Raw genomic sequence first — 144179 nt, forward strand, 5'->3', positions numbered from 1 at the left:
AGGTCACAGCCTTATCTGGGACAAAGATAAATTGGGACAACATTAACAGAGCTTAAAATTTAAAAAAAACAAAAATTGAACTACTCACTTGACTCTAGATCACAGGTCATTAAATCAAATGATTGCAAGGGCTAAGGGCTATGTAAGGTATCTGAATAAGGATGTCCACGTGTGCAACCCAGTAGAGAAGGACAGGGGTTTGAACACGTCCAACTGTAAAAGGGAAAAGATTCCTTGAATTGAGTCAAGAAACACAAACCTAGTGATATCAGAGCTTCTAATTTTTCAAGACAAGGAAGAAATTAAATGTTTATATGAAATTTCCCAATTTTAAAAATGTCTCTGCAAGTCAGATCTAGCCATGGCTGTCAGTGTCCTGAATGATGAATGCCCTGAATCCAGGAATCATCTCCCTTTGACCTTAAAGTATGGAAAAATGGAAGCGTGCTAACAACGTGTACATCATGTGGCCTCCCCAAGTATCCTCACAGAGTAAACCTCTTCTGGAGGCTAAACAGCTGTGTATTTTAATCAGCAAATCAGAAGGTGCACGTGGAGACCACTCAGGGACCACCTTTGGGGGCATACTGGTGAAGACAGGAAGCTACTCACAAGCTAACATACATGCTTGTGTCCCCTGGGCCCAGCGCACTACCAAGGGCGGTGGGGGCTGGAGTTTTAGGGCTGAATGAATTTTTCCATGTCCTAGTGCTGATTCATAACACTCTTATAATTTTTACTAAAGGCTCTATTAACCAATATAATCTAATGCTTTTCAAGTAGCTATCAAGGCCCCTAACACACAAGATACTAAGCAAATGCAGGAAAACAAATTTGGATTGGGGAGGAAAGAAGAGCAAGGAAAATTCTGGGACATGAAACATTTTCTGAGTTGGGCAGTGCTGGCTGAGTGGAGTGGGCTTCAATGTGGGATCCCATAGCATCTAAAAGTCTCAGAAGCGCTGAGAAATATTTAAAAGCACAAAATAAACTGGGTACCATGATAGCAAAGCTTGACACAGTGGAAACTAACTAACAAATAACTAATAAATAACAAAATCCACTGTAGTTACTATTTAGCTTCAGTTATTTTCATTTGTCAGAAGTATAGTGGTTAATAAAGTACATCTATGAATTAAGGACAGATAGCAATAAAAATGCAATAAATATTGATATTTTATTTCAAAGTCCAGATTTTCCAATCTTAATATCCCTTGAAATTCATTTGTGTATTCCCCTAATTATCTTTAGAGTGAATCACAAATTTTCATTTATTAGAAGTATCCACACAGCAATATTTCCTGCTTCTCAGGAGAGGAGTGGTGAATTTTTAATCAATGTTGATTTTGGAACAACATTGTGAAGACTATTTAAAAGGCTTAGATTTTTCCAAATTAATGATTTTGAGGGCCAGCACAGTCAAAACTATAAGTATAAAAAAAGAACAACACACAGTTACATTCAACATTTTTATACTGCTTATAAGTGTCCCTGTTCGTGACCTTTTTTTCTCCAGAAACTAGAAACTCTTTGCTCTCTCCTCTCTGATTGCTGGGACTGAATGAATCTTCTGCAGACTGGGCCTCATCTCAACTCCAATAGCTCTGTCCTCTGTTACCACTTGGAATCTACCCTGTCTCACCATGTGACACTATTTGATTATTCTAATGTATGTATGGACATCACCAGTTGGTCAATACCAAAATCAGATTGATTATATTCTTTACACCCAAAGATGGAGCTCTATATTGTCAGCAAAAACAAGACCGGGAGCTGACTGTTGCTCAGATCATGAACTCATTATTGCCAAATTCAGACCTAAATTGAAGAAAGTAGGAAAACCACTAGGCCATTTATGTTTGACCTAAATCATATCCCTTACGATTACACAATGGAAGTGACAAACAGATTCAAGGGATTAGATCTGAAAGACAAAGTGCCTGAAGAACTAAGGATGGAGGTTTGTGATCTTGTATAGGAGGCAGATCAAGACTATACCCAAGAAAAAGAAATCCAAAAAGGCAAAATGGTTGTCTGAGGAGGGAGGCCTTACAAATAGCTGAGAAAAGAAGATAAGTGAAAGGCAAAGGAGAAAAGGAAAGATATACCCATCTGAATGCAGAGTTCCAAAGAATAGCAAGGAGAGATAAGAAAGCCTTCCTCAGTGATCAATGTGAAGAAATAGAGCAAAACAATAGAATGGAAAAGACTAGAGATCTCTTCAAGAAAATTAGTGACACCAAGGGGAAATTTCAGCAAAGATGAGCACAATAAAGGACAGACATGCTATGGACCTAACAGAAGCAGAAGAGATTAAGAAAAGGTGGCAAGAATACAAAGAAGAACTATACAAAAAAGATCTTTATGACCCAGATAATCACAATGGTGTGATCACTCACCTAGAGCCAGACATCCTAGAATGCAAAGTCAAATGGGCCTTAGAAAGCATCACTACAAACAAATCTAGTGGAGGTGATGGAATTCCAGTTGAGCTATTTTAAAATCCTAAAAGATGATGCTGTGAAAGTGCTGCATTCAATATGCAAGCAAATTTGGAAAACTGAACAGTGGCCACAGGATTGGAAAAGGTCGGTTTTCATTCCAATCCCAAAGAAAGGCAATGCCAACAAATGCTCAAACTACCACACAATTGCATTCATCGCACACGCTAGCAAAGTAATGATCAAAATTCTACAAGCCAGGCTTCAACAGTATGTGAACCATGAACTTCCAGATGTTTAAGCTGGATTTAGAAAAGGCAGAGGAACCAGAGATCAAATTGCCAACATCTGTTGGATCATGGAAAAAGCAAGAGAGTTCCAGAAAAACATCTCTTTCTGCTTTATTGACTATGCCAAATTCTTTGACTGTGTGGATCACAGCAGACTGTGGAAAATTCTTAGAGAGATGGAAATACCAAACCACCTTACCTGCCTTCTGAAAAATATGTATGCAGGTCAAGAAGCAACAGTTAGAACTGGACATGGATAATAGACTGGTTCCAAATCAGGAAAGGACTATCAAGGCTGTATATGTCACCCTGCTTATTGAACTTATATGCAGAGTACATCATGAGAAATGCTGGACTGGATGAAGCACATGCTGGAATCAAGATTGCTGGGAGAAATATCAATAACTTCAGATACTCAAATGACACCACCCTTATGGAAGAAAGCAAAGAAAAACTAAAGAGCCTCTTGATGAAAGTGAAAGTGGAGAGTGAAAAGTTGGCTTAAAACTCAACATTCAAAAAATGAAGATCATGGCATCTGGTCCCATCACTTCATGGCAAATAGATGGGGAAACAATGTAAACAGTGAGAGACTTTATTTTTGGGGGGCTCCAAAATCACTGCAGATGATGCCTGCAGCCATGAAATAAAACGACGTTTGCTTCTTAGAAGAAAAGCTATGACCAACCTAGGCAGCATATTAAAAAGCAGAGATATTTGCTGACAAAGGTCCATCAAAGCCTTGGTTTTTCCAGTAGTTAAGTATGGATGTGAGAGTTGGACTATAAAGAAAGCTGAGCGCTGAAGAATTGATGCTTTTGAACTGTGGTGTTGGAGAAGACTCTTGAGAGTCCCTTGGACTGCAAGGAGTTCAAACCAGTCAATCCTAAAGGAAATCAGTCCTGAATATTCATTGGAAGAACTGATGCTGAAGCTGAAACTCCAGTACTTTGGGCACCTGATGCGAAGAGTTGACTCATTGAAAAAGACCCTAATGCTGGGAAAGATTGAAGGCAGGAGAAGGGGATGACAGAGGATGGGATGGTTGGATGGCATCACTGATGCGATGGACATGAGTTTGAACAAGCTCTGGAAATTGGTGATGGACAGGGAAGCCTGCCATGCTGCAGTCCATGGGGTCTCAAACAGTCAGACACAACTGAGTGACTGAACTGAACTGAACTGAATATATGTGTTGGCAAACTTTTTCTGTAAAGTGCTAGGCAGTAAACATTTTAGGCCTGTGTACCATACATTGTAACAATACCTCAACTCTCTGCTATGCAATGTGAGAACAGCTATAACTGTTGGGCCAGAGTTGTCCTGCAAGTTGTATTTTGCTTACCCCATTCTAATAGAAAATGATGTACTTTTTTGCATTATTTATATTTAAAACTTGTCTTCCCAAACAGATAAGTTCCCTATAGACAGTGCAATCTATATCCTGTTTTGCAACATCTCTAGACTCTGGCCAACAAGGTTTGGATCTTTATATAGGCTTGATGAACATTTGTTCCTGACTATTGGCTAATTGTTTGATTTTGTGTGTTGGGGGTGGGTGGTATAGTCTCAGAAAATGAGAGAATCTTTTAATGGAAGAGACCTTGGCTGCCATCTACCCTCTAACTTAATAGATGAAACCAAGGCCCAGATGGACTTGTGATTTTAGCCATGCAGGGGGTTACAGGTTATGCCTCGAGCATAAATGCACTCTAGTGATCACAACTTTATCCGCCTTCTTTTAACATCCAAATGAAATAAAGTGAGCTCTCATCCCACGCAGCTCAAGCATGCTCTGTTCCTCCACGCCTTTATATTGCTAAGAATTTCCTAGAGGTAATGTCAGTCTCCTGCTATTCCCTTACCAACTGCTCTGAATTCTTACCTTTTGACCCTCTGCCCTCAAATCTTCTAATCATGCCATGGTTTTCTTTTTTCCTGCACAGCGGAAAAATCTATTTTCAGTTTTCCATCATGAAAGACTTCATGTCTCAAACCTAAGATGCCTTTTAATAAATGTGATTTGGATATACATCCTCTCAAAACATCTGGTTATTTCCAGCATCCAGGAAGATGGTTCAATTTTAGTTTGGGGATTTCAAGTCATAAAAACAATTGCTTTTCAAAACATGAAATTGCATTGTTTTGCTAAATATGCCTTTTCTTACTACACACACTGCTCATAACTCAAGAGATTCTAATTCCCATCTCCAAACCCAGGAATCCATGCCTCCGTGGTAAGAATCACTGTGCCTAAAGGAACTGAATATAGCCCCAGCCCTAGCAGAAAATCCACAATATATTTACAGACTGAGAAGGCTCCAATTTGAGATAACGGATTATGGTCACATTTTGCCACTTTTGGAGTCACACACAAAGCAGGCAGCCAATTTTACATAGTTCATTAGAGGGAAGTAAAGCATCTCAGCACCCCTACTGACATAGATTTGATGCTCAAAGTGATCTCAGGGTGTGTGCATAATCAAAGCCTTCAGACTCCCAGCAAATAGCAATAAGAACTCTCATCTAAAGAAACTACACTGCAGTGCAGATCACTGGAAACAATAATGGATTAATGGAACTGAGGGTCAAAACAAAAAGATGGCCTAGAACAGAGGTTATTCTCTCAACTATGCCTGGCTAATGATGGTCATGAAATCTTCAAAAGGAATGAACTGAATACAGTAGCAATACCCTTCAGATAACATTTGTGGTTGTCAAGTATCATGACATCTGAATAGAATTTCTTCTTCTGCAGTACAGGTTCCCTAATTCTCAACTAATTCTTCTGATGATTCATCAAAATATTATAATGTAGCTATCTAAGCTGGGGAATAAAACCTGGGAATAACCTTTGACTTTTTACCTTGGGTTTTACATTACATAAGATTTACATTATGTCTCCAAGTGCTGTTATATGTTATATTGGATATTTAGCCTACATAAATTTCAAAAGACTGTAAATTGGTTCGTATATGACCTTTTATTGCTAGTGGTAAAGAACCTACTTACCAGTGCAGGAGATGTAAGTGATGCATGTTCAATCCCAGGGTCAGAAAGATTCCCTGGAGGAGGGCATGGCAACCCACTCCAGTATTCTTGCCTGGAGAATCCCATGGACAGAGGAGTCTGGCAGGCTACTGTCCATAGGGTCCTAAGGAGTCAGACACGATTGCAGTGACTTTGCATGCATGCACACATGTATCACCTATACAACAGAATGTGGCAGAGGAAATACTATGTGTTCTCTGAGCCCCATTCAATCCCATAGGAAGATGACATTTCTTAACCTGACAGGTAGTTCCACTGGGGTAGAGTGACTGGTTCTGGTAACTTAGCCATAAACAGAGTTGACACATACAACCTCCAAGCCAAAGGGCAGAGAACAGCTGTGATCTCTCTTCTCTTATTCAGAGATCTAGAAGTCAACAGTTCTACCTGGCATAGAGACAAGGTATGTTCTCAAGTCAGCACCTGATGAGATCTTCTGGGAGTAAGAAAAATGTTCATTTTATTACACCACTGAGCTATGGGCAGAAATTTATCACCACAATGTCACATAGCCTATCCTGACAAGGAAATTGGGGGGGAAAAGAAGATATCATGAATTTGATATTTACATAATTGGGAAAAAATAAAAGTAAAATACAATTAAAGGTTTGAATTAGAAAACATTTGAAATTAAATACAGTTTTGAGACATTCTGTAATATTCAGTACCTGGGGATAATAAACTATGTTAATAAGGCTAATGACCCTCTTAGACTGCATGAAAGTCATACAATAAATTTTGAGAAGGTGAGAATAAAATTAATGGATCTTAAGATTTAAAGCCTTTTGATTTAAAAGGATAAAACTAATTTTAAGGCCTTTTGACTTAAAGAGAGAGTTAATCTTATTCAGCATTAGACCCTAAAAATTACAGAAAATACATAAAACTATTTATATTATAAACAGTTAATTTGATTTTATATACATTTATATTATATAAATTAGACTATATAGCCTCCATTCTTAATTTACTTCATGACCTTTCTCCACTTTAAAGAATATTAGTTTAGAAATACAAGGATAAACTCCAGAAGCAACAGAAACAAGATTTAGATAGACAATTGCTGCTGGAATGTAGAATATAGAGATGGGAGAGGGGCTGCTGTTTTTCATTATAAGCTCGTGCCTTCAGAAATATGTACACATATCACTCCGTAAAATCAGATTGTTTTCAAGAGTATTGAGGGATGGAGATTTGATGAAGGCAGTCAAAAGGTACAAAGTTCCAATTATAAGATAAATAAGTACTAGTGATGTAATATACACCATGATTAATATAATTAATACTGCTATATGTTATAGATGAAAGTTGTTAAGAGAGCAAATTCTAAAACTTCTCATCCCAAGGAAAAATATCTTTTTCTATTTCATTAATTCTGTATCTATATGAGATGATGGATGTCCATTAAACTTTTTATGATGAAAAAAAAGGAATACTAGTTTGCAATGCTCTAGGTCAGGGGTTGTCCAATTATGACTTGCAGCCTAAATCTAGCCTGCTGTCCCTTTCTGTAAATAAACTTTTGATGGAACCCAGTCATTAATTTATGTACTGTCTATGGCTGCTTTTGCTCTGCAACGGCTGAATTGAGCAGGTGCAATGGAGACTGTATGGTCTGCAAAGCCTAAAATCTTTACTGGTTTTTCCAGTAGTCATGTATGGATGTGCAAGTTGGACGATAAAGAAAGCTGAACGCTGAAGAATTGATGCTTTTGAACTATCATGTTGGAGAAGACTCTTGAGAGTCCCTTGGACAGCAAGAAAATCCAACCAGTCCATCCTAAAGGAAATCAGTCCTGAATATTCATTGGAAGGACTGATGCTGAAGCTGAAACTCCAATACTTCGGCCAACAGATGTGAAGAACTGACTCATTGGAAAAGACCCTGATGCTGGGAAAGACTGAAGGCGGGAGGAGAAGGGGACGACAGAGGATGAGATGGTTGGATGGCATCACCAACTCAATGGACATGAATTTATGTAAGCTCCAGGAGTTGGTGATGGACAGGGAAGTCTGGCGTGCTGCAGTCCATGGAGTCACAAAGAGTCGGACATGACTGAGTGACTGAACTGATTGACTGCCAGCCCTATATAGAAAAAGTTTACTGAACACTATATTAGGGAAAGGAAAATGACAGCAAAAATGCAAAAACAAACACAAAAGTTTGTCCTTTGAATCCTAGGGAATTTTCCATGGTATTTTTAACTATATGCAATTTTCATCACAGCCCTGACTTGAGAACCTGTAGCTGCAGTGGATTGAATGTTTGTATTCCCTGTAAATTCGTATGCAGAACCCCTTGGCCCAGTATGATGACATTTAAGGGTGGGGTCTTGGGGAGGGGACTAGGTCATAAGGGTGGAACTCATGAAAGATATTAGCGCTCACAAAATCTTTTAAGAAGAGGTTGGAGAGCTAGCGAACTCTCTGCCCTGTGAGAACATAGAGAGAAGAAAGCCATCCATAAGTGAGAAGCAGGGCACTCACCCAGAGCCTGCCCATGCTCGCTCTCTGATCTTGGGCCTCCAGAACTAGGAGAAATATATCCCCGTTCTTTCTAAGTCACTCAGTCTCTGGTTCTTTGTTATAGCAGCCTGAACGAAGACACACGCAGAGGATGGGAGATCACAACAGCTGGGCTGGTTATCTCAAGTTCTGAGTGAGACGAATAAAAAGTAGCTTATATTTTACCATATACGAGGTTCATCTTCAACATATGGCTGTGTTGCTTTTAATTCTTCTGAGCTGTCTTGCATGTTATTGTTAGAATAACCTGTTTATTGGTAAGATTTCCAATAAGTAGCTCTTCTGTGTTTTGTCTTCCCTTTGATAACATTCAGCAGTTTTCTAATGCCCATGGTATCAGACACTTCTGCTCCCTGTAATCTAACTAGCCTTTTCAAGATATTCTTATTTTTCATCAGTCCATAAAGTTCTCTCTTTCTGTGTCACTTAGATGTCAATTTTCACTCCTTTTCTTATATACTCTATGATGGAGAATTGCATTTTCCCATAAGTGACAGGTAGCATGACTACAATGCTTTAAACAAGTGCTAATATTTTCCTCCTGTATAATAAGAAATTGAGAAGTAAGAAACTACTGGTGTAAACAAAGCTTCAACAATTTGGGTCTTATATTTCTTGAATTCTCTGGGCTTTCCCCTCATGGTCACAAAATGGCTGCTACAGCATCAGTCATCATAATCGTATTCACAGAAATAAAAGAGAAAGGGGAAAGTACAGCTGTCCCTTTTAGTAAGGAAGCAAAAATTTGTTAGAAACTCTCAAGGACAATTCTACTCATGTGACATATTATCCAGAACGAAAATTCACAGTCATGTGACCACTTCTGGCTGCGACAAAGAGCCTAGAAAAGCATTTGGGGAGGACACCCAACAGGGTCTGCTATATATAATTAAGTCATTTCTGCTTCTGTGTTCTTGTGCATATTCTTTCCCTACCTACAATGCTCCCTCTGTCTCTCCTTTTTCCAAACTTTTTTTTTCCCCCCTCAATGGCCAGCTTTACATTTCATCTCTTTTATTAGGCACACCCTAAAACTTCCAATCACTATTCTCTTCCCTTTCTCTGAACATGTTTTTCACATACAGACACATAAAACATTTTTGTTTTTAAAAACAAAAGTATTCTCTACTTAAAGTCACATGCATTTGTTATTTTCCTGATGAAATACTTAGTTCTTGATAGCAAGACTGCATCTTCTATTAAGTATCTTCTACAAAAGTCAGTCTTTTTTTAGGTAAAATTAGACAATCTATAAGAGATACATTCTTTTTATTCAACTATGAGATTATGTTTCAAAAAACCTCATTTATCTTATCACTGATTTTTTTTTAATATGACATGAATTGTGGTTTTACAGTAATCAGACTGAGCCTTTAAATCAACACAAGTGTGACTTTAAGGTTATACTGTGTACATATTGATACATTTAAGATTGTTAATACAAGAAAGATACTAACTTTAAAATGCAATGTATTTTTACACCATTAAAATTATTTTTGGACCATTTGGAGGCTGATTACTCTGCTTACTGAACTGTAAGAATTCTAATTCATGTATACCACATGGTAGGCGAGCTTACTGATACTTCCTACAAATGTAGATTAGCCAGGTTTGGGTTCTTAAATAACTCAAGAGTGCGTGTGTGCCTCTCAGTCACGTTAGTTTTGTCTGACTCTTTGCAATCCCATGGACTGTAGCCCTGCCAGGTTCCTCTGCCCATGGAACTTTCCAGGTAAGAATACTGAAGTGGGTTGCCATTCCCTCCTCTAGGGGCTCTTTCCAACCCAGGTCTCCTGCATTGCAGGCAGATTCTTTACTGCTCGGCCACCGGGGAAGCCCAACACGAGAGACTGGAATTAAAAAAAAAAAATCCCTCTCTGGGCCTCCTAATTTTCAAAAGCTTTGTAGCACTTGATTCTTCAAAATGTAAATCTTGCTTTTCCCCCCACTCTTTTAAAGGGCCTTGTGTTTTCCTTTCTGAACTTATAAATGTTCTTATATTTTCTTTGTCATGTGAAATATATACCTTTCCCTCACGTAAGAATAATTCTTTATCCAAACAACTGGGAACTGTTTTAATTTCCTGGGTGGGGATTTGAATTGCTGCATATAGTTTATAATAACGCACGTAATTGCCAATGTTGGGAGACTTTTGAACAAAAGGTGAAATAGAAATTAATGGAGGGAATTCATAGCTGATTTAAAAATAAGTATTGGGTACCAATGTCATTTTAGAACAAAGGCCCCTTCAACACAAACACACTTTTAAGAGGGTACCGAAAGTCTGAAGTAGGAGAAGCTGTAGGGCCCTAGGGTACAGATATGTGATGTTGAAAGCAGCAGGTGGGCAACAGGGAGAGATTGGAGAATGTGCCTGACTCTTGGCCTGCTTCTCAGGGAGCAGGAGGCTTTTGCATTGAGAAATAAACCATGCACCTTTTGAAGTTATGCCACATCAATCACAGGTCTTTATATACTGATTAACTGCCTCTCTCAGCAAGAAGGATGAGCCAACTAGACCTCTCAGTACAAAAGAAACCAGTTTGGCAGCTTGTGAATTAACCCTTCTATTGCCAGGCAAACTATTTTTCAGGATAATGAAAACAAATGCTTCAGAAGATAGGCTGGCAAAAATACATGGTAATTATCTTCTAGCTAAACTTTTATCAAGTTCATCACCTAATACGATCTAAGGTCATTATCTAATAACCTAGAGTGGCTGCTAGAGGTGGTAAAGGATGGGAGAATTAACAAATTGAAACTTTCTTGTGCAGCAGTTGGCAGTAGTCCGAATCCATCTGAGACATGGAACAGACATGGATTTACCCAAGCCTGTTGCATGCTTGATGTTTGGGAGAACTGAGTTGTCTAATATCACATGTGTCATTTTCTAGAGTAATGGTTCTATAATATTAAAGTGCCTACAAATCACCTGAGCATCTTATTAAACCACCTATGTTGATGCACTACCTCTGGTCAGGTCCTGGGTCACTGTATTTCCAGCAAGCACCCAGCTATGAGGCTGCTGCTGGTCTATGGACCACACCATGAAGTAACATGTTACCACAGGACTCTTAGCCTTAACTCATCTGTCTTAACCTATGCTCCAAAGCATGTAACCTTTGTTCTCCTCAATCATATGGGGTTTCTTCATTTCTATAGCCTCTCCTACTGTTAGCTCCAGATGTGGCTATACAAGATTAGTGGTGGCCTTCCCAGATGTGCTCTGTTGGTAGATATAGGGAGGTCCCTGGGGGACTGCAGGTCCAACTGTATTATTTTAAAAAAACAGAGGGATTGATTTGTTAAAGCCTCATATAAATTCAAGAGCTGACTCATCGGAAAAGACCCTGATGCTGGGGAAGATTGAAGAAAGAAGGGGACAGCAGAGGATGAAATGGTTAGATAGCATCACCGACTCAATGGACATGAATTTGAGCAAACTCCAGCAGATAGTGGAGGACAGAGGAGCTGGTGTGCTACAGTCCACGGGATTGCAAAGAGATGGACATGACTTAGGGAATGAACAACAACAAATAAATTCAAACATATCAAAGAGAACAAGTAGAGAGAGTGGGAGAAGACTTTATAACATTAAAAAACTCACCTAAGCATATGAATTTTCTAACTTCTTTGGCATATGCAGAACATATTTTAGGCAAAAAAAATACAAGAATGAATTTGCATGCAACAATATACCCATGGTGTTAAGTAACTTACCCAGTTCTGCCGCTTGGATTGACACCCAAACAGAGAGCAGTAATCATGCCTTACTTTTGTATATTTAGTTACAGGGCACTGCTGCATGCATTATCTCTTTAATCCCTATAATAACCCTCTGATGTAGGTGTTATTCTTATTTTACAGATGAAGAAACAGAAACTGGGAGGTTCCATGCCTAATTTCCCAGCCAATAGATGGCAAACTTTGGATTTAATGCAATGGCTTTCAGCCTTGGGGGCATATTGAAATCACTGGCAGAACTCAAACAATACCTGAGTCCCGCCCTCAGACATTCAGAGATAACTGGTTTAGGGAGTGGCCCAGGCATAAGGATTTTTTAAAGCTTCTTGTTGAGTCTAATACAGGATTTCTCAGTCTCAACACTCTGGGCATTTGAGGATAATTCTTTGGTGAGAAGGGCTGTTCTGTGCATTGTAGGGTATTTAGCAGCGTCTAGATGTTAATGGCATCTCTCCAGTTGGAAGAACTCAGTGTCTCCAGACATGGCCATATGGCCATATATTCCCTGGGAGGTAGGATCACCTAGCTGAGAAGTACAAAGCTATGAGTGGATTATTGACAGATAGCTACATCAGCAGCAGCAACTACCAGTTTGTTAATTTCTTAATTTACTCATGTCCAGGGAAGTGAAACAATTCTTCGTATCAGAGGCCAAGTTCAGTTGCATCTGACTCTTTTCCACCCCATGCACTGCAGCACGCCAGGCCTCCCTGTCCATCATCAACTCCTGGAGTTTACTGAAACTCATGTCTACTGAGTTGGTGATGCCATCCAACCATCTCATCCTCTGTTGTCCCCTTTTCCTCCTGCCTTCAATCTTTCCCAGCATGAGAATCTTTTCCAGTGAGTCAGTTCTTTGCATCAGGTGGCAAAAGTATTGGAGTTTCAGCTTCAGCATCAGTCCTTCCTGGAGAAGGACTTACCTGCCTTAATTTTAGTGACATACTAGCAACCACAACAGGAGAAGGCAATGGCACCCCACTCCAGTACTCTTGCCTGGAAAATCCCATGGACAGCGGAGCCTGGAGGGCTGCAGTCCATGGGGTCGCTAGGAATCAGACACAACTGAGATACTTCACTTTCACTTTTCACTTTCACACATTGGAGAAGGAAATGGCAACCCACTGCAGTGTTCTTGCCTGGAGAATCCCAGGGATGGACGAGTCTGGTGGGCTGCCGTCTATGGGGTCGCACAGAGTCGGACACGACTGAAGCAACTTAGCAGCAGCATCAGTCCCTTTAATTAATATTCAGGACTGATTTCCTTTAGGGTGGACTGGTTGGATCTCCTTGCAGTCCAAGGGAATCTCAAGAGTCTTCTCCAACACCACAGGAGTGTATTTTTGCAGTACTATATTTATTTGATGATTATCTGATATAAAAAGACAAAAGAAAGTTCTGTTCACGTGTAGTTTTTTTAGTTCACTCAATCACATGTTCTTAGTGTTACTACATGCTGGGCCAGTATTTCCCAATCTTGCTTGATGATAAGAATCACCTGGAATGCTTGTTAAAACAACAAGATTCCTAGGCCTTAGCTCAGAACTACTCCATTAGAATTTCCAGGGAGAGGCCAGAAAATCCAGGTAATTTAACAAGTGCCCTAAGGTAAGCCATATTATCTGGGAACTTTGGGAAAAACTGTGTAAGGCAAAGGGAATTCAGAGAGAAACAATCCCCTCCCCCATGGAGATATAACCAAACAGCTGTTAAGTCATGACACTAAGAACAGAATTACAAGTGTGTACGAGCCCAGAGCACAGTGTCTGGGTGGCAGGAACACCTTTTTTCAGTTGGGGAAGCATTGCTCAGAGAAAGGTATATGTAGGAGATGTTGTCTGTCTTAAATCACCAGGACTCAGCTTTAAATGTTCATTTCAGGTAGAGAAAGTCAACAAGAGAAAAACCCTTCTGGTTATGATTTCTAGTTCCTGAGCTTGTAGCCATGCAAATAGAAGTTCAATAAATATCTATCCTTTGATCAACTTTCAGTCTAAGGCTCATTCACCATAAAGTTCTCGTGCCAATCATTCCATAAACGAAGTATTATCCTCAGATGAACATGAGAAGAAAATTTGCCTGGGCCAGAAGTTTGCAGACAGATTAACATTTTGCATCTCATTTAAGCACTCCCTCACTCAGATTTCTTCTCCATATATATATATGTATAAAGGTATATATATACATAAAGATATATATATATATATATATATATATATATATATATATATAAAGGTACTCGAAAGTTTTTATTAGAAGTTGAGTTACAAGCTTCCCTGGTGGCTCAGTGGTGAAGAATCTGCCTGCCAATGCAGGACACATGAGTACGATCCTGTGCTCCACAACAGAAGCCACCACAATGTGAAGCCCTGGCACAGCAACTAGAGAGCAGCTTCCACTGGTCACAGCTAGAGAAAAGCTCACATAGCAGTGAAGACCCCCCAGCACAGCCAAAAATAAATTATTAAAAAAAATTGAGTTACTATAGGATTGCTAGTGCACATAAAAGGATACAACAAGCTTCTCCAGAGAATTCATGGCAACGTGAATAGCCTTCCCAGATTGTGCAGAGGACCTACCACTAGATGATGACGGCACTGGCACTGCAAAGCAAGTGCAAGATCTGGGGACATCTCCGAATGTTCTTCCTGCTCCTAAGGCCACTTCCCAGCAAGTCCGATAAGATGAGGCTGGTTCTAGAAGAAAGAGGCCAACTCAGATATCATCTCAAGATGTCTTTATACAACTACCCACTCACCATTTCCCTCAACCTTATTTCTTATGCTTTTTCACAGGATTTATCGTTCCTTGATGTTTATTATTTATCTGTTTGTTATTTCTCTTTCCCCTACTAGATTGTAAATTCTACTAGGTCAGAGACTTTTCTAGTCTTACTCACTTTTGAAACCCCAACATCTAATAAATATCCTTCATGCATAGTAGCCACTCATCAAACATCTGTCGAATAGTAAAATAAGTTATTTATTCATCTAGGGCTTCCCTGGTTGCCCAGGTGGTAAAGAATCTGCCTGCAATGTGGGAGACCTAGGTTTAATCCCTGGGTTGGGAAGATCCCCTGGAGGAGGGCATGGCAACCCACTCCAGGATTCTTACCTGGAGAATACCCATGGACAGAAAAGCCTGGCGGGCTATAATCCATGAGGTCCCAAAAAGCCAGACATGACCAAGAGACTAACACTTTGACTATTCATCTAGAATCTTGGTTTTCTTCTTTGTAGACTCAACATGCTTGCCATTAGTTGTCAATATCTAACTCTCTCTGGGCTGTAATGTTTATTACATTAAAGATACTGTCTATCTTGTTTTATATTTATCCCCTGGGACCAACATGTAGTAGATGCTTAGTAATTATCTATTGATTTTTTAAAATTTTATTTTATTTTTAAAATTTACATAATTGTATTAGTTTTGCCAAATATCAAAATGAATCCGCCACAGGTATACCTGTGTTCCCCATCCTGAACCCTCCTCCCTCCTCCCTCCCCATACCATCCCTCTGGGTCGTCCCAGTGCACTAGCCCCAAGCATCCAGTATCGTGCATCAAACCTGGACTGGCATCTCGTTTCATACATGATATTTTACATGTTTCAATGCCATTCTCCCAAATCTTCCCACCCTCTCCCTCTCCCACAGAGTCCATAAGACTGTTCTATAGTAGATCAATGAGTGAATACGTGAATCAATACAGGCGGCCAGCACTAAATAGCTTTAATCTCATGAACTCTGCTTCTCCAGCAGTATGGTCACTATCAGCATTGACATTTGGTTCAGCAAATTCCAGAACTGAGCAGCCCTGATTATTAGAGCAGTCAGCTTATCCTGTGACAGTGTAAGACTAGAAATGGCTAATGAACAAATAATCCTGCAACACTTGAAGTAAAAAAAAAAAAAAAAAAAGTCAAGGAAGGAAAATCCTTGTATCAGTGACAGGGAACCTGTTTGAAATAGTTGGTCAGTATAAATGAAACAGGGGCTTCCCAGTTGGCTCAGTGGTAAAGAATCCACCTGCCAATGTAGGAGTCATAAGAGATGTATGTTCAATCCCTGGGTTGGGAAGAGTCCCTGGAGGAGGAAATGGTACCCCATTCCAGTATTCTTGCCTGGAAAATCCCACTGACAAAGGAGACTGGTGGATTACAGTCCATGAGGTCACAAAAGAGTTGGACATGACTGAGCATCTGAGCACATGGATGAAACAGACAGCCTTGCTAGTCAAAAAAAGTGACTGTCTAGTGGGGAGACAGCAAAGGTATGGGAGTTCAGCCTAATGATTTAGACTGAACCCTGAAAACTCATTGGAAGTCACTGATGAGGTCCTCTCACTTAGCAGCAGCAGCAGTAAGCCTTCTACCATAGGAAGTCACTTCCAACCTGAAAAGGGATTCCATAAGAAAAGAGAGTTATCTGTTGACATCACCTTCAAACTAAGACCTGCTTCATGCTCAGGATACAACTGTATTCTGGAATCCTTGGCTCTTGAAAAAACAAGTCCTGATTTTTCCAGAGCAGTCATCATTGATGACTTCAAATATGCCTTACAACATCCTTTTCCATTATTGCCACACATAGAATATGATATTATTTGAATGGCACAGTTGGATAAATAGACCAGGCCACTCTACCTGCCGACTCAAGGGCCCAGGAGAGCAGGACATCAGGCACACTGAGAACTCTTTTTGTAAAGTAGCAATTAGGCTGCAGCTCACTGTTTAGAAGTTTTGTACTTGCAGATACAATCCATCATGGAGGGGTTACTTCATGTCAGGTTTTTCTTTTAGCCAAGAAATATTTACTGAGTACCTACTATGTTCCAGGTTCTTTTCAAATCCAGGGACAAAACAGAGACCTCTCTCTTATGAAGATTACATTCTAGTAAGGTGAGACAAAAACAGACAAATAAACCTATGTTAGGTGTTGATCAAGTGCTAAGAAAGTATATCCACCAGGTTAAGCAGAAGGGAAAGCCATGGTGTGGATGCAGAGATGGGAGCAATTTTATCTAGACAGTGAGAGAGTATCTGTTAGTTTCCTATTGTTGCTGTAGCAAGTAGCCACAAGCTTAATGGTCAAAATCAATACAAATTTATTACCTTACAGTTCTGGAGGTGAGAAGTCTGAAATGGATTGGTAGGGCTGCATTCCTTCTAGATGTTCTGGTGGGTGAGGGGTGGAGGAGGAGGGGGAGGTGGGTGGTGGTTGATCCATTTCCTTGCCTTTTTCAGCTTCTAGAGGCTTCCTCCACTTTGAAAGCGAGCACCGGAACATCTTCAGATCTCCTCCCCTTCTTCCACTCACTCCTTCTTATAAGGACCCCTGTTTCTATTGGACCCACCCACACAGCCTTGGAGAATTGCCTCAACAGCTATAACTGAATCACAGGTGTAGTCTATCTGGCTATATAAGGTAACATAGTCACAGGTTCCAAGAATTAGGAAGTCAACCTCTTTGCTGCAGCAGGAAGGGGGAGGGCGGAATTGGGATTATTCTACCTACCACAGTAGGATTCTCTGGTAAGGTGGCACTTAAGCAACAGCCCTCCATCAAGGTGCAGGAGAGCCATGTAGATATCAGGAACTGAGGGTTCTCTGCCCTGAGAGCAGCAATGCAAAGACCCTGTGGAAGGAGTGGGCCCAGTGTGCTTCAGGATGGAGAAGGAGCCTAGTGTGCCTGAGTGGAGAGAGAAAGGGAATTGTGGTAGGAAAAAGGTCAGAGGGATAGCTGCAGATTGGGTAACATGAGGTTGGGGGAGTCCAGGTGGGTCATATCAGAACCACTTGGGTAACCTACTTCGATCCTCACAGCAACCAGGTAAAGAAGCTGCTGTTATTTGTCTCACTTTTATTAATAAGAGAAGAGGCTTAGTAAAGTGCAACCGGCTCGAGGTTACACAGCTTCCAAGTGCTAAAGCCAAGTTTTTGTCTGCACCAGGGCTTCCCTGGTGGCTTAGATGGTAAAGAATCTGCCTGCCATGCAGGAGACCCAGGTTCTATCCCTGGGTCAAGAAGATCCTCTGGAGAAGGGAATGGCTACCCACTCCAGTATTCTTGCCTGGGAAATCCCATAAACAGAGGAGCCTGGTGGGCTATAATCCATAGAGTCTCAAAGTATTGGACACGACTGAGCAACTAACACACGCACACAATTGATTTCAGAGTGTTCACACACAACCCCTCTACCAGCTGCCTCTTTATGTTCTGAAGTTTGAAGAACCAGCATTGAAGGGGAGCTGACAATCCTGGAACAAGGATTTACAGGAACAAGAAGATCTACTAACGTGGAGAAATATCCATGTCCTTCTGAGTCATTACTTCAGTTGTGACTCAGAAGCTGTATCAGTGGGACAGAAAGCACAGGACAAGGTCCAAATAGCTCCTACCAATTCCCCGTGTGACAACAAAATTAAGAGTTGTGGTTGCTACTGCTAAGTCGCTTCAGTCGTGTCTGACTCTGTGCGACCCCGTAGACGGCAGCCCACCAGACTCCCCCGTCCCTGGGATTCTCCAGGCAAGAACACTGGAGTGGGTTGCCATTTCCTTCTCCAATGCATGAAAGTGAAAAGTGAAAGTGAAGTTGCTCAGTCGTGTCTGACTTCTCGAAACCCCATGGACTGCAGCCCACCAGGCTCCTCCATCCATGGGATTTTCCAGGCAAGAGTACTGGAGTGGGGTGCCATTGCCTTCTTCTGCTGTGGTTGCTAGTATTTCGCTAAAATCAAGGCAGGTAAGCATTTTGTCCTTTCAGGTTCACTATCCATAATATAAACTGTAATACAGAGTTGTAAACATAACTTGCTATTGAAAAATAAAAGAGAGCTTCAGACTGATATGAATTTTTAAAACAAAAAAGTGGGGCATTGTGTCATCAGAAGACACTATATTAAAAGATTATCTGAAGCTTCTGTATAATAGTATGTTGTCCTGGTACATGGGTGTGCGTGCATGCCTGCATGTGAGCACACATACAGGAGTGGGCACACACATTTTCTGATATTTGATTGGCAACTTTCATTAGAAAGGCAGAGGGCCTTTGTTTTTGCATGGCATTTATTAGTTCTTTTCCTGTAGCTCACAGTTTTTGCCACATTCCCTGGTAAAAGATGAGATGTCTTGGGATGATTTTGAAGGTTGTGTCCCAGAGGGGCTCCTGGAAAGAATAAAAGGTTTCTAGAGATTTCTTAGTCACAGTGAAGTCTTTTTTTCCTGATTCCTGTGCCCAGTGAGTGCAATGCATTTAGGGGAGCAAGGCAGACCCAGTGTTGTTGGCATCGTTCCTAGAACAGTCCATCCATGTGAACTGTTAATAAAATTATATGTTTATAGAAAATTGGGCAATTTAAAGGCAGAGCTCTGTGTTCCTTTCCAAACACCTTCTTGGTTGTTTAGAATAGAATTGTTAAGCATGTGAGCTGATTCTTTAGTTTCTACCATTCACAGCTCCCACTCATGTCTTTGAAAATTTCTTTATGGCATCTATTCACAGTAGTCAAATTGCGAAAGTTAAATGATATACATTAAGGGAAAAATAGGCCCCTGTGGCTGCTGGTGCTTTTGTCATCATAACGGGAGTTGGGAATCCTAGAGGGACCCACATTGTTCATGCAGCCATGCAGGAACAGTACACGGTACAGAGTGTCAGAAATCATGAAGTATCGCCCTTAACGTGATCATATCACAGCTCCCGCTCCACCCTGCCGTGCTTCCTCCTCACTCCTGCCATGCCCGCCACCCCTGCTTCTTAACACGTGGAGCTCTGTGGAGAAGGAGGACCACGTCACCTCCTTGTGATGCCTTACCTCTCGCAACTCTCTTACCCCTACCCCAGCCTGCCTCCTGTGAGTGTTTTCTGAGCTGTGGAGCTGCCCGCGAGAAACAACAGATCCGAACAACCAGGACGAGCACACAGGAGGTCTGAGAAGCGTCCCATAGGGAAAATTTCATCTTGCAGCCTCCATTGTGAACTGGCTCAACGGAGCAGGAAAACATCACAGTGAGGGACTCAGAGGAAAATGGCCTTTGATGAAAGTGGAAAGATATCTAGGGGGAGACTTTCCAATTTAAAGATATTCAATGATGCAGTTATTATAAGTTCAATATCTGAATTTTTAGACACCGAGGATCCCCGAAGTAAACAGAACATGCTTTTGTGACTTAAAGCACTCATATGACCCATGTCCAAGCCTCATCTAGGTATTAGGCTTCAGCCATCATTGGAGCCAGCTCTGCTGGAAGGGAGGAGGGACTGAGAATGGAATTGGGAAGCAAAAAATGTGGGCTTAGGTTTTTCCACTTACTAATATCATGAACTTAGGAAGCTTGCTGCCCTTCTGAACCTCAATGCCCTATTAATAAAAATGGGCATAATATTTCTCTTACTGAATTGCTGTAAGGCATAAGTGAGGTCATTCACAGGGAATTACTTTGTAAGTTGTTCTGTTCTGTTCAGCTGCTAAGTCATGTCCAACTCTTTGTGACCCCATGGGTGGCAGTATGCCAGGCTTCCCTGTCCTTCACCATCTCCTGGAGTTGCTCAAATTCATATCCATTGAGTCAGTGGTATTACCTAACCATCTCATCCTTGTCGTCCCCTTCTCGTTTTGCCTTCAATCTTTCCCAACATCAGGGTCTTTTCCAATGAGTCGGCTTTTTGCATCAGGTGGCCAAAGTACTGGAGCTTCAGTATCAGTCCTTCCAATGAATATTCAAGACTGATTTCCTTTAGGATTGATTGGGATGAAATGTCCTATAGATATCAATTAGGTCTAACTGGTCTATTGTATCGTTTAAAGTTTGTGTTTCCTTGTTAATTTTCTGTTTAGTTGATCTATCCATAGGTGTGAGTGGGGTATTAAAGTCTCCCACTATTATTGTGTTATTGTTAATTTCTCCTTTCATACTTGTTAGCATTTGTCTTACATACTGCGGTGCTCCCCTGTTGGGTGCATATATATTTATAATTGTTATATCTTCTTCTTGGATTGATCCTTTGATCATTATATAGTGACCATCTTTGTCTCTTTTCACAGCCTTTGTTTTAAAGTCTATTTTATCTGATATGAGTATTGCTACTCCTGCTTTCTTTTGGTCCCTATTTGCATGGAAAATCTTTTTCCAGCCCTTCACTTTCAGTCTGTATGTGTCCCCTGTTTTGAGGTGGGTCTCTTGTAGACAACATATGTAGGGGTCTTGTTTTTGTATCCATTCAGCCAGTCTTTGTCTTTTGGTTGGGGCATTCAACCCATTTACATTTAAGGTAATTACTGATAAGTATGATCCTGTTGCCATTTACTTTATTGTTTGGGTTCGAGTTTATACACCGTTTTTGTGTTTCCTATCTAGAGAATATCCTTTAGTATTTGTTGGAGAGCTGGTTTGATGGTGCAGAATTCTCTCAGCTTTTGCTTGTCTGAAAAGCTTTTGATTTCTCCTTCATACTTGAATGAATTCATCCCAAAACAATGAATTTCACCTTTTTCTCAAGTGCACATGGAACCTTCTCCAGGATAGATCACATCCTGGGCCATAAATCTAACCTTGGTAAATTCAAAAAAATAGAAATCTTTCCAAGCATCTTTTCTGACCACAATGCAGTAAGATTAGATCTCAATTACAGGAGAAAAACTATTAAAAATTCCAACATATGGAGGCTGAACAACACGCTGCTGAATAACCAACAAATCACAGAAGAAATCAAAAAAGAAATCAAAATTTGCATAGAAATGAATGAAAATGAAAACACAACAACCCAAAACCTATGGGACACTGTAAAAGCAGTCCTAAGGGGAAAGTTCATAGCAATACAGGCATACCTCAAGAAACAAGAAAAAAGTCAAATAAATAACCTAACTCTACACCTAAAGCAACTGGAAAAGGAAGAAATGAAGAACCCCAGGGTTAGTAGAAGGAAAGAAATCTTAAAAATTAGAGCAGAAATAAATGCAAAAGAAACAAAACAGACCATAGCAAAAATCAACAAAGCCAAAAGCTAGTTCTTTGAAAGGATAAATAAAATTGACAAACCATTAGCCAGACTCATCAAGAAACAAAGGGAGAAAAATCAAATCAATAAAATTAGAAATGAAAATGGAGAGATCACGACAGACAACACAGAAATACAAAGGATCATAAGAGACTACTATCAACAATTATATGCCAATAAAATGGACAACGTGGAAGAAATGGACAAATTCTTAGAAAAGTACAACTTTCCAAAACTCGACCAGGAAGAAATAGAAAGTCTTAACAGACCCATCACAAGCACGGAAATTGAAACTGTAATCAAAAATCTTCCAGCAAACAGAAGCCCAGGTCCAGATGGCTTCACAGCTGAATTCTACCAAAAATTTAGAGAAGAGCTAACACCTATCCTGCTCAAACTCTTCCAGAAAATTGCAGAGGAAGGTAAACTTCCAAACTCATTCTATGAGGCCACCATCACCCTAATACCAAAACCTGACAAAGATCCCACAAAAAAAGAAAACTATAGGCCAATATCACTGATGAACATAGATGCAAAAATCCTTAACAAAATTCTAGCAATCAGAATCCAACAACACATTAAAAAGATCATACACCATGACCAAGTGGGCTTTATCCCAGGGATGCAAGGATTCTTCAATATCCGCAAATCAATCAATGTAATACACCACATTAACAAATTGAAAAATAAAAACCATATGATTATCTCAATAGATGCAGAGAAAGCCTTTGACAAAATTCAACATCCATTTATGATAAAAACTCTCCAGAAAGCAGGAATAGAAGGAACATACCTCAACATAATAAAAGCTATATATGACAAACCCACAACAAACATTATCCTCAATGGTGAAAAATTGAAAGCATTTCCTCTAAAGTCAGGAACAAGACAAGGGTGCCCACTTTCACCATTACTATTCAACATAGTTTTGGAAGTTTTGGCCACAGCAATCAGAGCAGAAAAAGAAATAAAAGGAATCCAAATTGGAAAAGAAGAGGTAAAACTCTCACTATTTGCAGATGACATGATCCTCTTCATAGAGAACCCTAAAGACTCCACCAGAAAATTACTATAACTAATCAATGATTATAGTAAAGTTGCAGGATATAAAATCAACACACAGAAATCCCTTGCATTCCTATACACTAATAATGAGAAAACAGAAAGAGAAATTAAGGAAACAGTTCCATTCACCATTGCAACAAAAAGAATAAAATACTTAGGAATATATCTACCTAAAGAAACTAAAGACCTATATATAGAAAACTATAAAACACTGGTGAAAGAAATCAAAGAGGACACTAATAGATGGAGAAATATACCATGTTCATGGATTGGAAGAATCAATGTAGTGAAAATGAGTATACTACCCAAAGCAATTTATAGATTCAATGCAATCCCTATCAAGCTACCAACAGTATTCTTCACAGAGCTAGAACAAATAATTTCACAATTTGTATGGAAATACAAAAAACCTCGAATAGCCAAAGCTATCTTGAGAAAGAAGAATGGAACTGGAGGAATCAACCTACCTGACTTCAGGCTCTACTACAAAGCCACAGTCATCAAGACAGTATGGTACTGGCACAAAGACAGAAATATAGATCAATGGAACAAAATAGAAAGCCCAGAGATAAATCCACACACATATGGACACCTTATCTTTGACAAAGGAGGCAAGAATATACAATGGATTAAAGACAATCTCTTTAACAAGTGGTGCTGGGAAAACTGGTCAACCACGTGTAAAAGAATGAAACTAGAACACTTTCTAACACCATACACAAAAATAAACTCAAAATGGATTAAAGATCTCAACGTAAGACCAGAAACTATAAAACTCCTAGAGGAGAACATAGGCAAAACACTCTCTGACATACATCACAGCAGGATCCTCAATGACCCACCTCCCAGAATATTGGAAATAAAAGCAAAAATAAACAAATGGGACCTAATTAAACTTAAAAGCTTCTGCACATCAAAGGAAACTATTAGCAAGGTGAAAAGGCAGGCCTCAGAATGGGAGAAAATAATAGCAAATCAAGCAACTGACAAACAACTAATCTCAAAAATATACAAGCAACTCCTACAGCTCAACTCCAGAAAAATAAATGACCCAATCAAAAAATGGGCCAAAGAACTAAATAGACATTTCTCCAAAGAAGACATACAGATGGCTAACAAACACATGAAAAGATACTCAACATCACTCATTATTAGAGAAATGCAAATCAAAATCACTATGAGGTACCATTTCACACCAGTCAGAATGGCTGCGATCCAAGAGTCTACAAGCAATAAATGCTGGAGAGGGTGTGGAGAAAAGGGAACCCTCTTACACTGTTGGTGGGAATGCAAACTAGTACAGCCACTATGGAGAACAGTGTGGAGATTCCTTAAAAAACTGGAAATAGAACTGCCTTATGATCCAGCAATCCCACCGCTGGGCATACACACTGAGGAAACCAGAAGGGAAAGAGACATGTGTACTCCAATGTTCATCGCAGCACTGTTTATAATAGCCAGGACATGGAAGCAACCTAGATGTCCATCAGCAGATGAATGGATAAGAAAGCTGTGGTACATATACACAATGGAGTATTACTCAGCCATTAAAAAGAATACATTTGAATCAGTTCTAATGAGGTGGATGAAACTGGAGCCTATTATACAGAGTGAAGTAAGCCAGAAAGAAAAACACCAATACAGTATACTAATGCATATATATGGAATTTAGAAAGATGGTAACAATAACCCTGTGTACGAGACAGCAAAAGAGACACTGATGTATAGAACAGTCTTATGGACTCTTTTGCAGAGGGAGAGGGTGGGAAGATTTGGGAGAATGGCATTGAAACATGTATAATATCATGTATGAAATGAGTTGCCAGTCCAGGTTCGATGCACGATACTGGATGCTTGGGGCTGGTGCACTGGGACGACCCAGAGGGATGGTATGGGGAGGGAGGAGGGTTCAGGATGGGGAACACATGTATACCTGTGGCAGACTCATTTCGATGTTTGGCAAAACGAATACAATTTTGTAAAGTTTAAAAATAAAATAAAAATTTTAAAAAAAGTATTGATTGGTTTGATCTCCATGCACTCCAAGGGACTCTCAAGAATCTTCGCCACCACCATCATTTGAAAGCATCAATTCTTCCACACACAGCCTTCTTTATGGTCCAACTCTCACATCCATACATGACTACTGGAAAAACCATAGCTTTGACTATACAGACTTTTGTTTGCAAAATGATAGGTCTGTTTTTTAATATCCTGTCTAGCTTTGTCAATGCTACAAAAATGTAATCTGTCAATGTCAATGATGGGAAAAAACAAAATCAGTGCATTGGCCTTGCTCTCCTCCAATTTCTTTGTTCTGTTTAAATGTGACCTCTTTGCAAAAGTGGTTTAGGTGTCTTGTCAATTATTGGTGTCCTTAGAAACCAACTTATTATTTTTAACTGGTAATAATGTGATGATGCAGATTTGCATTAGGTACAATAAACAAAAAGAACTTATAAGAACCTACGTGAAATACTTACAAGGTTTAAAAACTGTGGGACTATTTTGGACCACTGACCCAGGATGAGGGTTGGTTGAAGTTGAGCTGACATCTTCCTATCACAATCAGATTTAGGCATTCCTGTCTGTAAAAGGGCTATTTTCCTCATATGGAAGCTATCTTCTCTTAGACTAAGACAACCATGTTATTCTTCACTAGTCATTATTTAAATAGCACCAAATATGGTGAATGACATGAGCAATAATTCATTGAAAATGTTTTGCTTGCATAATGATACCTGCAGGTATGTGCTCATGTGCTCAGTCGTCTCTTGACTCTTTGCAACCTTATGGACCGTAGCCTACCAGACTCCTCTGTCCATGGGATTTCCCAGGCAAGAATGCTGGAGTGGGTTGCCATTTCCTTCTCCAGGGGATCTTCCAGGGATTGAACCCATGTCTCTCGAATCTCCTGCACTGCAGGCAGATTCTTTACCACTGAGCCACAGGGAAAGCCCTACCTGCAGGCTGCAGGTGTGCATCATATAAATTTACTTTTAATATTTTTAGGCACTGCTGTTCTGTGAGCATGACTTTCCTTTTGTCTTCATTTATTTGTTCATTTTTATCTCTTTCTTCTGCTTGCTATTCCCCCCCCTTTCCCTTTCTTTATTCAGCTCTTTGTCCTTCCAAGACAAGAGAAACAGAGTTGGTCACATTCAATCAGATAGACTACTTTAATCAGTGTATCAGCTCAAATTAATATACTTTGGAGGAACCCCTTGTTTTTTATTCCTGTTCTTCAATAAAGGAGATCCTCTACTGTTAGACCTGGAATACCCTGTTAGGCCAAATGCTGTAGAGGGAAAGATGCATACAGGTGTGTTTGGAAAAAAAGCAAACACCCATGTTCAGGAAAAATGAAGCAAGTGCAGTTATCCATTCAACACACCCTGAGTTAAACAGGAAAGGACGGGACAGCTGTTGAACACACTAGAAATATGCCTAGGTAAGTAATCTAGCAAACAAGGCATGCTGACATTATAAATTATAAATCGGTTGAGTGAACTTTGATGAGAATTAAAATGCTGCACTTAGCTCTAATTGAATACTTTTCATTTTGTCTTCTCACTCTGGATAAATCTGTGAGAAGACAAAAGCATATGTAACCTACATCTTTACCCTAAAATGATCGTGACTTTCTGAGTTTTCTCATTAATTACAGTAATTTTTTTCCACATGCTCAAATTGTCAGGGTATGAATAAGAAAAAATGATTTAATGACATGATTTATTGCAGAATCACAGAACATTCAGAAGTAGATAGCAAAGACCTTTTATATTTTTTCCCCCTGTTTTTATGATCAAGCTTTCAGAAAAAATAGATGTGAACAATTCACATTCTAAGATTAGGAAACCTCAGTTGTCACTTTAGCGGTTTCAGCATTTCTAGCCCTGAAGTGATATATGCCATCTGCCCTCTAAAAACACAGAACTGGAGTATAAATTTGATCCTTATACGGCTTAGGACCTAGCCTTAATATCTAAGGATTTTTCATATTCTTGTCATATTTTTGAATTCAGTTTAAAAAAAACTGAATTCAATCAGGCTTGAAAAGAAACAATAGAATTTTCACTTTGGTTGATATTTTACTTTTTTGCTGTGGCATTTAAAAATATTTTTTACCTGTCACGAAATATAATATCAAATGAGTGGCAATTTTGGGAATACTTTTTAATCTTTTTTGAATTTCCTATAAATACAAAGGAATTTCTGTAGAAAATGTTTATTTACTCTGATTTAAAATAAAAGTAGATTTTATTATTTATGGTAAATTGCTACTGAAATTACTAATAGAAGTCATCAGGTAATATAGACAAGGCTTCCCTGGTGGCTCAGTAGTAAAGAATATGCCTGCCAATTCAGGAGACACAGGTCTGATCCCTGGGTTGGGAAGATCCCCTGGAGGAGGAAATGGCAACCTGCTCTAGTATTCTTGCCTGGGAAAGCACATTGACAGAGAAGCCTGGTGAGCTACAGTCCATGGGGTCACAGACAGTCAGACATGACTGAGTGACTAAGCATGCCCACAGAGCACCATGTAGACAAATGCTGGCAGAACTACTAGGCAAATGAAGACTAGTTTAAAATACATATAGTCCTTTATTAGGAAATATCTGTTTTTATTGGGTTGGCCATAAAATTATGTTTCATATATTGATCAATAAATGGATTGATACTTAAAATTTTAGATATATTTTTCTAGGGTAAATTGTTTGTATCTTCTAAGCTAGAAACTGTCTTAAGCATTATTTGGTCCAAGGCAAAATGGCACTGTGTAATTTCTCATCTTCCCCTGTCTTTCAGCTGCAGCCCCTGCCCTTTTCCACATCTCTAGGAATCCTAGGTTTTTCCTCTCTATTATTTCTCTTGTCTTCTTCTAGTACCTATCACAGTCCATTTAGAGCTGGCTCAAACTTGCCTCAAAGACTTGAAACCCCCCAGGGAAGGACCTGACCATGACTCTCTGTCTTGCCTCTGAGCCATCAGCACCTCTGCTCCAGGAATGAGGCCAGTGCTGAGCTGGTTGGAGCAGCAGTAGCAGTGGTGCAGAGAAATCTGGTTCCACAAGCATCTTTTCTCTTAGTTTTGAGATTTGTAGAGCTGCTCATTAAAAACCTTGTCTCTAGTGTTGGCTGAGCGTCCCCCAAACATGCTTAACAACATGCTTCATTGAAGAACAACTCATTACTCAAAAGCAAGTTCTTCATGCACTGACAAGGTTATGATGGATCTTATGTTACATAAACAGTGTTTATGACTTCCAGAGAGAACACATCTGTTTCCATCCCAACTCAGAGAGACTCTACCATTCAGATGCTCCTTGTGTTTGGCAAACCAACACTCATTCTCATCACACCAAAAGTAACTTTAAAAGCCTACTTAAATGAGGAAAAACTTCCAGTTAAAAGTAAGACTATACTCAATATGATTATTTAACATCAAGTATAATCACCCATCATTTTTTCCATGAAACTGTTCATTTAAAAATTGGACTCATTTTTTTTAAGTTAAATAAAATATATACTTCTTTACTTAATAAACATCTATTTTTCTAAGCCTTTGACCTTGCCCTTTTAATTGGCCATTCCTCTCCCATCCCAAACAGCCCTCTGGCTCATTCATTGCCCCTTTAGATGATCTCTCTACAGTCAAGCTTCCTGCTGTCCCCACAGCATCCTGCAAACACTTTCCACATTCTGCAACCAACCTTCTGTGTTCTGGCTTACCTCCCATTAAAATCATTATCTGGAAAGTCAACAATGGTCTCCAAGATGCTCTTTTTTGGGTCATTTTCAGTCTCCTTATTTTTCTCCCTGAAGCACTCTGGGGTTCCATTATAGTTCCTCTTTATTCTGAGACTACATTTTCCTGTGTGTTTTCATCCACACCCACAATGTCTGTTTTAGTCAGGGTTCTTAGAGAAACAAACCAGCAGGATATATACACATAGATAACTTGAGGAGATTTATTATAGAAATTGGCTCATATGATATGGAGATCAAGAAAAGTCTTACAGTATGTCATATGCAAGCTGAAGAACAAGAAAGATGTATGTGTGTAATTCAGTCTGAGTCTGAAGACCTGAGCCATTTAAAATACTAAAAGATGTTGCTGTTAAAGTGCTGCACTCAAGTTTGGAAAACTGCATGTTCATGTCAGCAAATCCGAATAATTCAGCAGGGGCCACAGGACTGGAAAAGGTCAATTTTCATTCCAGTCCCAAAAAAGGGCAATGCTAAAGAATGTTTAAACTACCATACAACTGTGCTCATTTCACATGCTAGCAAGATTATGCTCAAAATCCTTCAAGCTAGACTTCAACAGTACATGAACTGAGAACTTTCAAATGTACAAGTTGGGTTTAGAAAAGGCAGAGGAACCAGAGATCAAATTGCCAACATTTTTTGGCTCATAGAAAGCAAGAGAGTTCCAGAAAAACATCTACTTCTGCTTCCTTGACTACGCTAAAGCCTTTGATTATGTGGATCACAACAAACTGGAAAATTCTTAAACAAATGGGAGTACCAGACCACCTTACCTGCCTCCTTCAAAACCTGTATGAGATTAAGAAGCAACAGTTAGACATAGAGCAATGGACTGGCTCAAAATTGGGAAAGGAGTATGACAAGGCTGTATGTTGTCATCCTGTTTATTTAACTTATACGCAGAGTACATCGTGGGAAATGCCAGGCTGGATGAAGCACAAGCTGGAATCAAGATTGCCAGGAGAAATATCAACAACCTTAGATATGCAGATGATACCAGTCTAAAGGAAGAAAGTGAAGAGGAACTAAAGAGCCTCTTGATGAAAGTGAAAAAGGAGAGTGAAAAAGCTGGCTTAAAACTCAACATTCAAAAAACTGAGATCATGACATCTCGTCCCATCACTATATGGCAAAGGATAAAAAGTGGAAGCAGTGACAGATTTTATTTTCTTGAGCTCCAAAATCACCATGGATGGTGACTGCATCCGTGAAATTAAAAGATGCTTGCTCCTTGGAAGAAAAGCTATGAAAAAACCTAGAAAGCATATTAAAAAAGCAGAGACAAAGGTCCATATAGTCAGAGCTATGGTTTTTCCAGTAGTCATGTACGGATGTGAAAGTTGGACCATAAAGAAGGTTGAGTGCCAAAAAATTGATGCTTTTGAACTGTGGTGTTGGAGAAGACTCTTGAGAGTCCCTTGAATAGCAAGGAGATCAAACCAGTAAATCATAAAGGGAATCAACCCTGAATATTCATTGGAAGAAATGATGCTGAAGCTGAAACTCCAATTCTTTGGCCACCTCATGTGAAGAGCCAACTCATTGGAAAAGACCCTGATGCTGGGAAAAATTGGGGGCAAGAGGAGAAGGAAGAGACAGAGGATCAGATGGTTGGATGGCATCACCAACTCAATGGGCATGAATTTGAACAAACTGGGAGTGAAGGACAGGGAAGCCTGGTATGCTGCAGTCCCTGGGGTCACAAAGAGTAGGACATAACTTAGAGACTGAACATCAACAACAATTGGAAACCTGAGAATTGGGTTTTGGGGGTGGGTTCTGGCAATGAAGTGAGTCTTTGTATTAGCCTAAAACCCCAGAAGCAGGAAGGCCAGTATTTAAGAGGAGGAGGAAATGGATGTCTCTGCTCAATCAGAGGCAAGGAATTCACCCTTTTTCCCCTCCCTCCTCAGGCCCTCATGATGGGATAATGCTTATTTATTTTGGTGAGAGTAATCTTTTAGACCTACTTCACTCAGAGTACAGATTCAAATGCTACTCTCTTCCAGAGACACCCTCATAGACACATCCAGAAGTAATGTTTTATAGGCTAGCTGGGATCCCTTAACTCAGTTAAGTTTATACACATCAAGTATCACCTAAATATTCATGACTCCCATATTTGTAACATTGGTCCAGACTTTTTTTTAATCCCCAAATTTCATTTCTATTTGCCTATCAGGCATCTCTGCTTAAAAATGCTGCAGTGATGGGTTCCCAAACAGAAATGATCATCTTCCACAGTGATCCTAAACCTTGTCCCCATGTTGCCTCTACTGAATTTATCTTATAAATAAAACTTTGTTAGCTGTGCAAGCCAGAGATTAGGGTATCATCCTTTAAAGTCATTCCTCCTTTAAAGTTCACATCTTATCAATCCTTATATTCTGAAGATGTGTGTGTGTGTGTTTGTGTGTGTGTGTGTGCACGCTCCATCATGTCCAACTCTTTGTGACCTCATGGACTGTAGCCCACCAGGCTCCTCTGTCCATGGGATTTTCCAGGCAAGAACACTGGAGTGGGAATGGGTTGCCATTTCCTTATCCAAGGGATTTCCTGACCCAGGGATCAAACTCATATTTTCTGAGTCTCCTACATTGGCAGGTGGATTCTTTACCACCACCTAAGTGGATAGCACCACCTAGGAAGCCCGCCTTCTAAAGATCCTGTCTGCTAAATAACTTTCATTTTAGATTCCCATCTCTATCACCATGGATATCTATATAGTTCATGACCTTGGCATCACTTGCCCCCTTGTCCTTTTAGGTCACTTTCTGATTGCCCCAGGGCTTCCCTAGTGGCTCAACTGGTAAAGAATCTACCCACAATGCAGGAGACCTGGCTTTGTTCCCTGGGTTGGGAAGATCCCCTGGAGAAGGAAATGGCAAACCACTCCAGTATTCTTGCCTGGATAATTCCACAGACAGAGGAGCCTGGTGGGCTACAATCCATAGGGTCATAAACAGTAGGACATGACTAAGAGACTAACACTTTCACTTTCTGATTGCCCCCATTATGGCCTTATTTCACTATCACACAGCTTGGTGTGAAAATCTGATCCCTGTCTGTATAGCTCAGAATTTCCCTATGGCTTCTGGTTTCCTTCAGGAATGATCTGGAGTGTTTTGCTTGACAATGTCTTCCATGATTAGGACCTTGTCCAACCTCCACTCACACCTGTCTCACACCTCCAGCCCCTCTCCCCACTTAACACTTTACCTTCTGAGAGTAATGAGCCACTTTAAGTTTCCACTAACATTTGAGACATGCTGTTTCTTGCCTGGCATGCCCTGCACATTTGTCGGCCCATTTTTCAAGGTTCAGTTAGACACTGCCTTTGTGCAAGGTATCTTTTTTCCCTTTGGATTCATATGTTTCCAATGTACTTAGACATTAGTTTATTACAACTAGAAGGATTCTTTCAGTTTGCCTCTGTATCCCTATTAGAGTGTAACCTCCCTGGAGGCAAGGGTATGTGTTTCCATTTATGTATTTATACACACAAGTGTCTAACACATTGTTAAATCAATGAATAACTGAATGAATAAATGAGTGAAATTACAAAAACAGCCAAGGACTTTAAAGCTATGTGATGCCAAACTTTTCTCATTTCAACTTTCTATCTTGACTATGCAGACACGTCATTAATTAAATTCTGGGTGCAGAGCAAGCCTTATAGAGCACGATTATATTACTATCTAAGATGAAGATAAAAATATTAGCATGTAAATGAGACAATACCCAGCCTCAGTGAAGCACTCTCTCTTAATACTCCAAGAAAATTCTATTACCTGTTGGGAAATAAATGAAAATGAATCCACTGAAGTAATAGGTTTTTAGGCCAGTTTTCCAAGTAAGAGCTCATTTCTTGCTGAAAGCAAATATGCTTCTCAAGCTTATAAAATCAGCTATTGCTTATGTGTACACATGCACTGAGGAGGAATTCACATCTCATTCAAGATCTGTGTGGTTTGAAATGAGCCCCGAGAGTGATCACAACATCTGTAGGTTTCACAAATTCTGTTTGTTCAACTTAACAAGCAAACCCTTAAGTTTCTGGATAATTTGATTTATGAAAACATCTTACATTTGAAGCATTTGCTCTTGTCTCTAAAGAGAGAACTATTTCTTAACTCTAGAATTTGGAGTGTTAAGGCAAAAAATACAGAAAAAAATGCTCTCATTCTTTTGGTGGTGTTAATTTTTTTTTCTTCATTCATTCCTGACTTTGTCTTTTTAATTCCTTTCTTAAGTCACCAATGGCAGTATGTGTGAATTTACTATGCGCCACCACTACATGAAACATAGTCATTTCAATCCAATTTAATCCTCTTAACAGCCCAATGAGATGGATACTACATGTACAGAGGAGGAAACTGACATAGGCAGGGGACAGACACAGCTCATAACTGGTAAAGCCAGGGCTTGAACTCAGGTATGATTCCCAAACCTTGCCTATAACTCATTGTGGCCCACCTTATCCAAAGCATGGTTGAAATTCATGAGATGGAAAATTATTCCAGCTCCTTTTGAACCACCTCACACTCTGCTTAACAAGAATTGCACATATCCTATTATTACTACATGACCCTTTACATATACTTTATAAAGTGGGCAGGTTTACAGCTAACAGTACTGATTCTGGTTTGTTGAGATGTAATAACTAGCTCAGAGTGGTTAAATGCACCAAAGAAAATAAAGGGAATAATGAGGGAACTTTTTTACTTCCTGATCCTATTATTAAGAAAGAGCAAAATCAAACCAAATCCAATAAAATGGAGAACTTTCAGGAAAAGCAAACCGTTTTTTAAAAAATAAAATGGTGAATATTTTGGATGTTGCCTCCACAGTCTCTGTCTTAACTATATTGAGTCCCCCTGTATACAGTTCTGTTCTGAGAGCATGTTCATAAGTCCAATTTGTTCATAAGTCTAATAAAGTTTAATAAACTCTAATAAAGTTAGCCAAGGTACCTGAATAACACAATCTGCTATATACTACTGTACTGTAATGGGTTTATAATACTTTTCACAGAAATAATACATAAAAAACAAACACAAAAAATAAAGAAAATGTCTTTTGTCTTACAGTACAGTACATTTAAAAGTAAAGTAGTTCAGTACAACAGCTGGTGTACATCAAGTGAATAGGCAAGAAGAGTTACTGACTGGGGGAGGGAGAGGAAGTGGGAGGTGGTAGGATTGAAGGATCATCAGCAATAGGAGACGAGGGGCAAGTTGCAATTTTATTGACGCCTTACAATGGCACAGATTCTGGTTCCTTGTTGGATTCAATTCTATCTACCCTCTAGAAAGAATGATCCAGTGATATCTGGGTATCAGCTCTTTTTTTCTCATCATGGGTGACGTGGTAGCACTGGATTGCATTCTGAATGCAATGCATTCTGGCTGCTGCAAACTTCATGTACCATTCTACGTTTGGGTCCTATTCCTCAAAAACAACAGAGCCTCCTCAAATAAAGAAAATCTCTTGTCCCCATGTCCTGAATCGTGAATCTTTTTGATTCTTCAGTTACTTCTTTTTCCTCTTGTCTCTCTTCATCCTTTCTCTGGGCCCCCAATTCCATCTTTTTACCTCACTCCACTCTCAATTATTTTCACTTTTGTTTCCATTGTTACTGCTTGGGCTTCTTAGCAGTACACTACATCACTGCTTAGCAGCTACGTCACTGCCGCTTCTATGCTTGCTTCCAGAATCCTGCACCTGAAATAAAGACATTGTACACTGAGTGCTACATGGTCCACAAATCCCGACTGCTTGTCGAGGATGCTTACACGTGACACTGCAGGCCAGACACACGAACTAACTTCCGTGACTGGACATGTGGCTGCACACTTGCATCTTTGAAAGTTTGTAACTTGAAGGTTCATATGTAGGGGGCTTATTACATTTAACTCTGCTGTTATAATGTGAAAGCAGCCATGGACAAGACATAAATGAGTGGGTGTGACTGTGTTCTAATAACATGATATTTACAAAAGCAAGTGGTGGGCCAGAATTGGCCCATGGGCCATAGTTTGTTGACCCCAGCTTTAAAGTGTCCAGATATATTACTTACCTTATGCTATCAACCCATATATTTGAAAACACCTAGATTATTAGCAGAATGTAGGATAAATGATGGAGGCTGATAGTATTTTAGTCCCATCAAGATTATTTTTGTGCTATATAGCTACAGCCTCACTGAATGTGATAAAAGTTCAAAGGGAGGTGATCTATTTAAACTCTAAAAGCAGGCTGTCTGGCAATTTGTGGCATCAAACTGTGAAGGCTCAGAAAAGCTTCTCACAACTATGGAACTGTGTTTGTACAATTTGGAATTGCAATCTTATCTGGGAGGATTGAGATCTAGACCCAAATATAGATAGTGCAAAAAAAAAAAATTGCTATAAATCTTTCCATTGAAACCAACAAGCAAAGTCGTGCAGAACAGTTTTACTGTCCAAATTGATATATTGTGATTTTTCCCTCCAAAAACATTAGAGATAAGAAAAATCAGAGACCTACACACAAATTTCAATTTCTGGTATCTTTTTAAAAGTTCTGCTTTATTTAAAAAATGGCCAGCTTGTTTTATGACTGTTATGATTACTATTTTCAGATGGATATAGAATGGTAGAGAAATCGAGGAACACAGAGTGTTTGAGTTGGTAACTGCACTCTGGAACTTCCTAGCTCTGTGCCCAGTTCTAAGCCTGCAAATAAAACACATACATAGCACAGGCCTGGCACATGCTAACTTCTCAAGAAATGTTTGCAGAAACAATAATGTGGCCTTCTTCCTGATGTCTTCTGCCTAAAGGTGTGGATCTGTTTTACTGGAAACAAAAAGGAAAACTGAGTCTAGATGTTGAATTCTAACACTTGCCAGAATACTAGGGTGAAAGGCTTGTAGCTATTCCAAATAATTGATCCCATAGTCTACAAATAGTTATATCATCTTTACAATCATTCATTACCAGTTAGAAAAGAAAAAAGAAAATGAAATTCTCTTCTTATGATTTTTTGGTATCATTAAAAAAGACTTTGTATGTAAACCTGTGGTATGCATTTCATTTGTTCTTTGTTTTTCAGTCACTAAATTGTACCTGACTTTTCAAGACATCATGGACAGCAGCATACTAGGATCCCCTGGCCTTCACTATCGCCCAGAATTTGCTCAAATTCATATCCATTGAGTTGATTATGTCATCCAACCATCTCATCCTTGGTCACCCACTTCTCCTGCCCTCAATCTTTCTCAGCATCAGGGTCTTTTCCAATCAGTTGGCTCTTCATATCTGGTGGCCAAAGTATAGGAGCTTCAGCTTCAGCATCCATCCTTCTAATGAGTATTCAGGGTTGATTGCCTTTAGGATTGGCCGGTTTGATCTCCATAGGACTCTCAAGAGTCTTCTCCAGCACAATTTGAAAGCGTCAATTCTTCAGTGCTCAACCTTCTTTATGGTCCAACTCTCACATCTATACAAGACTACTGAAAAAAAGATAGCCTTGACTATATGGACTTTTTTCAGCAAAGTGATGTCTTTCCTCTTTAATATGCTGCCTAGGTTTGTCATAGATTTTCTTCCAAGGAGCAAACGTCTTTTAATGTCATGGCTATAGTTACCGTCACTTTCTTTAAAGGACACATATTGACCTCTGGTGTTTTTGTGACAGAAAGAGAGACAAAGAGAGAGACAGAGAATGAGGACGAAGGAAGGGCTAATGTGTGTCCTCTGGGATATATGCAGTGCAGAAGCAGGGATGGGAGAATCGAGCTAAAATTTCTTCCTGTTTTCTCCTTTACTGATATTTCAGGACAGGGAAAGACTAATATATAGCAGAAACTTGTGCACATCTTGTTCCCTTTATCTCTGTCCTAGAACTGAAGGCAGAAGTTTCCAAGCCCTTACATCCCAACTCTAAATTCCATAGGATTGAAGGAGAAATGAATGATGCATAAAAGACAACCCCAACTAAAGAGGCAATTTATAGGTCATAAAAGAGCCAGGGTGATGTGATCAGGTGCATCCCTGTATTTTTCTGTTTGCCACCCTTATCCCACTCCAATCTCTGCCTTCCTCTCACTCTCTGCTTTCAGATTGGGTTCAGCCAATGGGCGGCACCAGCATAAGAGGGAATGGTGGGAGAAGAGAAGGGGGTATTTTATTCCTTAATCCTTTCTGCTTTGACCCTGAGACTGTGGCAGGAGCTCCTGTAACTGCAGCTTCTGGCAGGCAGCCCCTCACCATGGCCCCAGGTCTCATGGGTCTCAGGCAACACTCTTTCCTCCCTATTTGCTGGGTGCATGGGATGGGGCAGGCAGCTTTGGGTGCTTCACTCAATCACAGACAGTGAAAGTGTTAGTTGCTAAGTCACGTCCAACTCTTGCAACACCATGGATTGTAGCCTCCAGGATCCTCTGTCCATGAAATTTTCCAGGCAAGAATACTGGAGTGAGTTGCCGTTCCCTTCTCCAGGGGATCTTTCCAACCCAAGGATTGAATCCAGGTCTCCTGCATTACAGGCAGATTCTTTACCAACTGAGCCACTGTAAATATAGAACCATATATATTTTCACTCAGTCATATTTGCTCCTGTCATCTTGCTCGCACTTCTCTAAGGAGCACTTTCCCTAAAGTCTCTTCATTTGAACTATCTGGAAGTAAACTATGTTTTCTCCTATATCCTTGACTAAGGAAGAATTTGAAGGAGGTCTGATGTGAGCGAAATATTTGGACTTTTACTCTATAGTCCCACTTTCTATGTTGCTGTATTTAGTTGTTTCAAACCTTTCTCCCCATCAGTTCTACTAATGTCATTTTTATTTCAGAGACTAAATCATGTTCTCAAAGCTCAAGTCTACACAGATCTGCCCTTATCAGAGCACAGTAAGGTCCTACTTGTATGTCATCAGCCAATCTAAATAGTTTCTGTACAAAGAAATTTCTACATGAATGTTCTGAAAGTTAATTCTTCATACAATAATATCAGAAAGAGAAGCTGAAGTGAACAGAAACTGAATTTTTCACTTTTTTCCAATGCAATCATTCTCACTGAGGTGTGGGCCTCAAAATCACTAACTATAAGACTTTCAATTTATGACAGTTTAAATTTCTATATGATTATATTACAGGGCTGGGGAGGAGGTGAGGGGGAGACAGAGACAGTGGCCTCTCTCCTCACTTTATAATTTGCAGCAGTTTTTTGTTCTTCCTCTATAGCCAAAAAGATGAGCTTCTCCCTGAAACTTTTGCTGATTGTTCCAATTTTGTAGTTTTCTAATTCAATCCACCCTTGGATCAAAGACAAAAGCTAAAGGAGGGAGGAAAAAAAACCCAGAAAATGTATATGTGTGTAAAAAAATAAATAAATAAATAAAAACTCAGAAACTCACTACTGCTACACTTGTCATTTTTCAAGTTTTGACTTTTCTCAATATTCCAACTGCTATTTAATATTCTCAGTCCTAAGTAGTTTCTTTTTGCATATTTTTCAGTTTTTACTTGTAATCAGTAGGAGAGATAAGCTGCAGTGCACTTCCTCCATGTTGACTAGAACAGGAAGATTTTTGAATGTTAAACTAACTTCATATTCATAGAATAAATAGCAATTAATCATTATATATTATCCATGATATACATCTCTATCTCTCTTAGTTGCTCAGTCATGTCTGACTCTTTGCCACCATTTGGACTGTAGCTGGCCAGACCCCTCTGTCCATGGGATTTTCAGGCAAGACCGTTGGAGTGGGTTGCAATTTCCTCTTCCAGGGGATATACATACATCAGAATATAAAATATATATGTCATATCTACCTACCTATCTATCTATACATATTGCTAGATTTGATATGATAATCTTCAGAATTTTTGCATTTATGTTCCTGCTTCCCCCTGTCATTACTACTTTCTATTTATTTCTGTCTTCAACATTTTTCTTTTTGTGTCAGTTCAGAGATGCATTACAGGATGTTTCTTATTATGAAGAATTTTAGTTATTTGAGTTGGGACGCCTGTGCAGGATATCTAATCTGTCAAACTGCCAGAAATAGGGCTCATGTTTTTTATTTCATGTGATAGTGCTTCTTATTTTTATGTGCCTTTTGGTTATTCTGTCAAGTAGTTAAATATCTCTAAAAGTTTCTTTATATAATAAATATATTTCATATTTGTAAAATAACCTATAGTTTATAAGTACATTTCATGTTAATCCCAATAACTTTATGAGGAATTCAGGGCAAAAATTATTGTCTCTATATTAGAAAGGGATAAATGGGTTCAGAGAGATTTACTTAAGCTGCCCAAAGTAGGTATGGGGTAGAATCAGAATGATTCATCAGTTTCCCTTCTTCTCTACCATATCGCATCCAGGAAGACCAAACAGAAATTACATTCTGTAAGAGAAACTGGGTCAGTCAAGTTCAGGGGGAGGTGGTGGGGACTGGACAATGCGGAAACAAGTGGAGTGTATGACATTGATTTTACAGCTCCTCATTTGCTTCTTTGTTCTATTGCTAACTTAACATTCATTCAGTAAAGAGTCTTGGAGATGGCTGACCACAAAAGTACATCCTTTTAATTTAGTCTGCTACTCTCAAAAAGAGGATTTTCTTGGTTTAGTAGTCTTGATAATTGTATTCAAGACCTTAAGAACTTGAGAAAAATAGAATTTTTCAGAGACTGCCTTTGATCCTGAAATACCAATCAGGGGTAGGTGCTGGCTTTATTTCAAGAGTAGGAAAGACTCATTTTTGTTGAAACTTAAGTTCAAAATATAATTTGTAAGTCTTTGGGCTAATAATTTTTCATCAGGTGAATGTTTTCTTTTACTCTCTGTGATGATAATTCTGCTAAAACAATTTTTTAAATGAAAACAACATGCATTTTTATTTTTTAAAAAATTCAATATAATATCCAAGCAAAAGACAGTGTTATTATACAAGTAGACGTTGATGCCTCTAATGATCCCTCAATAATTTAATGAAAATGTCATTTTCCTCATTCTTATTCACCAAATATATTGATACCTTGAAGATGCCGATTTCAGAGGAGCGCTGCAGCTCCTTTTGTTTTACTTGGTAAAGCTAGTGGAGGTGATGGAATTCCAGTTGAGCTATTCCAAATCCTGAAAGATGATGCTGTGAAAGTGCTGCACTCAATATGCCAGCAAATTTGGAAAACTCAGCAGTGGCCACAGGACTGGAAAAGGTCAGTTTTCATTCCAATCCCAAAGAAAGGCAATGCCAAAGAATGCTCAAACTACCGCGCAATTGCACTCATCTCACACGCTAAAGTAATGCTCAAAATTCTCCAAGCCAGGCTTCCGCAATACGTGAACCGTGAACTTCCAGATGTTCAAGCTGGTTTTAGAAAAGGCAGAGGAACCAGAGATCAAATTGCCAATATCCGCTGGATGATGGAAAAAGCAAGAGAGTTCCAGAAAAACATCTATTTCTGCTTTATTGACTATGTCAAAGCCTTTGACTGTGTGGATCACAATAAACTGTGGAAAATTCTGAAAGAGATGGGAATATCAGACAACCTGACCTGCCTCTTGAGAAATCTGTATGCAGGTCAGGAAGCAACAGTTAGAACTGGACATGGAACAGACTGGTTCCAAATAGGAAAAGGAGTACATCAAGTCTATATATTGTCACCCTGCTTATTTAACTTCTATGCAGAGTACATCATGAGAAGCACTGGGCTGGAAGAAACACAAGCTGGAATCAAGATTGCCGGGAGAAATATAAATAACCTCAGATATGCAGATGACACCACCCTTATGGCAGAAAGTGAAGAGGAACTAAAAAGCCTCTTGATGAAAATGAAAGAGGAGAGTGAAAAAGTTGGCTTAAAGCTCAACATTCAGAAAACGAAGATCATGGCATCTGATCCCATCACTTCATGGGAAATAGATGGGGAAACAGTGGACACAGTGTCAGACTTTATTTTTGGGGGCTCCAAAATCACTGCAGATGGTGACTGCAGCCATGAAATTAAAAGACGCTTACTCCTTGGAAGGAAAGTTATGACCAACCTAGATAGCGTATTCAAAAACAGAGCCATTGCTTTGCCAACAAAGGTCCGTGTAGTCAAGGCTATGGTTTTTCCAGTGGTCATGTATGGATGTGAGAGTTGGACTACGAAGAAGGCTGAGCACCAAAGAATTGATGCTTTTGAACTGTGGTGTTGGAGAAGACTCTTGAGAGTCCCTTGGACTGCAAGGAGATCCAACCAGTCCATTCTAAAGGAGATCAGCCCTGGGATTTCTTTGGAAAGAATGATGCTAAAGCTGAAACTCCAGTACTTTGGCCACCTCATGCGAAGAGTTGACTCATTGGAAAAGACTCTGATGCTGGGAGGGATTGGGGGCAGGAGGAGAAGGGGACGACAGAGGATGAGATGGCTGGATGGCATCAGTGACTCAATGGACGTGAGTCTCAGTGAACTCCGGGAGTTGGTGATGGACAGGGAGGCCTGGCGTGCTGCGATTCATGGGGTCGCAAAGAGTTGGACACGACTGAGTGACTGAACTGAACTGAACTCATCAAGTGCTGTGAAATTTTGTAAAATAGCCAGATGAATAACATTATTATGTTAAACTCAAGTCTTTAAAAATGATGTTTGATTAAAATATTTATCTTCAATTTTGATTACTCCTTTCATGGTTCTTTAGCCTACCTTCTTGATGATGCCCAGAAATTTTTATGTAGGCCTTGACCCAAATGCTTCTACTAAGCTTGAACTCTTGTAGAACAGTGTCTAACATACAAATACTCTCCTCTACAATTATAAATAATTGTTGAAATTCTCTCTTGTAACTTATTGCAATGATTATACCTTAATTCCACATATATTCCAGTGGAACACAACCTCTACCTCTTCCCAGTTATTGCACCCATCTCTGAGTCCATGATGTCTGTTTAACGTCCATTTTTCTCAAACAAGTCTTCATATGACTTCTTGTAATCCCTGCTACCATGTTCCAAATGAGAAATTTAACAACCCCTAACATATATAACATACAAACAGAAGAAATACTGATTAACAAAATCTTTCATTCAGAAAAGACCATTGTGTAGGAGCAGAGGGCAGGGAAGTAGCACACAATGGCTTCCCTGTTGTATAAGGAAGCAGGTTACTTCTGTTGGGAGAGTTCATGGCAATGGATTATCTACTGAAAAGTTGGTTTGTCTGGTCTGTCTGCTATGTACTAGAGAGATTTGATTTGCTTAGTGTTCTATGTGGCTTTGGTCATCATGGACATTTGGGAGGATCTTTCTACTGGAAGATGTATTTGGTTAGGCTGTGACAACAAATAGAACCAAACATGTATATAGAAGTTTATACCTTGCTTACATAATAGTCCAAGAGAACTGCAGTTTTGCCTTCTTCAACACATGGTTCCCAAAGTTTTCCTAACATTTTTCTGCGCCTCTGTCAGCCAGAAGTGGGAAAGATCATGGAGATGTACATGTTGTTGCTGTTGTTCAGTCACTAAGTTGTGTCCAATTCTTTGCAACCCCATGGACTGCAGCATGTCAGGCTTCCCTGTCCTTCACTGGAGTTTGTTCAAGTTCATGTCCAGTGATCAGTGATGCTATCTAACCATCTCATCCTCTGCATCCCCCTTCCCCTTTGGCCTTCAATCTTTCTGAGCATTAGGGTATTTTCAAATGAGTTGGCTTGTCACATCAGGTGGCCAAAGTATTGGAGCTTCAGCATCAGTCCTTCCAATGAATAGTCAGGGTTGATTTCCTTTAGGATTGACTGGTTTGATCTCCTTGCAGTCCAAGGGACTCTCAAGAGTCTTCTCCAGCACCACAATTTGAAAGCATCAGTTCTTCAGTGCTCAGCCTTCTTTATGGTCCAACTTTCACATCCATACATGACTACCAGGAAAACCATAGCTTTGACTATATGGACCTTTGTAGGCAAAGTGATGTCTTTGCTTTTTAATACTAGAAAGCTTTTTATAAGCATGAGGACAGAATGAAGGAGGTATCGTTTCCTCTCATATGCCATTACAGATAATTAGACAAAGGACCACAAAACTCCTGTAAGGGAATCAAGGTGGGTACCTGAAGAAGGGCAAAAATATCTTGGTGGACAGCTCAGTATCTTTGCTACACTTCCTTAGCTGTGCATTTCCTGTTGTTGGTGAGATGAAGCATGAAAAAAGAATGGCCCAGGCAGTGGTCAGTCCTAGATTCCTAATGTGTATGCTTTCTTTCTTGTTTGGGAATGGCGGTGGTGACAAAAGACCCTCCTTAAAACCCTAGGACTGCCTATTAGGAACTCTGTCTGATAGGAACTGAAGCCAGTAATCGTACCAGTCAAGATGCTTGAATCTGGATCCACTCCTTCTCCACAGCTTCCATCTCCTGGTGACTCTTCAGTAGGCACTGCCCATCCCCCTGGGCTTCATCTTAGTGCATCTAACTTTGGTCTCTGTCTCAGTGTGGCAGGCTGCAGGGACGGGACAAGGCCCTCTGCCACAGGTGTTCACAATCTCCTTTGTAACCCAGACAAAGGGCCATCACTTTACGTGGGTAGCAATGTTTTGTGAACATTTATGGGAACTGGCTTATTCATGCTGGTTACACCATGGCTGGATTTCAGTGCAGTGGGTACTTTGTGAAATCCAGAGCATGCTCAGTGGCAGAATAGCCTCTTTACACAGCCGTGCAAGGCTGCTATTCCTGCTCCACTTCAGAAACCTCTGCATTGACCACATATTCCCCCTCTGTAGCACCTTATTGAAGCTTGCAAGTAGCCAATATCCCCAAAATCTCAATTTTTTTTCTGTGACATTCGAGCGTAGTGAGAATAGTCACATCATATAAACAACCTGTAATGATTAACTAACAGCTTTGCTACTGAATTCCCTGCCTCATAACGCAGAAAACCTCCCAGCCCACTCTGCACCTAAATGTAGTCAGTTCCACATTTTAGATCTCTCTCTCTCACTGCCTGTGTTCCAGTTACTGATTTCAGCATCAGTTAGGGCTCCACAGGCTGCCAATGGTACACACCTCGCCCCAAGTAGCTAAACAAATAAAAAACACAGATTACACTAATGAGCAGTGCTGTTTCAATAGAAACATAATTTGAGACTCACATGTAATATAACATTTTCTAGAAGCCACATTAAAAAATAAGGAATACATGAAATTAATTTAAAATCTAATTTAAATATACATTCAATATATTATAATTCACATGTTCATTATAAAAATCATTAATGAAATACTTTATATGCATTTTTTTTCTCCCACCAAGTCTTCAATATCCACTGTTATTGAGGCATATAGAACAACTCAATTTGGACTAACCATGTTTCCAGTGATCAAGAGCCACATGTGGCCAGTGGCCACCAACATTAGGTAGCAGAGGACTGAAGCATATTAGGATGGCTCTTAGTCAAAGGAATTGCTTAAAACAACCTGTCCTCCTAAATGATAGCTTCATTGCTGTTTGCTTCTGATAAGCTCTCTCAGTGTGGCTGAATACATGGCTATCAGCCTCTCTGGTTGCATGCACTAACAGCTTCATCATCAGAGAGGAGAGAATTCCTTTTCACCTCCCTATCACTATTCTCCTAACTACCCCAGCTCTAGTGCAAAAAATCTTTGGGAAGAACTCTGACTTGCCCATTTCCAGGACAATCAGGTGGCCCTCCATGAGAGTGGAGTTCTGTGATTGACAGCTTCCAGTCAAACCTCATGCTAGAGCAGGGAAGGAAGAGCTGTTGAAAAGAAGAGAGCTTGCTATATCCAGAAGAAGAGGAAAAGGAGTACTGGGAAGTCAAAAACAATAAATACATACTACCAATACCTAAGAATGGAGAAGGCAATGGCACCCCACTCCAGTACTCTTGCCTGGAAAATCCCGTGGACGGAGGAGCCTGGAAGGCTGTAGTCCATGGGGTTGCTGAGGGTCGGACACGACTGAGCAACTTCACTTTAACTTTTCACTTTCATGCATTGGAGAAGGAAAGGGCAACCCACTCCAGTGTTCTTGCCTGGAGAATCCCAGGGACAGGGGAGCCTGGTGGGCTGCCGTCTATGGGGTCGCACAGAGTCGGACATGACTGAAGTGACTTAGCTTAGCTTAGCTTAATACCTAAGAAAGAATAAAAATGGCTGTTTATGCAAATACCGTGAGTCTTTGTTCTTGGAGGAACCAAACATAAGAACAGATAGTATGTGTGCTTGCTATGTAAAAATTCCATGAACAATTTTGTGATGTCAGGAAAATGAAATTAATAGCTTCATTTAGCAACTAACTCCTCAATCAGCCTATTACACACGCTCCCTTTTGTTCCTTTAATTTTAAAAAAATTAGGAACTGAAATACATGGATTTGGTATTTTAATACTAAATCATAAAATATTGTATCCTTAACTAGGAGTGAATGTGTGGAATTTCTAAATCAAAAAACAAGCTTGGGATCAACATTTTTTTTTTTTAGAATACAATCCTGGTGATTGTTTTACAAAAAAAAGACAAAGAAAACACCACCAGAAAAGTAGAGTTCTGGTAAGCAAAATATCCTAGTGATTCTAGAACCTTGCCAATGACTGCCATTTTGCAAAATCCTTCCTGGAAAGATTGATTGATAAGTAGTGAAACCTTGGATCTCTTCAGATTAAGACACATTTCAGAAACTACTTTGGCTGCTCTAGCAGGTGATTTTAAGGTTAAGGATGATGACTATTTATCTTCATCCACTGGGACCCGTCAGTAGCTTCCAACACTATGACTATGTGATGCTAATGTTCTTCTTACACGTTCTGGCTAATGTAAAGGAGCCAGTTTTCCCCAGGATACATGCTTCCTATCACACTGCAGCTGAAGATGTTTCTATGCTTAGTTTAAATTGGTACTGACTGCAGAGGGTGTCTTGAGAATTGGTGGAGTTGAAAAAAAATCCTTTGTATTTTTCCCCTTGAATTATTTCTGTCTCTTTCATGCTTTATTGGTAAGTCGAAAGCAAATGTCCACCACAATACAGATGGCTCTCTAGCTCTCTGCATCCAAGGATATGGATATGGAGGGATATGGAGGGCCAACTGCATTGTGTCATTTTACATAAGGGACTTGAGCATCTGTGTATTTTGGTATCTTCAGGGACCCCAAGCCAATTCCCCCAGCACCACTGATACTGAGAAATGACTGTACCCTCTTCATTACTCGTGAAGCTGATCTCTAAGTGAAGTGGGCACCAGCATCAGCTTGCTGCTGCTTCTGCTGCCAAGGCGCTTCAGTCATGTCTGCATCAGCTTGGTGCTGGTTTAAAACAGTGGGGGAGGGATAAATTTGGAGATTGGGATTGACATATACATGCTACCATATATAAAATAGGTAACTAATAAGGACTTATTGTATCACACAGGGAACTCTACTCAATACTCTGTAATGACCCATATGGGAAAAGAATCTTAAAAAAAAATAGTGGATAATATATGTATAACTGATTCACTTTGCTGTACACCAGAAATTAACACAATATTGTAAATCAACTACACTCCAATTTAAAAAAGGCATCTCACCTGGTCTTACCATTAGAGACTCTGAGTACATCTGGGTAGGAATTAGGAATATGGATGTTTGATAAGCCCTGTAGGTGATTCTAACATAGGCCACACTTTAAGAAAACCAACTTTTAGTTCATAAATCGTATCAATTCTCCATTCTAATCATATATGGAGGAATTAACTAAAATAACATGAAATGATAATTCCCTTGAGTAAGGCTCTTTCTCAAAACTTCTTTAATGCAGGGTTCCCAGGGAAGGAAGGCCCCGGAGGAGCTCTAGGTGTTCGTGAAACTCCTGAAACAGTATACAGCATACACTTTGTACACCTGTGTACTTTTCTGGAGCAATGCATCTGTCATTTTCACAAGATTCTCAAAATTCTCAAGCACTGCATTAACAACTCCCCACTGACCCCTGAATTAAGGACACATCTCCCAACTGGGATTTGAGATATACAGGAAACTATCCTAAATCCCCTTTCTAGTTTTTCTCCCACTCCTTTGCATGCATTCTACTAGTCAAAGAGACTACTGACTGTTTCCTGAGTATGTTCTTATTTCTGTACTGTCTTACTCAGTTTAGGCTGCTACAGAAAATTATCAGACTGGTGGCTTATAAAGCAAACATTTATTTGTTATAGTTTTGAAGGCTGGGAAGTCTAAGTCCAAGGGACAGGAGACCCAGGTGTCTGGTAAGACAACTTCCTGGTTGAAAGGTAGTGGTCCTCGTGTTGTAGTTTCATATAGTGGGGAGCAGAGAAGGAAATATCTTGTCTCCTTCTCTTATAAAGGCAATAATTCCATTCATGAGGGTTCTACCCTCATGACCTAACAATTTTCCAAGTGCCCTTTCTTCAAATATCATCACACTGAGGAGTTGGCCTCAATGTATGAATTAGGGGCAGGGGTAGGGACACATTTAATCCATAGCATGCCCTTTTGCCCATACAGTTCCTTCCGCCTGGGATTCCTCTTTTTGTTGAAATCTACAATCATCCATTTGCTAGTTTCAATTCCATCTCATCTACTTAAAAGAGATCCTCCCATTTGGATATAACTTCTTCGTCTTCTAAGACCCCAAAGCTTTTGGTTTGAATCTGTTTTGTATTAAACTTATTTGCTTCCTATTTTATACTTCTAACTCTAGACGAATTGTTTCTTAATTATCCCTGTAACCACTCTTAGTTCCAGCCCTGCACTTAGCATATGTCTTCCATATTAGATGCAGAAGGCAGTGGCACCCCACTCCAGTACTCTTGCCTGGAAAATCCCATGGATGGAGGAGCCTGGTAGGCTGCAGTCCACGGGGTCGCCAAGAGTCGACTAAATATTCATTAAATTAAAACTAAACAAAGTGGCACTTTTAGATACTATATACTTACTTCAATAAGCAAAATAATTTTTCAACTATTTAGAAACTAAGGCAGAACATGTAGTGGTTTGTTTTGAATATCTTCGATGGTGGAAAAATAACTGTTCTTTGAGAATGAATGGATATCAGAATACAGATAAAAATTCAAGGAAAATCAAGTGAGTCACAGCTGTGCATACATATCAATGTGAGACTGGTATTCACATCATTTCAAAATACTTGCTCCAAACATATTAAAGCAGAGCTATATAAACCTACAGCACCAGAAGTCAAGATCATTACATACAGTAAAATATATGCTGTTAAGGTATATAATTTAAGTGTTGAGAAACTTATACAGTTGTGTAACTACCAAAGTAATCAAGATATTGATTACATCCATCATCCTGAATACCTCCCCATACCCTACTGGAGAATCCTCTAAGTCCCTGACAACCACTGATCAACCTTCTGGCATTACAGTTTTGTCAGCTTTCTATAGGGTAAATTATAATGGAATATGAATGGAATCACATAGTATGTCATGAGTGAGCCTGGATTCTGTTACTTAGCGTAATGTTTCTGAGATCCAAGGTGACTTTTCAGAAGGGGACATCACTCTTTTGTGCATGCTCTGGCACATTATTGAAAAACTGCATCAGGGAAACCCATGTACACTTTGTATCACTTAGGGACAATTTGAACCAGAGATAAAATTACCAACATCCATTGAATCATTGATAAAGCAAGAGAATTCCAGAAAAACATCTTCTTCTGCTTTATTTACTATGCCAAAGCCTTTGACCGTGTGGACCACAAGACACTGGAAAATTCTGAAAGAGATGGGAATACCAGACCACCTGACCTGCCTCCTGAGAAATCTGTATGCAGGTCAAGAAGCAACAGTTAGAACTGGACCTGGAACAATAGACCTGTTCCAAATAGGAAAAGGAGTACATCAAGGCTGTATACTGTCACCCTGCTTATTTAACTTACATGCAGAGTACATCATGAGAAACGCTAGGCTGGAAGAAGCACAAGCTGGAATCAAGATTGCTGTGAGAAATATCAATAACCTCAGATATGCAGATGACACCACCCTTATGGCAGAAAGCAAAGAAGAACAAAAGAGCCTCTTGGTGAAAGTGAAAGAGGAGAGTGAAAAAGTTGGCTTAAAGCTCAACATTCAGAAAACTAAGATCATAGCATCTGGTCCCATCACTTCATGGGAAACAGATGGGGAAACAGTGGAAACAGTGTCAGATTTTATTTTTAGGGGCTCCAAAATCACTGCAGATGGTGACTTCAGCCAAAATTAAAAGACACTTGCTCCTTGGAAGAAAAGTTATGACCAATCTAGAAAGCATATTAAAAAGCAGAGCTATTGCTTTGCCAAACCAAATCTGTCTAGTCAACGCTTTGGTTTTTCCAGTACTCATGTATGGATGTAAGAGCTGGACTATAAAGAAAGCTGAGTGCCAAAGAATTGATGCTTTTGAACTGTGGTGTTGGAGAAGACTCTTGAGAGTCCCTTGGACTGCAAGGAGATCAAACCAGTCCATCCTAAAGGAAATCAGTCCTGAATATTCATTGGAAGGACTGATGCTGAAGCTGAAACTCCAATACTTTGGCTACCTGATACAAAGAACTGACACATTTGAAAAGACCCTGATGCTGGGAATGATTGAAGGTTGGAGCAAAAGGGGACAACAGAGTATGAGATGGTTGGATGGCATCACCAACTCAATGGACATGAGTTTGAGTAAGCTCCGGGAGTTGGTGATGGACAGGGAAGCCTGGTGTCTGCAGTCCATGGGGTCGCAAAGAGTCAGCTAGCACTGAGCACCTGATCTAAACTGAACTGGTGACTGTATTCATTTCCTAAGAAGGCTGTAGCAAATTAACACAGACTTGGAGGCTTAAGACAACAAAAAATGTATTCTTTCACAGTTGTGGAGTTCTAAAATCAAAGCATCAGCAGGGCTCTCATCCCTCCAGAGGCTCTAGGGAAAATTCCATTTCTTGGCTTTCCATGATTCCAGTGGCAATGAGTATTAATGGTCTTGTGACTCTACCACTCTGTCTCCATCTTCACATGCCTTTCTCCTCTTTTCTGTGTGTCTCTGCTATGTGTGTATTTTATAAGGATATTTGCACTGAATTGAGGATAATCCAGGATGATTTAATCTCAAAATCCTTTAGCTCAGTTCAGTTCAGTTCAGTTGCTCAGTCGTGTCCGACTCTGCAACCCCATGAATCGCAGGACGCCAGGCCTCCCTGTCCGTCACCAGCTCCCGGAGTTCACTCAAACTCATGTCCATCGAGTCAGTGATGCCATCCAGCCATCTCATCCTCTGTCGTTCCCTTCTCCTTCTGCCCCCAATCCCTCCCAGCATCAGAGTCTTTTCCAATGAGTCAGCTCTTCGCATGAGGTGGCCAAAGTATTGGAGTTTTGGCTTTAGCATCAGTCTTTCCAATGAACACCCAGGACTGATCTCCTTTAGGATAGACTGGCTGGATCTCCTTGCAGTCCAAGGGACTCTCAAGAGTCTTCTCCAACACCACAGTTCAAAAGCACCAATTCTTCGGTGCTCAGCTTTCTTCACAGTCCAACTCTCACATCCATACATGACCACTGGAAAAACCATAGCCTTGACTAGACAGACCTTTATTGACAAAGTAATGTCTCTACTTTTTAATATGCTATCTAGGTTAGTCATAACAAAATACTTAATTACATCTAAAAAGACACTTTTTCCAAAGAAAGTAACACTCACAGGTTCCAGATATTAGGATGTGAGCATATCTTTTCAGGGAACCACTATTCAATGCACTACAGTCCACTCTCTGCCCCCCCAAATTCACTCCATGTGTGTGAAATACATTCACTCCATCCCAATACCCCCAAATGTCTCAACCAGTTACAGCATTAAGTCTAAGTTTACAATTTCATCCAATTATCATCAGTTTATAAAGTTCCAAATTTTATGATCTAAATTAACCCAGTCAGGTACAGGTGAGACTCTGGTATTACTGATATGAGACAAAACTCTGCTCCATCTGTAGGCCTAAGAGACTAGGACACAAGTTTTCAGTTTCTACAGAACAGTAGTGGGACACATAGAATAGATAGTCACATTCCAAAAAGGAGGAAAGGGAAGGAATAAAAAAAAAAAAAAAAACCACCCTAAACAAGCTTGAAATCCAGCAGAGCAAATTCCATTCAGTTTCTGCAGCTCAACGCAGCTCTGGGCCCACTGCAGCTCCAAACACCTCTGCCCGCAGCTCTTGCCTCTGCCTCTGAGCCCTTGGCCTCTGCAATCTTGCCTCTATCCTTGGAGCCACTGCTTTTTCTTCAAGGGTAGCACATGCTTGCAAATAAGGAGCTCTATCAGCTCACTTTCTAAGTATAGAATTTTGGAAATCCAACAGCCCACTTTTACCTTACCCTATCTCCATCTCCTTTGGTCTAAGCTGGCCATGTTTCTGTTTATACAATGGTTTCAAAACCCTTGTGGGTTTTTGTAGATGTGATTAACATGTACAATCAGTTGACATTAAATAAAGGAGATTATCTCATCTAACCAGTTGCCTTAAGAGCAGAATTGAAGCTTCCCTGAAGAAGAAGATATTCTGCCTGTGGAAGCAGTATCAGTCCCTCCTTAAGAGTTTTCATTCTACCTTTCTTAATAGCCTGCCTTATGGAATTTCTGTTCCCTGCTCAACATCATAACCACCACCTTTGGTGGTGCAATGGTAAAGAATCTGCCTCCCAGTGCAGGAGAAGCAAGAGACATGGTTCCAATCCCTGCATCTGGAAAATCTCCTGGAGGAGGGCATGGAGTATGAGAATACTCCAGTATTCTTGCCTGGAGAGTCCCATGGACAGAGGAGTCTGGTGAGCTACAGTCCATGGGGTTGCAAAGAGTCAGACACGACTGAGCACGCACATACATGCACTATCATAGTAGCTGCCTTCTCTTGCTTCCTCTTTAAGGTTCATCTATAACCCACCACTTTTCTTTATGCTTCCCGTCTAGTTTTAAGGGTTTTAATACAACTCATAATAAACAAACAACCCAATTAAAAAGTGAGCAGAAGACCTAAACAGACATTTCTCCAAAGAAGACATACAGATGGCTAACATGCACATGAAAAGATGCTCAGTATCACTCATTATTAGAGAAATGCAAATCAAAACCATGATGAGCTATCATCCCACACCGGTCAGAATGGCCATCATTAAAAAGTCTACAAACAATAAATGCTGGACAGGGTGTGGAGGAAAGGGCACCCTCTTACACTGTTGCTAGGAATGCAAACTGATACAACCACTATGGAAAACAGTATGGAGATTCCTTAAAAAACTAGGAAGAAAACTACCATACAACCCAGCAATCCCACTACAGGGCATATACCCCAAGGAAACCAGAAGTGAAAAAGATGCATGTACCCCAATGTTCATTACAGCACTATTTACAATAGCTAGGACATGGAAGCAACCTATGTGTCCGTCAGTAGACAAAGGCATAAGCAGGCTGTGGTACATATACACAATGGAGTATTACTCAACTCATAAAAAGGAATGTACTTGGGTCAGTTCTAATGAGGTAGATGAACCTAGAGTCTATTTTACAGAGTGAAGTAAGTCAGAAAGAGACAAATACCATATATTAACAAATATCTATGGAATCTAGAAAAATAGTACCAATGATCCTATGTACGGGGTAGCAAAGGAGACACAGATGTAAAGAACAGACTTTTGCACTCAGTGGGATAAGGAGAGGGTGGGATGATTCGGGAGAATAGCATTGAAACACATATATTACCATATGTGAAATAGATGAGCAGTGAGTTCGATGTATGAAGCAGGGCACCCAGAGCCAGTGCTCCATGACAACCTGGAGGGCCAGGGTGGAGAGGGAGGCAGGAGGGGAGTTCAGGACGGAGGGGACACATGTATACCTATGGCTGATTCTTATCAAGGTATGGCAAAAGCCATCACAGTATGGTAATCATCCTCCAATTAAAATAAATTTTAAAAAAGGGGGTAACAAATAAACCAACATAGAGAGTTTACGAACATTTCAGAAGGCTGCACAGTTCTAACAGTCATGGTCCTTGACTTACAGTTCTTAGCTCTTTCTGAAACAAGAAATCAGATTCTCCAGGGTTTTAATTTACTCAAGGAAGGGGCTCGCTACATACCTCTTCTATTAATCTTTTCTTCTCTAAAGGCTTTCTTACTAATTTTAAGGTTGACTACAGGTAGTGAGTTTCTGGCCAGCCCCCTTCTATGCAGGGAAATGGCTGAGTACCTATCTCTATGTGTTTAGGTGACAGGCAAAATTATATGGACTTTAATTATAACCACCTTAATATTGCTAATAAGTAACATTTTCCTAGCCTGATAATATGGATGTTTTTCAAAATATCAAGATTCAAAGCATGACTGTTTATAATACCCAAGCTCATCATCATTGATTGGATTTCTAATGGCTCATTTATTCAGAATGACCGAAAGGAACTTTTCAAAACGAACGCTATTGGAATCATGAAGGCTAAGGCAGTAGGCTGATGAAAATGACCTTAGATAGAATGGTCAAAATCTGCTTTATTTCCTGTTTCTATATCAAGAGAGAGAATTTTATTGAAAGAAATGAATACCAGGAAGGCTGTGTTAAACAGAAAAGCAGCAGTGTTTTACCTTTTGGTGATACCTTTACTAGAAGAAATTCAAAGATTTTACAGGTAAATTTAGTACCATAGTGCTGCAGACAATAGGAATTGACAAGTTCAGATTTTTGTCGTTCCTCATTCAAGCTCAATAAGCAAAAGAATACATAAGAATCCGGTGAATCCTGAGATTTTGCAATGCACACAAACTGGTTAAGTCATCCAAAGGTGAATTCTTTGGGTCCAACTTTTCTGTCTTAACTATGAAAATGAGCTACTGTGTCCATAACGATTTCCCAAGAGCTGATGGGTATCAGCTGTGTGGTCATAGATGTGGTATACTGTACTGTGGAAGGAAAGGAGACACTGCATGAAGAAAAAAAAATGCCATTTTCTATTTTTAAGTCTCATGACTGCCCCCTAAATCCCTTGCCTCATTTCCTTCTAACAGCTGTCTTTAAAATTGGAGACAATATGTGTCCAAGAGAAAATAAAGGCTGAGGCTTTCAAATGTTCCTCTGGGAACTGTATGCAAGAGTTCCTTCATGCAGATCATTTACGCTTTAGTTTTAAAATCATATACAGTGCATCATTCAGTACCATGAAACTTGATATGTAACCAGATTTTGCTGATGATTTATGATGATGATAATGATCACTATTTCTCAATTTTCAAAACATTTTGAACAGATGCTTAAGCCTTATGGATATCTAATTTTTAAGGATGAGTCTGTGTTCAGAGAGTTCTTTGTTAAAATAAAATTAAAATCTATTTATTTATTTATTCATCAGATATGTATTCCTTACTAGATTTCTTTGTGTAAATCATGTAAATTCTATCAGTCTCAGTTTTTTCATTTATAAAATGGAGATAATAATAAAATACAGAAGACAAAGGATTGCTTGCAACTCACTCATTTAGAGTGCCTGGCACATTGTTGGTAGATTGTGTTATTGTTATAATTGTGGTTGATAATACTATTATAGCTCCATGTATGGTTCTTCTCCTAGGTAAAGGGCATGGAAGGAATCAGCCATGGCCCCTTTTTTGAAAAATTCCTTGTCTAATGGGAGAAAAGCCATATAAATATTTAAAATATATGAACATTGTACTTCACTTTTACACCTGTAGAAATGTAAGCCCATGTATAGAGTGTTATGGGGTTCTCAGGAGGCACTGGTGGTAAAGAACCCAACTGTTGCTGCAGGAGATGGAAGAGATGTGGCTTCAATCCCTGGAGGGATTGGGAAAATCCCCTGGAGGAGGGCATGGCAACCCACTCCAGTATTCTTGCCTAGAGAATCCAATGGACAGAGGAGCCTGGCGGGCTATAGTCCATAGGGTTGCAAACAGTTGGACGTGATTGCAGTGACTTAGCACACACACATATAGGGTGGAATGGTGACACAGAGGGGACAGTGCTACCATTTCCTTGGATCAGTAGGAAAGGCTTGGATGGAGACTCAATTTTTAAGCTGAGCCTTGAACAACAGGAGGGAAATTACAAATCAGGCTGGAAATTGGAGAAAATTTTTGTAAGTTAAAAAAAAAACACCTGAGAGATATGAATGAAAATGGCTCAAATATAGAGCAGCTGGTAGTTCAGGAAGGATGCAACATAGAGAACATGTGAGGGGTGGCTGGGAAATAAGGTATTTTATTGACTGAGTGCCTATTTCTCCCACTAGAACTTAAATTTCATCAGGATAAGGACTTGTTTTATTTTCTTCTGTATCTCCAACAACTACCAAAGTACTAAAATATAGGATACATCTATATTGGTTGAACAAATAAATTATCTCTTAATTATTTGAGTTAATAATTTGTCATTTCCCTCCCATGCTTCAAGGCTCAGCTTAAAAATTGACTATTCATCCAAGCCTTTCTTACTAATCCAAGGAAATGGTAGCATTGTCCCCTCTGGGTCACCATTCCACTTTATGTGTGTGTGTGCTAAGTCACTTGCCTCTAACATTCTTTTTTATCCATTTCCTATGTGGCTCTATGCCACTTTGTTAGTAACTTAGAAACTATAGGGTTTCCCTGGTAGCTCAGCTGGTAAAGAATCTGCCTGCAAAGCAGGAGACCCTGCTATGATTCCTGGGTCAGGAAGATCCACTGGAGAAGGGATAGGCTACCCACTCTGGTATTCTTGGGCTTCCCTGGTGACTCAGCTGGTAAAGAATCCACCAGCAATGCAGGAGACCTGGGTTCAATCCCCAGGTTGGGAAGATCCCTGGAGAAGGGAAGGGCTAACCACTTCAGTATTCTGGCCTGGAGAATTCCATGGACTGTATAGTCCATGGGGTCACAAAGAGTCGGACATGACTGAGCGACTTTGACTTTAGAAACTCTACCTTTCTATGTAGGTATCATATCTCTCTTATAGATTAGAAGCTCTTTATGAAAATCTTTGTGAAACATAATCAGTGTTATGACTGCTGGCACAGAGTAGATATGCATGAAGGTTTGCTGAATTTAAATACTAAAGTGTACAATACTCCTAAACATATCTGCTGCACTGTAGGGCATGGATATGGTAGATGCTAAAACAGGAAGGAGAAAAAGATGCAGAAGGTCAGCTCTTCCTTCCTCACTCTGGGCATCTGGAGGCTGTTTGCTCTCACCTGCTTTCAGAGAAATAAAAGCTACACTGCACAAGCAGTGTTTATACCACATGTGGCACAGCACAGCCCAGTTCAGTGTCTAGGACACAGGTATCTTTAGGTAGTAGTTGCCAGGTACCATGTTTTTGCCTACACAGGATGAGTATCTCAAATATTTTGTTTGCACAATTTTGATAGACCCAAACACATTTTACAGGTACAACCTCCCCAACATTTTTTTGTGGGTAAATTGTTTTATATAAAGAAAACATGACTCTAGTGGGAACTGGTGGAGTGATTTAGAGAGGTCAAAACTAACAATGCAGCAGATGGCTATCAACTCCCTTTACAGAGTTATGTCTGGAATTTTTCACACGTTGTCCTCCCTACTCCTCCCTTGAAATGTGACATGGTGGTTATAAAAATGTGTGATCTTTGCCCTCTAGATTTATAGCCAGCTACAGAAGAGACTTTTCAAAAGAAAATTATAGCATAAGGCAGAAAGTAATGGGGGAAACAGTTCCAGTCACAAGCAACCATGAGCCTAAACCTTAGCTGCTAAAATGCTCAAGTGTTCTCACTCTCTTAATGGTTAGGTTAGCTCCAGGAGGACCCTGGATAGGACCCTGTCAACCCTATGCATTGTTGTAGCCCAGCCCAGTTCAGTGCCTAGGACATAGTAGGTATCAATCCTTCCCTACCTAGTGAAAGAGTTTTGTTGTCTTTCTAACCCATCATGATGCTTCTGCAGCTCCTTATGAATGTATTCTTTGTACAAGGGCTAGTTCAGTCAGTATTCATCATATCTTATAGTGTGTGTGTGTGTGTGTGTGTCCCCTCCAGAGGAGATGCATGACAGGAGGAGGGGTGTAGTAGAAAGAGTGCTAGACTGGTCATCCATCTGAGTCCCTTCTCCAGCGTTCCTAGATGTGTCACCTGGGTACCTCTCTTAACTCTGAGACCCACCTACCAGGTAGGAACAGTTCCTCTCCTGCTGTCCTCCCGAAAAAGTTGGAGATGAAATTGTTTTTAAATAATCATGTAGTGTAACAAAGATAAATAACAGTTATTCCAAATCTGGAGTCAGGATGGATGAAGTGGCTGCGTTCTTGAGCTCTTTGGTGAGCCATTTGACCACGGAGTGTTCCACTGACCTAGTTGGTGGAAGCTAGTAGGATGCTTATGGAGGAGGAGGAGGATGCCCTGTTCTTATAGGAGGCAGATAACATCACTGTGATGAGCATCCTGGCTTTTTATAAGAATGACATGTCATATATGTGTTATAATGAATTCTCAGACTCACTTTTGTATTTTTATTTTTAAAATCTCTGATATTTCTTGCATAGTATTGCTTAGCAAGAAGGCCTCAGAGACTGACTTTCAGCTCTTCTCTGCTGAGAAATACTTGTAAATGTACACCCAGCTCTGAGATAAAAACAGGCAATGCCAATCTATGTTACCGCCTTATATGCTGGCTGTGACTGGTGTTGATAGCTTCACAAGGGATATAAATGTACATGTGACATGAAAGCTAGAGGAAGACTCTCATATCAATCCATCCTTAGGCTTAAAGTTGAAAAGCAAACACTCGTCAAAGAGTTAATAGTTAAGCATTATCAATCACATATGTATGCACACACATATCTGCTCCTCTCCTGGTAGGATGAATGTGGTGAAGGACATAAGATGCATGAATGCTATAAAGGTGAATAGAACAAGGGGGCCCCTGGAGGGGAAAAGGAACACTGAAATACTATCCTGGAGGCATTAGGAGATAAAGTCTATTAAAAGATGAAATCACATGTTTTGATGTTTTGATCAAAGCAAGCTTACTTACAAAACATAAACAGACTCAGGTTTTGAAAATAAACTCATGGTTATCAAAGGGGAAATGAAGGGGGGGATAAATTAGGAGCTTGGGATTAATAAAACCACACTACTATATATTAGTATAAAATAGATAACCAACAAGGACCTACTGTATAGCACAGGGAACACTACTCCATATTCTGTAATAACCTATATGGGAAAAGACTCTGAAAAAGAATGAATATATGTATATGTATATTGAATCACTTTGCTGTACACCTAAAACTAACACTACGTTATAAATCAATAATACTCCAATAACATTTTCTATAAAGATGAAATTATGTAAACCAATTATACTGACTACATATATGAATTTTTGATCAATTACAAACTGAGTTTAAACATTTTAGGGAAAACTTGCATTTCAAGACTGCTTGTTCTATTTCTTAAAACAGAGGAGAAATTTAAGTGGTATCACACACTTAAATAGCTAATTTCTTTCAACATAGTTTCTTGGTTAGTCAAAATTCCTTTCTGTTCATGCGGCAAAGACTCTGAGTTGATTTCTTTATAAATTATTCTCCTGTTTTTGTGAAGTGTACATTGTTGAAATAAGAGTGGTTGCCTAGATGACCAAAACTTCAATGTTCTTCCAGGTACCTTTGGCAGTCTTCATGTTGAACCATGTGGGTTTTGACCAGGCATCCTGAGTGTATAAGAGGATTATGTAATTCCTCCCAAATGTTCTCTTCCCAATAAGGAAAGAAAATAGAACTATCTGACTCTTACAAATATACCTTTATTCAACATTCCTCTGGTGCTACTCAAAAGATGTTCAATTTTTGCCAAGTTGAGGTCTTGTGGGATTTACAAGGCTCTTTGAAGTTGTGTCAGAAACACTATGAAAAACATTTTATCCAACAACTGACTGCATGAAAACAGAAAGTCAGAATTCTGAAAATTTAGCACTTTGGGGAATGACAGAGTGCTAAAATGTTTTGGGGAGGTACATTTAGGATTATGGCAGTAAAAATCAGGTTAACAATAGGAAATGTACCAGCTAGCATTCTTGAGTGAAAAGAATAGAACCCTATCATACTGGTTTACACAGTAAAAGAATGTATTAAAGGAAATCAGGCAGCTCGCAAATTCTCTAGGTGTTCAAAGAATGGGCCTTAGAAGCTACGGAACCAAGAACAATGCCCAAACCATACATACATCCAGCTGAGTCCTTGCTCCTGTTGTTACTCAGCACAGATATACAACTTACCACACTGCTTGGCACTCAGTTCTAGAACTTACATCACTGCTTCTCTTTAAACAAGTTGTCTCTCTGATTATCCTTTCCAGGCAATGGTTTCCCAAAGGTTTCCTTTCTTCATCATGTTGACGTCTTTCCAAATCAAAATCTCATGTAATGTATCTATTTTTACACTAGCTTCAAGAAAGGCTAGGAAAGAGTTTCTGACTTCTACCCTAGGGAGGTGGGACACAGTAAGGAAAATACTCAAATACTAGAGAGAGAATTAAATACTGGTCACATCCATGACAAAAGTTCATAACAAATTAATATTTTTACTTGTTCTTTCCCCTCAGCTAATGCAGGATTTCAGCCCCCACCAAAGACACCTTTACCCTGTATGCGAGACAGCAAAAAAGACACAGATGTATAGAACAGTCTTTTGGACTCTGTGGGAGAGGGAGAGAGTGGGATGATTTGGGAGAATGGCATTGAAACATGTATAATATCATATAAGAAACGAATCGCCAGTCCAGTTTTGATGCAGGATACAGGATACTTGGGGCTGGTGCACTGGGATGACCCAGAGGGATGGTATGGGGAGGGAGGTGAGAGGGGGGTTCAGGATGGGGAACACATGTACACCCGTGGCAGATTCATATTGATGTATGGCAAAACCAATACAATATTGTAAAGTAATTAGCCTCCAATTAAAATAAATAAATTAAAAAAAATAAAATAAAATGACTTTTCAACATAAAAAAAAATATTTTGTGAGACTTCCAGATGAAGTCATAAAATAATCTAAATCACTACCAAATTGGGGAATATTTGGACAAAGTATCTCTCAACATTTCTGATACCGTATTCTGTTAAAAAAAAGTACCATCACAGTCTTATTGCAGTTGTTTAGTCGTGAAGTTGTGTCCAACTCTTTTGCAACACCATAGACTATAGTCTGCCAGGCTCTTCTGTCTATGAGATATCCCAGGCAAGAATACTGGAGTGGGTTGCCATTTTCTCCTCCAGGGTATCTTCCTGATCCAGGGATTGAACCCACTTCTCCTATGTCTCCTGCATTGCAGGTGGATTCTTTACCACTGAGCCACCTAGGAAGCCCACATAGTCTTGATTACTCTCCAAAGTCTCATATCAGCTTTTAGAAAAGCATATCTTTCCATTTTTAATTGCAGCCAGGTCTGTGTCTTTATCACTGGCCTCAGATATGTATCCCATGGGCACTGGGCCATGTGTAAAATCTAAGTTCTTTATAATCACTGCACTTATAATGGTCCTGTTCCTGCACCCATTGTCATGGAATTTTACAGCTGGGTCAGTACCTGCACTATCATGGTTTTTCAGCTTTAAATATCAAAAGTCTTTATTTCACTTCATTTTCTGAAAGAAATTTTCTAAGTGTAGAACTCTAGAGGGATAGTTTGTTTTTTCAATGATTCAAAGATGTCACCCCGTTGGCTTCTGGCTTGCAGTGTTTGACTGTCTAAACCAAAATAAAAACAATGTCTACTGTTAGCCTTAGCTATGGGTCAACATATATGACCCCCATGTGGTGGTTTAGTTGCTAAGTCATGTCTGACTCTTGCGCTCCATGGGCTGTAACCTGCCAGGCTTCTCTGTCCATAGGATTTTCCAGGCAAGAATACTGGAGTGGGTTGCCATTTCCTTCTCCAGGGAATCTTCCCAATCCAGGAATTAAACCCAGGTCTCCTGCACTACAGGCAGATTCTTTACTGACTGAGCTACCAGGGAAGCCCAGAAGCCCTAGAGTAACTTCTAAAAAGCAATAGCAACAATGTCGACAGAGACACAGCTAATACAAATAATAATGTAGAAAAACAGAATTACACATCAATTACTCCACTAATCTCCTTGTTCCCTCAAAAAGACAGAAAGAGGGGAAAAAGAAACAAACTATGTAGTGCAACAATATTGATTATTGATAAAATGTAAATAGTCTAATCACTTCAACTATAAGCTAGAGGGCAGGTTACATTTAAAAGAAGACTCAACTATATGCTGTTTTTAAGAAACCCACTTGCATATGGAACGCTTATTTTAGGTAAAAAGACATACTAGAACAAAACCCACTGAGGAAAGCCACTGATGATTCGTGTGTATAAAATCTTAACATTTGAGGGACTACCCTGGTGGCCCAGTGATTAAGAACCCACCTTCCAATGCAGAGGACTCGGATTGTATCCCTGTCAGGGAACTAAGATCCCACATGCCACGGGGCAATTAAGCCTGCACACCACAGCTAAGATCCAACACAATCAAATAAATAGTAAACATTTTTAAAAACCTTAACATTTGAAGAAACTTCATAATCTGTTTTCAAATTAACAATCAATTCACATCACCTGTAAGTAGTTCAGCTAGGCACTGATGTCGTCTCTAAATTTCATAAGTGATTTGATCATATTCTAAGAAGAATGAAATAAATTTCTAGTGTTTGAATTTGGAACCAGAATATCTCAGTAGTCCAAGTTCTATGTTTCATTACCTTGTGGTTTTCGTTAAAGCACACCTCTCTGGGACTCAGTTTTTGTTTTCGTTTTGTAAAGCAGTGGGTTCTCTAGGAAGATAGGGAGTCATTCATCAGAATTCTAAAATATTTTGAGACCACCTCACTATCCTCTTAGACTGGTGTACACTCAGGCTGAGTTGGAAGGTTCTATACAATCTGAGTGTTTACTTTGAAAATTTCCCAGCGATTCCAATCAACCTCCCCATCTGCAACTCCACAGCCTACCCAGCAGTTAAAGATCAATGAACTAGATAATTTCTATGGCCCTTCCATTCATGACATGTTATGATTCTTTATTTTATGCAGAATTAACATTTGGATGTTCTTCAAATTACCTCAAATTTGTGACCACCTATTGGACCAGCATTGACAATCCCTAGACTTGGTTCCTTGCAACTTACCATTTCCTTTCAATTGATGAATTAGAAATGGCACTCTGTTGATTAACCTACAAATATTTTATTTCAGACTGAATGCACAGATCTGATAAAGAATACACTGTAGACACACATATTTAGTTGTCTATGCAATTCAGTTCATCACAGGATACTTTCTTAGGGGCTGTTCAGTGTTGCCTTGGTCTAGGGTGGCTGCCTTGATCTGTTGAAAAAAAAATCAATGAAGTCTGTGCTTTTAAAAAGAGAGCACTAAATTAGTTTTACTGGTTCACAAAACTAGAAAGTAGGTCATTGCCCAACATTGCAGTAATTGCTGCTGGCTCTGTGGCAGTCTCAGTGGCAGATAGTAGGGGCAGGACAGTCACCCAGAGCCCTGAGGTCAGAGGGAATCAGACCATGTGATGCCTAGAAGAGCTAGCCAAAGCATAGTCTTCTAAAGGGAAAGGAAGATCACCCTACTCAGCCCTCATCTAGGGCTACGGGAAATAATTTAGTGCCACAGCATATGGTTTGTTTTAGTTTTAACATGTCAGAGATGTTTCCTTTAATTATTTTCCCATTACTTTTTGCCTTTTTAAAATAGACTTTTACTCATCCCTCCCCTGAGAGTGCTTGAGGATTCTGTGTTATTTCATTTCTAACATGTTGCATTTCAAAAGACTTGGAGAATTAAATCTTGGCAGAAAAAGTGGGGGCTAATTAAGTAAGAGTGGGTCATGTTCTAATTTTCCATTCTTAGTCAGAATGAAGGTCTTTTTAATTGTAGGACTTAAGGGAATAAGACTTTTATTCTAATAATTATGAACATCACTTTCTCAAACATAGGTCAAAAGAGAAACTTGTATAAATCCCACTGAAGGAAGTTGCCTCTGTTTCAGAAGGAAGAAGATGGAAGGGAAAGTAGAAAAGCAATAGGTCACAGGCAGGAGTGATACTGCTCTGATGTTAGCTATTCTATGGTGCGCAGTGTGTTACTCTTATATTTCTTGGGGAGACCTAGACAATATAATTAACCAAGGCTAAACCTATTGGAAACAAGAAGTAGAAGAGCTCTTTTCCTTTTGACCTTTTATCTCAGTTCTCCCTTTCACTGCCCTGACTCCCAATGTCTTCCCTTCCATGCTTGTCTTCTTACTACATAGAAGGTGCCTTTCTTGCTCTCAGGCACCTATCAATAAGGCTATGACACAGCATAACCCCAGGAGGCCCCATTTAGAGTCCAATTAAAAATGGTACCTGGGGTTGGGCAATACTATGGTCTTGTTGCTTTTATTGAAAGATCTAAAACCTTTACAGCAGCAGAACCTCACTTTCCAGTGGTGAAGAATCAGGAAACCTGGGGGTGGTGGCGGGGGGATGGCAAGAGAGACATTTGAACTTTTAACTTCCTAGTGTTCTAGTATCACTGCATTTGTAAGATACCGTACGGCCCTGGCAATGAACCTCAAGGGATGGCATCACTGCTGCATTGCTCTGCACATTCTCTAAAGAATATGATGGAGAAGAACAAGAATTTGCTACCAGGGATCTTGTGATTAAGTAGAAAGTCTTGACATGCATCACAGGCATACCTTGCTTTATTGTGCTTTGTTTTATCGTTCTTAGCAGATACTACATTTCTTACAAATTAAAGGTTTGTGGCAACCCTACATCAAGCAAGTCTATTGGTGCAGGTTTTCCATCACCATTTTCTCACTTCATGTCTTTATATTGCATTTTGGTAATTCTTGCAATATTTCAACTTTTTAAAATCTTCATTATATTTGTTTTGGTGATCAGTGATCTTCATTGTTACTACTGGAATAAGATGACTCACTGAAGGCTCAGATGATGGTTAGCATTTTTAACAATAAACTATTTTAAACTAACATATATACATTGTTCTTGTAGACATAATGCTATTGTGCACACAATAGACTACAGCATACTGTAAATATATGAACTGTGCGTGCATGCTCAGTCATGTCTGACTCTGTCATCCCTATGAAGAGTGCAGCCTACCAGGCTCATCTGTCCATGGAATTTTCCAGGCAAGAATACTGGAGTAGGTTGCCATTCCCTTCTCCAGTGATCTTCCTGACCCAGGGATTGAACCTGGGCCTCCGGCACTGCAGGCAGATTCTTTACCACCTGAGACACCACAGAAGCCCTTATAAGAACTGTAAAACTAAAAATTTGTGTGGCTTGCTTTATTTTGGTGGTCTGAACCCAAACTTGCAATATCTTCCAGGTTGGCCTGTATATTCTTTCAGCCTCTTGACATCATTATGGGGCTGGAAAAATCAGACATTACTGTGTCAACTGTATCAGACTGAAAACTAAATCTGAGAGACAAAGCTACATTTTTATTACTCATCTGTCCACCCTCTTCAGTATTTGCCTCTCGCAAGGTCACGCTGTTTTCCCAGGACTGCCCACATCCAGTGACTACTTGATATAGGAGGAAAAGTGCCCAGTTCCCTTGGGTCTACTTGGGAAAATTCTGGAGAGCCATCAAAGCTTCAGAGCCATCTGTAGGTGTGGCTGATGTCTTTCTTGAGCCTATACCACAACTCAACTTCTTCCTCTGCTCAAACTGCTTCTTCTTCTCTTCTATAGGCACTGATTGAAGTCAGCTCAATTCAGTTTCTTGGTCATGTCCAGTTCTTTGCGACTTCATGGACTGCAGCACACCAGGCTTCCCTGTCCATCACCAACTCTCAGAGCTTGCTCAAACTCAACGTCCATCAAGTTGGTGATGCCATCCAACCATATCATCTGTCATCCCCTTCTTCTGCCTTCAATCTTTCACAGCATTGGGGTCTTTTCCAGTGGTTGAAGAGTAGTCCCAAATACAGCTCACCAGACTTTGTCCTAGAGACTGCTTCTCAGAGAACTCAATCAGTGACAGACAGGAGATACAAAGAGTGTATTACCAAGGTGAATACATCGGTTACCAAATGTGTCTGGTTGCTCAAATATCATGAGTCATCTCCAGAGACTGATAAAGTGACTACATTCCAGAACCAGGGATAAGGCAAGATAGACAAGAACACTTTGTGCCCTGGCTCCATCTTCTCTCCCACTGGCAAAATTCTGCCCCATAAGCTGACAACCTCTCCATGATTCTTAGCTGAGTCATTCGGCCACTTCAGGTGACCACCGGGGGAGCCAGATTCTTCTCTTGTTCAGTCTAGTCCATGCCTAGGTACTGAGTTCTTCCCATCAGTCAGGAGTTCAGAAGAAGTTCCCAAATCTGTACTGGTGGTAGTAACAGCACCCAGAATTTCTGACCACATACATGGCACGAGCCTTCAATGGTACAGCTCCAGTCAGAAGAGACTGAGTCACATAACGCTGAATGGAGGTGTAGTGGGACATAAACTATGATCTGGAACATAAACTATGATCACTATATTGGTTTTTTTTTTTTGGATGGAACTCATTACATATTTTTTTTATTAATGAACCCTTTACTTCTCTTATCAGATTGTGAGAGAGGAAGGAAGTAGAACAGAGAGAGTGGCAAAAACCATAGTATTATATAAGTAATAAATTGTGGGATTGTATAGATTGTATAGAGATTGTATAGAGCTCTCTGGTGGCTCAGATGGGAAAGAATCTGCCTGCTTTGCAGGAAACCCAGGTTCAATCCCTGGGTCAGGAAGATCCCCTGGAGAAGAAAATAGCCACCTATTCCAGTGTTCCTTCCTGGAGATTTCCATGGACAGAGGAGCCTGGCAGGCTACAGTCCATGGGGTCACAAAGAGTCAGACCCAACTGAACAACTAACACTACCATTACCATGTGCTCTACAGTTAACAAAAATGGAAAAATGTGCTTTTATAGAGGAGAAATTGTGAGACATTTTTATTTCTAGTCACACACAGTATTTAACTCACTCTCTTTCAGCAAAGAGGAGAATTTGATGGCTGGGATAAACTAGATTTTGCTAGGCTAAAGAAAAGCTAGAAAGAAGATTCTGGAAGGACATTGGAGGTGAAATCCAATCCAATCTCCTCACTTTATAAATTAGCAAGCAGATGGAGAGAAGAAAAATGAGCTCTGTGTCAGTTTTCGATCTAGGAGGAAATGATTAACAAAGAAGTGATTATATTCATGTTAAAATTAAGTGGTGTCCTCATTAAAACTTTGTCTCTTAGGAAAGGACAGACTTGGGTAGAGACTTACCTTTCCTGAATTTCTATTGTGTTTTATAGATTTAACACTTATTATTTCTTCTACTTAGCTGATTAATCTTCTCAAAATTCTAGGAGGTAGATATCATTACACCTATTAATTAAGAAGCTTAGTAGCCTGGACAAGGCCAGATTAATAATTGGTAACTTCTGGAATCAAACCCTGATTTCTGACCCTAAATATCATGTTCATACAACAGTATCACACTGACTCCAGAAGAGAAACAGTTCAAGATTACCCAAGCCAAGAAAAAAATGGTATCATATTTTCATGTTAATATGCTTTTTCCACTTCCTTTTCATCTTAAGTGACTTAACAGCATCAAATATTAGAACAATGGCTTGCCCCAAGGTCATAAAAGCTTAACTTTCTGTTTGAATCAATAAAACACTGACATAAAAAGGAGGAGAAACATTCAGGAAAGACGCATTTCTGAGTCTCCTTACTGCTGAGGTCAGGGACACCAAAGCCCTCTCACCCCAGGATCTCCTAGTGTTAAATGAGAGGCATTTGGCTCCTGGGGCTTCAAGGTTTCTTCCAGCTCTAAAACAAGACAAAAACAAACACACCAACCACTGTGGGCCTGCACAGTTCTTTTCTTTTTAATGCCAATCTATAAAATTCCCAAAATAGCAACATCACTGGGGAAGGCATAGGCTCACTGAAATCCTGACCCCCTGCAAACACAAGCAGGGCAGATGCTTCAGGAGATGGAAGCAGGTCTCAGTGAGCAGCCCGAGCTTTTTGCCTGCGGTGGTGGAGATTAATTGGCTTCTGCTGGCTGGCTGCACCATCTACGGGAAGCCTGGATTCTGTCATCGTAACAGTCATAATTCAGGTATTACTTGGAAAAAGAAATGACGCCTTAGGCCCAAATATCTGATCACTCGAAGGGAGTGTTTAATTTTTCTCCTAAGTCAATGGTTTTTCTTCCTCCCTTTTCTCCTCCCTTTCCCTCTCTCATGCTTGCTATGTACCAGGTGTAGTGCTAAGAACTTTACATGTCTTAACTAATGTATCCTCAGAACAACCCTACAAAAGGTGTATTTACTATCCTCATTTTATAGATGAACAGACTGATGTGCAAAAAAATTAAATCAATATCTTGGGTCATACAGCAAGTACTGGGGCCCAGGGCTTGAGCTTGAGCAGCCTGGCTCAGGAGTCCATGGCCACAGCCTTGGTGCTATTGTTATCAGTTAGAGTCATACACTGCACATGTTCCCTACTTCCCAGTCTTGGTTAATCTTGTGCTTATTTGTTTACAAAGATCACTAAAAATGCTTGGCTCAACCCAAAGCACCTTAATCAGGTTTTGCTTTTTTTTTTTTTTCTCATTTGTGCATCTGAAAGATATTTGCTGTGAAGTTGCTGATTCCTAATAGCACTACTTTACTTTGGACTCCTGGGAGTGACTCTATATGCCTCTTTTATTGACTCGTTTATTCTTCACCTGCAGCTCCAAGTTCATCTGCAAACGTCCAACACTCCTGTTCTAGCCACACCTGATGTCCTGCAGCACTTTACTCTGCTTTGGCCGTGCTCTTTCTACTTCTCTTCCTGGCCTTCTATATCTGGGGACTATGTTTCCTCCTTCTAATCCTTAAGTAGGAACATTCTGCTGCTGCTGCTGCTAAGTCGCTTCAGTCGTGTCCGACTCTTCACAACCCCATGGACTGCAGCCCACCAGGCTCCTCCATCCATGGGATTTTCCAGGCAAGAGTACTGGAGTGGGGTGCCATTGCCTTCTCCGAGGAACATTCTAGTAACTTACTAATGTGTCCTTTGCCCCTTCTAGATCAAACTGTTCCTGAGAGATATAACAATGTTTTATTCTTTTATGTGTCATTTCCCGTAAGACTTAATACAATAAAGACCTCAATTATCTTATAAATATTTTACCAAGAAAAACTGAAACATGAGGATAATCCTTTTAAATATATCTGGTATTTAAAACATTCATAATTCTTTGTAGGGGGAGTTGTCCTGACCTAACAACTCTTAACCCTCTTACTTTTACTCTAAGGCTGTCAACCAGCAAAGGCAAGAAATATATACAAAGGTAATATGATAAAAAAAAAGTTCATGATAAAAATAAATTTATGTTATTGTGCATACCTCATGGTGACTCCCCTCTGTTAGTACAGTGCCTAGCTGGAAGAGATGTACTTTCCCTGCTATAAGTTGTAGAATTTAAGGGTGCTCAGTAAACTTAAGTTTCCTTAAGTTTTACTTAAGGAAGCTTAAGTAAAAGGTGGCTCAAATTTATCTAGGATTAACAAGGGCCACAGAGGTGACTCAAAATTTATCCTGTGGAAAGGACCCACTTGAACTTATGCTTGAGAGCAAAGCTTGGCTGATGGAAGATCCCTCTACTGCAGGTAGGACTGGAGAGAGGCAGGTGTGGCTGGTACTCACCTGCCTTATAAACCGTGAGTGGAGACTTGAGCATAGTATGCTATGGCTGTTCTGCCTGACACTTTGTTGTGTCCAGAGAAGAACGCGATGAGGAGTCAGTGGAGTCTGGCTGGGATGGGATGTGCTCCTTGGTGTTCTTTCCCTCATCTAAGAGAGGAAAACCAGATGGGAAACAGGCCAGAAGAGCACACATAAATAATGTGATCAACTGAAAAACAGCAGCAACAGTGTCTGTAGCCTAGTGAAAAAGGCAGATTGATACTAACATTTAATTTAATTCTGTTCTATTTTATTTATTAAAAGCCAATAAGAATAGAACTAATATGTGCTTCGTGGCTTAACAATAATAGTAATAAAGTAGACAAAAACTTACATTATTAACCTATTTAACTTCTAGACTTCCACGAAAGCCCATTCAGAATACACTGAGGGCTTATTTAGGATAAGAAGTGACTATTCTATGATAGGAGTTTCAATGACCAATTTTTCTCAACTGAAGAAAGTGTAAACTTTATTCACCATCCTGCTCTCCTGAAGGTAATACAAGATCACAATACTTTATCTATAATTTTGAAACCCAAAAGTTTTTCATATTGGTGACAATATCTGATCTGAACTCTTGGCACAAAAACCATGTAAATGTTTACAAAGTTGTTTATAGTCTTAACTTACTCCACTCACTGTGAATCATCTCTTCATTTCTTAGCAGAAATATGAATGCATTTAATCTGGGCATACTACTCTAGATTGGGAAGAAGGTGTTGAATCTGAGTCTACTGAAAACTGATTTCCTCTACCGAGTTTATGATTAACCTCTCTATTCAAAACTTCATTCCTTTTCTTGTTCTGCCCTTGTTCCCCACAAAATTGAGGCTCATCAAAGGAAAGGGCTCAATGAAACCAAGCCATGCTGTGTGGGGCCACCCAAGATGGATGGGTCATGGTGGAGAGGTCTGACAGAATGTGGTCCACTGGAGAAGGGAATGGCAAACCACTTCAGTATTCTTGCCTTGAGAACCCCATAAACAGCATGAAAAGGCAAAAAGACAGGACACTGAAAGATGAACTCCCCAGCCTGGTAGGTGCTCAATATGCTCCTGGAGATCAGTGGAGAAATAACTCCAGAAAGAATGAAGGGATGCAGCCAAAGCAAAAAGAACACCCAGTTGTGGAGGGGACTGGTGATAGAAGCAAGGTTCAATGCTGTAAAGAGCAAGATTGCATAGAACCTGGAATGTTAGGTCCATGAATCAAGGCAAATTGGAAGTGGTCAAACAGGAGATGGCAAGAGTAAACATCGACATTCTAGGAATCAGCGAACTAAGATGGACTGGAATGGGTGAATTTAACTCAGATGACCATTATATCATGTGGGCAAGAATCCCTTAGAAGAAATGAAGTAGCTATCATGTTCAACAAAAGAGTCCAAAATGCAGTACTTGGATGCAATCTCAAAAACGACAGAATGATCTCTGTTAGTTTCCAAGGCAAACCATTCAATATCACAATAATCCAAGTTTATGCCCTGACCAGTAATGCTGAAGAAGCTGAAGTTGAACAGTTCTATGAAGACCTACAAGACCTTCTAGAACTAACACCCCAAAAAGATGTCCTTTTCATTATAGGGGACTGGAATACAAAATTAGAAAGTCAAGAAACACCTGGAGTAACAGGTAAATTTGGCTTTGGAGTACAGAATGAAGCAGGGCAAAGGCTAATAGAGTTCTGCCAAGAGAATGCACTGGTCATAGCAAAAATCCTCTTCCAACAACACAAGAGAAGACTGTACACACGGACATCACCAGATGGTCAACACTGAAATCAGACTGATTATATTCTTTGCAGCCAAAGATGGAGAAGCTCTATACAGTCAGCATAAACAAGACTGGAAGTAGACTGTGGCTCAGATCATGAACTCCTTATTGCCAAATTCAGACTTATTGAAGAAAGTAGGGAAAACCACTAGACCATTCAGGTATGACCTAAATCAAATCCCTTATGACTATACAGTGGAAGTGAGAAATAGATTTAAGGGACTAGATCTGATAGAGTGCCTGATGAACTATGGATGGAGGTTCATGACATTGTACAGGATACAGGGATCAAGACCATCTCTAAGAAAAAGAAATGCAAAAAAGCAAAATAGTTGTCTGAGGAGGCCTTACAAATAGCTGTGAAAAGAAGGGAAGTGAAAAGCAAAGGAGAAAAGGAAAGATATACCCATTTGAATGCAGAGTTCTAAAAAATAACAAGGAGAGATAAGAAAGCCTTCCTCAGTGATCAATGTAATGAAATAGAGGAAAACAATAGAATGGGAAAGACTAGAGATCTTTTCAAGAAAATCAGAGATACCAAGGGAACATTTCATGCAAAGATGAGCTCAATAAAGGACAGAAATGGTAGGGATCTAATAGAAGCAGAAGATATTAATAAGAGGTGGCAAGAATACACAGAAGACCTGCACAAAAAAGATCTTCGCCACCCAGATAATTATGATGGTGTGATCACTCACCTAGAGCCAGACATCCTGGAGTGTGAAGTCAAGTGGGCCTTAGGAAGCATCACTATGAACAAAGCTAGTGGAGGTGATAGAATTCCAGTTGAGCTATTTCAAATCGTGGAAGATGATGCTGTGAAAGTGCTGCACTCAATATGCCAGCAAATTTGGAAAACTGAACAGTGGCCATAGGATTGGAAAAGGTCAATTTTCATTCCAATGCCAAAGAGTGCTCAAACTACCACACAATTGCACTCATCTAACAGCTAGCAAAGTAATGCTCAAAATTCTCCAAGCCAGGCTTCAGCAATACGTGAACCATGAACTTCCAGGTGTTCAAGCTGGTTTTAAAAAAGGCAGAGGAACCACAGATTAAATTGCCAACATCTGCTGGATCATCAAAAAAGCAAGAGAGGTCCAGAAAAACATCTATTTCTACTTTTTTGACTATGTCAAAGCCTTTGACTGTGTGGATCACAATAAACTGTGGAAAATTCTAAAAGAGACGGGAATACCAGACTACCTGACCTGCCTCTTGAGAAACCTATATGCAGGTCAGGAAGCAACAGTTAGAACTGGACATGGAACAGCAGACTGGTTGCAAATAGGAAAAGGAGTATATCAAGGCTGTATATTGTCACCCTGCTTATTTAACTTATATGCACAGTACATCATGAGAAATGCTGGGCTGGAGGAAGCACAAGCTGGAATCAAGATTGTTGGGAGAAATATCAATAACCTCAGATATGCAGATGACACCACCCTTATGGCAGAAAGTGAAGAACTAAAGAGCCTCTTGATGAAAGTGAAAGAGGAGAGTGAAAAAGTTGGCTTAAAGCTCAACATTCAGAAAACTAAGATCATGGCATCTGGTCCCATCACTTCATGGGAAATAGATGGGGAAACAGTGGAAACAGTGTCAGACTTTATTTTGGGGGGATCCAAAATCACTGCAGATGGTGACTGCAGCCATGAAATTAAAAGATGCTTACTCCTTGAAAGGAAAGTTATGACCAACCTAGACAGCATATTAAAAATCAGAGATATTACTTTGCCAACAAAGGTCAGTCTAGTCGAGGCTATGGTTTTTTCCAGTGGTCGTGTATGGATGTCAGAGTTGGACTATAAAGAAAGCTGAGCACCGAAGAATTGATACTTTTGAACTGTGGTGTTGGAGAAGACTCTTGAGATTCCTTTGGACTGCAAGGAGATCCAACCAGTCCATCCTAAAGGAGATCAGTCCTGGGTGTTCATTGGTAGGACTGATGTTGAAGCTGAAGCTCCAATACTTCGGCCATCTGATGGGAAGAGCTGACTCGTTGGAAAAGACCCTGATGCTGGGAAAGATTAAGGGTAGGAGGAGAAGGGGACGACAGAGGATGAGATGGTTGGATGGCATCACCGACTCAATGGACATGGGTTTGGGTGGACTCCAGGAGATAGTAGAGGACAGAGGAGCTTGATGGGCTGCAGTCCATGGGGTTGCAATGAGTTGGACACAACTTAATGACTGAACAGCATCAACTAGATGCCAGTCTTGTCATCCTACAGAAACCAAAGTTCATTTTGAGTGGTATCCAACCATTAGCTTAATGATTTATCTCCTAGTATCTGAACATGAAAAAAAGTGTTACATTTCTTACTGGATTCCAAAATAGACTAGGGATTTTATTATTGTTCTCTTTTATTCACATAAAGATTTGATTTTTCATTTTTTAATTACTAAGATTATCCTGTTTTTTGCTTTTATTTTTAAATTATCCTCTTTTAAACCTGAGATGTTGCCCATTCTGTCCAAAGAAGGTTAAGGGAGAATCATGTTTATGATTCAGTTTCATGAAAAATCCTCTTTACTGCAACCAATGAAATCTAGGCACAGTGTATATGGTATAAAAGGTACAAAGTTCTCAGATATACAATTCTAAACTCTGGTCAGGCAACCTCTGATAGATAATCAATACAAAACAATGGCAGATAGCTTTGTTTTTGTTTGTTTGTTTGTTTTTCTTTTCTAGAAATTATACTAGGGATTGCAGTTGTGATTTTATTTTTTTCTTTCTTCCCCTAATGAGTTAATTAATCCAATGCTCTACATATAACAGGCAAATTGTGAGATGTCAGTTATACATTACAAGTTGCTTTAGGTAGGGGTGAGGGTAGGAGAGCAGGAAGCCATTTGGAACAAAGTGAAGTTAAAAGTAAAAGATTAGTAATACTTTCCCAACATGCAAGTTCTAAAAACACATTCTCTTCAATTAAGAGTAAAGCGATGGAAGACACTTGTTGCCTCTCCTCAGTAATGCCCTGGGAGTTTCCACTTAAGCCTATTGTGATATGCTTTTCCTCTTTCCCAAAACAGCTTCCCTTTCTCCAGGCCTGGCTTCTGCTTTCTTTTATGGTTTAACATCAGATTCAGATGTCCTCAGATCCAGGAATATCCCCAGTCCTGTCCTCCAGGGCTATGCTGACATAGCATTCTTTATATAGCTAGCAAGTCTGACCTTAGGTCGTGGTGATACTTTACAGTGCAGAACTTCCTTCCATGCAGAATTATTTACTGCTTCCTACTTATGTAAATATGCCATTATAACTAATTTTTTTAATTTGGAAATTATTTTTATTAGCAGTTTTGTGATTAATCCATATGTATTCTGATTAAGTAATTCTTATTTAATGCTAGGAGACAGTTCATTTAATAAATATTGAAATTCATACCATCCTGTGCTCTTGGAAAATCCAGAAGATAGTTAAAATGATATGTTCTCAATTAATATCTCATTTTCCATAGATCAACTGTTTCTTTCACTTGGAAAGAGATTACTAATTTCTAAAGGAAAAAATTAAGGCATTTTTAGAAATGATTGTACAAGAAATCTTCTTCACAAAATACCTGAGTGTAACGTGAGCTACTCCCTTGTTTTATTAAAACAAGATAATAGTTAAAATTGAATAGGTATTTTTACCCTTCTCCAAAACAATAAAACTGCCTCCTTACAGCTGGCATGAATTGTAGTTCAGGCCCATTTTCAGCCCCCATAAATTATTGTCAGGATATTTTTTCCTGGTCAATACTTATGAATTTACATCTTTAAACAATTTCTTTGTCCACTGTTGCCCCTGTATTTTCTTTTTGAATTTTTTTGCTGTTGTTGGCAGTTTTGCTACTAAATCTTGTAGTGAGAAGTCTTAGTCTTTATGTGCCTGAAAATGTATTTGTTTTGCACTTTGTCTTGAACAAGAATTAGTCTCCCTTAGCACTTTGAATATATTATTTCATTATCTTTGGACATTTATTTGTTTTTGCTAAGAGGAAGCCCATGTTCAATCTAGTGTCATTGCTTTATAGGTAATCTATAATTTCTCTCTAGTAGCTTTTCATATTTGCATTTTATACTTGATAGTTTGACATTTCACCATTATATGTCTAGTAGTATATTTCTTTTTTATTTATTTACCTTGTTCAGTTGGCAAGATTTTTCTGAATCTGAGGATTCATGTCTTTCCTCAATTCTTGAAAAAATTTCAGATACCATTTTTGCAAATATTTTCTCATTCCATTATCTCTACTCTTGAATTCTTTCTTATATTTTGGAACTTCTCAATCTATCCTTTGTTTTCTTTCATGGCTCTTTCATATTCTCCACCTCCTTCTACTCCTATATTGTATTTTGAATGAGTTGTTCTAGGGACTACTTTTATTTTCCTATGTCTAGCTTACTCTTTATTTTATCTAAGGTCCTATTTTATGTTTAAGAACCATTTTTTTCATTTCTATTATTTACACTTGGTCTCTTTTCATATATTTGTGCTCTGATTTGTTAATTTTATAGTCTTATTTCCAGGATGTTATTCACTTCTATATCTCTCTGAGAAATCTGAACATACTTAAAACGCAGAATGCTATCTTAAATTTTAGCATTTGTGAATCTTTCCAAGGTATGACTCTTTTGACATGGCAAGGATTTTTTTGGTGTGATTTATAATTTTCAATTGTGAGTTTATCTTCCAAAGGACCTTACTTTTATCAATGTCTCTTCCTCTTCAGCAGTTTCACGGTTGCCTCATTCAGCTTCCTCTGTTGTTTGGGTCAATGAGGCTATCAGTTAGGGTGAGTTCTTAAACTTTTTGGTTGTTGGTTGCTGTTTTTGTTTAAATGACCTCACTGAAAACAATGATATCTTTGTTTCCTTTACCCTCAAAATGCATATATAGGCACGCACATACAATTTTATTTCTAACTTAAGGAATTTTATAGGCCTCTGAAAGTCCAGTCATTCAGCCTCTAGAAGTACTTAGATTTCTAGTTAAAAACTCTCGGTTAGAGGTTTGCAGGCTTTATTTAATGTGGGTAGAAAAATTTCAGATGTTTCTCCTTGTAGTATAGCACCAGTTATAATTATCTTGATAATTTTTGCTTTGACCATAGATAAGAGACATAGCCATTCTTATAGTGTATAGTAGTAGCTCTTTGTGGTTTTATTTACATCTCCTTCTTGAAGCTCAACATTCAGAAAAAGAAGATTATGGTCCCATCACTTCATGGGAAATAGATGGGGAAACAGTGGAAACAGTGTCAGACTTTATTTTGGGGGGATCCAAAATCACTGCAGATGGTGATTGCAGCCATGAAATTAAAAGACGCTTACTCCTTGAAAGGAAAGTTATGACCAACCTAGATAGCATATTCAAAAGCAGAGACATTACTTTGCCAACAAAGATCTGTCTAGTCAAGGCTATGGTTTTTCCTGTGGTCATGTATGGATGTGAGAGTTGGGCTGCGAAGAAGGCTGAGCGCCGAAGAATTGATGCTTTTGAACTGTGGTGTTGGAGAAGACTCTTGAGAGTCCCTTAGACTGCAAGGAGATCCAACCAGTCTATTCTGAAGGAGATCAACCCTGGGATTTCTTTGGAGGGAATGATGCTAAAGCTGAAACTCTAGTACTTTGGCCACCTCAGGCGAAGAGTTGACTGGTTGGAAAAGACTCTGATGCTGGGAGGGATTGGGGGCAGGAGGAGAAGGGGATGACAGAAGATGAGATGGCTGGATGGCATCACTGAGTCGATGGACATGAGTCTGAGTGAACTCCGGTAGTTGGTGATGGACAGGGAGGCCTGGCATGCTGCGACTCATGGGGTTGCAAAGAGTAGGACACGACTGAGCGACTGAACTGAATGACTCAGGCGGAGAAGGCAATGGCAACCTACTCCAGTACTCTTGCCTGAAAAATCCCGTGGACGGAGGAGCCTGGTGGGCTGAAGTCCATGGGGTCGCACAGAGTCGGACACAACTGAAGCGACTTAGCAGCAGCAGCAGCAATGACTCAGGAAGAATTCCCTAGTGGCTCAATGATAAAGAATCTGCCTGCTAATGCAGGAGACACAGGAGACTTGGTTAGATCCCTGGGCTGGGAAAAACCCCTTGGAGGAGGAAGTAGCAAGGAACTCCAATATTCTTGCCTGGAGAATCCCATGGACAGAGGGACCTGGCGGGTTAGTCTGTGGGGTTGCAAAGTCCACAGGGTTGCAGATTTAGATGCGACTGCGATGACAATGACTCAGGAGGCTGAACATCTTTTCATATGCTTATTTGCATTCCATATGCTTTTTAAAAATTTTTTTTTTGTGAAGTATCTGCTCAAATATTCTGCCGATTATTTAAAATTTGGGTTATTGTTTCCTTATTGTTGGGATTTTAGATTCTTTATACATTCTAGATGCTACAATTAACTACATGATTTGCAAATATTTTCTCCTAACCTATGACTTATCTTTTCATTGTCTTAATGTCATTCAAAGAGAAGAGTTTTAAAATTTTTGACAAATCCCAATTTTTTAATATATTCATTTATGGATTATGTTTGGTGTTGTATCTCTAAAATTTTTTGACTCACTTATGTTCACAAAGATTTTTCTCTTATTTTTTTTTAAGCTTGGTAATTTTAAGCCTATGATTTAAGTTAGTTTTTAGATATGGTATAAGGTTATTACGAATTTGTAACTGTATTTTAAAAACTATTTCTCCTTTTTCTTTGGAGCAGAGAAGCCTGTATGAGCTTGTTTACTTCAGCAGATTGACCCTTAATTGATACTACATTAGATGCTGTTTTTCTTCAATAGCTCATCTGCTTGATGTGCAAACTAATTATATGTAGGCTAATTGGCTAGTTTTCAATTAAGAGAGAGAAATGACCATCCATGCATGAAGTACTGGTTAGTGCAGAACAGTATATAAATCACTCTTTCTGACTCTAAACAGAGTGCTTGACTCTCATAAACAATGCTCTTTGGGAAAGTTATTTGTATAACGAGATGAAACCCATACATTATTCTATGCATATTTGTAATTAAGTAGCACATATCAATGGAGTCGAAATAAATCAGTACAAAGGTGATCAATGAATTGAAAATACATCACCAGCTCATGTAAGCATCCCTTCAAAATACGATATTTATGAAAAATATTAAATGAGTACACGTTGTAGTGGGAACTGATGGTTTAAGGGTTTTCTAATATTGCTTTCACTATAATATATTTTCCCACAAAACTTCTACAAATGAAAGGTGCAGAAATTCATTCACTCTTTTCTTAAGATGAAATAAAAAATGTTTCTCTGTGACCCACAGAAAAGCAGCTTCTTTCATAACAAACAAATATTTTTAGAAGAGAAAGAAAAAAAAGATTACAAAGAACTTCAGAATAAGGCAGTAATAATAAATAAGATGAAAACCTTCACAATGGGAGAAAATATTTGCAAATGAAGCAACTGACAAGGGATTAATCTCCAAAATATACAAACAGCTCATATAGCTCAATATCAAAAAACAAACCAATCAAAAAATGGGAAGAAAGTCTATTAGTAAATAGACATTTCTCCAAAGACATAGAGATGACCAACAAACACATGAAAAGATGCTCAACATCACTAATTATTAGAGAAATGCAAATCAAAACCACAATGAAGTATTACCTCATACCAGTCAGAATGGCCATCATCAAAAAATCTATAAACAATAAAAACTGGAGAGGGTGTGGAGAAAAGGGAACCCTTTTAAACTGTTGGTGGGAATGTAGAGTGATACAGACACTGTGGAGAACAGTACGGGGCTCCTTAAAAAACTAAAAATAGAGTTATCATATGGCCCCAAATCCCATCCCTAGGAATATACCCAGATAAAACTATAATTCGTAAAGATAAATGCACCCCAATATTTGTTGCAGCACTATATGCAATAGCCAAGACATGGAAGCAATCTAAATATACATCAAGAGAGGAATGGATAAAGAAGATATGGTGTGTATATGAGTGAAGTCGTTCAGTCGTGTCGGACTCTTTGTGACCCCATGGACTATAGCCTAACCAGGTTCCTCCGTCCATGGGATTTTTCAGGCAAGAATACTGGAGTGGGTTGCCATTTCCTCCTCCAGGAGATCTTCCTGACCCAGGGATTGAACCCAGGTCTCCCGCATTGTAGGCAGACGCTTTACCGTCTGAGCCACCAGGGAAGATGGTGTGTATACATATATATATATATGTGGAATATTACTCAGACATAAAGAAGAATGAAATTATGCCATTAGCAGAGACATGGATGGACCTCGAGACTGTTATACAGACTGAAGTCAGAAAAACAAATACTGTATATTAATATATATATGTGGAATCTAGAAAAATGGTATGGATGAGCTTCTTTGCAAAGCAGAAACAGAGACGCAGATGTAGAGAACAAATGTATGGATACCAAGTGGGGAAGAGAAGGGTGAGATGGACTGGGAGATTGGGATTGTCATAAATACGTTACTATGTATAAAATAGACAACTGATGAGAACCTACTGTATAGTACAGGGAATTCTACTCAATGCTCTGCAGTGACCTAAATGGGAAGGAAACCCAAGGAAGAGGAGATATATGTATACATATGGTTAATTCACTTCGCTGTACAGCAGAGACTAACACAACATTGTAAAGCAACTATAATTCAACAAAAATACACTGCAGTAATATCTGAAATACATATTCAAGCCCAGTTTGAAAAAGGCAAGTCTTTGGATGATAATTTTGTATAAACATTCCAAAAAACATAAAAAGTAAGTTTTAAGGAAAATGTCTCTGCATTTCCACCTTTCTGGGAAAACTACTGCTAACTATTCAGGCTGTTGTTATAAAAATGCTTTTAACAAACATTTCTCTTAGGATGGAAACAATGTTTGATGGGGGAAGTGCTTTGGGTAGAATATTGATACTGATGAACATTTTTATTGTAAAACAAGAGCAAATGTGCACTTGTTACTTTGGAGAAAGAAGGGAGATGGGAGAAATGGAGAACAAAGATCAGCTATATTGCAGAGAACTGTTTATTCCCTTTCAAGAACTTCTCCCTCCAGCCCTAGTCTCCTCAAATCTTTAGTAAAATACACACACAAATCACAAAATGTATATTATCAGACATTTTGTGAAACTGATGAAGCAGGCAGACCTTTGTCCTGAACTAACACAGCACAAAGACAGCCAAATGAAGATCCTAAAGATATGCACAGGACCTAGAGGAAACCATGAAATTTCTCTCACAGGATGCTGAAATTGGGGTTTGGACCAAATTTGACCAGATTTCTAGGAGTTAGGGAGTTCACAATGGGCTTATCGTCTGGGTTATATATGGATTTTACTGGTTTAAAAAAGAACAAGGCAGATATTCACTGCTACAAAAGTAGATTTTCAAAATATTCAGTTCAGTTCAGTCACTCAGTCATGTCCGACTCTTTGCGACCCCATGGACTGCAGCATGACAGGTTTCCCTGTTCATTACCAATTCCCAGAGCTTACTCAAATTCATGTCCATTGAGTCAGTGATGGCATCCAACCATCCTATCCTCTGTCATCCCCTTCTCCTCTTGCCTTCAATCTTTCCCAGAATCAGGGTCTTTTCCAACGTGTCAGTTCTTTGCATCAGGTAGCCAAAGTATTGGAGTTTCAGCTTCAGCATCTTTCCAATGAATATTCAGGATGGATTTCCTTTAGAATGGACTGGTTGGATCTCTTTGCAGTCCAAGGAACTCTTGAGAGCCTTGTCAAAATATTACTAAATAGAAAAATCCAGTTGTATATCAATCAGTATTCCATTTTCCCAAATGAGTCTATCTAAAGCTGAATTCCAGAGGGAGAATTTATTATGCAAACCTAATCTACATTAAGGATGTGTTTGGATGAAAGAAGCTGGTCCTGGCAGTGGGGCCCACTTCAAAGAGAGCAGGAGAGGGTGAGGAAAGTCAGAATTGTGTACAAGCTAGGCAGAAGAGACCCTGCAAAGAGAAGAGCAGGGATGGCTACCTAATTTTTTTGGCCCAGTGAAAAGTTGAAATCTGGGACCCCCTGTTGAAAATTTATTGAGAATTCCAAGATGGCACCTGCACAGCATGAAATTAGGCACAGGGAACCTTTTAAATGTGGTTCTGAGCGGCTGTATAGATCTCATGCCCAAGAAGCTGGCCCTAAGAGGACACAATCTACAATTCCTGTGCTTCCTTGTATGTTTTTTCTCTTTTTTCATTAATTGCCAACTTTTGGGGCCATGGAATGTTTTTTTCTTCCAAAGAAAACACATAGTGAGAGAGTAAAGTTTTACTTGCCCCAGATTTCCTTTTTACCATCTATTCTTGCCTATCTTCAGTCTGGCAGCAAGAAAGGCAACTCCTGGGAATTCTCTTCCCGGGAATTATCATCAGCAAGTCTCTCGCATTAACCAAGACCTGAAATCTCTCATATGTGTGTGTGTGTTCAGTCATTTCTGAATGTTTATAAGCCTATGGGCTGTAGCTTGCTAAGCTCTTCTGTTCAATATTTCTAGGCAAGAATATTGGAGTGGGTTGCCATGCCCTCCTCCAGGGGACCTTCCTGACCCAGGGATTGAACCTGCATCTTCTGTGTCTCCTGCATTGGCAGACAAATTCTTTACCACTGAGTCATGGAGGAAGCCTCAAAGTCTTGTACCATTCACTTATTATTTCACATTTCTAATAAAACTGCAATCATACCAGTTGTCCTAGGAGCAGTGTGGTTAAAAAAAAAAAGACCAAAAATTCCTGACACACAGGAGGTTCTCATTACCTCTTCATGAATCAATAATTAATAAAAATTTCACTCTAGCCCCACTCTGGATGTTCCCAGGGAGATTATTTGCCACTGGGAGAACTCAACTTCTCTTCTGAAAAATAATAGGTTGAGACAGTTATTAAGTTTAGAAATGTCTGTGTGGTTCAATGTATAGGAAGATAAAAAGAGAAAGAGTTAAAATGATAGTGTGTGTGCTCTGCTTTGGAAAAGCAACATACAAGCTGTTGGAATAAGAAAAAATCCCATAAACACAATTTCTTGATTTCCAACACTTAGTCAATTAATATATTTATAACTTTCACCTTAATACATTTACAACTGCATTATTTATTTAATCTACATTTCAAATCTGCTGCTATGCTACTTCCTAGGGGGAAAATAATGGCTAAGGAGGTTAGGGTGTGATTCTACCTAGTCTGTAAATCCAGACTCTTAATTGATATGAATTGTGGTCAAGGTTTATAACTCTATGTCTTGGTCTTGGGGCAGACCAAAATTGGTTTTCTCATAAGCCATCTCTTTAAGTACAATGTGCACCTCCAAAGCATACAAACTGCTATTATTTCTAAGAGAACAATAGAAGTAAACAAATGACCAAGAAAGCAAAAGGCATTGCGTGGGGTTAAACACAAAGTTTCTCTTGAAATGAGTCTTGATATATCAATAGATAAGAATCAAGATGTTATTCACATAGACTGACCCACATTTGCTTAGAAATTTTAAAACTAGTTTTGGGCCAGACTTGAGGAAATAGTGACCTTTTTTACCTGCAGTTAAATACCTACTTCACCTACTCTTGTTTCAGAAGTGGAACTATAAGTAATCAAAAAGTTTCCCCAAAAATGTCTCACACATTTAAAGTAGCATAATAGGAAATTTAGAATGTGAGTCCATGGGTGAGTCAAATTCATTCTAATTAATAGATTTTTCTTATCAAATATAATAGCACTTTTCTCATTCTGAATTATCAGTGAAATGGATGACATGGAGAAGAAATTTATTTGAGAAAAAAAAATTGTAGTGAAAAAAAAAACCTGAAAAATTCAGTGAAGTTGAAAAATAAGTTTATATACTTCAAACAGAAAGTGAAATAAATAAAGAGCCAAATATGAGGTAGTAGAAAGACAATAGCCCCTGAAGTTTTAAAGATCTGAATTGTAGCTTTGCAGCTTACTAGCTTTGAGGCTTTAGAAAAGTTTTAACACTACTCCAAGCCACATTTTTCTTTATATAGTTATGTAGATATAGTAATCTGCAGCTCACCTATCGAAGAAGGCAATGGCACCCCGCTCCAGTACTTTTGCCTGGAAAATCCCATGGATGGAGAAGCCTGGTAGGCTGCAGTCCATGGGATCACTAAGAGTCAGACACGACTGAATGACTTCCCTTTCATTTTTCACTTTCATGCATTGGAGAAAGAAATGGCAACCCACTCCAGTGTTATTGCCTGGAGAATCCCAGGGGCAGGAGAGCCCGGTGGGCTGACATCTATGGGGTCACACAGAGTCGGACCTGACTGAAGTGACTTAGCAGTAGCAGCAGCAGCTCACCTACGGGCTACAGATGTGAAATCCAAACAGTGGAGTGGCATCATTTTACATTTATGCTTACAAATAATATGCATTCTCCTACAAATTAAAATACGTAACTATGTGCCTCTTTTATACAATTTAGAAATGAATTGTGTATACTATTTTTAACTGCATAATTTATACTACAGATATTACCTTCATACATATGTATTATATATTTTAAATGTATAAAATCATGCATACCATCCTTCATGGGTTAATATTTTCATGGGTAATTTTATCCATATGTAATTTTTCACTTTATGAAATGACTTTAGGACATAATTCCCAATAAGATGTGGCTCTGCTACATATGGAAGTGTTTTGCAAACCATAAAGACTATACATTCCAATCCCAAAGAAAGGCAATGCCAAAGAATGCTCAAACTACCACACAATTGCACTCATCTCACGCACTAGTAAAGTAATCCTCAAAATTCTCCAAGCCAGGCTTCAACAATACATGAACTGTGAACTTTCAGATGTTCAAGCTGGTTTTAGAAAAGGCAGAGGAACCAGAGATCAAATTGCCAATATCAGCTGGATCATTGAAAAAACAAGAGAGTTCCAGAAAAACATCTATTTCTGCTTTATTGACTATGCCAAAGCCTTTGACTGTGTGGATCACCATAAACTGTGGAAAATTCTGAAAGAGATGGGAATACCAGACCACTTGAGCTGCCTCTTGAGAAACCTGTATGCAGGTCAGGAAGCACCAGTTAGAACCGGACATGGAACAACAGACTGGTTCCAAATAGGAAAAGGAGTATGTCAAGGCTGTATATTGTCACCCTGCTTATTTAACTTATATGCAGAGTACATTGTGAGAAACGCTGGGCTGGAGGAAGCACAAGCTGGAATCAAGATTGTTGGGAGAAATATCAATAACCTCAGATATGCAGATGACACCACCCTTATGGCAGAAAGTGAAGAAGAATGAAAGAGCCTCTTGATGAAAGTGAAAGTGGAGAGAGAAAAAGTTGGCTTAAAACTCAACATTCAGAAAACGAAGATCATGGCATCCAGTTCCATCACTTCATGGGAAATAGATGAGAAAAGAGTGGAAACAGTGGCTGACTTTATTTTTCTGGGATCCAAAATCACTGCAGATGGTGACTGCAGCCATGAAATTAAAAGACGCTTACTCCTTGGAAGGAAAGTTATGACCAACCTAGATAGCATATTCAAAAGCAGAGACATTACTTTGTCAACAAAGGTCCATCTAGTCAAGCCTATGGTTTTTTCCAGTGGTCATGTATGGATGTCAGAGTTGAACTATAAAGAAAGCCAAGTGCTGAAGAATTGATGCTTTTGAACTGTGGTGTTGGAGAAGACTCTTGAGATTCCTTTGGACTGCAAGGAGATCCAACCAGTCCATCCTAAAGGAGATCAGTCCTGGGTGTTCATTGAAAGGACTGATGTTGAAGCTGAAACTCCAATACTTTGGCCACCTGATGTGAAGAGCTGACTCACTGGAAAAGACCCTGATGCTGGGAAAGATTGAGGGTAGGAGGAGGAGGGGACGACAGAGGATGAGATGATTGGATGGCATCACCGACTCAATGGACATGGGTTTGGGTGGACTCCGGGAGCTGGTGATGGACAGGGAGGCCTGGCATGCTGTAATTCATGGGGTCGCAAAGAGTCAGACACTTTTGAGCAACTAAGCTGAACTGAACTGAAAGACTATACAGGTAAGATGTTCTTAATATTTTTTTCAGTGAGGACAAGCAAAATATTTTTTTAAAAAGGGAAGAAAAAAAGAAATAAAACCTTACATGAAGATCATAAAGAGTTTTTCACCTTATCTTAATTGCTTAGTTTTATATTTAGACTACATAATATTACAGTTTAGAGTGTGCTGTCTTTAATCCTCAAAAAATAGATTTGTGTTCAACTAAATCACTATGGACTTAAACAGGGGCTTATTTTTAACCTGATATTACATATTTAATGGTTATGCAAGTTAATTTTAAATTAATAAACTGAATTTACAAACATTGAATAATCTATTTTTTCACAATAGATGAATAACCAACTTGAAAATCTTCACACTTGTTCCAGGGTTGCTGGAATTTCACTGAAAATTCTAAAAATAACTGTTTAGCCAACCAAAATTAATCCATAAAAATCTGTTCTATAAAAATAAAAAGAGAATGTTAACTTTTAGTTTATGAAATTTTAGGGCTACAGGAACTCTGAAGATGATTTCCATCCTGTTTCTTTTGAAGCAGAAATTGTAAAAGGTTAAGTGATTTGTGTAAAGTCAAGTATAATGTCATGGAGAGAATGGAACTCCAGGCAGGAAAGTCAAAAGCCAATGAGAGCAGGTCAGCAGAACAACGATAGCCAAAATACAGACAGCTCATGAACTTGAGCCTTGCCAAACTCCTCAGAAACATCACAAACACCAGAGTCCTTTCAGTGACTGTTCCTGGAAGCACTCCAGAACAAATATACAAGGCCAGAAAAGAGTATAGGAGGACATGAGCTCCACACTTCAACATTTTCAATAGAGTTTAGAAAATTGATGCATGATGTATTAATAAGCATCAAATTTTAATTGCTAGCAAGCCATCCTCTTCATTTTATGTCCACTTTTGGAGAACTGTATGATTTTCCTCGATTTTTAAATTGCCTTCCACTGTGACCACAACTAACTCCCAAGGATTAAGGTAAAGCCATTATCCTGAAGGCATTATGACTTGTGGCTTTATGACCTACAGGAACGTGTACAAATTTCAAGTGAGACAGTCCTGAGTATGTATTGTGCCTCCAGCACTTACTAATCTGACACCCTGAATCAAGATATTCACGGAACCTCTATTTTCTCTCCAGTGAAATGAGGGTAATATTGCACAGTAGATATAAGGATTAAATAAAGCATATAAATGCTTACCGTGAAATAGGCACTCAACAAATAATAATGCTTTAGCTTCAACACACAAAAATTTCTTATTTAATTCAAAGAGAAGAAGTATCAACTTCACAAAGGAGAAGAATGACTCTTTCATGGAAGAAAACCCTCCCAAAGAGAATGATTTGCCTTATTTCATGATTTTCTCTGCCTTTCTGGCTTTTTTATAGCACCTTTCACATGACATTGTATGTTTTTCTTCTTATTTTCAGCTCTATTGAAGTATGATTGGCAAATAAAAATTATATATAGTTAGGTTGTACAATATGCTCTAAGATGTAAAACTTGATGATTATTAACTATAGTCACCATGCTGTACATTAGATCTTTAGAACACATTCATCTTATAACTGAAAGTTTATTCCCTTTGATCAATCTCTCTCTATTTTCCCCACCCCCAGCCTTGGTTACCACCTTCTCATCCTATGAGCTCAACCTCTTAGACTCCACATATAAGTAAAATAATACAGTATGTGCCCTTTTGTGTCTGGTTTGTTTCATCTATCATAATACCCTCCAAGTTCATCCATGTTGTCACAAATGGCAAGATTTTCTTCTTTGTTATGGCTCAGTATTATTCCACTGTATACATATACCACATTTTCTTTATCCATTCATCTGCTGATGGACATTTAGGTTGTGACCGTGTCTTGGCTATTGTGAATAATGCTGCAATGAATGTAGGAGTGCAGAGAGCCCTTTGGGACAGTGATTTTATTTTTTCAAACACACACCCAGAAGTGAAATTGCTGGATCATGTGATAGTACTATTTTTAATTTTTTGCCGTGTCTTCAGACTATTTTTCATAATGCCTGTACCAATTTATATTCTCAGCAACAGCATACACGTTTCTCCTTTCTGCCTCATTATCACCAGCATTTGTCTTATCTTATGATGACAGCTATCTTAACAGGTATATGGAGATTTATCACTGTGGTTTAGGTTTGCATTTCCCTGATGAGTAGCAATGTTGAGCACCTTTTCATACATCTATTGAAATATAGATATCTTGTATATCTTCCATTCGTTTATCTTCTTTGCAAAAATGTCTGTTTAGGTCCTCTTCTCACTTTAAAATCAGTTTTGTTTTGTTTTTTGCTATTGAGCTGTATAAGTTTCTTATATATTTAGATATTACCCCCTTATCAGATAGAGTACGCAGACACTTTCTCCTACTTTCTAGGTCATCTTTTCATTTTTCTGATTGTTTACTTGCTGTAAAGATGCTTTTTAGTTTGATATAGTCCCACTTGTTTATTTTTGCTTTTGTTTTCTGTACTTTTGCATATCCCCCCAAAAAGAAAATCATAGCCAAGACAATCATTATCAAGCAGATTTTTCCTTATGTTTTCTTCTAGGAGTCTTATGTTTTTCTTCAGGTCTTACACTTACGGTTTAATCCATTTTGAGTTGGTTTTTGTGTATAATGTAAGATAAGTGTTCAATTTCATTCTCTTGCATGTGGATATTCAGTTTTTCCTGCTGAAAAAAAGAAACTATCTTTATTGAAGAAATTATCTTTTCTTCGTGCATTCTTAGTGCTCTTGACAAAGATTAGTTGACTACATATGCGTGGGTTTATTTCTGGGCACACTGTATATTTTTTCTATGAGAAGACTTTGTCTCTCAGTTTATTGATGTGAGTGTTCAGTGAGGTTATGAACAAAGTCCAAAGAAAGCATGTTATTGTTATTCTGGAAAAACAACTGTACTGATTTATTTCTCTTGCCATTTCTTCCTGTCAAAAAGGAGTAAGAAAGACTTTTATGAAAGGGAAAAAATTTGTAATCCCTAAATACTTGACATGCAGTCTATGTCCCCATCCTTTTGGGAGGAGGTGTCTTCGTTTTATCAAGTCCTGCTCTCATGCAGAGGCTTAGTGACTAAATTTCCTTTGTTCCTCATATCACCATGGGCATAACCTGACTTGATCATTTAGGCTTCCAACACAACTTTGAGAAGTGATCAATGCAGATGGAAAGTAACATTAATCTTTAGTGTTATTTCCCAAACAAGATCCAGTATGGAGTGCAGGAAGTCATTAAAGTATCAAGGTTTATAAGGATTGCAACCCAAGCCAGTGCACAAGAAGTGACACTTGTTTAGTAGGACATGTCTAGGGGAGCTGAAGAGTGACTTCTCAAAAGAGAGACCAGCCAAGAGCACGGAATGTTTTTTCTGCTTGGAAGAAATGGAGATAATCTGAAACTTAGTGCTGTTATACCAATTTATCTTAATTTCAACATTACTCAATTTATCTGGATAAGAATTAATGAGTTTTTCAGTAGTGATGGGAAATAAGCATGAGTCAGATGGAAACAACTTTTTTCAAAGACTTCCTTTGAAGTCTGGCTGGAAAGGAAATAAACTCCTTTCCTTTCCTGTCTCTCTTGTGTTTGTTTTTCTCATACTTCCTTAAGTAGGAGTGGTTTGTGTTCATGTCTTTTTCTTCTTACTGAGACTTTGTATCCTTTGAGAACAGGTGACTATGTCATGTGTATTTTTCTATCACTCACACACATGGCATAGATTTTATATACAGCAGATAATAAAAATATATTAAAGAAGTACATAAATGAAGAAATGAAAGGCGTGGCTTGGGCCTGTTCAAAAGAGTAAACATGGGAGAGAGAAACAAGAGAAAACAAGCCCAGAATTGCTTAACTTGGCCCCAAAACATGGAGTCCTTATAGGATTGCAAACCATTATTACTTTTCAATCTCAGTTCTCTATTTTTCCTGTCAAATATTTTATTTCTTTAATTTTTCTTTGTGTATACATTTTTTTCACTTCTTTATCATCTTGACTTCTTGTTTTTGACTTCTTTATAAGTCAGCTCTTTAAAGTTTAACATTTCAGGGAAATTGAGCAATTGCTACTTCCTTTAAACTAGAACATAAGTTTATTTCCCCTGAATTCTGTATAGACATCTGGCTCCTGTCAACTCTCAGTCATCATTAACATTGATGATGCTAATTGCATTTCCTTGTGGAGTCCTGGTTGACAATACATGATACAATTAATCAAAAGCAAAATGAAACCAAATTGTGGACAGGCTAATTCTTTTCCATAATGAGTAATACACATTGATAGATGATTTTTGTTAATGAGGAGCTCAGTTACTTTATACTTTTGATCTCCCCCTCCCCAAAAGCAGCTGGTAAGGATTAGTTTCCCTATCTTTGGAGAACTCAAGGCTCAAGATCACACAGGGATACAGCAGGACAGGGCCAAGCTTGCACACTCCTAAATTAATGTAATCCATCTCCTAAGTCACTTGTCTTCCTGTAGAAACCTATTAAGGGCCTCTGGTATAAAGACAGATACTCATCAAGCACATGAAAAATGTAAAAACAAGCTTGCGGTGTACTTGTAGGAAACAGAAGGACTAAATTAACCCGTAGCTTGGCTCTCTGGCTGTAAGGTCCACTCATTCTTTAGAAAGACCCAGAGGCTTCCTCTCAGTTTCCTCTTCCTCCTACATTTCACCAGGATGGTACAGCTTACAAAGATGACTGCTACCAAAGGGGTTGATACTGGCTTCAAGTGCCACTTAAGATTTACATTCAGTGGATGGTACAAAGATCATGAACTCCTTTTTAATAATTTCCTGCTCAAAATACAGAATACAGAGAATGATGTGTATTGCTAAGGGCCTAACAGGGAACTAGGAAGACAGTGTCATTTAAAAAGTGGTGTTACATCTCTTTTGTTCTGGGGACAGTGGTTTGAACAATGCTATGAGGGAGTTAAAAACAAGATGAAAAATAGCCCAAAAATGGATTTTCACAACAGAACATTGTTTCCCCTTAAAAGTCCAGAAGTATCTGAAGCAGAATTATCTAAGAGGAGAAGAGCCTTCACAGTTTTCATTTGGTTGCTGGGTTTTAATTTTTTGTTTCTTTTATAAACCAAGACCCCCTGCAATAGCAATTGCAAACCACCCTGTTTCTAGTTGAAGAAGAATGTCCAATGATTTACTTGTTCTGTATCTGTATTTATAAAAATGACTGATTCTGCAAAAGGTGATCTAATAACTCTTGCTTTGCTGGGAAGCAATTTAATCTTAAACCATGTTTATCTAGCCTCTCTCTGGATAGACATGCCTCATTACTCTTCTCAGTCTTTGTGGGCCCTATGAAGGTCCTGCAGGACAATTTATAGTGCCCTAAAGCCACTGCTACCAGATGAAAGAACAGTTGTTGTTTTTTTAACTTTATTTTTATTGTTTGAAAGTTAACTACAGTGTTACATCTATTGATTTCTGAAGTAATATTACATTGGGTTATTCGTCCTTAAGTCAATAAATGAAAAATGAAGTAACCCTCCACCAATTTTAATTCCTGAAATAACAAGATGGCTCTGTCTTCTGACATTGCAAAGGCAGTTTGCTAAGAAGACTTGTTTCTCAACTTCTGCTGTCAGAAGTGGGGGTTACACAAGCATAGAAACAAAGCTGTTCTGTCAGCCAAACTACCAGTTAAACTGTGTTTGCTACGGCATAAATAAATGTTCCCTGCAGATCCAGTCAATGTGAGAAAAACAAGGAAATTACAAAGGGTGGTTTTAATGTTAAGAAGACAGGAGGTTAGGAGGCATGATGAAAGTTTTAATTGTTTTACAAACATTTCCAGTAAACCACTCTCCACAGCTGGGTCTACATAATCACCAACAGGATGTTTCAGAGGGGAGTATCTCAGATGTGGAATAAGAGAAGCAGGCTGCATGGTCTTCCAAGAACACATTTAGAGAAATTGCCAGAATAATGTAGACCCTAGTGACACACACAAGCTTTCCTCCTCTTTCTAAGTAGACACATTAGTGCAAACAAGATACTATTCTGAAAATAAGCTATTTCTTTTTTTTAAATTTATTTATTTTAAATGAAGTCTAATTACTATACAATATTTTGGCTGAATACAGAGCCATAAATAAGTCTTCAATGCAAAGAACTCTTCTATGAATCTAGAAACAATACCTATGGAAGCAGAAAACTCATAAATCCTGTAAAATGCTTAATCTTTCTCTTTGTATTGTCAAGGCTATGGTTTTTCCAGTGGTCATGTATGGATGTGAGAGTTGGACTGTGAAGAAAGCTGAGCGCTGAAGAATTGATGCTTTTGAACTGTGGTGTTGGAGAAGACTCTTGCGAGTCCCTTGGACTGCAAGGAGATCCAACCAGTCCATTCTAAAGGAGATCAGCCCTGGGATTTCTTTGGAAGGAATGATGCTAAAGCTGAAACTCCAGTACTTTGGCCACCTCATGCAAAGAGTTGACTCATTGGAAAAGACTCTGATGCTGGGAGGGATTGGGGGCAGGAGGAGAAGGGGACGACAGAGGATGAGATGGCTGGATGGCATCACTGACTTGATGGACATGAGTCTGAGTGAACTCCGGTAGTTGGTGATGGACAGGGAGGCCTGGCATGCTGCGATTCATGGGGTCGCAAAGAGTCGGACATGACTGAGCGACTAAACTGAATTGAATGCTCTTTGTATTAATATACCACTGAATTAAGGGAGATGCTTCATTTCTATCCCTTTGAATGATACCAATATTTTATGTATCAGCTCTATGGATTGTCTTTTCCAGTAGAGGGTTTTGATACTGGCATTAAGGCCTCCAGGTTTGGCCATATTTTGATGGCATATAAGCACCATTATGGTAGAAAGTGAAGAAGAACTAAAGAGCCTCTTGATGAAAGTAAAAGAGGAGAGTAGAAAAGTTGGCTTAAAGTTCAACATTCAGAAAACTAAGATCATGGCATCCGGTCCCATTACTTCATGGCAAATAGATGGGAAAACAGTGGAAACAGTGGCTGACTTTATTTTGAGGGGCTCCAAAATCACTGTAGTTGGTGATTGCAGCCATGAAATTAAAAGACTCTTACTTGTTGAAGGAAAGTTATGACCAACCTAGACAGCATATTAAAAAGCAGAGGCATTACTTTGTCAACAAAGGTCTGTCTAGTCAAGGCTATGGTTTTTCCAGTGGTCATGTATGGATGTGAGAGTTGGACTACAAAGAAAGCTGAATGCAGAAGAATGGATGCTTTTGAACTGTGGTGTTGGAAAAGACTCTTGAGAGTCCCTTGGACTGCAAGGAGATCCAACCAGTCCATCCTAAAGGAGATCAGTCCTGGGTGTTCATTGGAAGGACTGATGTTGAAGCTGAAACTCCAACACTTTGGCCACCTGATGCGAAGAGCTGACTCACTGGAAAAGACCCTGATGCTGGAAAAGATTGAGGGCAGGAAGAGAAGGGAACTACAGAGGATGAGATTGTTGGATGGCATCACCGACTCAATGGACATGAGTTTGGGTAGGCTCTGGGAGTTGATGATGGACAGGGAGGCCTGGCGTGCTGCGGTTCATGGGGTCACAGAGTCGGACATGACTGAGCAACTGAACTGAACTGAACTGAAGCTGAAGAGAATTTAATAGACCTACCAAATGGATAGGTGGGTGAGTGTGTGTGTGTGTGTGTGTGTGTGTGTGTGTGTGTGTGTGTAATGCATATATTTAAAGCTGACAAAATTAAAAGCAAAAATTTAAAAATCTACGTGCTTACTGAAATAATTGAACACAGTTATCTCAATAAGTGATAAATCAGATTGACATAGATCAGTACAAATAAGGAAAATCTAAATGGAACAACAAAATTGCTTAGCTCACTGCAGGATTTCCCAAACTTCTCTGATCTGGCTTATTGAATGAGAATTTCCAGAAGAGAGATTCAGAAGCTGTATTTTTAAAAAGAGCCTCAAATGACTCTTATCATATAGAAAGTTTGGTAAATACTGACCTTATGAATTAATAAAAACCCTGGACCCAGTTCTTTTCAAGTTACACGGAACATCAACCAAAATACAACAATGCTTTGGCCATATAGGAAGTTAGAGTAATTTCCAAAGAATTGATTTCACATGGAATTCCATCTCTGACCATAATTAAATTAATATTAAAAAATAAAAATAAAATTCACACTCATGTATATACATACAGAACAAAACAAAGATAATTTTGGAAATTAAAAACATTTTAATAGTGCATGAGTTAAAGAAAAAAACAAATTGGAAACTAAAAATTACTTAGAATTACAGAATAAAGAAAAAGTTTAAACTCAAAACTTTGGAAATGTTGGTAAATGCTATGTAGTGGGAAATTTTTAGAGTGAAACACTTTATGAGAAAGATTAATGAGCTAGGTATTTATCTTAAAATGCTGGTAAAGAACGAACAAATAAACTCAAAGAAAGTAGAAGAAGAAAGTGAAAATAAATGCAGAAGATAATGAGCTAGAAAAGGACATCAAAGTTAAAAACTGGTTTTCCAAGAGATCAAAAAATGGACAATTCTGGACAGTCTGATCACTAAAACAAAAGATAAGGTTCAAAGCAACACTTTAAAGGATGAAAGTTTGCAGCTACAGCAGAGATTTTTTAAAATGTTCTGATGCCCCAGTTTTTTAAAACTCTGAAGAAATGGTTCTTTTCATAAAATAATAAATGAAATTGACTCAAGACAAAATAGAAATTGTGAGTCGATCTGTATGTATTAAAACCAGTAAACAGTTTTAAAAAATCTTCATAGAAGGAAGATGCTATGCACAGAGGGTTTTAGAGATAAATTCTGGCGAACATTTGAGGGAGGTGATTCTAATCCTGGCATAGAAAAATAGAGAACAGCCCACAACCTACCTGATGAGGCTAAATAGCGTTGAGAATCAAAACAGATAATAACCTGTAAAACGGCATTAAGGGACAGCTTTGCATATGGATATTAATCTATTGATTTTTTCCACTGACAAGTTATTTTTAAAATTTTATTAGTGGTATAATTATTTTACTAACATAACAGAATTCAAGTTATGTTATTATTAGTGTCTAAAAGCTTAGAATTGTTATATCCTTCTGTTGAACTAAAAGTTTGTTTGATTATTATTCAGTGAACTTCTCTATTCATGTGTGTGTGTTCAGCTGTGTTTGACTCTTTGCAGCCCCAGGAACTGTAGCCCACCAGGCTCGTTTGCCTATGGAATTTACCAGTCAAGAATACTGGAGTGGCTTGCCATTTCCTACTCCAGGAGATCTCCTCCACCCAGGGATCGAAACTGTGTCTCTTGTCTCCTGAATTGGCAGGTGAATTCTTTACCACTAGAGCCACCTGGGAAGGCCCTACTCTATTTCTAGTAATGCTTTTTGCCTTAACTTAGATTTGTGCAGTATAAATTAACATCACCAGCTTTCATTTAATTAACACTTTTCAGGTATATCATTTTTTTCATCCTTTCCCACTTGTCTGTGTCTTCATGTTTCAAGTATGGCTTTTATACACAGTTGCTAAGTCACTTCAGTCGTGTCCGACTCTGTGCAACCCCATAGACGGCAGCCCACCAGGCTCCCCCGTCCCTGGGATTCTCCAGGCAAGAACACTGGAGTGGGTTGCCATTTCCTTCTTCAATGCATGAAAGTCGCTCAGTTGTGTCCGGCTCTTAGCGACCCCATGGACTGCAGTCTACCAGGCTCCTCTGCCCATGGGATTTTCCAGGCAAGAGTACTGGAGTGGGGTGCCATTACCTTTTCCGTTATACACAGCTAGAGCTGGACTATTTTCTTAAATCCAGTCTGACATCTATGTATTTTAACAGGAGAAGAATCAGTTCACTTGCATATATTTTGGTTAATCTCTACCAGCAATTTGAGCTTTTTCTTTGTCCTGCTTTTCCTCTTGTATTCTTTAAGCTGGTAGACTTACTATCATTCAGTTCTTTTCATTTATTTTTGGCTGTTCTGGATCTTCGTTGCTGCATGGGCTTTTCTCTCTAGTTGTGGTGAATGGGGGCTACTCTCTAGCTGTGGTGCACGAGGTTCTCATTGTGGTGGCTTCTCTTGTCATGGAGCCCTGGCTCTAGGTGGGTGGGCTTCAGTAGTTGCCAATCCTGGGCTCTAGAGCACAGGCTTAATAGTTATGGCACATGGGCTTAGTTGCTCCATGGCATGTGGAATCTTCCCACATCAGGGATAGAACCCATGTCTCCTGCATTGGCAGGAAGATTCTTTACTACTGAGCTGCCAGAGAAACCCTGTGGGTTGTCTTTACGTTTAGTTTACTCTTTCCTTTGCTGTGCAAAAGCTTTTGAGTTTAAGTAATTCCCATTTGCTTTTTTTTGTTTTTATTTCCATCATTCTGGGAGACAAATCAGAAAAGATATCGCTGCGATTTGTGTCACAGTGTTCCTCCTGTGTTTTCCTCTAGGATTTTATAGCGCACATTACCACACTTTTAGATTTCATGCTGTTTTATTAATTAGCTTATAGTTTGTTGCAACTTTCAATTATTTTTAGTCTCTATATTGAGAATAAATGTTATTTGTTCAATATTTGTTTCGATTTATTCTCTTTTAAAATATTTTATTTATTAGAACTTGAATCTGAGAACTTTTTGGTAAAATATTTTCATCTTTATAAGATCTATCCTTTATATTTTTGCTGAACACAGAATCTGTTGGTAGTAAATGCTCAATTTTTGTTTTTCTAAAGATGTGCTTCTTTAACTCTCCTTTTTGAGTGTTTATTTCGAGTATACAATTCTAAATTGAGAGTTGTTTATCTCTCAGAAGATTGAGGCTACTAATTCTCTTGTCTTCTGCCTTCCATTTTTGCCATTGAGAAGGCAGGCCATTAGATTAATTATTCCTTCCTTTTAGCTAGCATGTCTTTTCTCTCTGCTCATGTTTCATTTTCTCTTTGGATTTCCCTGTGATATGTTTTGAAATGGAATTTCTTTTTATTTGCTGGATGTTGAACTCATTAGGTTTACACAAGTTAAAGGTGGTAAGTTTTCAATTGTGAAAAGTGCTCTATCATTACCTTTTAAATATTTGTCTTCATGTAAGTTCATTTTTATCATTTTTTAATATTCCACATATAAATGATATCATATGATATTTGTCTTTCCCTATCTGGCTTATTTCACTCAGTATGATAATCTCTAGGTCCATGGACACTGATGCAAATGTCATTGTTTCATTGTTTTTCCCCTATGGCTGAGTAGTATTCAATTGTGTATATACACCACATCTTCTTTATCCAATCATCTATCAGGCATTTAAGTCACTTCCATATTTTGGCTGTTGTAAATAGTGCTGCTATGAACACTAGCATGCATGTATCTTTTAGAATTGGAGTTTTCTTCAGATATATGCCCAGGAGTGGGATTGCTTGATCATATGGCTACTCTAGATTTAAAAGGAATCTCCATACCATTTTCCATAATGGCTGAAAAAATTTATACTCTCACCAACAGTGTTGGTGGATTCCCATTTCTCCTCATCCTCTCCAGCATTTGTAATTTGTAGACTTATTAATGATGGCCATTCTGACCGGTGTGTGCTGGTACCTCCTTGTAGTTTTGATTTGCATTTCTCTAATAATTAGTGATGTGGAACATCTTTTCATATGCCTATTGGTCATCTGTATTGTGTCTTCCTTGGAGAAAAGTCTATTTAAGTTTTCTGCCCACTTTTCTATTGGGTTGTTCAGCTTTTTGTTGTTAAGTTGCATGAGCTATTTATATAGTTTGGAAATTAATCCCTTGTTAGTCACATCATTTGTAAATATTTTCTCCCATTCTGTAGGCTGTCTTTCATTGTTTATGGTTTCTTTTGCCATGCAAATGCTTATTCGTTTGATTAAGTCCATTTGTTTACTTTTGTTTTTATTTCTATTGCTTTGGGAGACTACCAGATACATTTTCTTAATGGCATCTATTTGAGGGGGATGGGTCTTTCAACTCTAGATTTGATAAATATAAGAAGATTGGTTAAGATGTATAAAAAATTTTCTAAATGTCTACCTTAAATATAAACATATGTACAAAACCCAGAAAAATATGCAAAAAGAAGCTAGAATATAACCCCATAGAGATATGGTATTGCTGAATTTTTGCTAGGAGCAGCTGGCAGAGTCTTTAGTTGTAATGATGATTCTGTGGTATCCACTGATCTTTCCTTTTTAGTAGTGCTGATCCACATTACTGGATATTGTAGTTTCTGAGGATTTGTAGAGCGGAGGACAGTTACTAATATCTCCAGTAAGAATGAAGAGGCTGGGCCAAAGTGATATGTCTGATGGTGAAAGTAAAGTCCGACGCTCTAAGGAATAAAATTGAATAGGAACCTGGAATGTTAGGTCCATGAATCAAGGTATATCAGACATGATCAGGAGATGGCAAGATTGGACATTTACATCTTAGAAATCAGTGAACAAAAATGGATGGGAATGGGCGAATTTAACTCAGATGACCATTATATCTATTATAAGTGGACAAGAATCCCTTAGAAGAAATGGAGTAGCCCCTCATAGTCAACAAAAGCCCAAAATGCAGTACTTGGGTGCCATCTCAAAAACAACAGAATGATCTTGTTTCATTTCCAAGGCAAATTATTCAACATCACAGTAACCCATCTATGCCGCAACCACTGATGTCAAAGAAACTGAAGTTGACTTGTTCTATGAAAACCTATAACATCTTTTAGTGAAAGTGAAAGCCACTCAGTCATGTCTGATTCTTTGTGACCCCCATGTACTGTACCCTGCCAGGTTTCTCTGCCCATAGAACTCTCTAGGCAAGAATACTGGAGTGGGTTGCCATTCCCTTCTCCAGGAGATCTTCCTGACCCAGGGTTCAAACCTGGATCTTCTGCAATGCAGACAGATTCTATACTGTTTGAGCCACCAGGGAAGACCAACACCTTCTAGAACTAACAGCAAGAAAAAGTTTTCCTTTTCATCATAGGGGACTGGAATGCAAAAGTAGGCAGTCAAGAATACCTGGAATAACCAGCAAATTTGACCTTGGAGTACAAAATGACGAAGCAGGGCGAAGACTAACAGTTTTGTTAAGAGAACATGTTGCGTGTAGCAAATACCCTTTTCCAACAACCCAAGAAACGACTCTACACATGGACATCACCAGATAGTCAAACCGAAATCAGATTGATTATGTTCTTTGCAGCTGAAGATGGAGAAGCTCTATGCAGTCAGCAAAAATAAGACCTGGAGCTGACTGTGACCCAGATCATGAGCTCCTTATTGCAAGATTCAGGCTTAAATTGAGCAAAGTAGGGAAAACCACTAGGCTATTCAAGTATGACTTAAATCAAATTTCTTATGATTATACACTGGGGATGACAAATAGATTCAAAGGATTGGATCTGGTAGACAGAGTACCTGAAGAACTATGGACAGAGGTTTGTAACACTGTACAGGAGGCAATGACCAAAACCATCCTCAAGAAAAGGAAATGAAAGAAGGTGAAATGGTTGTTTGTACAAATAGCTAAGAAACAAATAGAAGTGCAAGGCAAGGGAGAAAGGGAATGATATACACCCAACTGAATGCAGAGTTCCAGCGAATAGCAAGGAGAGATAAGAAGTCCTTAAATGAACAATGCAAAGAAATAGAGGAAAAAATAGAACTGGAAAGACTAGAGATCCCTTCAAGAAACTTGGAGATATCAAGGGAACATTTCATGCAAGGATTCAATTCAATTCAATTCAATTCAGTCGCTCAGTCATGTCTGACTCTTTGCAACCGCATGAACCGCAGCACGCCAGGCCTCCCTGTCCATCACCGACTCCCAGAGTCCACCTAAACCCATGTCCATTGAATCGGTGATGCCATCCAACAATCTCATCCTCTGTTGTCTCCTTCTCCTCCTGCCCTCAGGAGGAGATCTTTCCCAGTATCAGGGTCTTTTCCGGTGAGTCAGCTCTTCACATCAGGTGGCCAAAATATTGGAGTTTCAGCTCCAACATCAGTCCTTCCAATGAACACCCAGGACTGATCTCCATTAGGATGGACTGGTTGGATCTCCTTGCAGTCCAAGGGACTCTCAAGAGTCTTTTCCAACACCACAGTTCAAAAGCATCAATTCTTCTTCACTCAGCTTTCTTTATAGTCCAACTCTCACATCCATACATGACCACTGGAAAAACCATAGCCTTGACTAGACGGACCTTTGTTAACAAAGTAATGCAAGGATGGGCATGCTAAAGAACAGAAAGAGTAAGGACCTAACAGATGCAGAAGAGATTAAGAAAACATGGCAAAAATATACAGCAGAACTATATAAGAAAGGTTGCAATGACATGGAGAACCATGATGGTGTGGTCACTCACCTAGAACTAGACATTCTGGAGTGTGAAGACAAGTGGGCCTTAGGAAGCGTTACTAGGAACAAAGCAATGGAAGTGACAGGATTCCAGCTGAGCTATTTAAAATTCTAAAAGATGATACTATTAAAGTGCTGCATTCAATACGCCAGCAAATTTGGAAAACTCAGCCGTGGCCTGAAAAGGTCAGTTTTCATTCTAATGCCAAAGGATATTCAAACTACCATACAGTTGTGCTCATTTCACATGCTAGCATGGTTAGGCAAAAATTCTTCAAGCTAGGCTTCAACAGTACATGAACTGAGAACTTCTAGATGTACAAGCTGGACTTAGAAAAGGCAGAGGAGCCAGAGATCAGATTGCCAACATATGTTGGATCACAGAGAAAGCAAAGGAATTCTAGGAAAACATCTACTTCTCCTTCATTGACCATACTGAAGCCTTTGACTGTGTGGATCACAACAATCTGTGGGAAATTCCTAAAGAGATGGGAGTACCAGACCACCTTACCTGTCTCCTGAAAAATCTGTATGCTGGTCAAGAAGCATCAGTTAGAACCAGACATGGAACAATGAACTGATTCAAAATTGTGAAAGGAGTACATCAAGGCTGTATATTGTCTCCCTGCTTATTTAACTTACATGCAGAGTACATCATGTGACATGCTGGACTGGATGAATCACAAGCTGAAATCAAGATGCTGGGACAAGTATCAACAATTCAGATACTCAGATGATACCACTCTAATGGCAGACAGAGGAGAGGAACTAAAGAGACTCTTGATGAAGGTGAAAGAGAAGAGTGAACATACTGGCTTGAAACTCAACATTAAAAAAACTAAGCATGGCACTGGTCCCCTCACTTTATGGGAAATAAAAGGGGAGAGATTGTGGAGAAGGAAATGTCTACCCATTCCAGTATTCACGCCAGGAGAACCCCATATACAGAGAGAGGTACCAAGCGAGCTACAGTCCATGGGATTGCAAAGAGTCAGACATGACTTAGCAACTAAACAACAACAGCTGTATAGCACAGCGAACTATATTCAGTATTCTGTGACAGAACATAATGGAAAAGAATATTAAAAGAATAATATATTTATATGTAAGTATCTGAATCACTTTGCTGTACAGCATAAATTAACACATTATAAATCAACTATATTTCAACAAAATTTTTAAAATTAATAAAAAGGGGGGGCATAAGTGGAAGCAGTGACAGATTTAATTTTCTTGGGCTCCAAAATCACTGTAGATGGTGATTGCAGTCATGAAATTAAAAGATGCTTGCTCCTTGAAGGAAAGCTATGAATGACAAACTTAGTGTATTAAAAAGCAGAGACTTCACTTTGCTAACAAAAGTCCATATAGTCAAAGCTATGGTTTTTCAGTAGTCATGAACAGATGTTAGAATTGGTCCATAAAGAAGACTGAGCACTGAAGAATTGATGTTTTCAAATTTTGGTGCTGGAGAACACTCTTGATCGAGTTCCGTGGACTGCAAGGAGATCAAACCAGTCAATCCTAAAAGAAATCAACCCTGAATACTCGTTGGAAGGACTGATGCCGAAGCTGATACTTTGGCTACCTGATACGAAGAGCCGACTTGTTGGAAAAAACCCTGATGCTGGGAAAGATTGAAGGCGAAAGGAGAAGGGGGTGGCAGGGGATGAGATGGTTAGGCAGCATCACTGAATCAGTCATGAAGTTGAGCAAACTCTGGGAGATTGTGGAGGACAGAGTATCTTGGCTTGGTACAGTCCACAGCATTGCAAAGAGTCAGACACGACTCAGTGACTGAACAGCAACAACTAAAAGTCAAAGTTCTTGGTGTTCTGTTGCTTTTGTTACTTCATACATTGTGTATGAGCTCAAGATGAATTAACTTGCAACTGCTTACACTCATGAATCACTTTATTTTGAAATACTGTCCATGTATTTTTATAACAAGAAGTCTAATGGCTTTTTGAGTTTTGATGGAAAAGAAACAAGAGCAGGATGTGATCCTGGGTTAATGTAGCAAAGAGGGTGTGGGTAAGTTCGGGGTTAAAGACTTAGGGTTGTTTTTTTTTTTTCCTCCAAGTACACTTCCTCCTCTCTCTCAAAAATGTGATGTCTGTATTAATTAAGATACAGGTTTAGTTACTATAATTGGAAAACTGGTGGTGCCAGCTAGACCTCATGGTTCTATTTCTAATGGAGAAGGGGAGAATGGGTATTGGAAACAACCACTGTCTGTGGAAGGGAGTGGTATGAATCTGTGCTAAACTGGTAGGTAGTAGACACACCACAAAGAATCTGAAGTTAAATATTTTTAGCCTTTGTCTGATTGGTAAGAGGAAACTATAGAGGTATTTAAGTACTGAAACAGAATGTTCATACCACGTGAAAAAAAAAAAAAAATAGAGTACAGTTTCCTTTCAGAGATGCCAGAGATGGGAGCAATACCAAAACCAACTTAAAACTGTCAGAATTATATTCAAGTTAATGTTTCCTACTCACATATTCAGTCTTTCTGTGATGTATACAATAAATTATTTCTGCATCAAAATAGACCTATTTTAGTATAAACATATTAACCACTAAAACTTGAAACCTGGAAAATACATATCTTTAGAGCATTTAATGAGCGGGACAAAATGGCCTTTGGTGACATACTGGCTTCTATTATCTGTCTGTTGATATCCCTTAAAGGGACTTGCTGACATCTACCACAGAATGAGAGCCTAAATTCAATTTAATAATGATCTTTATTCTTAATATTCCCTTGAGTTATTTCTCAAACAATAAATTTAGTTAATTGGGTTGATAGGAGAAATTAGAAGTAATTTCATGTGCTCTGTGAAATAGGCAAATTGTTATTCATTAGCTTTTCAATTCCCATAAAAGAAAATTTTGACCTAAGTACAAAGTGTTGTTATTGAAAACCCCGAATGAGAGTCAAAATTGTGGGTTTCTCCTAATAATATTTTTTGGTATTTTTATATAGGCTTTTATAAAAAGACTTTAAAGGACTTCACTGATGTTTTGACAAAGTGTCAATTCACTTATTTAATGACAAGGAAATTAAGATGTAAGATGGATGTATATAACATTCAACATGACTGACTTAGCTATTTTCCTGTCTGCTTCAGTTTTGTTTTTAATAAATATTACCCAATTAGTGACATAGCAGTCAGCAGTTTTTGTCATCAATTAACTAAAATAATAAGATCAAATTACATTGCTTGATTTCTATGAGGACCAAACTGGCTGAGCACAATTCGATCATCTGCTGGAAAGAAAATGATCATAAGACCATGTCCTATTGCAATAACTGGCACAACTTTGAGAGGAATTCATACCCAACCAATTTTATTTCTTGCTACAACTGAGTGATGAGCCATTGAGCCTGCAAATATTTTAATTCCGTTCCTGTGACATTCAAATCAATCAGTTAGAAGACACTCTCCAGCCAACTATCTCAAACTGTGAGGCTGTGAGGACTCAGCATTCTTTTATTTAACATCTGATTTCTTTCTCACTAATTTGTTTCCGCTCAGTTTCAAAGTCAGCACATTGTTCTTTATGCTTTGTTTTTTAGGCATCATGCTCTTGCCCTTTCCCAAATGAAATTTAGTTTTTGAAAGAAAAAAAGAAAGCCTATTTTAGGTTGAAAAACTGAATACTTGGAAATAAGGATACATTTCACTTGTATGCAAAATGAAAATCTCAACGGTTCAGTTTCTGTTGTTCAGTAATATAATGCATTGTTCCAAGAATATTAGAAGAATCATTCAAGGACTGAAATACTTCTTAATATTGAATCAAAGTAGATGCAAAGCTAACTAAAGGGTTTAAAGTGAAGCTGATAAATTTCTTAAACATATTATGAGAGGAAGCTTTATGAGAATGAAATCTTTGTTTTCTTACATGAAAGGAGGGTGAATTTGGCCCACTATGAATTCATGCATCTTATGTCAACTGGGCTGTCTCTGCTATTTGACAATCCTTTCAAGCCTCTCTTGAAGACTGTGCTTTCTGGCCAAAAGAACAATTTTCCCTGGTCTCAAACCTGAATCTCTACTTCTCCAGGTCTTGACAACCGGCACTTACTCTTGGCTCTTCTGACCAGAGGAAAGCCTTCAACTCTTGCTTCTTCTGACTCTGCCTCCCCCAGTATGTTCATGAAGAGTCACATGATCCCAGCTCACTATCTGAGACTTCAGAATAGATCTTGCTTCAAGTTAGAGCAATAGCTCAAGCAACATTGTACCAAGATAAGTGAATGCGCTGTTTGTTGATTCCACTCTGACTCTATGGCTAGTGTTACTAATGGAGCTTCTGCTTTGTTCTCTTGTTCATGGTGGACACCATCTTACCCAGAAATCACTTCTCCCTACTAGTCTTGATTATTAAAGTTCTGTCTAAACCACCATCCCATTGCTAAAACCTTGACTAGAAGCCCCAGTGCTGCAAGTACCTGCCCCCAGACTCTCTTCTAGTGTTCTCTTTATATGTGAATTCCAATCTTCTCTCCCTTGCTACATCCCTTATAGTAGCCATGTAGAAGTAGATAGACCATCAGCTTCTTGTCATGCTGATGGGTCCCATGCTCTCTTGTCCTGTGTAGATTTCATCTGTCTATCTGTACCTGGTTCTGACCCACAGTCCTGCCATCCCCTGATCATTATGTCTAATCTCCAATCTCTTGATGAGGACAAATCTCACCAAAGTGATGAGCTCTGTTCTGAAACAGTATCTGCTATAAGCTCATTTCTTTTTCCTTTTCATCACTATCGAAAGAAAAAAAAAGGGCTTTCACATCTTTCCAAGCCTAGCTCTAAGAATCCTTGAAACCTATGTCTTTAATCCTCTCTGATCCCCCCTCTTTTAGCTTACCCAAGGTTTTGATCTCTCAGTTATTCACTCTCTCATCCTCCCTTTTCCTATAGGATCTTTAAGCTCTGCCTTCAAATATGCACTGGTTTCCCAGGCTAAAAGGAAAATAAAAACATCTCCTGATCCTGCTGCTGGCATTTAACTATTGTTCTGTTTTCTCCTTCCTTACCTACAAGTGTTCTATCTGTTTTAGAACAAATGGCCTCCAGTAGCTGTCTATCATCTTACCATCTGTTCCCTCCTTGAAATCTTAGATTGCAGCCTGTTCCTCCTTCCTACCCACACTGGTGAAATGTTTGGTGTCCTCATCAATACATTTAGTGCTATACTATTCATTCTTATTATTCCTGATCTCCCTCTGCAATATTAATCAGCACCCATTTGTTGAGTAGCTACTGTGCATTAAAAAATGTTTTAGTTCTTGCAGAATATTTTTCACCAGTAGTGTCCACTTTTACATCTTAGGAATAAATGAATATTTTAAATGTGGAATTTATCTCAAAAATGGGTCCAACAAGTGATTAAAATTTGGCTTTAGCTCCTGCTCTGTTCTCTCTCCTCCCCACTGTATGCTAGTCTTGGACACTGGGAATCAACTCCTGTGGCACTTAGAGAGGCTTTCCTGCTCAATACCACATCCACATTTGGAAAAATGACTTTTTCTAATAATCTGTGCAGAACAGTTAAAGATACCATTATAAACCACAATGTGAACAGATCTTTGTATGCCCTAGTAACAGAGGCCGCCTCTCTTATGTGATGTCTCAAGTCTTACACACAATAGGCTTGTTATTCTCTGGTGTAAAGTGGAAATGTACCTAACTAGGTTTTCTCTCGGAGAAGGCAATGGCACCCCACTCCAGTACTCTTGCCTGGAAAATCCCATGGACGGAGGAGCCTGGTAGGCTGCAGTCCATGGGGTCGCCAGAGTCGGACACGACTGAGCGACTTCACTTTCACTTTTCACTTTCATGCATTGGAGAAGGAAATGGGAATCCCAGGGATGGGGAAGCCTGGTGGGCTGCCATCTATGGGGTCACACAGAGTCGGACACGACTGAAGTGACTTAGCAGCAGCAGCAGCAGGTTTTCTCTGGGGGACTTCATGTTTTACTGGTTAATGAAAACAGCATAAAAAAATCTTATCATCAACAAAGGCACACATATCAGACTGCTCATTTCTCCCCAGAAGTTCATTTTTCCATTGATCTTGAAAGCCAGATGCATTACCACCCCCCAATGCCCCTCTCCTGACATATGTGCAATCACACAAACTCAGAGAAATTAAACATTCTATATAGAAACAGCTGGAGGATAAAGTATCTACGGGTATATCTTCAAATGGAAGTGAGTACCTATACTCAAGCTAACACATGCTGAAGCTTCCTTTATGCAGAGAAAGTGTTGCTTTCAAGGTCATTGTGCTTTACCTATAAATGACTGCATTTCTGTTTCTTTATTCCCTTTTATGATTTTAAGGCATGTCTCTGTGATGCCACATGGAAATAGGGGAAAAGTAATAGTTGATGAGTCTGTCTCTAATCCCCTGAGAAATGAGAAATCAAGTAAATAAATAAACAAATAGTCATGAATCAAGAGAGACTATCTACACAAGAAACCTGTAGTCAGTTCAAGACCTGCTTGTTCTAAGATCAGTTTCCAGCATTTCCTGCTCAGCACTGTGTCCCAGATATGTACACACTAGCTAGGCTTCTGTGTCCTCTGATTTACAGCTGGGTGAGGGCAATGGCAGAATCTGACAGAGGCTGGAGGGCAAGAGGAAGGAAGAGACCAGAGCACTTTCCTACCCATCCCACTCTGCTTGGAGTACAGGCCAGACCGAGGCCATTTGGGTTTCATGGCTCCGATTCCCACTGGACAGGTGCCTCCCCTACCCCCATGGCTCCAGCGTCCTGTGGGTGGCGCCAGCCCCTGAGCTCTGCTAACACCTTGATTTCCCTTTGTCTCTTCAGCCTAAGGGTGACAGTCCCTTCCTGAGGTCATTAACCTCTGGGTTGCCTCACCGGTCCCTTTCAGTCTTATCCTCTGTAACTGATTCCCTGTATTTAATTTCATCTATTCTAAATATTCTGGTGAATCTCCATGGACAGAGGAGACTGGCAGGCTACAATCCATGTGGTCGCAGGGTCAGACACCACTGAGTGACTAAGCACACATTCTAAATATTCAAAGTGGTTTCTGTCTTCCTGACTGGATCACAGCAGACATTCTGGATATTCAGAAAAACCCAAACAATGTAGTGACTTTTTTTCTCCTTTCATCCAGATATATTATTCAGGGCCAGAGAAAAAAATCTAAATGTATCACTTTAAAAAGTATACTAACATCATTTGTTTGTTTAATTCCTTGAATTTGAAATTAAAATTACACCTTGCGGCTGAGAGGAGGAGCATTTGGTCTATAAGAGACAAAGATATAGAAAGACACAAATAATAACGGCTAAAGAATACAGCCACCTAGAGGGAGCCACAGTTAAATGCTGGGTAAGGGGCTTCACACTCTGAGAGCAGTATGTGAACAGATCAGTATCACAACCAGGTGCGAAAGGTGAAAACACACTTCCTGCAAAACTGAGCTTTAAGCAGGACAAAGAGACTAAGCAGCCTTCCTGGAGAGGCTGGAGTAAAATGGCATTTCAGTAGGGAGAAAGCATACGCAGAGTCTTAAGTTATAAGAAGTAAAGAGAAAATGGACTGCACAGGCAGGAGCAAGGAGGAGGGAATCAGCTACGAAGCAGAGAGGGAGAGGAGGAGACACAGACACTGGGTGCAGAGTCAGAACAAAAGGAAAGAAGAGAGAAGGAGCGATCTGATCTGAGAGACAAAGAGGATTCTGAGGGTGAAGACAAATAACGTTTTTCTAGCTTTATAGCATTTGTGCACTTAGGCTACAAAAGCTTAATGTGTTAGGGGCTTTGGGGAAATGTTCCTAATAACTGAGAACACAACACAGACCTGTAGATAGAAGCTTTTATGTGTTGAGGCTTCTCACATGTTTGGAGGTTAAGTAATTTGTACAAGTTCAAGTGGCCTTCATAAAGACCGAGAGTTAGGTCTCAGGACTTGAGACTGATGCTTTTCTTATCATGTCATTCTATTTTACAAACTGTCATTGCTGGTGCTACTGACAGACAGAATGTTGGACTGAAGAGATGACTGGTCTGACCCAAAATGGCATATGTTTTAGTTTACGTCTTTGTAACAGAGTCCTTCACGATTTCTCCCCAGCTCCGAGATCCTCTCTATTTACATATGTCCACCTTCCACCCTGGTGACAGAAAGTTTTGATATGATACAGATTTCATCATGACATCCCCATGTTTAAGATCCACTATTTAACTTATATGCAGAATACATCATGAGAAACGCTGGGCTGGAAGATGCACAAGGAATCAAGATTGCTAGGAGAAATATCGATAATCTCAGATATGCAGATGACACCACCCTTATGGCAGAAAGTGAAGAGGAACTAAAAAGCCTCTTGATGAAAGTGAAAGAGGAGAGAAAAAAAGTTGGCTTAAAGCTCAACATGCAGAAGATTAAGATCATGGCATCTGGTCCCATCACTTCATGGGAAATAGATGGGAAAACAGTGGAAACAGTGTCAGAGTTTATTTTTCTGGGCTCCAAAATCACTGCAGATGGTGATTGCAGCCATGAAATTAAAAGACGCTTACTCCTTGGAAGGAAAGTTATGACCAACCTAGATAGCATATTCAAAAGCAGAGACATTACTTTGCCAACAAAGGTCTGTCTAGTCAAGGCTATGGTTTTTCCAGTAGTCATGTATGGATGTGAGAGTTGGACTGTGAAGAAAGCTGAGCGCTGAAGAATTGATTCTTTTGAACTGTGGTGTTGGAGAAGACTCTTGAGAGTCCCTTGGACTGCAAGGAGATCCAACCAGTCCATTCTAAAGGAGATCAGCCCTGGGTTTTCTTTGGAAGGAATGATGCTAAAGCTGAAACTCTAATACTTTGGCCACCTCATGTGAAGAGTTGACTCATTGGAAAAGACTCTGATGCTGGGAGGGATTGTGGGGAGGAGGAGAAGGGGATGACAGAGGATGAAATGGCTGGATGGCATCACTGACTCGATGGACATGAGTTTGGGTAAACTCCGGGAGTTGGTGATGGACAGGGAGGCCTGGTGTGCTGCGACTCATGGGGTCGCAAAGAGTCGGACACGACTGAGCGACTGAACTGAACTGAACTGAATGCTTCACTACCACGTGAAGGTAAATCCATTCCCTTAGAATGGAATATAGATACGGTTACCAGATTTCACTAATAAAATTATGTACAGGACCCCAATTAAATTTGTATTTTAAGCAATGGACTTTGAAGGGATATAAGTATATTCTGTCTAATATATGGGGCATATGTATACTTAAAAGTTATTGTTTCTCTAAAATTCAAATATAACAGTTATATTTTATCCATCAACTCCACATAGGGGGGCCTAACCCCTATCTTTGAATTTAGGATCTCCTCACAGCATGGCCCTGATGCCTGACTTCCTAGTCATCTCCAGGACCCCCAGGTCATACCTACTAGCAGGAGTTTATTCACATGTTGCTCTCTGTCTAAACTAGAGTCTTTACATTAGAACTCAGAGCTTGAGGACTGCGGAACTCCAGGTGAGGGAACTCCAGCAACCTACCATTGCTCCTGAAAGCCCCCACCCTTACCAGGTTCCACCTTCCGGGATGGAGGCTACAGCTATGTCCCTGGGCCAGCAACAGATGTCTCAAGCCTCCAGTACTGTTGCCTGGAAAATCCCAAGGACAGAGGAGCCTGCTAGGCTGCAGTCCATGGGGTCGCTAAGAATCGGACACAACTGAGCGACTTCCCTCTCACTTTTCACTTTCATGCATTGGAGAAGGGAATGGCAACCCACTCCAGTGTTCTCGCCTGGAGAATTCCAGGGACGGGGGAGCCTGGTGGGCTGCCGTCTATGGGGTCGCACAGAGTCAGACACGACTGAAGCGACTTAACAGTAACAGTCTTTTCAGTCTGAAGAGGCTTTGCCTGTTTCCAGATAACCAAGTCTTGCTTGCCCCTAAAATAATCTCCTTCACAGCTTGATGAGTCCTGCCTTTACTTGGGGATCCCCTGAAAAACCTCATTCTTCTTGAGGCTGCTCACCCTCCTTTCCAGACTGGCTATCCCTACTGTGATCACTGGCTGATCCATTGATCATCCATGGAAACTTCCAGCCACGTGTTTACAGGTATCCAGCTCCTGCCCACACCCAACAGAGCTCTCCAGCAAAGCTGCTTTCATGAACTATGCCTCAAATGATGTTCATGCTTTTACTAAACTGGTTTCTTTCATGTCTTAATACCTGACCCTTGGGTAAACAACTTTTGAACTGAAAATTGACCTATGGCATTGAAATTCTTTGAACTTGGGCAATGTAAACTGTAAGCAAAGACTTAAGTATATTTTCTGTCATGCCATGGGGAATAAGAATAATGAGTTTAGTTGAGTTACTGTGTGTGAGGATATCCTGACCCTGAGTTTACAATAATCCCCTCATCTGGGGAAGGGCTCCTTCTTGACATCAAAGGGAACATTGCTGTCCATTTTGAGGTGACTTACAGATGATGATGAGACTGTGAGCTTCCAGCAGGACGTCTCTGGGTAAATAAGCAAAAACTACAAAATTTTTACCAGTTGTACCATTCAATTCAGTTCAGTTGCTCAGTTGTGTCCAACTCTTTGTGACCCCATGGACTGCAGCACGCCAGGCCTCCCTGTTCATCACCAACTCCTGGACTTTGTTCATACTCATGTCCATTGAATTGTTCCATGTCCAATTCTAACAGTCTAAGTGTACCATTAGACCTGTCAAAAACCGCAACAACAACAAAACTGCACTTGTGTTTAGGCCCTTTCTTTCTCAGGCAAAGAACCACACAGATAGTCCCTATATATATATATATACATATATATAATATGTATATTTGTATATTGCACCTTGCACTAAAATGTCTACAGGAAATAAAACCCACTTCAAAACCCTTCCTTTTAGACTTTACAAAGCATTTCAATGTCAAAATAATTCTCAAGAGGCTGAGGAAGTTGTGTCATAGGCCAGGTCAATCTGTCCTCTCCTGAAGCAGAGATATGGAGCAAAGAGTAGAGCAAGCAGGGCAATCTTGGTGGGGGTGGGCGCATAAGAGGAGGTGACTCAGCTCCAGCTATCTTTGTGTGTGTGCTAAGTCGCTTCAGTTGTGTCCAACTCTTGGTGATCCTGTAGACTGTAGCCTGCCAGGCTCCTTTGTCCATGGAATTCTCCAGGCAAGAATCCTGGAGTGGGTTGCCATGCCCTTCTCCAGGAGATCTTCCTGACCCAAGGATAGAAGCCATGTCTCTTAGGTCTCCTGTATTGGCAGACAGGTTCTTTATCACTAGCGCAGCTAGGTCTCAGTATTGTGTATCTTCATAAAGAATTACAAACTGAGAGAGTAGCACTAACATATATACACAATCATGTGTGAAATAGACAGCTAGTGGGAAGCTGCTATATAACACAGGGCACTCATCCTGGGCTGTCACAACCTGGAACCTGGAAGGGTGTAATGGGACGGAGAGGCTGGGGGGAGGGTCCAGAGGAAGGGGACACATGTCTGATTCATGTTGTTGTAGAGCAGAAACCAATAAAACACTTTAAAGCAACTATCCTCCAATTGAAAATAAATAAAAACAAATTTAAAAAAAGGATTACTAGTATTCTTTAGAAGTCCTTCAGAGTTACTGGGACAAAATGTAACTGCTTATTCATGCTCATCCTTGAAAACTTTTTTTGATTTATGAGTTAAATAATAATAATAATAATACAGAACAAATACATATAAGGACAGCCACATCAGACTAATTGGCACTGGGGTTACATAAAACTCCTTGGAGAAATCTAGATTTGGTGTTAAAAGGAAAAAGGAAGCCTCATTTTTTAGAAAGGAGGACAACTAATTCGTGAAGATGCTCCTCATCCCCTTTCAGCACTTTGGGCCTCATTTTGTGTATGAAATAGCTGAGTAGATTTCCTGTAGTCTATCAGAGTGCTTTCCACAACGTGCAAGAAAAATTAAAGGATATTATTGGATTAAAAACAAGCAAACACTGTGCTCATTCTGTCAAACAGCCATGATGTGCCATGCTCAGAAAATAGGCTGTGCTCATTTTCACTGATTTATTTCAAAACTTCTCTGAGTCAAAGGGTCCTTGGAGGTTTAATAAATTTATGGTATAGGCTGTAGCAGATATATTAGGTGGGACTGGTGAAATACACCCATTAACATATAAATCCAATGCCTTATCAAGAGTACATTTCAAAGTTGGTGACAGGACCTAAAAATCATCATTTAATAGCATTACTTTCAGCAGCTTTTTCATTTGACACAGATGCATTGGTGATTTAGTGCCATGGCTGCAAAATGTCAAGAGGATTTATTGACATGAAGCGCATCAATTTATATTAGGAAATAGGAACAAGACTTAAACATCCCTTTTCTGATCTAAGACATTCTTTTGTTCTAAGCAGCAGGGATTGAAGTAATATCTAATTAGAGCCTCATTATTAACATTACAATTATTTTTTCTTAAATTATACTCTGAAGTAAATAGCAGTTGTGCCTAGGAGTCATGGCAGAAAATAAAAGCTATTGTATTCACTGGCAGTAATAGTTTCTAGTTCCATCAACTTCAAGTAATAATTCTATCAATTATCATGTAAGGAGTCAATTGCTAAGTAAACCCTGAATCTTTTTAGAGAAAGAAATGGGAGAGAAATACAAGTTTGTTGAACTATATCAAATATAGTCATAATGAATCCCTCCTGCCATGTTGATGGTTATTTCCATGGAAACAAGGCTTACAAAAATAGCTTATATTCTGTTTTGCTTAGGAAATCAAGTTTACATGTTTCCTTCAGCACAATTACTAAAATTGGCTCTGAGAGTTATCATTGGGTTTAATATTGCAAGTCTGCTAAGGCAGCATTCCCCAACATTTTTGGCACAAGGAACAAGTTTCATGGAAGACAATTTTTCCATGGACCAGGGTAGAGGGGATGGCTTTGGGATGATTCAAGTGCATAACATTTATCGTGCACTTTATTTCTAATCTAATGCCACCTCGAGGTACTGGTCCGCAGCCCAGAAGTTGGGGGCCCCTGTGATAAGGGTTATGGTAGGGGTATGAGCATAGTTCACAAACAGCACAGAGAGGGGTCACAAAGTTCAGGTTGCCCAGGAAGATCTCTGGGGAGGGTTGATGCCTACACTGACTTGAAGGATAAACAGGTGTTAATTGAATGAAGAAAGAGCTGTCCAGGCAGAAGAAATGAAAGAGTAACAAGAAAAATAGTAGAGAAATAGGTTCAGTTCAGTTCAGTCGCTCAGTTGTTTCCAACTTTTTGCAACCCCACAGACTACAGCATGCCAGGCCACCCTGTCCATCACAAACTCCTGGAGTTTACTCAAACTCATGTCCATTGAGTTGGTGATGCCATCCAACCATCTCATCCTCTGTCGTCCCTTCTCCTCCCGCTTTCAATCTTTCCAAGATTCAGGGTCTTTTCCAAGGAGTCAGTTCTTCACATCAGGTAGACAAAGTATTGGAGCATCAGCTTCAGCATCAGTCCTTCTAATGAATATTCAGGACTGATTTCCTTTAGGATGGAATGGTTGGATCTCCTTGCAGTCCCTTGCAGTCCAAGGGACTCTCAAGAGTCTTCTCCAACACCACAGTTCAAAAGAATCAATTTTTCAGTGCTTAGCTTTCTTTATAGTCCAACTCTCACATCAATACATGACTACTGGAAAAACCATAGCTTTGACTAGATGGACCTTTGTTGGCAAAGTAATGTCTCTGCTTTTTAATATGCTGTTTAGTTTGGTCATAACTTTCCTTCCAAGGAGTAAGCATCTTTTAATTTCATGGATGCAATCACCATCTGCACTGATTTTGGAGCCCCCCAAAATAAAGTCTATCACTGTTTCCATTGTTTCCCCATCTATTTACCATGAAGTGATGGGACCAGATGCCATGATCTTCGTTTTCTGAATATTGAGCTTCAAGCCAACTTTTCACTCTCCTCTTTCACTTTCATCAAGAGGCTCTTTAGTTCCTCTTCACTTTCTGCCATAAGGGTGGTATCATATGCATATCTGAGGTTATTGGTATTTCTCCCCACAATCTTAATTCCAGCTTGTGCTTCATCCAACCCAGCATTTCTCATGATGTACTCTGCATATAAGTTAAAAAAGCAGGGTGACAATATACAGCCTTGACGTACTCCTTTTCCTATTTGGAACCAGTCTGTTGTTCAATGTCCAGTCCAGGAACTGACTGTGGCTCAGGTCATGAACTCCTTAATGCCAAGTTCAGACTTAAACTGAAGAAAGTAGGGAAAACCACTAGGCCACTGAGCTATGATCTAAATCAAATCCCTTATGATTATATAGTGGAACTGACAAATAGATTCAAGGGATCAGATCTAATAGACAGAGTGCCTGAAGAACTATGGATGGAGGTTCATGACATTGTATAGGAGACAGGGATCCAGACCATCCCCAAGAAAAAGAAATGCAAAAAAGCAAAATGGCTGTCTGAGGAGGCCTTACAAATAGCTGTGAATAGAAGAGAAGTGAAAAGCAAAAGGGAAAAGGAAAGATATACCCATTTGAATGCAGAGTTCCAAAGAAGAGCAAGGTGAGATAAGAAAGCCTTCCTCAGTGATCAGTGCAAACAAATAGAAGAAAATAGAATGGGAAAGACTAGAGATCTCTTCAAGAAAATTAGAGATACCAAGGGAACATTTCATACAAAGATGGGCACAATAAAGGACCAAAATGGTATGGACCTAACAGAAGCAGAAGATATTAAGAAGACATGGCAAGAATACACAAAAGAACTGTACAAAAAAGATCTTCACCCAGATAACCACGATGGTATGATCACTCATCTAGAGCCAGACATCCTGGAATGTGAAGTCAAGTGGGCCTTAGAAAGCATCACTACAAACAAAGCTAGTGGAGGTGCTGGAATTCCAGTTGAACTATTTCAAATCCTAAAAGATGATGCTGTGGAAGTGCTGCACTCAATATGGCAGAAAATTTGGAAAACTGAACAGTGGCCACAGGACTGGAAAAGGTCAGTTTTCATTCCAATCCCAAAGAAAGGCAATGCCAATGAATGCTCAAACTACCGCACAATTGCACTCATCTCACAAGCTAGCAAAGTAATGCTCAAAATTCTCCAAGCCAGGCTTCAACAGTACAGGAACCGTGAACTTCCAGATATTCAAGCTCGATTTAGAAAAGGCAGAGAAACCAGAGGTCAAACTGCTAAGATCCGTTGGATCATCAAAAAAGTAAGAGAGTTCCAGAAAAACATCTACTTGTGCTTTATTGACTATGCCAAATCTTTTGACTGTGTGGATCACAATAGACTGTGGAAAATTCTGAAAGAGATGGGAATACCAGACCACCTGACCTGCCTCTTGAGAGAAACAGGTAAGAAACAGATTTTCAGTGTCATTGACTGTCTCACTGAGATCTTTACCTGGAAGACAAGAAGGGTCTGCTGAAGACATTTGTTACCTGTACATGCTAGGCATCTGTTTTCCATAAAACTATATCCTTTATTTTCTTGGAGAACAATACTAATTACTTATAGTATCTGAGCAGTTAATTCTAGTCTAAGAACATACTGAAAAGTTTTCTTTCAATGATAAACCTATTATAAAATTTTGTGTAGCTTGGTCTAATAACATCCACATTAATTTTCATTATTGACTATTTAATTCATAGTTCTTATTTTAATACTTGCATATAGATTATATACCAGGAAGTACATATGTAAAAACATGGACAATCCATAGTACATCCTTTCACAGAGTACACAGTCTAATAGAAGATATGGGAAGTAATATTGTAAGAGTGGAAGAAATGCTGCCATAGACATGATCAGATATTAGAGAAGTACAAAGGAGAATCTGTACTTGAAAGGAGTGTAAGAGGACAAGGGAAGGCTACCAAGAGAATTTGTCTCAAGGACAAATAAGAGTGATCTTAGGAGGTGGCAGGGAGCAGGATGGGGAGGTGGGGAGGAATCCCTTTCATGTCCACCTCCATTTATGTTTAGAAAACAGCAAGTGTTTCACTATAGCAGGGATACGGGATTTGTGTGAGGATGTGATAAAGCTCTGTGAGTACTGGAGCCATCTGTGGAGTTTTATTTCTTAAGGGTCAAGCAACTGAATACAACTGGGATCAAAGTTAGGTCTTGACTACAAATCTGAAAGGAGCATTTATCATGCCAGTAGAGTGGAGTAGTACAAAGCACAGATGGGAAAAATAAGTGGGAGAGCGCAGAGGTAGAAAGTTCTCAGTTCAGTCACTCAGTTGTGTCTGACTCTTTGCGACCCCATGGACTACAGCACGCCAGGCTTACCTGTCCATCACCAACTCTTGGAGCTTGCTCAAACTCATGTCTGTCGAGTCAGTGATGACATCCAACCATCTCATCCTCTGTTGTCCCTTTCTCCTCCTGCCTTCAATCTTTCCCAGCATCAGGGTCTTTTCCAAGGAGTCAGTTCTTCACATCAGGTGGCCAAAGTATTGGGGTTTCAGCTTCAGGATCAGTCCTTCCAAAGAATATTCAGGACTGATTTCCTTTAGGATGGACTGGTTGGATCTCCTTGCAGTCCAAGGGACTCTCAAGAGTCTTCTTCAACACCACAGGTCAAAAGCGTCAATTTTTCAGCACTCAGCTTTCTTTATAGTCCAACTCTCCCATCCATACATGACTACTGGAAAAACCATAGCTTTGACTAGATGGACCTTTGTTGGCAAAATAATGTCTCTGCTTTTTAATATGCTGTCTAGGTTGGTCATAACTTTTCTTCCAAGGAGTAAGTGACTTTTAATTTCATGGCCGCAGTCACCATCTGCCCTACCTTTGGAACCCAAGAAAATAAAGTCTGTCACTGTTTCCATTGTTTTCCCATCTATTTACCATAAAGTGATGGGACCAGATGCCATGATCTTTGTTTTCTGAATGTTGAGTTTTAAGCCAACTTTTTCACTCTCCACTTTAACTTTCATCAAGAGGCTCTTTAGTTCCTCTTCACTTTCTGCCATAAGGGTGGTATCATATGCATATCTGAGGTTATTGATATTCCTCCCCACAATCTTGATTCCAGCTTGTGCTTCTTCCAGCCCAGTGTTTCTCATGATGTACTCTGCATATAAGTTAAATGAGCAGGGTGACAATATACAGCCTTGATGTACTATTTTCCCAATTCAGAACCAGTATGTTGTTCCATGTTCAGTTCTAAATGTTGCTTCTTGACCTGCATACAGATTTCTCAGGAGGCATGTAAGGTGGTCTGGTATTCACATCTCTAAGAATTTTCCACAGTCTATTGTGATCCACACAGTCAAAAGATTTGGCATAGTAGATGTTTTCTGGAACTCTCTTACTTTTTTGATGATCCAACGGATCTTAGCAGTTTGATCTCTGGTTCCTCTGCCTTTTCTAAATCGAGCTTGAATATCTGGAAGTTCACGGTTTCTGTACTGTTGAAGCCTGGCTTTCCAGTCCTGTGGCCACTGTTCAGTTTTCCAAATTTTCTGCCATATTGAGTGCAGCACTTCCACAGCATCATCTTTTAGGATTTGAAATAGTTCAACTGGAATTCCAGCACCTCCACTAGCTTTGTGTGTAGTGATATTTCCTAAGGCCCACTTGCCTTTGCATTCCAGGATGTCTGGCTGTAGGTGAGTGATCATACCATCGTGATTATCTGGGTGAAGATCTTTTTTGTATAGTTCTTCTGTGTATTCTTGCCATGCCTTCTTAAGATCTTCTGCTTCTGTTAGGTCCATACCATTTTGGTCCTTTATTGTGCCCATCTTTGTATGAAATGTTCCCTTGGTATCTCTAATTTTCTTGAAGAGATCTCTAGTCTTTCCCATTCTATTGTTTTCCTCTATTTCTTTGCACTGTTCACTGAAGGAAGGCTTTCTTATTTCACCTTGCTATTTTTTGGAACTCCACATTCAGATGGGTATATCTTTCCTCTTTTCCTTTGCCTTTAGCTTCTCTTCTTTTCTCAGCTATTTGTAAGGCCTCCTCAGACAACCATTTTGTTGACAATATAGAGCTTCTCCATCTTTGGCTGAAAAGAACATAATCAATCTGATTTTGGTATTGCAACTGGTAATTTCCACATGTAGAGTCTTTGCTTTTTGTTGTTGGAAGAGGGTGTTTGGTATGACCAGTGCATTCTCTTGGCCAAACTCTGTTACCCTTTGCCCTGCTTCATTTTGCACTCCAAGGCCAAATTTTCCTGTTACTCCAGATATTTTTTGACTTCCTACTTTTGCATTCCAGTCCCCTATAATGAAAAGGACATTTTTGGGGGTGTTAGTTCTAGAAGCTCTTGTAGGTCTTCATAGAATCATTCAACTTCAGCTTCTTCAGCATTACTGGTTGGGGCATAGACTTGGATTACTGTGATTTTGAATGGTTTGCCTTGGAAATGAACAGAGATCAATTTGTCATTTTTGAGATTGCATTTCAGACTCTTGTTGACTATCAGGGCTATCCATTTCTTCTAAGGGATTCTTGCCCACAGAAGTAGATATAATGATAGATATCTGAGGTTATTGGTATTTCTCCCCACAATCTTGATTCCAGCTTGTGCTTCATCCAGACCAGTGTTTCTCATGATATACTCTGCATATAAGTTAAATAAACAGGGTGACAATATACAGCCTTGACGTACTCCTTTTCCTATTTCGAACCAGTCTGTTGTTCCATGTCCAGTTCTAACTGTTGATTCCTGACCTGTATACAGGTTTCTCAAGAGGCAGATCAGGTGGTTTGGCATTCCCATCTCTTTCAGAATTTTCCTCAGTTAATTGTGATCCACACAGTCAAAGGCTTTGGTATAGTCAATAAAGCAGAAATAGATGTTTTTCTGGAACTCTCTTGCTTTTTGCATGATCCAGTGGAAGTTGGCAATTTGATCTCTGGTCACTCTGCCTTTTCTTTTCTTTTTTTTTTTAATTTTATTTTATTTTTTAACTTTACAATATTGTATTGGTTTTGCCATATATCGAAATGAATCCACCACAGGTATGCATGTGTTCCCCATCCTGAACCCTCCTCCCTCCTCCCTCCCCATACCATCCCTCTGGGTCATCCCAGTGCACCAGCCACAAGCATCCAGTATCGTGCATCGAACCTGGACTGGCGATTCATCTCATATATGATATTATACATATTTCAATGCCATTCTCCCAAATCATCCCACCCTTTCCCTTTTCTAAAACCAGCTTGAATACCTGGAAGTTCACGGTTCACGTATTGCTGAAGCCTGACTTGGAGAATTTTGAGCATTACTTTACTAGCGTGTGAGATGAGTGCAATTGTGCGGTAGTTTGAGCATTCATTGGCATTGCCTTTCTTTGGGATTGGAATGAAAACTGACCTTTTCTTTATCACTCAGGAAACATATTTAATATGTTAAAAGAGAAATTCTGATTTCCCCCCTAAAATCTATCCCATTCTCATTTAATAAATGGTATCACCATTTTATCACCTGCCAAAGCAAGAAACCCGTGAATCATTCTGCTTATTTTGTCTCTCACACTCCACCTACTGTTTGTTAGCAAGTTCTATTAATTCTGTCTCTAACATAAATTAAAATCTACCAGTTCTCCATCTCTATTGCCACTCCATCCAGGCCAGCATCACCTCGTGTTTGATGAACTCTCTTAAGGTCCTAATTAGTCTCCCTTTTCCCTCTCATGCCCTTTCAATCTATTTTCAGTAGCTAGCATGATCTTTCAAATGCAAATTGGAATAGGCAATGGCTTCTTGGTCTCCCTAAAAGCTTGGTTTTGACTTGCAAGTCTATATATTACTGTTTACTTTTGCAACTACAACTTGACAATTCTACCATTCACTTACTATGATCCAAACCCCTGCTAGCTCTTTCCTAATCCCTTAAATGATCAAGTTTTCTCCAGTCTCAAGACCTTCATACATGCTGGTTAGTCTACCCGAAATATTCATTCCATGGTTAATTCCATTTTTGAGTCATCTGAGTCTCTCACTCACACCCTCTACTACTGCCTCCTCTCTGATTCCTCTAACTTATGGTTGGTTTTCTGACTTTTCTGTCTTTCCTACATGACTATTGACGTATAGACCCTCCATTATGTGGCTTACTGGTAAAGAATTCGCCTGCTGATGCAGAAGATGTGAGTTTGATCCCTGAGTTGGGAAGATCCCCTGGAGGAGAAAATGGCAACCCACTCCAGTGTTCTTGCCAGGAAAATCCCATGGACAGACAGCCTGGCAGGTTACAATCCATGGGGTCACAGAGTTGGACATGACTGAGCATGCATACACTGATTGGTCTCTAGAGTCTTTAAATTTGGATGCCTGGGTTCCACTCAAGGTATTTTGGTTTGTGTAGTCTCAGGTAAAGACTAAATCTCAAGATTTTTAATCTCTCCCTGAGTAATTTAAATGGGCAACTCAGCACTCTGGACCACTGCTTCTCAAAGTGTGGTCCCCAATCAACAGTATCAGCATCACTGGTCAACTTGATAGACATGTAAATTCTCAGGCCCCACCACAGGCCTACTGAGTTAGACTCTCTCCAAGTGACTTTGATGCATGTTAAAGTCTAAGAACTGCTACCCAGAAGAAAGCCCATGAAGGTTAATCCTATATCCAGATATTGCACAGTGTCTAGTATACATCACAGATACTTGAATCAACAAATGAGCAATTGATAATAATCATAATCAATACATGAGTAAAATAAATAATACATTATGCAAAGTATGAATGGCTTTCTCTTATAGAATTGAATGCAGGGGATGACAGAGGATGAGATGGCTGGATGGTATCACCGACTCGATGGATGTAAGTTTGAGTGAACTCCGGGAGTTGGTGATGGACAGGGAGGCCTGGTGTTTTGCGATTCACGGGGTCGCAAAGAGTCAGACACGACTGAGCCGCTGAACTGAACTGAACTGATCTGATGTCAAATACTTTCCTCTACTAAGACCTAAGGGCTTCCCTGGTGGCTCAGTGATAAAGAACCTGCTGCAAATGCAGGAGATGCAGCCTTGATCCCCGTGTCAGGAAGATCTCCTGGAAAAGGGAATGGCAACCTTCTCCAGTATTCTTGCCTGGGAAATCCCACAGACAGAGGAGCCTGGGGGCTACAGTCTATGGGGTCACAAACAGTAGGACACTACTTAGCAACTAAACAACAACTAAGACCTGAGGATAAATGTATTCTACCAGCTCTTGCTAAGAAAGTAAGAGACAGAAGAGCAGCAAATAATGTGACTTTCTGAACTGCTGCCCTAGCAATTTTCTTTCTCAGCCTCATTTATACTGCTCCAAACACTAAAGCACTGGGTGTTTTGACAAGTGTGCTATTTTCGCTTCTATGCCTTCCACCTCTAATTCAAAGGTGGTAAAGTGGAGAGGCTATTTATTAAATTTCATTGGTAATAGATTAGCACACACATTTATTTTCCTTTAATTTCCCAGTGAGTGGGTCACTAATGGCCTGCTCAATCCAATTAGGGGATGCCTGCCTTTCCGTGGATGATGTTCGATGTACTGCATGAGAAGAGTCTCCTGTTAGAAGCCAGGGTTGCTATTATCTGCACCTCCTACCAAGCTCCATCTGGAAACCTCACCATTTTCAGAATGCAAGGTGTGTCCTCTATTCTTAGGCATTTTATCTTGCTGAGAATACCCAGGCACTGGCAGGACTATTGTAATTGGCTTGCTAGAGAAAGGAGAAAAGATTATCTCCTCTAATTCTAGTGTGAAGTTGATATATAAGCTAGAGAAAAACAATGATATTAGTTCAAGCTGCTCAGAAGTGAATTATGCCTCCCCTTGGATAGTGTCTCTAACAAATAAGCCAAAAGCTGCTACTGGAGGTGGATGCTAATTCCATATCTGGGGCTTGTTTCTGGCAACATTCTCTATAATGCATCACTCCCCAGACCCTAGAGGGAAATACTACTACTGCTCAGTACTGGCCTGAAAGGCTGTGCGTGCAATATCCTCTCCTGCCAAGGGCTGCCCGGGAGAGCTTTCCTCCCAGACCACAGGGGGCTAATCAGTGCACGTGTCAGTGGCTTTCCCTTAGGGGCAGCAGCAGTAGCTTTGAAACACAGTGTAAGGACTTGCACATCAAGGATACCCTCTGGTCTCCCTCTTGGTCCTTCGTGGCTGAAACTCTCAGCCACTGGCACTCCTTTAAAAGGCAGGAGTGCAGTACTGTTGGGGTAGATTTCTTCCTGACCATCTCCCTCTCACCTACTTAGTCTTCATCTTTCCAAGATTACCGATGATTAGCATAGCTAGATAAACCATTGTAAAATTCTTGAAGACAACGGAAAAAAAAAAAACAACACCCAGACAGAGAATGAGACTGCAAATGAAACCATGGGCTCTGCTCACCCAGCTCCAGGAACCAGGGAAAACAGATACCCTTATGCTTCATGATAGATGGAGTTTGTATATGATCTGAAATGGACTGTGTGCTTTGGATGTGACGAAGAGAGTGGGCAGCCAGCTGCTACAATGAGAATCCACTATGGAAACTGATCCTGCCACTAGATCCTTCTCAAAATGATAAAGAAACATATTCTAGGACAATAGTGTGTCGATTAAATGACTTATTTGATTATTTTTATAGAATATATGGTGTGATGAACATCTTGACCACCCACATTCAAAATATCTTTCCACCTGGGCTGACCCGAATGACTAAAACTTCCCTTTCTTCACTCCTTTGTACTTTGGAGGTTCCTATCATATTGGGGCCAGAGGAAAGAGGGAGAGGACAGTGGTAATATCTTTATCTACTCTCTTCCATTGGAGCCTTAGCTTAAAGCTGTTTATTAATTTAGGTCCCTCCTCTTGAACAGGCTCTGATGCAGAAGAATCAGGGTAGGCATGGAAGTGTAAGCCCAGAAGAAGCACAAAGATAATGCTGCCTGTTCCTGGGTGTGGTAGACTGTGGCAATGAAAAGGTGATGTCCAGAAAGGGATGTAAGTCACCATTTTCTTTGCAATGTTTGCTCTGCAGTCAGAGTAAACTTATAAAATTCGATGCTAATCATGCCGCTCTTCTGATTACTTCAGTGGCTTCTTCTCACATGAGGATGAAGATATGAAAGGTGACTCCTGCCCAGCTCTCAGGTCTTATTTCACAGCCCTGTTACATGCACTTTTACACCGTATACTTTATAGAGCCCATTACAATTTTATTTTGATAAGTGATTATGTAATTAGTGTTTAACATCTATTTCCATTAGACTGCTAGTTCCATGATGGGAGAAGAGATTTGAGCCATCTTACATCAATTTGAACCATCTTACATCAATGCTTTCCAAAGAAATCCCAGGGCTGATCTCCTTCAGAATGGACTGGTTGCATCTCCTTGCAGTCCAAGGGACTCTCAAGAGTCTTTTCCAACACCACAGTTCAAAAGCATCAATTCTTCGGTGCTCAGCCTTCCTCACAGTCCAACTCTCACATCCATACATGACCACTGGAAAAACCATAGCCTTGACTAGATGGACCTTTGTTGGCAAAGAAGGAGATCAGCCCTGGGATTTCTTTGGAAGGAATGATGCTAAAGCTGAAACTCCAGTACTTTGGCCACCTCATGCGAAGAGTTGACTCATTGGAAAATTCTCTGATGCTGGGAGGGATTGGGGGCAGAAGGAGAAGGGGACAACAGAGGATAAGATGGCTGGATGGCATCACTGACTTGATGGACGTGAGTCTGAGTGAACTTCAGGAGTTGGTGATGGACAGGGAGGCCTGGCATGCTGCAATTCATGGGGTCGCAAAGAGTCAGACATGACTGAGCGACTGAACTGAACTGAACATCAATGCTTTATTTTTAGGATGTTCTACAAATCTTGTTCAGAGTCAGTACTCAAAACTCACTCGTTGAATAAAGAATGGAAGGATTAATTTGTATTGGAAAACATAGGATGTCTATAGACAAAATGTATAAAAGGATAGAAACAAGCAGATAAATATTTCAAGCTAAACACACCGCATTTCTCTCTTTGGGAGTCAAAAAACATTGGTTCTATCTTGTTAAAAGTCTGGTTGGGATAAAGCTTTCCATGGTAGCTAAACTAAAACCTGATAACTGTGCTTTCCAGTGTACAAACACTATAAAATTTGGGCTTCCTTTGGTAACATAGTGGATAGGTATTTATTATTTGGGATAAATGAAATGTCAGCCAACTTTCATGCATCTATACATATTATTCTTGACAAATTTCTATCTTGGGCCAACTTTTTTTCATACTTAATAAAATGCAAGATGATGTAGACACTTAGATGTGGTTAAAGAACACAAATACAATGAGAAAATTCCATACTCAAATCTAGAGTTATTTTGTGGCTGCTTTGGACTACCTATGCTACTCTTTGGTATATACAAGCATATTAGTACAGTTGATCAGAGCCAGCTGTATGATAGTATTATTAGCCACACTCTTTTTATTAAAACCACATTAGACCACATTCCATTCCCGGGGTATATATCCAAAAGAAATGGATACACATGTCTACAAAAAAGACCTGTATGAGAATGTTCATGGATGCCTTCTTAACAAGTCCAAACTGGAAAGAACTCAAATGCTCATCAACAGGAGAATAGACGGAGAGTATATATCCATGTAATAGAATATGACTTGCCCTTAAAAAGGAATTATTGATACAAGCAATAATATGGTTGAATCTCACAGACATTATGTTGAACAAAAGAATTCATATTCTATGGTTTCATTTAAGTGAAATTCAAGAAGAGGTAAAACTAACTTTCGATGCTTAACTAAAAATCTGAAGCATGATTGTCTGGACAGGGGTATGGATGGAGGACTGATTGGAAAAGACCATGGGGAACTGTTTTGGGGTGCAGGAAGTGTCCCATATCTTAATTTGGTTGACTTCAGTTCAGGTACATACATTTGTCAAAACATATTGAACGAACACTTGAGATCTATGTCTTTTACTATAGATAAATTATACCTCAGTAAAGACAAAGGTCAAAAAAGCAAACCAAGAATCTGCATTCTCAAAAAATACTTTAAAAGCAAGGAAGTAAAATGTACTTTGGTTATTCCAATGTATCTGACATTAAAATTGAAAAAATTAAAGTAATTATTAATGTATGTAATCAGTTATATATGAATTAAACTGTGCCCCTTAATTATAACAACTCTAAGTAAGTAAGTGTTAGTCACTCAGTCATGTCGGACTCTTTGCGACCCCATGGACTGCAGCCCACCAGGCTCCTCTGTCCATGATATTTTGCAGGCGAGGATACTGGATTGGGTTGCCATTTCCTTCTCCAAGGGATCTTCCCAACCCAGGGATTGAACCTGGGGGTCTCCTACACTGCAGGCAGATTCTTTACTGACTGAGCTACAAGGGAAGCTAACAACTCTGGTATGTGGTTAATCAACATGTCTACCTGTGAGTCCAGTGGTGAAGTCCAAAGCTCTATAGAAGTAGGGATTTTATTGTGTTTACATTTATGTCCTAAGCATCTAGCTCAGGACTTGAACTGCCTCTTACCTTGAAGTATTTAAGTAACTTTGAAGAAGACCTAACTTCTTCATGTCTCAGCCAATTCCTCAATATAATGGAACTATTACCTGATTTTCCTAAGTGTGTTCTATAAACAACATAATCGACCCCAAACACCTTTGAAGTAGTTGAAATTCTAACTCAACTCAAATGAAAAGTCATTTTAATATTTTCAGTAGATGGTTTTATGTTTCAGTTTTTCTTTTATCCCACAAACTGACCTAGATAAGATAATGATTCGAGAACTCAGGCCCACAGAGACTAACATAGTCAAGCTTTCAGGACTTAGCTCAAGAAATAAATCACCTACAGAGACTTTCTATCCTTCCTTGCTCCCACCACGTCTTTTTGGTACCATAAAGGCAGGAATTTGTTTAATTAATCTTTGTATCTCCATTACTCTAGAACAGTAATCCTCTCAGGGTAGATGTTTAATATTCTTAAAATAAATATAGGTGTGCATGCTAAGTCGCTTCAGTCATATCTGACTCTTTTGACACTATGGACCATATTCCACTAGGCTCCTCTGTCCATGGAATTCTCCAGGCAAGAATGCTGGAGTGGCTTTCCATGCCCTACTCCAGGGGTTCTTCCCAACCCAGGGACTGTGGAACTCAATTTATTCAAATAGTCAAATAATAGAATGATTTGATTTTCCAGGCAACATAGAATATGTGCTACATATCTATATGAGCAAATTTTATTTATATCCTACATGGAGAAGAATATTCAGCCTCGCAGAGATTAAGTAGTTACTTGCTCAAGGTGGCTCAGCTAAAAGGAAGCTGATGTGGAAGTCCTTCCCACATTTATCTCTTCCCAATGGTAAAAACCACCATGTCATACTGCCGTATTACTGAAATTGCATTTCTAACATGCACTACCTTTCAGATCTAACCTCAGTAAAGCCCAGATCAGATCAGATCAGATAAGTTGCTCAGTCGTGTCCGACTCTTTGCAACCCCATGAATCACAGCACGCCAGGCCTCCCTGTCCATCACCAACTCCCGGAATTCACTCAGACTCACGTCCATCGAGTCAGTGATACCATCCAGCCATCTCATCCTCTGTTGTCCCCTTCTCCTCTTGCCCCCAATCCCTCCCAGCATCAGAGTCCTTTCCAATGAGTCAACTCTTCGCATGAGGTGGCCAAAGTACTGGAGTTTCAGCTTTAGCGTCATTCCTTCCAAAGAAATCCCAGGGCTGATCTCCTTCAGAATAGACTGGTTGGATCTCCTTGCAGTCCAAGGGACTCCCAAGAGTCTTCTCCAACACCACAGTTCAAAAGCATCAATTCTTCGACGCTCAGCCTTCTTCACAGTCCAACTCTCACATCCATACATGACCACAGGAAAAACCATAGCCTTGACTAGACGGACCTTTGTAAAGCCCAACTGATGCAAAATAATCTTCCTAAAGATGGAAGAATTCTCCCTTTGATGACTAAGCTTTCATTGCTGGCTAGAGTACCAGGATATGAATGAAAAGATTTAGATTACAGGGTCAGGCAAATCTCTTTGGAACTTGTGAACTTTGTGGGACAAATCACTGGAACTCTCTGTGCCTTCATTTTGCTATCTTTAATTAAAGAAGATATTATCTACTCTTATCTCACAGGGTAGAGAGAATCATAAAACAAAATGTCAAAGTGTTCCATGAAATATAGAGTGTCATAACATGTTCAAAAAAAGAGACATATCAGGGATTACTGCACTGTGGGAAGTTGGGTTGAAGTCAGACAGTATGTGAATCATTAAAAAAACTTTTTAAATCTATATATATGTTTTATACGTATATTTAGATGTATGCTCTTTTATTATAAAATATTTATTATAAATAATTTATAATATAAATATTATATAGTATATATACTATATAATATTTATTATAAATCTTTATAAAATGAAGATAACTCTTGTGTAATGTATGGAGTCTTTCAAGTTGAGGATTTTTCTGATGCCAACCAAGGAAACCCAGTGGATCAGTTCATCAGCATGAAATGAGAGGCCTTGGGACCATGTGGTCTAACTCATTTAAGCAGATGGAATAACACGTTCAGTGCTAATTAAAATCTTCAAAGGGTCTTCAAAGGACAGCAGTAAATACTACGTATTTCCCGTATTTAAAACACTAGCAGATGAAGATGAAGAGTTCTTTTTTCCTCCTTAATGAATATAGGAATCCCATCTGTTATCTTTTAGAAAATGTACCATGTAATGCAGAAGAGAAAATAGGATTGAAAAGAGTGTGTCATTCTCTTTCTCTCACAGGGAGCCATTCTTTTCTGGAACCAGATGATTATTTTTTTTTTTTCTTTTTTCAGTCAAATCTCCCTTCAAAGTCATGGGAAACAATTGGCTTTCAGCATTGGTTCATCTGTGACCAGGTGATTCCTAGCCTGCTCTGTTTCAAAAACAGTAACATTAATAGATACCAGACATTGGCTCACTCAACATCCATCCAACCCCCTCCTTGCTTGACTTCCTGGACCAGAGAGGCTGGAAAGTTTGGGCCTGTGTTTCCCAGATGCTCAGCAGTGAGGATGCAGGCGTGTAACCACTAGGTCGCTCTGAAGCCCCGGGTGGGAAAGGCCTGGATAAGGAAGTGAGTAACATGAGGAGAGAGCACTCTAAGCAGGCAGCGACAAGGGGGACCTGGGTCTTCTGTGACAGTCATGGTAGAGTTTCTGGTCATAGCATGTTAGGCCAGTAGAAGACAATGGGTCCAGCACTGTCCTTTCAGCAAAGAAAGAAGAAAAAAAAAGAAAAGAAAGAAAGAAATCCTATGAGGCCACTGGGCATTTTTCATACTTGTGTCTGTGGCTGATTATGTTCAAGCTGGTTTTTCTGGCTTTCCCAGACAAGCCTGTGAGCTACCTATATCCTTTAATAAACCCTTCTCTGCTCAGACTAGCCAGAGCCGAATTTTATTGGCTGTAAGAGTCCTGGCATTTGTAATGAACACTGCGTGGGGTTTTACGCACGTCCAGGAAGGACACAGTGTATCTAGTGACACACTTTGGCAAATACTGCTAGTTGCCTACCCAACGGCCTCTTTTCCTCTTTTCCATTAAAAAAAAAAAACAAAAAACGAAACTATTTGTTTTTAAAGGATAGCCACATCCTCAGCTAAAAAGTGATATTTCCTAGCTTCTCCTGCAGTTCAGCATGGCTGTCGATATAATTCTAGCCAAAAGGATGTTGGCTGAGGATATCAGAGGAAACTCTGCTCCCTGTGTAAGCAGCACTTGCCCTTTCTTTATTTTCTGCTTGAAATATAGAACAAGCACTTGGAGTTTCAGCATCCATCTTGAGACCATCATGGGAAGACCAGGAGATAGCAGAGACCTTGCCCTGACGTCTATGAGTACTGATGTCAGCATCACCTCTGGACTTCCGTTGCCTGAGAGAAATCCATCTCCAATACAGATTTCCAAATACCATCACATTGAGGATTCAAGTGTCAACATAAGAATTTTAGGGAGATACAAACATTCATTACAGCAGCAATTTTAACAGCATGTACCTACAGTAACCGGCAGCCTGCCCCTGTCCTATATTAGGAAGCTGGGCTGGATACCAAGAGCCCCTTGGTTCCTTTCCTCACAAGCTGGCCCTTCTTTGTTTTTCCTATATTTTTCCCAAAGAAGGTTCCAACTTTTACACATAGTAGGGAAAGAAATCCTGTCCCCTCTTTAGGATTCCACAGTTAACCTGTAAAGACCAAAAAATAGAAGCCATAAGGAGACAAATTTCGGTTCTGAGAAAGACTAGTCTGCTAAAGCTCCGAAATATCATATAAGTATATTAAAGGTAAGGAATCACCAATCACATAAGGTGTTTAAGCACAGGCTAAACGGCCTTTAGGAGGATATACTCAAAACAAGTCAACTCTTTGACTATGATTTTTTTTTAAGCCTTGTAGTTTTACAGTCCTTAGATTCTTTCATCTCTCTCACAATGCTTTACACTCCAATACCATGAACTTGTTTATTCTGCTCACTCCCTGCCACTACTATGATGACCCACCCCACCCCTCCAATGCCATATGTGTCATGGGTGAACTCTTGTTTACTGTGTACAAAGAAACATTTTGGGAGTGAAATGAAACCATGAGGCCAAAAGTGAAATGGATCAGGAAAAAAAAAAAAAAGTGAATGATGAAAGGAGACTAATGAGTGTGGAAGGAAGAGTATTGAGTTGATTAAAGCAGGAGTTGGAAGTGGAGAGATTACAAAGCTGAATTAAGTTCATTTCCTGGAGAGGAAACCGTATCTAGAGACTCGAGGGCATGAGCACCAGGTGCACATCCAACTAAGGTGCTGGAGAAGGATGGGGAAGACGGTTCCTGCCTGCCACCTGGGAGAAGGTGCCGGCACAATCTGCTTTTCTCACACCCTGAAGCTCATAGTGACTGCTCCAGGGCAGAAAAGCATGATGGGTGAAAACAACCACCTTTAAGCCTAACAGTGCCAATCTGAACCTATAACAGGCTGACCTGTTTGCTGTTAGATACTTAGAGATTTCTCATGTGTACAAAAGTAGCTCCTTGCACTCCAAATAGTGTGGCTGAGTGTGATGTTGCTGATGAGTCATTATAAAGGCAGGCCCAGAAAGCTTCAGAAGAGGCAGTGGGAAGACCAGTGATGAACACGGGCAGCTTCCTGGGTTTGCAGGATCCTGACTATCTATCATCTGCCCTTCTTCACCTCATCAATTTTGCCGTCTCTGGCCACAGTCACTTTGAGCCAGAGATCACCACGTTTCTGCATGCTCAGTATGGCATTATGTAAGGTCAAAGGTACCTGATCTCATCTCCTATTTCTAAGCTCTTTGTGTCTGCCGACTAATGTTTCAGGCGATTGCAAAGAGGTACCGTTCTTCAGCTGTGCTAATGATACTGTCCTACTCACTAAATCCCAAATCTGCAGAACCGGGTCCCCAGCTCAGCTGACCTTCAACAAAGCAGGTGATTAGCAGGAAACTGAAATAAAGATCACATGCTGCTTTAAGTTTCTTCCCTTTGGCTGGCTTTGAGGCTTTCCTGCCCTCACACAGCTCCCTATCATGCTGAAGCTGCTGAGCAAGTGAGTGGCAGAGGTGTCATCCAGGGCACCCCTTTCTTGGTGGCATCTCCCTGCACGGAGGCACCCTTCATTCCGCGGAGGATGCTGCAGGGAAATGGGCTCCTCGAGTTTTGCATAAGGCTTTCTCAGACATGAAACGCCTCTCCGCTTCCTCTGTCCTGCGTGCTCCTGCCTCCAGGTCTACCAGCATCAAACATCAAGCAGCCCCACAACCCACAAAAAAACCGTGTGGCCACGTATCAACCAGCCTGTTCAAAAGGTCAGATTCCACTTTCTCAGACCTGAAGAAATAGTCAATTATTTTCTGCAGGTGACTGAATCCTTGTGAAAATTACTTTGGTCCCTGCCCTCCAAATAACATATAGATTTTTCCTCCAGATAAAATTGGTAATTATAGTGAAAAGAATAAAAAAAGACAAAGGGCTTTTTTTATTTGTATTGATGGCCCAGTTTTCTTTAAGTTGAAAATGGACTAAACATCAAAAAACTGAGGACTTGCTAGTCTGATCCTTCTCCAGGCACCTCCAGGCTCCTCAGAACACACCGTCTCCCCACCTCTCCACTGGGCTACCTGCCACTCTAACTCCCCTGACACTCTCTTTCATCCTATTTGCCAAGAACTGTCCCTTGCTTCATTCAGGTATGGTTTTATGTCCCATTTCACCTTAGAATTCCTCACAGACTATTTTTTTAAAAAGTGGGGAGCGATATTCCTAAATGCTTAAATGAGACAAATTCAATGCATCTCTGCAACAGGGTTGTGGAAACACTCACTCCACATTAAATTCACAATGTAAACATTGGTATCACTCATATCATGCTAGAAGTAGCCAGCGTTTCTTTAATTTATACTAGGTTTCTAGAGAGCAGAGATAGATAGGGAAGGATAACAAGATTTAATTCAATTAAATAAATATTTGTCCAGGGATATATGCACAGAATCATGTTTTGCATAGAATCATGCAAGAATAATAGCTAATAAGTGCTCTGTGATAAGAATCACATTTTATACTAAGCTGAGAGACTTTTAACTTTTGTCATGGGGGTTTCTGAAAGGAGAGCAAAAAGGAATCACCATTCTCTCATCACAGATCAGGATTTTATTGAAATTTCAAACGACTATGCTCCAGATAACTTCTAGACCATCATCAAAGTTCTTTTTTAATATTGAAAAACAATATAGGGGAAGAAAGCATTACTTGTGGAATGATGTATTTCATGCTAACATTCCTTTTTAAGTTTTAAGAAATTAAAGAGAACGACCAAGTAAAATCCATGCAAATACTTATCACAAGTCCTGTCCATGCTGTAAACAATCAGTTCTAAAGAGAGAAACTTGGGATGACTAGAAACATGCTGTTTGTTCTTAATCTGTCAATCTCAGTCATGAATGTGATGAGCACATCACAGTCTGGGATGTTATTTTACAATAAAATGACATCCAACATTCTGCTTGGAATTCTGCATCTTCAAGTTCTGCATCTTAAAGTTCCAAAATTCATCTCCTTAAGAAGGGAAAAGCTGTGGTGATGAAGACTTTGGTACTTCTTGTGCTTTTTCAAGGGGGTTTCCCTGGTGACTCAGTGGTAAAGAACACACCAGCCAATGCAGGAGATGTGGGTTCAATCCCTAGGTCAGGAAGATCCCATGGAAGAGGGCAACCCATTCCAGTATGTTTTACCTGCAAAATCCCATGGACAGAGGAGCCTGGCAGGCTATAGTCCATGAGGTCTCAAAAAGTCAGACACGACTTAGTGACTAAGCATGCACATACCTCGTTTTTCAAAACAAAACTTGAGACAGACTTCAAAAGTAGCATGAAGTCATTGCTTACAACCTTATCATAAAATGTCACAATTCACTGCCCTTGGAGTGAGTCTTGAGGAGTCACTGCTAAGGACAGGAGTCAAGGTAAGGGTATAACCCCATGCCTGTCCTCGTATGGCTAAGGACAGGAGTCAAGGTAAGGGTATAACCCCATGCCTGTCCTCGTATGGCTAAGGACAGGAGTCAAGGTAAGGGTATAACCCCATGCCTGTCCTCGTATGGCTAAGGACAGAAGTCAAGGTAAGGGTATAACTCCATGCCTGTCCTCGTATGGCTTACCACAGGGCAGGTGGTGGCCTCCCAAGCAGCACAAGCCATGCTGAGCAAAATCACTTCTACAGAGCAGTTCTCCCTAGTATCAGAGTACCTGCTGTGGGATGGACTTTAGATTTTGGTTCTGCTTCTAAGTAGCTACATGACTTTGGTAACAACACCAACATGACAATAATAACAGCATCTACCACTGAATCTTACTATGTATCAGGCACTTTAGTTATAATCACATTTATTCACCTGTTTAATCCTCCCAACAAGTCTGAGAGATACACAGTTGTACTGTTCCCGTTTTATAGCTGAAGGATATGAGGGACAGGGAAGCCAGGAAATCTGTCTGACAATACAAAGGGCAGTAAACTGCAGTCTCTGAGTATTCGTTTTTTTTTTTCATAAAATGGGGACCATTTTATGTATATTGCAGGGTTATTGTGAGGGCTAAAGAAATAATAAAGGTAAAGAATCTGGTACATAATGCCCATTAAGTACAGATATTAATAATTCCTTTATTTTAAAATCCTGGGACTTCTTAAGTAGTCCAGTGGTTGAGAATCTGCCTCCCAGTGCAGGGGACATGGGTTTGATCCCTGATCTGGGAAGATTCCACATGCCTCATGGAAACTAAGCTTGTGAGCCATAACTACTGAGCCCATGCTTGCGACAAGAGAAGCCACCACAATGAGAAGACTGAACATTTCAACTAGAGAGTAGCCCCTGCTTGCAACTAGAGAAATCCTGCACGTGGCAATGAAGACCTAGAGCAGCCAAAAATAAACAGATAAGTAAATGGCAGAAAATGTAATTTCTTAAAAAAACAAAAACAAAAAAACTTCTCCTCCTGATACAAATTCATAATGACTTCTCATTTAGAGGTTGCTTATATACCAAACTTCTAAGCCAACTAGAACCAGGAAAGAAGTACAAAGCAATCAAAATGTTCTAATCAAAATAAGCAATCAAACAACCCTCTTTCCCATTATCTTAACAGAGCCCCTGGGAGCCTTGCTAAGAGCCTATTTACTCTAAGGGAGTTCTGGTTCTAAGGGGCTTGGTTATGAGGCTTCCTGGCTCACAGATGATTAGAAATGTAAATTAAGAGGGGATGCGTCTGCTAGGAGCAAGACATGGCAGCTGACAACCTGGCTGTAGTCAGAGAACTGGAGAATCAGAACCCTTCTTAACAGACAGGAGAATTCAAAATGCAGACCAGTGTGGACTCTCTGAGGAGGGCAGTGTCCTTAATAACAGATTACCAGCCCTCTGAGAACCTTATCCTGGCACTTCATCATCCATTCTTGCAGGGCCGCTGCTACTTCTCTGTGTCCCATCAATGGCCCATCCGTGCCCTGTTCACATCCCTCATACATTCTCCTTTGCTCTGGACTGTAGCAATTCATCTTCAGTATCTTCATCCTAATCTGACCTTAAACTCTTGAAATGGTAAAGAGCACTAGGGCACTCATCTTTGTATCTCTGAACCTCTCACGTAATGATGGATGCTCTACATAAGTTTTTTGAAAGATTATTGATTTGAGATATTACAAGAGAAAGAGATAAGAATTTGAATTCATGCTTTCAAAGACAGGAAACAATGTAATGGAGGTTGAGAAACTTTCTGTTCAAAGGCATTATAGCTTTTGAAAGTTATCACCTAAGGTAAGCTTCAATAGCCTGGAAAATTAATGTTTATGTGAAGCACATCATTACCTGAGGACTCTGGGAAAGATTGAGGGCAGGAGGAGAAGGGGGCAGCAGAGGATGAGATAGTTGGATGGCATCATCAGCTCAATAGACATGAGTCTGAGCAAACTCCGGGAAATAGTGAGGACAGGGAAGCCTGGCTTGCTGCAGTCCATGGGGTCGCAAAAAGTCAGACACGACTTAGTGACTGAGCAACTGCATAAAGGAGGCATTTCCATGTCTACTGCCCTTTTGGTGAGAAGAGGAAAGGGACCACAAGAGGAGAGGGAGGGAAATTTAGTGGAGAGGGAGAGAGTCCAGGATACAGATGATAAATACCAAAGCTGAAGACAATCGTCACAATTTTGCTGAGGCCCAGCTTCTTTGTTCTGTTCTTTTTTCCAGAAAATGGAGTGGCATTTAAGGAGAGAACCTAGAAAGTTGATTTGAGTTACTATGGTAGGTGGCATTCAGCCTTATCCATTGGAAAGAATGACCATAAGACAGGATAATGAAGCAAGACAATAATTTATCAGCTCAATTATGAGCTGTCTGCTGGAGGGAAGGGTGTTCTTACGAAAGACAGAAGAAAAGCCCTTGACTGACAAAGGGGACCTGACCCTGAAAAGATTCAGGAAATAGAGAACCCATGGCTATCAAGACTGGTGGTTTTGCAGGGCTGCAAGGGACGAGGGTAGTCAGAGAGGAAGCAGGTAGTGACTAGGTATCTTGGGAGCTGGGCTTAAGAATTAGCAGTGCGAAGACAGACTATAAATCCAGACATGGGGCAGAGGGATGAGCTATATTAGGTTGGTTTGGGAGGATCCGAATTCACAGGGGATCAATGTCTATCTTTTAACATAGAATCAGAGAAGTAGCAAGACCTCTGAGTACAAATACCCTGATGATACACTGTGGCACACAGGTCTGCACAGCCCCAGGGAGCAAGGGGGCAATTCCTGTGTGCCTGGCACAGCAGAGGGCAATCAAGGGCTATAAAGGGCACCAAGCTTCACATGCCCCACACTTCATGGGCACAGCAACATGACTCATGCCCCTGAGAGAGTCATGATGGTGAAACTAGGGAAACCCAGTCTCCAGGCAGTCTCAGAATGGGTTCCTGAGTGGACTCTACTGAAAATCAGATGGGAAAGATAAGCCTTAACACTACTAAAATTCTTAACGAGATGGGAATACCAGACTACCTTACCTGATTACTGAGAAACCCGTATGCAAGTCAAGAAGCAACAGTTAGAACCAGACATGGAATAACGAAATGGTTCAAAATTGGGAAAGGAGTATGTCAAGACTGCATATTGTTACCCTGATTATTTAACTTATATGCAGAGTTCAGTTCAGTTCAGTCACTCAGTTGTGTTTGATTCTTTGTGACCCCATGGACTGCAGCATGCCAGGCTTCCTTATCCATCACCAACTTCTGGAGCTTGCTCAAACTCATGTCTCTTGAGTCAGTGATGGACATATGCAGAGTACATGATGCAAAATGCTGGACTGGAGGAAGCTCAAGCTGGAATCAACAGTGTTGGGAGAAATACCAATAACCTCAGATATGCAAATGACACCACCCCTATGACAGAAAGTGAAGAGGAACTAAAGAGTCTCTCAATGAAGGTGAAAGATGAGAGTGAAAAAGTTGGCTTAAAACTCAACATTCAAAAAAACTAAGATCATTTCATCCAGCCCCATCACTTCATGGCAAATAAATGAGGCAACAATGATGACAATGGAAGACTTCATTTCTTGGGCTCCAAAATCACTGCCGATGGTGACTGCAGCCTTGAAATTAAAAGATACTTGTTCCTTGAAAGAAAAGCTATGACAAACTTAGATAGCTTGTTAAAAAGCAGAGACATCATTTTGCTGGTAAAGGTCCATATAGTCAAAGCTATGGTTTTTCCAGCAGTCGTGCATGGATGTGAGAGCTGGACCATAAAGAAAGTGGAATGCCAAGATGCTTCTGAACTGTGGTGCTGGAGAAGACTTATGAGAGTCCAGTACTCACTGGAAAGACTGATGTGGGAGCTGAAACTCCAATATTTTGGCCACCTGATGCAAAGAGTCGACTTATTGGAAAAGACCCTGATGCTGGGAAAGATTGAGGACAGGAAGGGAAGGGGGCGACAGAGGATAAGATGGTTGGAAGACATCACTGAGTCAATGGACATGTTTGAGCAAACACAGGGAGATAATGAGGACAGGAGAGCCTGGTGTACCGCAGTCCATGGAGTCACAAAGAGATGGACATGACCGAGCCAACGAACAGCAAACACTAATAAAGCTAGAGGACCACCTGTATCAGATATAAGGCTCTCGGATTATGCTTTACCACCAAATAAGGCCCCAGAAGTAGATACCATCTCTGTAAAAGATTGTTTTAACCTCGTGCTACAATGGGAGTTTTGTTGATGGACTAAATTTCATACCTGGAAAAACACCCACCTTTTGTCACATCCTGATTGACCTTCACATAAACCCTCCATCAAGGGATACCTCCCTGGGCTAGGAACCAGAGCCCCATCACTTTGCTTTGCTCTGCTTTTCAAGGATAGAAATAGCATGCTATCCACCTGTTACAGATTTCAGAAACAATCTGAATCCAAACATGAGAAGTCACCCTGTGTCAATCAAGTTGTGGGTAATGAAGTGAATTGAAATGCGTTAAAGCTGAGGGTGAGCACGGCCAGCCTCCAGGCTGTTTATCTCCTGACAGAGGCCTGCCCTCCTCCTCCACAAAGGTTCCTGTGGTTTCCCCTCAGAAATCACTCCTCTGATGGTGCTGTGACAGTCCACAGCTGAAGGAAAGGTCAATTAGACCTGTGACAAGTCTTCACTGAAAGTACTCAGAAGAGCATGCCCTGCACTCACGTCCTCCCCATTTCCATAATCATGAATTTCATTCTGTTGTCCAGGCAGATCTCTGGGAATGTCACACAGAGAATTTAAATAAGCCGAAGGCTTCTGGTTCAGCCCATTTCCTCTTCTTTTACAAATTTGGTTTCTGCTGCTATTCATTCACATTTCATACTCTTGTTGGACTATATTTAGTCTCCATATTTTATAGTTTCGGGAGACATGAATTAAGTTTCATATGTAAAATAAAACCTATGAAATTTCTCTTCTTCCTGGGTGAAAGAACTTGCCTGGCACCTGGAGTAATTTTGCAAATGTTGCCAGAAACCTGAATCAGGTTTCACCAGTGAGTACAGGTTTATGCAGCCTAGAAATTATACTGCAAGTAACATTCTAGAGGTCAATTGAAATGTAGCTTCTTGCCTTCATAAGACAGTCTGGAATAAACTCAAACCAGACAAAATTCTCATACCCTCATCTATGCTCTCAAGTGAGAGGCCTTGTTACTAGACAAAAGAATGTGTATTAAAAAAAAATGAAAATAAGAGAAAACGGAACATTTTACTTGAAAATAATTTCACATAACACTGTATTAGCCGGTTCAGGCTACCATGATGAAATATCATGACTTGGGTGGCTTAAGCAATGGACATTTATTTCTCAGAGTGCCAGCAAAGTGATGTTCTGGTGAAGGCGCTCTTCTTGGTTTGCAGATGGCTGCCTTTGTGCTTTGTCCCCACATGATAAGGAGAGAGGGAGAGAACCAGAGAGTGAGAGGCAGAGACAGAGAGGGAGAAAGGGAGGGAGGGAGGGAGGGAGGGATGAAGAGAGAAAGGAGGAGAGAGGGAAAAAAGAGGAGAGAGGAAGGAAGAGGAGAGAGGGAAAAGAAGAGAGGGGAGAGGGAGAGGGGAGAGAGAGGAAGAGAGATTTTCTTATAAAACCACCAATCCTATGAGATTAGGGCCCCACCCTTATGATCTCAGTTATGTCTAATCACCTTATAAATACTCTGTTCACTGGGGTTCAACTTATGAATTGAGTGTGTGTGTGTTAGTTGCTTCATTTCAGTTCAGTCACTCAGTCATGTCTGACTCTTTGTGACCCCATGAACTAAAGCATGCCAGGCCTAGTCTACCCAAACCCATGTGCATTGAACCAGTGATGCCATCCAACCATCTCATCCTCTGTCATCCTCTTCTCCTCAAACCTTCAATCTTTCCCAGCATCAGGGACTTTTCAAATGAGTCAGCTCTTCGCATCATGTGGCCAAAGTATTGGAGTTTTGGCTTTAACATCAGTCCTTCCAAGGAACACCCAGGACTGATCTCCTTTAAGATGGACTGGTTGGATCTCCTTGCAGTCCAAGGGACTCTCAAGAGTCTTCTCTAACACCACAGTTCAAAAGCATCAATTCTTCAGTGCTCAGCTTTCTTTATAGTCCAACTCTCACATCCATACATGACCACTGGAAATACCATAGCCTTGACTAGACAGACTTTGGTGACAAAGTAATGTCTCTGCTTTTTAATATGCTGTCTAGGTTGGTCATAATTTTCCTTCCAAGGAGTAAGTGTCTTTTAATTTCATGGCTGCAATGACCATCTGCAGTGACTTTGGAGCCTGCCCAGAAAAGGCAGCCACTGTTTCCCAATCCATTTGCCATGAAGTGATGGGACCAGATGCCATGATCTTCATTTTCTGAAAGTTGAGCTTTAAGCCAACTTTTTTTTTCTTTTTTAAAATTTTATTTTATTTTTTTACTTTACAATATTGTATTGGTTTTGCCATATATCAACATGAATCCACCACAGGTATACATGTGTTCCCCATCCTGAACCCTCCTCCCTCCTCTCTCCCCATACCATCCCTCTGGGTCGTCCCAGTGCACCAGCCCCAAGCATCCAGTATTGTGCATCGAACCTGGACTGGTGACTCATTTCATATATGATATTATACATGTCTCAATGCCATTCTCCCAAATCATCCCACCCTCTCCCTCTCCCACAGAGTCCAAAAGACTGTTCTATACATCAGTGTCTCTTTTGCTGTCTCATATACAGGGTTATTGTTCCCATATTTCTAAATTCCATATATATTAAGCCAACATTTTTACTCTCCTCTTTCACTTTCATCAAGAGGCTCTTTAGTTCTTCTTCACTTTCTGCCATAAGGGTGGTGTCATCTGCATATCTGAGTTTATTGATAGATATTTCTCCCAGCAATCTTGATTCCAGCTTGTGCTTCTTCCAGACCAGCATTCCTCATGATGTACTCTGCATATAAGTTAAATAAGCAGGGTGACAATATACAGCCTTGACGAACTCCTTTTCCTATTTGGAACCAGTCTGTTGTTCCATGTCCAGTTCTAACTGTTGCTTCCTGACCTGCATACAGGTTTCTCAACAGGCAGCTCAGGTGGTCTGGTATTCCCATCTCTTTCAGAATTTTCCACACAGTCAAAGGCTTTGGCATAGTCAATAAAGCAGAAATAGATGTTTTTCTGAAACTCTCTTGCTTTTTCGATGATCCAGTGGATGTTGGCAATTTGGTCTCTGGTTCCTCTGCCTTTTCTAAAATCAGCTTGAACATCTGGAAGTTCATGGTTCATATATTGCTGAAGCCTGGCTTGGAGAATTTTGAGCATGACTTTACTAGCGTGTGAGATGAGTGCAATTGTGCGGTAGTTTGAGCATTCATTGGCATTGCCTTTCTTTGGGACTGGAATGAAAACTGACCTTTTCCAGTCCTGTGGCCACTGCTGAGTTTTCCAAATTTGCTGGCATATTGAATGCAGCACTTCCACAGCATCATCTTTTAGGATTTGAAATAGCTCAACTGGCTATTTCACCTCCACTGAGGTGAAACCACTGGACCATTCAGGTATGACCTAAACCAAATCCCTTATGTTTATACAGTAGAAATGAGAAATAGATTTAAGGCACTAGATCTGATAGAGTGCCTGATGAACTATGGACCGAGGTTCGTGACATTGTACAGGAGACAGGGATCAAGACCATCCCCATAGTGATGCTTCCTTAAGGCCCACTTGACTTCACATTCCAGGATGTCTGGCTCTAGGTGAGTGATCACACCATCGTGATTATCTGGGTCATGAAGATTTTCTTTTTTGTACTGTTGTTCTGTGTATTCTTGCCATCTTTTCTTAATATCTTCTGCTTCTGTTAGGTCTATACAATTTCTGTCCTTCATTGTGCCCATCTTTCCATGAAATATTCCCTTGGTATCTCTAATTTTCTTGAAGAGATCTCTAGTCTTTCCCACTCTGTTGTTTTCCTCTATTTCTTTGCATTGATCACTGAGGAAGGCTTTCTTATCTCTTCTTGCTATTCTCTGGAACTCTGCATTCAAATGGGTATATCTTTCCTTTCCTCCTTTGCTTTTCACTTCCCTTCTTTTCACAGCTATTTGTAAGGCCTCCTCAGACAGCCATTTTGCTTTTTTGCATTTCTTTTTCTTGGGGATGGTCTTGATCCCTGTCTCCTGTACAATGTCACGAACCTCAGTCCATAGTTCATCAGGCACTCTATCAGATCTAGTCCCTTAAATCTATTTCTCATTTCTACTGTATAAACATAAGGGATTTGATTTAGGTCATACCTGAATGGTCCAGTGGTTTCCCTCACTTTCTTTGATTTAAATCTGAATTTGGCAATAAGGAGTTCATGGTCTGAGCCACAGTCAGCTCCCAGCCTTGTTTTTGCTGACTGTATAGGGCGTCTCCATCTTTGGCTGCAAAGAATATAATCAATCTGACTTCAGTTGGCCATCTGGTGATGTCCATGTGTAGAGTCTTCTCTTGTGTTGTTGGAAGAGGGTGTTTGCGCTGACCAGTGAATTCTCTTGGCAAAACTCTATTAGTCTTTGCCCTGCTTCATTCTTTACTCCAAGGCCAAATTTGCCTGTTACTCCAAGTGTTTCTTGACTTCCTACTTTTGCATTGCAGCCCCCTATAATGAAAAGGACATCTTTTTTGGGTGTTAGTTCTAAAAGGTCTTAGCCGTGTCCAACTCTTTGCCACCTTATGGACTGTAGCTTGCCAGGGTCCTCTGTCCATGGAATTCTCCAAGCAAGTTTATTGGAGTGGGTTGCAATTTCCTTTTCCAGTGATCTTCCCAACCCAGGGGTTGAACCTGTGAGTCCTGCACTTCAGGCATATGCTTTACCATCTGAGCACCAGGAAGCTGTAAATACTGTATGCCCAGGTATGGTCACACTGGGGCTTAACTTATGAACTGAGGGGAGGCATAATTCAGTTCACAATTCACATCTTATAAGCTACCCTCTACAGTTACACAGTAGATATATCCTTTTAAGAATTCTGCATTATGAATACACTGTATACTAGTATTACTGGTTTTAAAACTGGCAACATATGCTATACAAGCAAGAAATCAATACAGTGAAGGACCACTAGGATCTGCAGTCTGGGAGCAAACATTCTCTCATTTTGTCTATAGCAAGGGCATCTCAAGGCTGGTGAGTTCAATAAACACTAAACCCTTCTTGTCACAACAGGAATATTCCCTCTAACACAGGGTTTCCCCTAAAATGAGCTGCTTATGAATCAGCCAGAGCCATTGCCTAATTGTACCATAGGGGAGAAAACCTAAATTTTTTATCCTCCTTATTAAGGTATATTTCAATAAATCAAATTCTTTGCCCAATATTGTTTCATCCTGCATTCTTTCTCTTTACTCTCTCACATGAATTCTGCACACTATTTAAAAAATTCATAGGTTAAGGATTAACATCTGTACTTAGGTAATACTTCGTGTTTCATCCTCTACATACTTGCCTCCGAGACCATGACTGAAGGTCTCTTATACCACAATAATTAGATTCCAAGGTCTTGTCTTTTCCATAAGCTTTGCCTCACTCATCATCTTAACACAAGATGATCTTTCCTGTCTGAGTTTCTATAGTACTTGTATTTTCTCTTTGTAAAATTCCTTTTAGCAATTAATTGTTTACTGTAGTCTTACTCAGCCTCAGATCTAGACTCAAGTATTTTTAGTTCCCTATGAGAACTTATTTGTGACTACATATGTATGTGTGCATTTCATGTCAAAGATTATCTGAAACATACAGGCACGCTTTACATCATCTGATGAATCCCCAGTTGGGTATATGACTCCAAGAGGTACCATTTTAATCATAAGAAGCTAATAAGACAAGTGCATAGGCGGACAGTATGCAAATGATAGTTTTGCATTAAGTGAAACTAAATGAAAGCAAGGTATTCCATATGCAGAAATAATTACCATTAGCTCAAACAAGGAAAAGTGATTGGAGAATTATGCCTTCATTCAGCACATAGTCATAGAAGCACGTACAACTCAAAAGAATCTGTGCCAATTTGGTTTTAGTAAAATAATATTACCACATTAGCCTGATGATTATTAATGGGAATATATGACTGTTTATTTTTTCATATTTAATTTATAAATCTGTTTTGGTTTTATAGCTATGTAAGAGCTAAAAGAGAAGGCAATGGCAACCCACTCCAGTTCTCTTGCCTGGAAAATCCCATGGATGGAGGAGCCTGGTAGGCTGCAGTCCATGGGGTCGCTAAGAGTTGGAAATGACTGAGCGACTTCTCTTTCACTTTTCACTTTCATGCATTGGAGGAGGAAACGGCAACCCACTCCAGTATTCTTGCCTGGAGAATCCCAGGGACGTCGGGGCCTGGTGGGCTGCCGTCTGGGTGGTCGCACAGAGTCGGATACGACTGAAGCGACTTAGCAGTAGCAAGAGCTAAAAACATACAGAGCATACCTGGCTTAGGTTTGTACATACTTATATTATATTACAATATAAATAATTTAAGTCAACACTAAAATTCCATAGGCTGTTTTAAAGTTATGACTATAAAATATGAATTTTAATTATTTATTTTAATATAATACTATATTGTGACCTTACTTTTGTCATAGCCTTAAACAGTTGTATCAGTCTTTTGCTATTGAATTATTTCCATCTGTTATTGCCTTGATGTCCTAAACAGGATGGAAATGAGCTTTGGGGCCATTTCTATCTTCCTTAGCATCTAGCACAGTTGTGAGGATGTGATGAATAATGTTTAATAATCCCAATAATGTTTGTGGATTTTAGCTCTTTGTCAACCATTCTGGTCTTAACTTCCCATTCCCAAGTATTGTCTATTTGTCTGTTTTTATAAATCCACTTCCAAGAATGGTATTTTTTAAAAATATATTTAGTCTTATGTTTCTTGCATCTACTACAGGATTACAGGAAATGACAACTCACCTTCAGTGAGGATACCCTGGATGGCAAGTATTCCTCTGAACATTGCATACAGATCATCTCACTTCAACATAGTATTTTCAGGCAAGTAGGTAGGATAATAAACAGATTACTTCTGTTCACCGATGAGGAAACTAAGTCATAGAGAGCTTAAGTACATTGTCCATGGGTCACACAAGTGGTCAGTGTGAGAAGTAGAGTTTTCATGAGGACATACTAAGCCTATAATCTATCTTCACATTGCCTGCAACTTAAGTTTGAAATAGGAACATGAAAGTTACTGTTCTATTACTGCACTGATGCCTCAGATCTCTCATCAGACAAATACAGAAGAGAGAAAATGTTCACCCTCACTTTTCATGGTGGTATAGGCTAGGTAAAGGACCAAATGACAAAGCATAAAGCTGATCAAACTTCAAAAAAATTTTTTAAATATAAATTTATTTATTTTAACTGGAGGTTAATTACTTTACAATGTTGTATTGGTTTTGCCATACATCAAATTTCTTAAACAGACAAGTTATTGGAAAGCAAATATTTTTAATATTGGTATACTATTCATATTTTATTCTTCCCTTTATTTTACTTGGAATAGTGCTTGGCACATAACATGGAATTCTAGTGTTTGTTGAGTGGATGGTCCTCTCCTCTTTCAATCTTAGAACAGTCACTTGCCCCGTAGTTTAGGTTGATCATCCATGTGCAAAACTCACCTTATTTGCACTGTCAATTCATTCCCCATCAGTTAAAAAGCATACTAACTCTCAGACCATGTCTGGATGCTGGATAAAATGCACTGTGGTAAGGATGACCTAATATTCTCATGATCTGAATGATGCAGTCTGTTTGGTCATAACAAGTTATTGACATAATGACACAAGCTTCAACTGCAAGAAAACTCAGTTGTGATAAGTAGACAGAATATTTGAAGCACATTATTTTCAATGTACTATTTTTCAGCCCTTTTTCCTAGCTGCCAGAGGGGGTATAATCATGGACAGGGTCTCTCCTCCCAGTGAGTTTTCAGCCCATACACTTCTTTAATGTAACACATCTAGCTCCTTTAGTCACTAAAGATTTGAGATTTGATTTCCCAGGAGACTCTCCTTGTTCCTGCCCCATGACAAGACTTGTTCTTCTGTAAATCTGCAGCCCAGTGTATCACCTAGTGATAATGATCAGTTTCACCCCAGACTAAATGTGAGGGTAACCCCAGGGTCACTCTCAGAATACTATGAGCATATGAATTATGGTCTGTCCTGGAGATCGTAAGATTCATTCAAGTATTCATTCCTTCACCACACATATATTAAATACCCTGTGGCAGGAGCTAGAAACTGGGGCTATAGAAATAATTATGGGGGAAAAAGAGCCCGCTCTCAGGGCACTCACATTTTGGAAAAACATGAAATAATTATTATGTGGTGAGATAAACACTGTCATTTTATAGGTCTCAGATTCTATGATGAGGGCGTGGTAGGGCTGAGGTGGCAAACATAGTAAAAACACTGCTTTGGGCTGTTGGACATCTTTATTTCTAGATTTAATAAGACAAAATTGATACATAAAATTGTGAAATAGATTGGGAAATTGGGAAATAGATGGGGAAACAGTGGAAACAGTGACAGACTTTATTTTTTGGGGCTCCA

The 144179-nt window shown here is 39.7% G+C and overlaps 2 long non-coding RNA genes across 4 annotated transcripts; one reads left to right on the forward strand and one right to left on the reverse strand.

The window, feature by feature from the left end:
* Positions 1–9158: 9158 nt before the first annotated feature.
* Positions 9159–22117, forward strand: LOC147374312 (uncharacterized). The gene is made up of 2 exons (XR_015162637.1): positions 9159–10040; positions 17297–22117. It is a non-coding gene; the product is annotated as an uncharacterized LOC147374312 (long non-coding RNA).
* Positions 13382–68680, reverse strand: LOC147374313 (uncharacterized). Of its 3 annotated transcripts, XR_015162631.1 has the most exons (4): positions 17165–17322; positions 16879–16943; positions 14632–14748; positions 13382–13424 (listed from the first exon to the last, which is right to left on the reverse strand). It is a non-coding gene; the product is annotated as an uncharacterized LOC147374313 (long non-coding RNA). The 3 variants fall into 3 exon arrangements; XR_015162632.1 differs by lacking the exons at positions 16879–16943; positions 17165–17322 and adding an exon at positions 68660–68680; XR_015162630.1 differs by lacking the exon at positions 16879–16943.
* Between the last annotated feature and the right edge of the window lie 75499 nt (positions 68681–144179).

This window comes from Bos grunniens, chromosome 4 (genome assembly GCF_055505025.1).
Source record: "Bos grunniens cultivar Pamir isolate PY7600 chromosome 4, Bosgru_T2T1.0, whole genome shotgun sequence".
NCBI classification, from domain to species: domain Eukaryota; kingdom Metazoa; phylum Chordata; class Mammalia; order Artiodactyla; family Bovidae; genus Bos; species Bos grunniens.